Source organism: Amblyomma americanum, chromosome 1 (genome assembly GCF_052857255.1).
Source record: "Amblyomma americanum isolate KBUSLIRL-KWMA chromosome 1, ASM5285725v1, whole genome shotgun sequence".
Taxonomy (NCBI): domain Eukaryota; kingdom Metazoa; phylum Arthropoda; class Arachnida; order Ixodida; family Ixodidae; genus Amblyomma; species Amblyomma americanum.
Genome location: NC_135497.1, coordinates 93876536 through 94004740, shown reverse-complemented (window position 1 = coordinate 94004740; position 128205 = coordinate 93876536). Strand labels below are relative to the sequence as shown.

Here is a 128205-nt window from a genome sequence, read left to right as displayed (position 1 = left end):
TGCTGTGTTCCTGTAGCGGAAGGCGAGGAGTTGGTTAACCGTCGGACACCGAGGGAGCAAGCATTCAGTGCTGCAACCTGAACTGCATTCATTACGACATTCTCTCCTGATGATGTTTTTGAGTCTTGTTTGCCATTCCTGCCTCACTTTAAACGAATGCCAACTTTAATGCAGTTTCATTATGCATGCACTCCTTCACATAAATTTTCATATTTCTGTGTACTTGTACATGATGGTGCTCCAGGGATAAGGTAACAACATTCTTGTTGTGAATAATGGTGCAGCTTGCCTATGTGTAATGCTCGAAGCCTTTTCGAATTTGGCTGCTAGTTTCAAGGAAATTGTTAGTTTTGCAATGCAGAGGTTTCACTCGAAGCGCATGTTTTCTGTGGCCCTCAGGCTCAGGCTGCAGTATTTGTCACCTTTCTTGTATGCCTCACCTTGGCATTGGTGTCGCATATATGCGGCGAAGCAAGCAGGCAGGCATTACAAAGAAACCTTTGCAAAAAAAATGAAAGTGGGTTAGCTCAGCTACTCCAGGATATACAAAGTGAAAGCTGTCGGCGTTCATTGGCATTGACAAAGTTCTAGACGCTGATGATTTTGAAGAAAGGAAGGGCGTATAACTGGCTCCCTGGGCCAGAGGACACGCATGAGTACAAACTAGCAAATATACTAAAATTAAAAAGAAACCCATTGAAAGAGCAAAAAAGCTGCAGGTGCAGAGTTAGAGGATAACCACATGTGTAAAACTCGGGGCCTGGGTGGCTATCACTATTGTATCAGCAGAAAAAAATAAAGTGAGGTCATCAGGCATAATTCAGAGTGAAAGGTGAGGAATATCGCAGAACAAAACAGAATGACTAAACTGGGGCCCCCAGAAACAACGGCAGCTATTTGGCGCCGAGAAGGGCAAGTGGTGCCTTATATAAGAACATTATAAAGCTTTCGTTATAATTTCTCTTCACCAATTGACCCAACAATCTGTGCTATTGAGGCAGACAGCTAATGTGTTGTAAGCTTAGATTTGTCCAACTAATTTTTACCTTTTCTTTATTACAGAAGACGACTGAGAGCCTCCGCTCGTGGATGAGCCGCAGTCACCAGCGGCTGCTTTTGGTAAGGGTGGGGCAACTCCAGAAGCAATTGAGCAGGAGAGCAATCTCTTTTTTCCTGCTGTGCAACCTGCTGATGCTTCCAGCACAGCTGCAGCAGGCTGCAGCAGTGCTACAGTTGCTTCTGGAGCTCCCGCTGGTCCCACTACTGCTGAAGCAGTGGCCACCGGTGACGCTGGCAGGGCTCCAAGAGGGCGGATGGCCCTTTTCTAAAGGTCTCTGGCAGATGAGAACGACTATAGAGCGGCCTTACTGCGCGAAGAGCATGGACTGTGTCTGCAGCTGATGCGAGAGGACCACAACAGTATTATGCAAGAGCGGCAGGAGAAAAAACTCCTTGATATCCAGAAAAAAAAATTGGAATTGGAAATCTTAGAAATTGAAAAACAAATCAAACTTGAAGAGCTTCGTAGGCTGCGAGAGGCACCAGAATAAACGGTGCCTATGACTGAATGAAACTGGAATGCTGTGTGAATGCTTGCACAAATATTATGTGGCAAATCCACATAACTACACTTCATTTGCACATGTACCGTTTTAAGCACATGACTCGGTGGGAACAGACATACAGCCCCGTCACCACCTTGCATGCAAGTCTGACAAGCTATCGCATAGCAGGAGGCAGGTAGGATGGTTGCGTGGTACTTCTGCTGCGATGGCTATATGGATCTTTGGATGCAAACAGCAATTTATTCATAGAAATACGCATTGCTGTATGCTACAAATATGGCTGCTCTAGGAAGGAAAAACCTCCCCTGGCATTGCTTGCAAAACCAACCAGTAGGGAAAATTGCAGGCCACATTGTTAAAGTTTCCATGTATAAAAAGTCAACAATATTGGCTCACGCAAGTCAACACCACATAAATGCTCAAAGGCCAACACCGCTCTCTACTCCTTCCATTATCTTTGCTGTCTCATCTAACCTAAACCCTCGCAGCTAGTGCCTCCTACTCAAGAACCGAAACCCTTAAAGAATGCGATTCCTCCTATGCCGTCTACAAGGTGGGCCCATAGCTTGAGTCAATACAATGCCACAGACTCCCGCTTTGCTGAAGTAATCTACTGCTTCAAAAATATGGCCACCACATTCCTGTGACAAGCCGCACTAGGCATGACAAAAAAAGACTATAAAGAAGCATTCATCAAAAAAACACTTGCTGATGGCACCCACGTTCTGCTATTTCGAACCCCGCCAAACCATGTAACAATTTCAAAACATGCCAGTTCTCGATGAGTGGAATCAGTACAGTTCCAAGAAGGCCGGCTCAAATGCAAAGCCAGATTTAAGCTGTGACAGCCAATCAGTAACTGCATGTACAAATCAAAAGAACCGCTAGTCCAAGTGTTTGCATGTAAAAGATTTCACTACAACACTTGCGAGCTAGAAGTAGCTACTTAGTCATATCACAAACCATTCATTGAACCCACAAAACAAAAGGTTGCAAACACTACTGGGGTCATAAATTATCTTTCAGTGGTCCACCATGACTGCGGCAGCAAGGCGTTCCCTAACATCAGTAGTGCCCGCACACAATGATCTCGGCTAACTGTTGGTGTTGGCTCATGACGACTCACTTTATGATCTAGGGTTTGTATTCAGCCATGCAAAGCAAGGCACCTAACAAACACCAGGTGCATTTGGCTCGAGAACAATGAATATTGAGTGCAACTGCTCGCAGACAGATTGTGTAGCCTTAGCAACAGTTACATGAGTTCTATGTACGACCATGACCTTTACACTTGGAAATTAAAAATGCTCACAAGTCACACACTGTAGGTTGGTATGTTTCACCATGACACAACAATGCCTGGAATCCTCTCCGCACATATGCTGCAGTGAACTTCGCTTCTTTCTCTGTGCCAGTTACTGCCCGTTAGGCAACTTTGTTGTAAGAGATTGAGCTGGACGAGGCATGTGGATCATGTCAGGAAGCCCATTTCAGACCTAAAGAATCGACCTTTTGCACCATACTATGACAACAACCAACTCCCACTTTGAACAGAGACGAGAGAAAGCGAAAATGCACAACAAACCACTCGAGCATCGTTCCTTGAAAAGAAGGCTCCAGTGTGAGAGCTGAAGGTTCGACCGTTCTACACCATCTTGAAAGCAAACCAAATGAAAAGAATACACTCATGTTTTTTTTTTACCTCAATAGAGCCAAAAAAAAGTGAGAAATTTAATAACTGATTCATAACACACCTCTGTTGGCAAGCCAGAAAACTAAACTTCGCAGTGATCTGGAATTTCATCATTGTAGGCAATCGGGAACGTCTCGTTTTGTTGTAAAAGGGATATTTGAAATTAATGATTGTGCAATGGGTTTTCCGGGCAGAAAGTACAAAGCGCAGAACAGCGTTCACAGACAGTCAACGGTTCCAGCAGCACCAACCCGAAGCACGCGCTCGCCGAGAGCAGTCCCGCTGCCACATGGGCACTTCTTTGTCATTACAATTGTGACATAAAAACAAATTTATACTCAACACATGGAAGACATGCAAGAGCCCAAGCTTGAAGTGCAAGCCGGATGAAAGTAGAAAAGACGAAGTAGCAGAACTACTTGCTGTGAGGAACCTGAATTCCATGCCGCTACCAAAGCAGCCACACAAATGTTTGCTCTGTGGAAAGGTGCACAAGCCCTGCGACTGCTCCACCTAAGGCCTAACTGTTGTACTTTACCAAATCTGGTAATTTTTCACATGCGTGTAAGCAAAGCCGCCAAGGCAGCAGCTCTTAAACAAATGAACTGAGCGCCATTAAGACCCTCAGCAGCAGGGTCAACAAGAGCTTTTCTGGTATTCGCCTCCTGCAAGATCAATACAGCGTTCTTGAAAAATAGCATTTGAAATAGAACACTATAGCAAGAAATGCAGAACCTAGAAGTGGAAGAGTAGCAGTTTGTTAATGCAACAAGCTCGCAACTTAAAAGCTTCCGAAGCTGAGAAAAAATTCTAGTGTAAAGGGGTGTATTCGCAGTGAAGGTCTGCGGTCGTAGATCAGAGAGCGTCATGATGAGCACACTCTCAGGAGTCACTCAGGATCCCCAGCTGCACTTCGTCGACCTCTTCGTCCCGCCGCTTGAACTGCTGCTAGTCGTTCCCATTGCTGTAACATTTCTTTAGTTCCTGCACAAAAGTTGGGATACGGGTAGCATGAGCAAGTGCGCATTATAAACATGCTTTATACAAAATGCATGGGACAGTGTTGAGGACTGTGCATTTCTTACCTATGTGAAGCTCTTCTGGATGAGCACCCGTCGTGCCTGCATTCCCGACAAGCTGTCGCTGACAGCATCAACAGGTGGCAGGTGCTCTGGCCGCCTCGCTGCTGTCGGGCTGGTGCGAGCCGGTGGAGCGTCCTGGATGGGAGCGTTTTCAATAGGAGGCTGTGGCTCCTTCATCAAACATGCAAAGTTATGCAGGGCTGCACACGCTGTGATGATCACTGCAGCTTGTTTCGGCTTGTGCTGGAGCCCCATATCCAGACAAGGGAAGCGGCGCTTCCAGACACCGAATTTCCTTTCGACCACATTCCGTGTCTTTATGTGGGCTTTTTGGTACCTGCACGTATAAAGGAATATTGCGTTGATTTAATGCCACAGCTCGAAAGTGTGGTCAAGCTTTGTCAACTTTGTCATGCACTGTCATTGGAAACATTAACTAACCTTCCTTTCGGTGAATTTGCACAGTGATTGCGTGGTAATATAGCGCCTAGAATGTAGTGCTACTCTTCATGGAGCATGGAGAACGAAGCTACACTCTTCATGGAGTACAAAGCTACATTATAAAGCAGTACTAAAACAAAATGCTGGGCCTCGATCGCATATTCCGAAGAGACACATTTCGCTATGTGGGGCGCCGTAGTGAAAGGCTCCGGAAATTTCTACCACCTGGCGTTCTTCAGCGTGCAACGAAGTCGCACAGTACACAGGGCTCCAGCATTTCGCCTCCATCGAAATGTGAACGCCGCGGCCGGGATCGAACCCGCCTCTTTCGGGCAAGTAATCTTGTGACTGTACGTTCGTAGCACCGCGGGGAAATAAATAAAATGACAGCACGTGCACGACGCGAACGAATACGAATGAGCTGAACAGTGGTAACTCTTCAGAGAATTTCAATTTTCATTGCTCACCTGCACATTGATGGAGAAATAGCCTTTGCGGTTTCGGTAGACTTCCGCATCTGCGCCACCCGGGCTGTTGATGCGGACATGCGTGCAATCTATGCAGCCGGTCACACCAGGGAATTCACCGATCTCATAACAGTCCCGCATCAGCTTTCCAAACTGCGAGACGGCTGGAAACTGCACCAGCATCGGGCGCAGGTGCTTGGCAATCAGCAAGGTGACCTTGCCAACTGCGCGGCACACCGTGGCTGCGAAATCCGCACCAGATCCCCGGTGACGGTTTGGAAAGTACCGGCCCCATCAAACCTCAAAGCCAGGAGTAGCTGCAGCATCGGAGGAACAGGCGGTTCCCTGTTGTCGGGGCTTTCACGCAGGGGCAACACGGTGAGCAGCTCCCGCACGGCGTTCTTGGAGAACCGATAGCGGGCGAGAAAGTGCTCGTCGTCGTAGAGCTCCATCGGGTTCCCCCGATCTTGTAACGCTGGCCGTGGGATCTTCGGCAACGAATGGGCCTCAGAAAATACTACGTCCATGGCGTGGCAAGCGAACTCGAACGCAGCTACCCTCCGCGCGACGTCCGATCGGTAGGTGGCCATGTTGGAAAATACAACGAAGTCGGCTTCAAGCAAGCTCCTCAGCCGACTTGAAGTTGGACCGAACTAGGATCGAGCCAAGCCGGTTGCAAGTCGCACTTCAAGCCGAGTTCGGTTTATGAAACACGATGGAGCTCACTTGAGACCGATGGAAGTTAAGTTCGAGCCAAGTTACATTTCTGCATTCGGGGGTTAGCACACAAGACGCAGCTGACTACGAAAAAGTCAAAGCCAGCCTGCTAAAAAGGTACCGGCTGTCAGCCGAAGCTTTCCGACAGCGCTTCAGGAACGCGATGAAAAACGATAGCGAGGGCTATCGGGATTTCGCGTATGGCCTGAAGACGAATTTGATAGAGTGGCTAAAAGGAGCCGAGGTTTATGAAATCCGGGACAAAATCATTGAGTGTTTTTGCCTTGAGCAATTTTACCGAAGCATTCCCCAAGTGGGGAAACTGTGGGTTCAAGACAGGGAAAAAGTCGACACAGTTGAAAGGGCCGCTGAGCTAGCAGAGGAGTACGTTTCGCGCAGAAGGTTGAGCACTGAAGAGGGTGCGTCACACGCTCGAAACGCGATGCGAGATAAAGGGCCTTGCAGAAAGACGCGAAGTGCTAGAAGTTCGGGGCAATCGGAGGCAACGAAGGTAGCGCCAGAAAAGCGTGAAGAACAGGCGAAGTGACAGGGAGCAGACACAGCCGCGAAAAAAGAGTTTGAGGCTAGTAGGCCATTTTGTTGCTACAACTGCAATGGTGTCGGGCACTTTGCAGCCAAGTGTACAAAACAACGTTTGGTGTTCTCGTGCGTCGAGGATAACGCCGAGAATCTAGAGCTCCTTAAGCCATACCTGCACGAGCTGCACGTTAACGGGAAACCGTGCAGGGTGCTTCGTGATAGCGCCGCGACGATGGACGTTGTCCATCCGTCTTATGTTTCCGCGGACGATTTTACGGGAGAAGTCTCGTGGATAAAACAGGCAGTAGAAGAACACAGTGTATGCCTTCACGTAGCTAGAGTGATAATTTGTGGACCGTTTGGAGAGCTAATCACTGAGGCCGCAGTTTCGAAGGCCGTGCCACTTCAATATCCTTACCTCTTCTCGAATCGATCAGACCAATTGCTACGCGAGAGAGGCCAGAAACTCGGAAGCGGGGTGATACAAGCTTTGACAAGATCGAGAACTCGTCAGCTCGCATCTCAACTAAGTCAGATTCCCTAACCTCAGGTAGCCAGAGACGCACCAGCCAGCATATCGTTGCAATCGAATGAGGAGGGAAGGGAACCAACGAGGAATGAAAGCCAGACAGTTGACCGAGCAGATGAGCGACCAGGGACTTCAACCACGAAGTCGGTAGAGGAAGCAGAAAACGCTGAAGGATCCGTTTTATCTCCAACATCGCGTAGTTTTGATCGCCTTCTGCAGGTGAACAGGTAGTCCCTAATAAAAGAACCGAAGCAGGATCCCACTTTGGAAAGACTGCACCTTAAAGCTAAAGAGGGCATCGCGAGACGCAACATAACGATACTCGAGAAGGGAGGTTTACTATACCGACACTACCAGGACAGAAAAGGCAAAACATTTGATCAGCTGGACGCGCCCGAAAAATACAGAGCGTACATTCTGAGTCTCTGCCACGGAAATGGCTGGGCAGGACATCTGGCAATCAATAAAACAAAGGAGCGGCTATTAATGGAATATTATTGGCCGGGTTGTTTCAAAGATGCAGAACGCTACGTAAAATCATGCGATGTTTGCCAGGGCGTGGGCAAGCCGGGAGAGACATGGAAGGCTCCACTGAAAATTGTTCCATTGATCTCGGAACCCTTCCGCCGGCTTGTAATAGACACAGTAGGCCCTTTGCCTAAAACGTAATCAGGCTATAAGTACTTGCTTACTATGCTATGTCCCGCGACAAAATTTCCCGAAGCAATTCCGTTGAAGGACTTGAGCTCCACAGAAATAGTTGACGGCCTTTTGTCAGTGTTCGCGAGAATAGGATTTCCGGCCGAAATCCAAGCCGATCAGGCGACGGTTTTTACAAGCGCCTTGACGACCACATTCCTAGAAAGATGCGGAATAAAACTGTTACACAGCTCGGTGTATCATCCGCAGTCCAACAGTGTAGAGAAATGGCATTCGGCGCTGAAGCGGGTGCTACGCGCTCTTTGTTATGAGCATAAAGCAGACTGGGAGGATTGTCTGCCGGCCACACTTTTCGCTTTACGAACAGTCCCCCACGAAGCTACGGGGTTTACGCCAGCAGAACTCGTGTACGGAAGAGCCCTCCGCTCTCCCCTCCGAATGCTGAGAGAAATGTGGGAAGGGACAGGAGAGAACCAGACAGTGGTTGAGTACGTGCTTCAGCTACTGGACCGCCTTAACAACACGAGGGAATTAGTAAATCGAAATATGAAAGCTGCCCAGGAGGCCGCCAAGGTCTATTATGACAAAAACGCGCGCCTTCGAGGCTTCACCGCGGGCGATCGCGTGATGATCCTCCGGCCATCGCGAAAAAACAAGCTGGAAGTTCACTGGGACGGTCCAGTGGAAGTGTTGCAAAAACTTTCAGAGACGAATTACGCGCTAAGGGTTCCAGGCAGGGGAAAGCAGGTGAGAATCTATCACTGCAATCTGATGAAGCCGTTCGTGGAACGCAGTGGGATCGTCAATCTGACTCTAAATGAACCAGAAGAGCTGGACAGCGAGAGTCAGGGTTGGAAGGGAGGTGCGGACGCTAGTGACAACGTGGAGAACATTCTGGCTCACTCCGTGAATGCAGATTTTCTAAGCGGGACCCAGGTCGACACGCTAAAGCAGTTGTTGAGCGAATTCGCTGACCTATTTAGCAGTCGCCCGGGAAAGACACACCTCCTGACACACGAAATCGAGCTCACCTCTGATGAGCCGGTACGGTCGAAACCCTACAGGGTATCACCGCGGCAAAAAGAAATAATGGAAGCGGAAATTCAGCGCATGTTGGAGTTAGGGGTTGTAGAGCCAGCGGAAAGTGACTATACCTCACCGCTAATTCTTGTTGAGGCCCCAGGGAAAGATCCGCGTCCCTGCCTGGATTAATGAAAGCTGAATGCAATTACCAGGGATCAGCTATACCCGATTCCCAACATAGAGGAAAGGATAGAAAGGGTGAGCGGCGCGAAATTTTTTTCCACCCTCCATCTTCTACGGGGGTATTGGCAAGTTCCCCTCTCAGAAAACGCGAGCAGGTATGCCGCTTTCATCTTCCCAACGGGCACCTTTCGACCCTTAATGCTTAGTTTTGGGTTGAAGAATGCCCCGTACAGCTTCTCGAAACTCATGGACATCGTACTAAAGGACATGCAGTGCTTTGCACTCCCTTATTTAGACGATGTGGCAATTTTTTCGGAAACCTGGCAAGAGCATCTAGAACACCTAAGGACCGTGTTTTCCAGTTTACGACAGGCTGGACTGACACTGAAGGCAGAAAAGTGTAGATTTGGTTGCGCACAGGTGACGTACTTGGGCCACGTTGTAGGCCAGGGAACTAGGAGCCCATCCGAATTAAAGATTGCCCCGATCGCAGCATTTCCGCAACCACGGACGAAAACGGACATTCGCTCATTTTTGGGATTAGTTGGGTACTTCCAGCGATATATTCCTAGCTACTCACAGCGGGCTAGTCCCTTAACTGATGCCTTGTGAAAGGGAGCACCTACTAACGTAAGTTGGGATAACCAAAAAGAAAACGCCTTCAAAAGCCTGAAGGAAGCACTCGTGTCCCGACCCTTGCTCAAGACCCCTTACTATGGGAAAGAGTTCATAGTCCAGTGTGATGCCAGTGATAGAGGGCTGGGTGCTGTCTTAAGCCAAGTTGGCTACGACCATGAAGAACACCCAGTTCTGTACATCAGCCGCAAACTGACCAGTAGAGAGGAACCGTACAGCGCTTCCGAAAAAGAGTGCGCGTGTTTAGTTTGGGCAGCGCAGAAGATGTCGTGTTACCTGTACGGAGCAAAGTTTGTATTTGAGACTGACCATTGTCCTTTAACGTGGCTGCGACAGATGTCCCCCAAAAATGGTCGCTTGCTCAGATGGAGTCTGGCTCTCCAACAGTACAATTTCTCTGTGCGTTATAAGAAGGGGAAACTGCACGGAAATGCTGATGGCTTGAGCAGACTGATGTAAGCGGGAGAACTAAAAGGAATCTCCTCCTGTGTGAGTTTTTTTTTACTTTGTTCCGAGTAATCCGGCTGTGGCAGTTTCAAAAGGGGATGTTTCGCGCTCAGTCGGCACAAAATTAACCCAAATTTGAACACAATTTTTTAAAAGTGTATTGTTGTCAATGGAAGAGGCCTGGTGATTCTTTGGCGAAGTCCGAGCGCTTGCAGGTGGGGCAGTGCTTTGCTGTTTGGAACGTCCCACCTGCGCTTTCCTTTGTTGGTGGTGCTTTGGGTTCGGTCTTGGGGGCGATGATATTGCAATCCAGGGGACCAACACGGACGCCATCTCATCTCTTCCTGCACAGCGGTCGTCAACGCAGGACATTCGAGATTTTTCGGGCCGCAGAGGAGCTGTAAGGTTTCTGGCGACAGCCGGTGGTCTGATTCAGCTGCGTATTCGGCCCGGAGACCTGCAACCGGGGTCACTGCACGGCGATAGGCATCTGGGTTCCCACGGCCGGTCCTCGCGTGGTTTATTGGATTCGAGACGGAGGATTCCACTGCCGTTTGTAAACAACATTGTTCCTGGAAGATCGACCGTGCGGCACGGAGGCAGTTAGCGACCGCCAGAACCGAGCAGGGGTGACTCACCCCTTCAACTGTGCCTGCTCGCTGGCGCCTCGCCCATGAGAACTGTCGTTCGGACGCGAAGACAACGCTCTCTGGTGGGGGCGATTGTCCAGCGGCACCCTCCCTCTCCGGCTAGGCATGTGACGGGGGCGTGTCCCTATGTGAAGTGGTGTGTGTGTGTGTGTGCGTGTGTGTGTACGACAACGCAAGTTAGGCCACGCCCAACCTGGCGAAGACCTCCTCGAACCTGGGGAATCCTAGGGACCGGACCCTTTTTAACCGGATGAGGAGTGCCGTGAGGAAGGAATCCTCGATCATCCTCCGATCTTCTCAGATCCTCCGACCTTCCCCCATCACCCACCAGTGGGTTCCTAAATCTTCTAAATAATGTAAAATAAACCCCCCGTACAGTTTCTTTCATAACCAAGTCCGATAACGTCATTCGGAGAAGGGACCTGCGGCGCTGAGAGTCAGCTCACTCAGTGTGTGTGTGTGTGTGTGTGTGTGTGTGTGTGTGTGTGTGTGTGTGTGTGTGTGTGTGTGCGTGTGTGTGTGTGTGCGCGTGTGCGTGTGTGTGTGTGTGTGTGTGTGTGTGTGTGTGTGTGTGTCCAAGCAATTCATTGTATTTTGGCATCATATTCCTCCATTCGCGCCCTCACATCCCCTTTTACTCTTCATTTCCTCCTTCCCCAGTGTGGAGTAGCAGGCAAGGGTCACCATACCGCCGGCCGACTTCTCCACCTTTCCTTTCATTTAATTGCTTTCTCTCACACTCAGCTCGAGAGGCAACGGCAATCGCCGCTGGTCAAAGACACGGTTAAATAGAGCGGCTCTGTTTCGTACGCCGATGGTTCTAATTCCGCTTGGGGCTGAAGTTTTCTCTGCTAGGTATTATTCTGACGGAAAGTTTCGGTATATTTTGCATAAATTCTTCCTTATATTTGCTTCAGGTTCACCGCTATTTCCTTAAGATGCTCGCTTTAATTTGCCGAGAAAGTGAGGTAAAAGTATCTCATGCTTAACATACGTTTTATGTTTAGGCGGAGCTACATGCTTTCTAGACAGCAAGCTGATTATCAATCCGTTCATTCTAACTACGCAAGATTTTTGGTACTAGAAATCTGAATATCACGATGCCCGATATTTTGTTTTACATACTGCGCATACTCCGTTTATAGCAAAGCTCAATCCTGGGCTCTGTTGCAGATGGCCGTTAAGCGTGTACTCATTCTCTCTCAGTTTGTGTCGTGGCGCCCTCTCGTAAGGGAAAAGAAACGCAATATGTTCGCGCGTACATACCGACTTTTAAAACAGCGCGTTACTGAGGCGGTGATGCTTCATTGGTGATAATGACTGGTGGAAGGAAATTAACATATTTATGAAAGGATGCTTCCTTGCTACGGGCATACCTCGTCCGTCCGTAGCGCAAAAAAATACAGAGAAGAACAAAATCATGAAAACCGGGTGGTCTAATGGGCGCCTCCGCTCAGATAAGTACGCAAATATTCCATATCAATAGCTGGGGTCAACTGAGCAATATTTGCTGCTTTTTTTAGTTAATAAAGGAAACATTAGGGGGCTTCCTGAAAGTTACTAGCCGCCTCAACAAGCATGCCCCTATTCTGGCGGAAAAGAGGGCAATGGTGGCAAGAAAATTCTACCAGAAGGAGCAGGCATTTGTGTTGCGCCGGTAGCGTGCAAAACGTATATACCTCTGAACAGACCAATATCTGCGAGACCTGACGACGATAAAGCGCAGCCGCCGTGCGCTCCTGTCGATGCTCGGGCGTAGGTCGGTAACACGAAGATTGCTGCGCTTTCCTCCGGCGAAGGTACTGCTCTTCAAGGCAGGCGTGCGTTTTTGAGGCAGTATTTAGAAAATAGTGAATAGCTTCGTCAATGTTGAATACGCCTCCGCTCTTTTTTATAGCTTTTTCTTGGTGGCCAATCTCCACGCTCTGCGGGAAGCGGGAGGCACGTTTCTCGACCGCGGGGTGGGAGTGTGCGCATCATACTTGTCCGCTCTAACCGAGTTTTGCGGCCTTGGTTGTTCGTTGTGTCTGAGACGCAGTGCTATTGGCCTAATACTTGTCTTGAGGGCGGCATCAACCCCATTCGCAATAAGCGAACGTTCGTTAGAAGCGGCCGTTATAAGTGAGCTCGACTGTATATTTATTACTCGCTGCACGTGTTTACACGTCCAGTCAGCCCTCGAACCTTATATCGAACAAAGACTAGAGGACGACAAGCTAAACAAACTCCGCAGACGGCACGCGTTTCAGAAATATTGAACGTACAGAGTCGATCACTCTTGTCTAGAGCGCTCGGGCGGAGTGCTGCGGAGCAAATGAAGTTAAATCTTTTCGCAACTGCTTTGCTAGCGTTAAGGCGCTGATGCCTGTCCGGTTCACATGTCTATTGGGCTTCTCTCGAGCGTAAGCATGATAAGAGAAAGTGAATACCTGCTTTAGAATGTCGCCTTGCTTCCCCCGGACGGCACCGCTCGAGCGCTCTGGACAAGGGGATCGACTCTTTACACTGCCCAAATTTTCAAGGAACCGTACGGGCGTCGAAACATCTTGTTTTCTTTTCCCCAAATGCTGTCTGGCGTACATGTGATAATTCAGCAATCTTCGCTCCTCGCAAGACGGTGTTCCATCAAATACTTCATTACGCAGACATATGGTTTAAGTGAGGAAGTGTACTCACCACGTCGCGGAGTTGCGGCAACGTCACCGTGCCATGCAATGTGACCTTTGCCACATTTTTCATCGCCTTCAGCCGCAGGGCTGCACGCGCGTTCTCTGCCAAAACAAGCGTCAAGCTCGATCTTCGTCGGGCTACTCAGGCTGCATTGACTGAGAGTCGCGTTTACTCAAACCGGATAAGGTCCAATTCGAGCCACCGTGAGCTGGTGAATTTTTAAGTCACATAGCCTAGCTGCCAGCATTTTTTTTGCTTGTTTCAGGTGGAACACTGTAACTAAAGAAGAATTGGGAGGGTCAACGAGGAAATATTGTTTATATGATTTATTTCGGCATTTATCCACGCGATGCACACTGAATGATTTGTAGTCGCAGTCCTAACGTAACTTCTCAAACGAATTCAACGGATGGAAGAAATATACAGGGTGTCCTGGATAACTTTAGCCAAGAGTTAAAAAATAAGATATTTCAGGTAGGCCAGCGAAGCCGCTTACATACAGCTGCCAGCCGGCTTGCGCATGTAGGAATGTTTTTGTATTGCTCTTGGTTAATTATCAATTAAGATAATTATTCTAAATGCTTAAATATTGACTTTAGACAGCAGATGTGAATAGCAAAGTTGGAGAGCACCTTCAGAAACCCCCATTCCATTATTTGCGATAACGAAAGCCTCAAGTATATCTTTTTTCCGAGCACCAAAGGAAGCCCGAGAAATACATAAAAAATGACGTGAGTAGCGCATTCGCGCGCCACGATTGTGCTCTCTCAAACCTGGCTTGAGTGAACGAAATCGGCTGCGGGTATGGCGCCACGACCCGATTGCTCCGACAGGCCGATATGTCGACGGTGGTTTCAACGCCTGCCCGAGCCAGTCTGCTAGTACGACGGTGCAAATTGCGCTCGGGCGTCGCAACCACCGTCGACATATCGGCCTGCCGGAGCAATCGGGTCGCGGCGCCATACCAGCAGCTGATTTTGTTCACTCAAGCCAGGATTGAGAGCAGCACAATCGTAGCGCGCTAATGCGCCAGTCACGTGATTAGTTTTTTTTTTGCATTTCACGGGCATTCTTTGGAGCTCGGAAAAAAGATATAGGTGAGGCTTTCTTTATCGCATATAAATAAAATGAGGTTTCATGAAGGCGCTCACCAACTTTGCTATTCACATCTGCTGTCTAAAGTCAATATTTATGCATTTAGAAAAATTATCTTAATTTCTGATTAATTAATTGCAAAACAAAAATTGCCTATGATGCGCAAGCCGGTTGGTTTGATATTTGATCTTTTAACCTTTGGCTAAATTTAGCCTGAACACCCTGTATGTGAATATGTAATGTATTGTGAAACATACCGGAGCCATATTTTTTTTTCTTTTGCCATCGACGATCCTTTCGAAGCCATAGAATGTCATGGCCAAGCCAGACCGCGAGTCGTCTGCACTCTTGCACCAAAACACATTTCGCGCTTTGGACAACAGTTGGGACACGTTTTTAAAGCAATGCTCTTTGAAAAAACAGACCCAAAGAGTCAGCACAGGCTGTTGTTGTTTTCACATCGCAGTGAGCTGGTAACATACGGCGTATGGCGCACGGCGCCCGTGTGTGCGATTAGTTTACAAAAGTAAGGGGTGTGCGGATTGGGGGGCATGGAGGGCCAGAGCACGAATCAATACAGCATGCACTCATTGCGCGGTTCAGTTTCAGGTCAAAGCCTTGCGCATTCACGGAAACCTTGGGCCTATTTATTGCCCGACAATTGCGGATATATTGTACTGCTCGTGTTGAAACGCACTGCACGCCGTATTGTTGCCCAGGCGCGTATTTGAAACCCTTAAAGGGCTTTACGGAGGAGTGAGGACTGCAGTTCATTTCCCCTTCATGATATTTGGGCCACTGACGACGACTGAGAAGCCACACAATGCTCTAAAATTATGACAAGGATGCGCATAAAATCGGAAAGCGGCCTGCCACCGTTGGAGCACCATTTATTTTTCACTTTGCGCGGGAGCTGCGAAGCATTATCATTTCAGGATGTCCAGCTTGACTTTTTTTTTTTATCCAAGCACAAGAGATTTGTTGACTATGTCCTGTGTTCCTTTTGTAAATTTATTCATATATGCTTTTAAAGAACGCGGTTATCTTTGTATTGAGCCTTTCAGTACCATCATGGTTTTGGTTCGTGTCTACCCTTTGTGTACTCATTCTTTATCTTGCTCTGGAATAGACTCTTTCCCACGACACTCCGTCCGTTTATTAAGCACTGCCTGCCTGTAATGATCACTTGTTCCGAAGAGAATAAAAGCGCGCCAGATATAAAAAGCCCCCCCCCCCCCCCCACTCGGTTTCGCCGGCGCTCCGCGCCAGCGGCTCCGCACCACGTGACCAACCTCGTCACCAGCCACGGCGCCGCGCGGCGCCGCCACACTGTAAAAAAAAATGCTCCGCAGTACAGAGAAACCCGCTGGTAATGCGTTGCCGGAGGGTTTTCCGCAACATGAGGTACGGACTAAATGTCAGAAACAGAGACTCCGTATGACGACTGTCACATTCTTGGTAACGGAAAGTTACGCCATGCTATGCACGAGACCGAAATCGTTTTTTCACAACGAATGGTTATGTTTTATTCTTATTGAAGTTTCCGCATTGTGTATGCATACGTCCTCCGTTCACTCGGAAGTCATTTCATCTAGAGCGGAAATTATCTGTATTGTAATTATGTACTTTCTGTAGTACATGAACATGCGTCTTCGTATAGCTTCTGCCCGCAATGTTCACTGCAGATATAGCCGTCCAGGTGCCGAAGAAATAAGTATTATGTACAAGGCTTTCCTTTACGCATATTATGTAGTGCATACGTACAAAGAATGCAGCTTAGAATGAAAGAGTGGTAAGTGTTTGGGTGAGTACAAGTACATACGTTTTATTTTCATGGCAAACTACACACATTGTACATCTGCATATTGCTGTCGGATCCATCTGAAAAGCATAAAAAATCCTCATTTAGTGGTCACACAACACCAAATATAAATTTCACAAATACATTTCAACCATCCGCTATTGAACAATCGGCTTTCGTAGAAGCTTTCAAAAGCCATTCACCGAGAACCAACCCGTTATAATTTATTGCCCAAAATTCATTTCTCATAACAGTAAACAGTAAAAACCACAGGTCCAGAAAGAAGCAGACAAAATGCGCTTTCCCGGGCGGCACTGTGCGCATGAAAGTCTTTACAGTTGCTTATCATTTTGTGCAAATAGAAAGTAGCTCAGGATGGGGGCCAGATGCAATTCAATGCAGGTGCCTTTCTGTACATAGTACTAAATGCACAACTTAGCGAGCAAGGAACATTGGTAACATCTGAAAAAGGTGGGAGACGCTTGCCAAATTTATCGTCCATCCAATCTGTTATAGGCAAGACAAGACGAAGCAAAAGTCCCGCACTCAGTTTATATCCAGTTCCCGGGCATGCCCGTTGCGGCAGATTATGACGCTTTTTATTATGACACAAACTTGGAATACGGCCCCAGGAAGCACACTTCCCCAAAACCGCATGTTTTCACTCATAGCTTCCATTATCTCAGCACGTGCAAGAAAATGTACTAATATCTGATGTCAGTGAAAATGCAGTCACACGTACCGGAAGCAGCTCACTAAGGCATTCCAATATCTCTGCAGTGTGCCTCACAAGGAACGGATGCTCAAGTTTCAAAAAAGGGCTCTTGGCAGAAATTTAACCAAAGGCAGTTGCCATGTGAACCTTTTCAAAATGATGACCCAGAAAGACGAAGTGTCCTCATGTGTCTGATGCAAAAGAAGGATGAAGGCATGAGTCTTTCTGCTTTTTGAACAGCTGTGATAAGTTTTTTACTGGTACTGCTTGGTGCAGCTTCATTCTCCTTCTTGACATTTTGTGAAATAATTATATATCTGCGAAAGATCTCGCTAGCAAACATTTTGGCACTAATGGAGAAGCAAAAAGACCCATGTCCTAGGCCTTTTTTTGTGACACTAAAGGAAGGCTTGCCATTTAGAGTCATTGATTACAAAAAGGTCCATGTGGCAACAAACTGAGAGAATTCCTTCAAGGGCTCTTTGTTCTCATGAGGTGCCCTGTAGATATATCACAACACCTCAGTGAGCTGTTACCAGCCCTGTGAGTTCACTGTCACTTGACATCAAGGGTATGTACTTTTCCTCGCCACATGCAGCAATGATGTATATGTCAAGAGAAAGCATAAAAGATTTCTAAGTGCAATTCCAGATTGCTTGCGGAGGAAAGCACAAGAGTGGCCATGCTCAGATGTTACCTTTGCTTCTTGCTCGAGTTCTACAGTGAGTACTACGTAATGACAGGTGTCTGCATCAACTCATATATTTAACACCCGTCCTGTGCGACCTCCATCTTGCACTACATGACAGGCAACTTTATAACACCCTTCATGCAAAGAGTGTCATCAGGGTTGGTGTGTTTTGTCAGTTTCCTGGTCCTGTGGTTTGTGCTGTGTTTTCTACTGCCTTCATTCTCCACTCCATGAAGCCTGAATGTGCTACACTGGGCTGCTCCACGCGTCGTGGAGCAGCCCAGTGGCCATTTTTTTTTCATACGTCGGAGGCACTCAGCTCGAAAGCCATGCTTACTATATTCAGGAGACAAGGGTACATGTGAGACACATCATTAATAACTAATTCTCACAATGGTATCTGGTGCAAGAATATCTAAATACTACTCAATTTTTGCTTAAGTTTTCAGATACACTCTTAGATTAAAAACATAATTTGGCTACATTAGCAGAAGCACAGCACCAAGGTACTCACCAGTTACCTGAAGCACTGTACGCAAGTTCTCGTGCCATCATGAATACAGCACACTGTCCACGTCTTCATAATGCCATGTCACTCCAGCACTTCGGTAGCAAAATTTTCCTTTAAAAAAAAGTAGTTTTGTTTATGTTAGACTGGTCATATTTAATTTTACTATATACTATGTACCTCACATTGTACTGCCCAAGACTAAAAAATACCAATGATCACGCTTTGAATTATGTCATATGTGATCACCAATATGTTCTTAGAAATTCTGATTGAAATAAATCTGACAAAATATTATTTCAGAAAATGTGGCACAAGGAAGAAGGACGCTAGCTAGATAACCTGGACGAATGTTTTCAGTTGCATGCAGCCACCGGCACCATTGCACACAAAATGTACAATAAAGTGGGTTTTACCTTTCCGAATAGAATTTAATGCTGCAAACATTTAAGTAAAAAAATTTCAACCTTCCATTCCGCATAAAGGAAAGAAAATTCCTCTCGTTTTTTCACAAGCCTCTGCAAGTACACAATTCAGTGAATCTACTCTACAAGTACTTGAATCTATCAGCACGAGACAGGGACGAGAAAAGAAACAAAACAGGCACTGACTCGCAACTGAAGTTTATTGAAGTGAACAGAGAGTATACAGAAAAGCCACACGCCACAAACTACACAATTACACATAAGCTACATCACAACATAAGTAAAAGATTGCCCTTAACATTCCTCTCATCTAGACAGTCCAACCCGCTGCATGTTAACGCTATGGGCAGCACACTCACACATTCGTCACCGAGTCATAAGATGTGTCTAGCCTCGATAATTTTCTGGTTAATCTGCTGTGAACGTAGTGCCAAAATGCGTGTTGCCGAAAGGAATGGCTAGCAGCCTTCACATCCCTTGTAATATGCAGATAAGTTACAACCCCTACCAATATCCAAATACCTCTCATGCTCCTGTAGTCTTACATTGATACACATTCCAGTTTCACCAACATAAACCCAACCACATGATAATGGTATGCAATGCATGCAATGGTTGCAAGGCACATATATGTTGCCACGTTTCACTCGACACATGTGCTTTTCCCTAACGAAATTCACAAAATTATTAACAATTTTACAGATTGTAGGCAACTTATTAGATGCCGAACACACCATTTTTACGTCATACCTTCTGGCCACAGTTTTCAAATTTTGCAACAATCTATGTATGTACAGTAACACAGTCAGTCTTTTGGCATCTCACTGGCTGGCCCCAGCCTGATCATGCCAGTCTTTGCAAAGGGGTTTCAGCTTTTAACATGCTAAAGGGAAGAATGGCACAGCATCAAGTAACGAGGAAAGCAGGACAGCACACCCACGCACAAGTGCCAACCCTGGAGCAGATACAAAATCCAAGAGCGCGTGCTTGACATTCAGCGTTGACAGTCAAGGAAACGAGGAAACACGGATTTGAACGCTAAAGATTGAACGAGCCCGATCCTTGGCTGCCAACACTGAATGTCAAGTACACGCTCTTAGATTCTGCATCCGCTCCAAGGATGGCACTTGTGCGTGGGTGTGCTCTCCTGTTGTCCTCGTTACTTGATGCTGCGCCATTCTTATCTTTAGCATGTCAGACCAACTTGCCCAATCTTATATGCTCAGCTTTAACAATTTATCGCACGCTTCTGCAATAGCATGGTTGGGAAATCATGCTTTCATTAGCCTTAAAATCTTCTCTTGGAAACCAGTTGTCACGCTGTAAAAGCATGGCTTCACCAATACCGAGCCTAGACTTGACGACGCAATGCTATTTTTCACTAGTTTAGAATCGTTCGACCAACAGTCAAGTAGCTGCTTAACACTCCTGGGTGAATATCGCTAGCACACATGGCGTGTGCAGAACATCAAGGTAAGGTTCAGAAACCGCAGCTCTTTTTGTTGGGACATTTTCTCCAAGGTAAACTTAAGACAAAGGCCTTGCTCCTTAAACAAGTTCACAATATGTACAGGTCCCACACTATCACAACCTTAGTAAAAGACCAGAAAATCATAGACGTAGCGAAAGATTTCCCCCAGCCCATGCAATTTCTTGGCAATCATTCCTTCCACCCTACTTAAGAGAATATTGCTTAGCACAGGGGCAACCTTCGAATCGATACATTTAGCAGACTTTTGAACATATGCCGCACTGCCATACTCCACAAACATGCTCTTCACTTCAAATAAAAGGAGGCAAGTGCCAAAAAAGACATGTTACAAACCCGTTCCTAAACACGAGCTCATCGTTGTGCTCCGATATACACATTCATAAGCTTTTCACAAGATCTTCATACGGGATAGAATAAAATAGTTCTACATCGACACTAATCACAAGACAATCCGCTGGATTGTCATTCTTAAGATACTCAACCACACTGCAAATTGAGTACAAGAAATGGATCTTCAAGATGCGAAGTAGACAGATGCTTTTGCAAATAACCAGAGATAATTTTGCATGAATCCTTTTCTGAAATTCTTCTGAAGAGCATGTTATTGAATAGCATTTATTTGAAGAGCATGTTTGTAGAGTAGCGCAGTGCAGTATGTGTTCTAAAGTCTCGAATATGTAGTGGTTCAAAGGTTGACCTTGTGCTAAGCAATATTTTCTTGAGTAGGGTGGATAGAATAATTGTCCAGAATGTGCATGGGCCAGGGGAAAGATCTTTTGCTATGTCGATGATTTTCTGGTCTTTTATAAAGGTTGTGATAGTTCGGGACCTGTACATCTTCTCAAGTTGTTTAAGGAGCAAGGCCTTTATCTCAGGTTTACCTTGGAGCAAATGTCCCAAGAAAAAGAGCTGTGGTTTCTGGACCTTACCTTGATGTTCAGCACACTTCATGTGTGCTGGCGAGTGTTAAGCTGCTACCTGGCTACATGTCGACCATTCCAAGCTAGTGAAAGATAGCATTGTACTTTCTAGCGCGGGCTCAGAATTGATGAAATTATGCTTTCACAGCATGACGACTAGTTTCCAAGAGCAGATTTTAAGGTTAACGAACGCAGGATTTCCAAACCTTGTTACTGCAAGAGCATATGATAAATTGTTAAAGAAGCTGAGACAGTTTTGCTGTGACCGGCACAATCAGGCTGGGGCCAGCCAGCGAGATGCCAAAAGACCAGTTGTGTTACCGTATGTACATAAATTGTCGCACAATTTGAAAAATGTGGCCAGAAGGTATGATGTAAAAGTGGCTTTCTCGGCCCGTAATACGTTGTCTAAAGCATGTAAAATTTTAAGAATAATTCTGTGAATGTGGCTCGGGAAAAGTACACGTGTAGAGTGAAATGTATATGTACCTTGTAAAATGAATGTGGTATCAAATATTATTATCTTGTAGTCTGGTTTACGTAGGTGCAACTGGAAGGTGTATGAATGTAAGACTACAGGAACACAAGAGGGTAGCGGCTTGGCTAGGTGGTTGGGGTAACTCTGCTGTACACTGCACGGGATGTGAAGTCTGCTACCCTTTTCTTTTGGCAACACGCATTTTGGCAGTAAATTCAGAGAGATTAAATGGGAGATTATCGAGGCTAGACGCATCTTATGACTCCGTGAAGAATGTGTGTTTTGTCTATCGTGTTAACACACAATGAGTTGGACTACCTCGATCAGGGAAATGTTGAGGGCGATTTTTGACTCATGTTGTCCTGTATGCTTATCTGTAACTACATGGTTTATGGTATTGCTTGGCTTTTTATATATTCCCTGTTCACGCCAACAAACTTTAGTCGCGAGTCAGCACCTGTCTTGTCTCCTTTCTCATCCCTGTCTTTCGCGCTGGTGGATTCACCGCAATGGCTCACCTATGCAGAAATCCAAGGCATGACATTTTCCTCTTCACACTCGTGGTTCAGCGCATAATACGGCAAAGGCTTTTCAATTCCAAGGAAAGTTCATGGCTCCATTGAACACTGCCTCCTGCTTACAAGACACAGAGCAGCAATCATTGTAGATTCTACCTGTGACACAAAGAGCAAAGTTTTAGTTTGAGTGGACTAAACTAGGAAAGCAGCACAATATATCTGCAATGAAGTGAAGTAGCAGTCACTGACCATAGTCGAAAAAAGAAAGACGTTTCGAAACTCGTACGGGTTTCTTGTTCACAGTGAGCAGGACAAGAGCGGTGGCGAATTTATATCCGGAGAATGTGACGTAAAGATCGGGCGTAGATGCCTGGCATGGGGCCAGCGTTCTTGTTTAATGTTGCTTGTGATGTTTGGATGAATAGCGACTCCAGCAGAAGGCGCGTCGTCAGGTTTCTTTCCTTAGATAAGATGGAGGCATTGCCCCAGTCAATCTGGTGGCCAGTGTCGTGTGCATGACCCGCCAGCGCATTTGTGGCATGCTTTTTGTTTTTCACATCACGTTGGTGGTCCTTTATGCGTCTTGAGAACTTCCCTGTCTCCCGATGTAGGCATGATTGCAGTTCAGGCATGGTATTTTGTAGACGACTCCTGGAAACTGCTCATTTGGTAGTCGGTCCTTCACATTCATTAGCTGATTCCGCAGCTTGCTGACAGGCTTGTGGGCCACGCGTAAGTCGTATTTTGAGAACACACGAGACAACGCTTCGCTGATACCAGGCATGTATGGAATGCCTGCTCGTGTTCGATACGTCCTACAATCAGTGGTAGCTGGATGTGCAGCTCGTTCTTGTAGCTTTGATATGAAGCGGCTCGGATAACCGTTGGCTGACCGTTCTTCGTGCACTCTTTTTAACTCAAGATCAAGAAAAGGAGTTAAAAAGAGTGCACGAAGAACTGTCAGCCAACGGTTATCCGAGCCGCTTCATATCAAAGCTACAAGAACGAGCTGCACATCCAGCTACCACTGATTGTAGGACGTATCGAACACGAGCAGGCATTCCATACATGCCTGGTATCAGCGAAGCGTTGTCTCGTGTGTTCTCAAAATACGACTTACGCGTGGCCCACATGCCTGTCAGCAAGCTGCGGAATCAGCTAATGAATGTGAAAGACCGACTACCAAATGAGCAGTTTCCAGGAGTCGTCTACAAAATACCATGCCTGAACTGCAATCATGCCTACATCGGTGAGACAGGGAAGTTCTCAAGACGCATAAAGGACCACCAACGTGATGTGAAAAACAAAAAGCATGCCACAAATGCGCTGGCGGGTCATGCACACGACACTGGCCACCAGATTGACTGGGGCAATGCCTCCATCTTATCTAAGGAAAGAAACCTGACGACGCGCCTTCTGCTGGAATCGCTATTCATCCAAACATCACAAGCAACATTAAACAAGAACGCTGGCCCCATGCCAGGCATCTACGCCCGATCTTTACGTCACATTCTCCGGATATAAATTCGCCACCGCTCTTGTCCTGCTCACTGTGAACAAGAAACCCGTACGGGTTTCGAAACGTCTTTCTTTTTTCGACTATGGTCAGTGACTGCTACTTCACTTCATTGCATCACCATGCCTGACCAGACGGATTTCCGTCGAACTCTTGACTACACAATATATCTATAGCCAAATAACTGAACTGAAAGAAATAGAGGGTAGTGTAATAGTGAACACACTTATATATTGCAAGTGAGATATATGCATAATATATTGCAATATCCAACACTGCTACCATTGCCTTAGCCAACTACTTCATAAATAACAATAAATGCAGTATCACAAAAATACTGATAACGTACTATTAGTGTTAATAGTAGCAGTGCAGGTTCCATGAACAAAAAAGGGCCCAGTGCTGACTGTCGTTCCCACAGCAGCCTTGTGACCAATGGCCGGTGTAAAGGAACGAGGAAGAATGACTGAAAAGAGAAAGAGCCAGGGGGAAGGAAAATAGGTATAGAAGGGCTTAGGATATCATAGGCAAATAAGGTTGTTTAGACAGTGAGCACAAAATAAACATTACCACACAAGTAAAGACATGCAAGACCAAACATATATATCATTGTGCAGAGTGGCAAACTTGATGCCATTTAGCCCAAAATATGTTTTCAATAAAGTGATTATAATTATTAATAGAACAACTGACCGAGTGAAACCATAACAGGGATGAACAAGGAAGTTGTTAATATTCTGGCAGAAATTAAAAGAAGAAAATGGATCTGGCCAGGGCATACAATGCAGAGAATGAATCACCAATGGTATCTTAGGGCAACAGAATGAATTTGATGGATTTTAATGGCACAAGGGCATCTGTGGCCAAAGAGTGCCTTAGCACAAGTTAATTTCGTCTACTCAAGGTGAAATCAGAGAACCATTTCCCAAGCATTTCATTCCAGATAAGCTGAGCACCACGCCAGGAAACAGCTTGTGCATTGTATCGCAACAAAATGAATTTCACCATAAGGAAAATATAGCAGGAGATAGCTGATTATAAGCTCACTAGATAAGATTAGGTGATTTCTGATAGTGTGGCATGTAGCTGGTGCAAGACACAGATAATTAAACTGGAAAAGGCCATTGTCCTGAGGTGAATGTAAACTAAGCAATGAGGATAATGAAATTCGCTACACTAGAGCTGTTAAGAATCAGCTCAAGTTCCATGCTTCAAGATGATGCAAGTTTGCTCAGTGAAAAAAAAAATCATAAGTTCACCCAAGAATTGGTACCTTGGCGGTATCAGGCTGCAGGTGCAGATGAATTAATCCTGCCTCAGAGAAGAGCTACATAGAGCACAAAACATTTTAGGCCAGTCCTACACTGACAGCTGTTAATAACTATTTTAAAACTGTTTTTCATTGCACAAACAATAATACCAAGTTTGTGTTGGTCATGTGATTATGTTACTGAGGCTCTCCTAAAAATTCTAGCCAGAGCTAAAATACAAGCTGTCTCAACTAAGTTTTTATATCAACAATGAGAACATAAACACATGCAGATTATTCAAGTAGAAGTTTTATTCTTCATGACGTGCCCTACAAATTTTAAATTATACTGAAAAGTAATAGAGTGGAGTGCTTGTGCCAAAAATACTAAACCTCAACAACAAAGAGAACACAAGATAAAGGCAACAACATATTGCCCAAAATTTAAATGTTTGACAGAACAAATATGAAAAGAAAACCTCTCCACAACTGGAACAAAACAGCGTGATACCGAGCACACATTTGAAAATTGTTTCATCCAAATCCCCAGTCTGGTGCTCCAGCACTCTTCAGCCAGCATGTCATAAAATGTACCATAGTTCTGGTAGCTGTAAAGAGTATACAGCTGATCCGGCATTTTGATATGTGAACAGTAACCCTCAATGACCACCAGGCTGAATACTTTCAAGAGGCTGTTCTAGTAACAAGACTGCAGTGAAACACTTAGCAAGTTATGCTGGCGTAATAATGCAAACCGTTAATCTGAGAGTTCGCTACCACGCAACTCTGCAGTAACTCCTAAAGTGTTGCAATCGAATGAAAAAAACGACTGCCTATTATATAAACAAAAGTCAAGAGGCTGCAATGCAAGACCACGACAGAAGTGCTGCAATACAGCAATAGCGATACAATGTACACTTTAAGCAACACAATGAAACATGATCTTTTATCCTTAATTTTCAGAATTTAAATATTTGTTTTCCTTGCTCTCTTGCAAAATTAAGTTTAGATCGTGAAAGCGCTCAAAAAGACAAGGATACAGAAAGAAATTTCCACACAGTGCGCTTACTTCCAGTGTCTTTTTGAGCCCATCCACTATCTAAACATGGTAACCCAACTAGTCTAAATGCTGTCGTTATTCCAAAATTAAGCCTTTCACAAAGTGGGAGCCCCTTTCCCCATACAAGGTGCACCATAACTAATCCAACACTTTTTTCATGATATGTTTTCTCTGAGAATAAACACTGTTTGAAGATTTTGCAATAGTACTTGTCTTTTCGATTCTACGAATGTATCATGCAAGTGTTCAATGAAATGACCATCTGCCTATCTTGATCATTGCTCAAAATCAGGGTATAATGCACCATGAAGGGCAGGCTCTGCTTGATTTTTATGTTTTCCTAACGAAGCATGTACGTGCAACCCTTCTGCTGGCTTGTATGCAGCAGGTTTGTCTAGCTAGGCGAACTGTGGTTTTGCTATAAAGATGAAATGGTACTTTGGAAGTTAATGGTTTTCTAAAATGCATTTAACATACATACCGGGGCTTTAACAGCACCTGGTGTAAGCAACATCAGTGGGGGGACTGCAGGAGTGGCCTAGTGGTCCGAGCATCTGCCTCGCAAGCAGGAGGTGCGGAGTTCGATCCCCAGTGCCACCAGGTAACCAGCGGTGATACAATGGGTCGTTTCAATGGCCAGTTTAAAACTTGAAATAACCATGCTGCAATATATACAAAAAATGATTTGTGTACTCTCTCTTACATGACATAGTTAATCATATCATAGTGTTGGTAGTACACAAAATGCATGTGTGGAACATATACATGCACTGTTTTTGTTCACATCTTACCTGCTATGTGCTGTTATGGCATGTTATGTGCTGGGAAAGCAACAGATAGTGAGCAATGTTGTGTTGCAGCCTTTCTTCTGGTGGATTTGAATCATGTGAGGTGCAGCTGAAATTGTTTCATACATAAGTAAATTTCATGTAACACAACAAAAAGTGCACAGCCCCATCATGAGTTGTGGTTTAAACTAACAGCGAGCTTTTTACTACTCTATTTAACATATGATGCAAGTCAGTGATGCTGGAGGCCCAAAACTAAATACTGTGAGGTAACAAGAGCTAATATGGACAATCATGCCTTTAAGAGATATTGTCAATATATATTTTCCTGAATGAACTAAAGTTATCCTTAGAAGCATTCAGAGGAAGATAATTTTGCTAAATGCCTTTTGCCAGAATAGGCCTTTTATGAACCAGTTGCAAATGAAAAGAATAACTTTAAGACCATGCTATGCATGCTCTAACGCCAAAGTAGTTGCATACAAGCAGTATACTATGCCCCTAGTTTTATGGTGGGCCTGTACTGCACAATTTTCATGCAAGGTAGTGGAAAGTATGTGCCATGAAACAGACCTCTGCTTGCTGAAACTGGCAAATAAGTACTGGGTTTTTAAGGCAGGAAAGAAGTTACATAGTTCCTTCTGCAGGTTTTGAACTTCAGGTTAGTTATTTGAAAAATATCAATCCCTGAACTGCAATGATTGAAGTTTTTAGCAAATAACATTTCCATTGTAACAGTGGAAACGCTCTTTTATTTGAGGAACGACTTTTCAAAAGCCTGCGTTTCATGGTGGCTGTCAAGTAGCCCTGATAAAGAGAGACCAGTCACGACACACAACCAAGCCCCCGTAGCACATTTTCAACTATACCCTCATGATATAGCTTTAAAGTAAGTGTTAAGCAATACAAATACAAATCCCTTGATTTCCTTCATGATTTATCACTGGTGTATACATACAAAGATAACCGTACCAGATGTGGAGTGCATGGTACAGAGAGAGTAGGCAGATGGTTTCTTGACACTCAAAAAGTGAACAAGGGAAGGAAAAATCTCAGGGTGCTTGCCGTTTCGACAAGACAACTTGTTTTCGTCTGGGGTCAACATATACAGAGGAAACTTAGAATCAAGTACAGGGTTGTCCACTCTTAGCGCGAACACGCGAGCACATGGCTGTGCTCTTTGGGCCACTGTGTCTGACATTGCCACACATCGAAGTGTAACATGACACGAAGCACCACATCCAGGTGCATCTCCTCTTGCGCCATTTTGCAGCGATGAGTGGCTGCGCCGCACACATTGGACCTCTAAAGAGTGCGGCCATGTGCTCACATGTTTGCACTAAATGTGGCCAGCTCTGTACATTCCGGAATTGGCATAATTATTTGAAAAGGCCTTGCACATGGTCAGAGGTTTCCCAACCCATAATTTCCCCCTCCTTTCCTGCTTTCTTTAATTTATCCTTATACTTTAACCTTACGCTCTGCACCTCCTGACATCACTTCTCGGAACCTTGGCTGCCATACTCCTCCCCTCCCCTTTCTTTTTGCCTTTTCTCCGAACCTGCCCTCATTTTCTCTTTTTCCTTCAAATTATTTTGCCCCCCCCCCCCCCTGGTATTTTATTCTGCCATGCTGCTTAATTCCTTTATCCTAGTTTTTCAGGAAAAGGCAGCCAGCCATACCAAGCCACCTGTTGCGGCTGGACATAAAGCCATTCAAGCCCACTATCCGCACTCCATACCCCGAGATTCATTTCTACTGAATTGGGCTTTTTTGTTTTTACAGTTTTGCAGGTCAACCGGTTAATCTTCTTTAGCAGCTATCATGCCTGGTCAAGGTTCACGCTCCCCATCGTAACGCCCTTCCCATATCGCACCCTCACCCCACACAACAGGCCTTTCGCCTCGAAGTGAAAACCTTATTTAAACCCCACCAATGATGAACACTTTGCCAGACAAAGACAAGTCCTCTTGTCGAAACGTCGGCAAGCACCCTGAGGCTTTTCCCTTCCTTATTCAGTTTGTGAGATACCAGGGACAGGTGTTCAAGCAGCCATACCACACTAATACCCCTGTCACATGGGCACCGCAAAGGCCTTTGAGAATCATATCCAAAGGCGTAAGGAGTGCAGCTACCCGGTACAAATGTTGCGCCTTTGTCGCTAAGGGCCTTGGAGGCGAAGGCGCTCAACCGAGACCTTCAGAGCCCGAAGACGCGGCATTCGAGAAGCTGTGATCCCAGTACCATCCAAAGTCAAAATGTAAAAGCAATAAAAAAAATAGATAAGCTAATAATGTTTGAAAACATTTTTTTCAAATACGAAAGGTGTGTCTGGCTTTGGTTTTTGTACGGGTGTTTATGTTTTATGTTCAAATTTCAAGACAGTGAAAGTGTTGCGGCAACACCGAGCGCCCATGGTGGCCAAGGCAATACACGTACAAAACCTGCTCCTGCTGATGAGAGTAGCTGTTGCAGTACTTTTAAGGAAGCAATCAGAATAAAAAAATTGTCAAAGCTCAACGAATGAACAGAATACACCACTTTAATTTTAGAACACTCACTTCAGCCACCTCGAGTATAGCAGCGGGTGCTAAGCCTGAACGACTTTCACCTTTGGACTGCACCGTGTAGCTGCATCGCTGCTCCTTTAAGATTTCGCTCCTTTGGTGAAAAATGGTGCCTTTGCTGGAAAGGCCTTCGAGGAATGCCGTGTGACAGGGGTATAAAGCACATTTTTTACTGACACGAAAGACTCAATGCCTTTAGTTCTGACAACATTCTGAATCATGCTTTGGTGGCTTAGCATATCAAAATACTGGACATGACAAAATCAGCTAATTAGTGAGGGCTATTATTTGCTATAGGTAACATTATAACATTCTCCTAAAATAATGAAAAGAAACCACCAGCACTGACATCAACGTACAATTTGGCTGTAACATACTGACATGACAATATAGTTACACGTAAATTCCCTTTTCGCACTTCAAAACTGCATGCATTATTTCTAGAAAGTGCGAGAACAGAAGCTCATACATAGTGCCAAAGAAAAGAGTGCATAATAGTACCACTTATGAGGTGTTTATCGGCAACTGCAATGAGCAAGGCTATGTTAATGGCAATCCAGAGTTATTATGTGCCTTACGAGCGCATGCACTTGGGAGGTGATAGCAGCTGTGGACGCAGCTGTCCATCGCAGTTTTGAGTCTGTCGAGATAACACATGGGGTAAGGTATTCCCTGTTTTGCTGCCGAAGGCAAAACCGTCAGCGAGTGGAGTTGCCTTGCTATTCACTGTCAATATCTACTGCTCAAAGTAAAGGAAACTAGGGCACAAAACATACAGCATTTCATATTATGCTTTGGCCAAATGCAGTGAGAATGAAACAGACTAGAGACTTGTCTTATGACGTTTGCACTCTTTACTTTGCACCAGAGGAAAATAAATTTATGCACAGTTGACCTACTGCTTGCCACAGTCCTAGAAGAAATGAATCCAGGTCTCAGAAATTCTACCGAGAGAATACTGATGCTGCATGTGCATTTCTCTGAACTGTTCTGAAATATGCAGAAGTTACCAATTTTTTTATTACCTGATTACATACTGTAATCTCTGCAAGGAATATGAGGTTAACGGACTGGGGAAAAATGTCAGGAATGGTACCTTTGGTACTGGGCACTTGGACAAACAAATGACCCACTGGGCGTCCCCAGGAGCTCTGCTACCAGGCACCCCTAGCAACAGTAGTCAATTTTCCAGATCCAAAGGAGCCATGCGAATGATTGCCGAAAAGTCAAGTTTAAGGACAGCAGATGCATGAACACAAAACAGTTTTCCAACTTTGTTTCAGTGTGATAAATGGTTTCAAATCTCTAGACTATATCTGGTAGTACACAAATTATCAGAACACCATCTCCCGCTCAGAATAATCTCAAAACACATTCGACACGCAGTACCAACATGGACAGTTCGTGCTTAATTGAATCCAAAAGTTTACGCTGATCGACCAATATTACTCTAAATAGAGACAGAAAGCGCATGCACGTTGTACTGATGTTATCGTGAACATAACATGCGACGAGACGCAGGGTTACAATACAAACAAAAAACCGCTTTCAAAATTTGAGAACAAAAGGCTCACCTTCTCACAAGTTCGCCAAACCGGAGACGTTGCCGAGTGGCTGCCGCCAAAGTCACTCGCAATGCACAGAAACAATAAAAATGCAGTGCCGCTGACTTTCCTTGAGCAATTCGAGTCGATTGAACTTCCAACTGTTCGCACCGACTACCTCTGCAAGCATGTCTAAAAGCACGACCGGCTTAAGTAATAAAGCCGGTCGTGTCTAAAAGTTAGCAGCGTAGCCACGCCATTTGCAATTTACGGAGCTACACGGGAAATTCATAGCGCCATTCGCGTATTCGCGCTCAAGCTCACGTCGCTGATGTCGCAAAGGCGCACAACGGCAAAAACATATAAGATGTATTTAATTTTACGGTAGCTTTTTTAGCTGACAACCTGAATTGTTTGATATATTGTTTTTTTCTTTTCGTTGCATGAACGTTATTACCACCAGCGGCAGCGCAGCTTGGCCATGGCTAGCCATGGCGAAGTCGAAGCGCTAGCCGAGCCCGCAGTCGGAAACATGTGCGCAGTTAGCGCAGTGTGGAGTTGAATGAACAGGCGCTATGGAATGGGTTTTTGTTCTTCCGTGTTCGCTGCGTGCGTCCTGCGCGTTGTGTGTCTTTAGTATGTGTGTGTGTATGTGTGTGGCCGGAACGCTGCATTGGAGTGCACATACAACAGCTCGCTGTCCCGTGCGGCATCGGTGCGTAGTAAAACGATCGTGCAGAATGTGCGTTACAATGCCAGTGGCCCTGCACGAAAGAGGAGACTTGAAGCCGACGGAAAAGCTGCTCTCCCTCGTGGGACTGCAAGAATCTGGCAACAGCCGACGCGCGTTTCGGTGGATGATTCCGTTTACCACGCCAAAAAATTCAGCACTGGCCAACAGCAATGATGAACTGCTGCTGCATCATCACCTGTGTGATGTTTGTGACAAGCTTGTTGGATGTGAACGTGGCCATGAATGGTATTCGCCTAGCAGTGGCCCTCAGGGCGTGGCACCAGTGGATACCTGAAGACGATTACTGTTTGCCCGCGCCCTGGCGCCTCGCATTCAACCGAATGCTTTGGCGTTAATTATTTATATCTGAATTTCACACGTAGTTGGACTCGCAAATATTACAGCGTACAAACGTACCGTCGAAAGAGCACCCTTTTTCATTTTTTTAGGGAGGGGGTGGGGGAATTACCGTCTGCTCAAATTTAATGTCACTAATATTTTGAGCTTATTTTCTAAACAGGTGCCGTGGTGGCACTGCAAGCAATGCATTTACTGGGCAGAAGTTTATTTTATGTTGTGTTGGCACAAGGTTAATGATTGTCATTGTACTGTGGTGCCATGTTCAAACAAAACACATAATTGTACACTCTCTTTGAAGAATGTCTAATGAGGTAATAAATTACTGAGCAGCGAGTATGCACTGTGGTAAATGCGACGAACGTTACTGAATTACTTCACACTTGTCATGTTCTGTTGTCGTTAGTGATTACGTATGCCTTGGTGTCTGCTGCTTTCCAGTGTAGGGGTCGAGAGGCATGTCGAGCTCCACTTAGCAGCTTTTTTTCCTTCCACTCTCTACTGGCCAACGTGGTAAAATAAACTCAACATAATGCGTGATTGCTCAGACCTAGATTAGACTACCATTTCACTTATTTACTCTCAGGGCCAATTGGCATCGAAGAGAGGAGAGCGACTAACATAAAAAAATGTGTAGGCAGATTAATTAAAATGATTATACACAGCAGACTTGAAGGCATTGGATGCAGTGGTGGACATGACGAAGGCAGAGAAGATGTGACAGCTGGAAACGTAGAAAAGTGGAGATCTGCGTGAGTTTGTACGCGACATAAGGTGAACGCAAGCAAGAAGTTAAGAAGGCGCAGAAGACTGAGGCCACAGTTAAAACTGTAGTTTAACAGAGGAAAGCACCTCCCAGCAAGCCAAAATGTGCACATGCAAGCAGTTATGTGAACACAGAACATAGAAAATGAAACTCCTTTTTGGACAGAAGGAAAGCTAAGGTACATTGCTTATTGTGATGTTGCTTAAAAAGTTGGTGTCTAGTTGTTGCCCTTCATATCTGGTCCTTCCACACCCAGCAACTGAAATGCCATCAAAAAGGAGCATCTCCAATCACTCTAATTACATGGGAGGTACACATCGCCAGATGTCAGAGGCTTGGCGTCTCATCTTGCAGACTAGCTAGTTTGGCAGATTTAAACTTTACCGCATGTAAGAGGCATGCGGCAGCCTTGAAGGGGAGTATTTCATAAGTGTTACAGCATATTGTACAGTGTTGGCATGCTTCATTATTTACATCACAGTAATATGCTAGCACAGGCTGGAAAGTTTGTAAGTGAACAGAAAAAAACAATGTTCATGCCATATCTTAGCCACATTCTTAGTATTGTATAAAAAGTGGAAATAAGGAATTCCTCATTTTTTTGTCAGCTTTTTCTTTCTGTGCATTGATTTTTTGCAAGTTAGCAAGGTTCTACAGTCTTGTGTGCCTATCGGCTGGCCCTTTGTCAAAGGTACCGAGTACACAATGGGTCGTGTCAGTGCAAGCTAAGTAAACGATGGATAGAAAATTCGTGCTTTCAGAGTATTTCCAGAAAAAACTGCTATTATTTCCTACTCAGGATGGGGGAACATCATCGATGGTGCACATCCTCCTTGTCACTGCAGCAATTATGGCTGCTCGCTGCTCTTTGGTGGCGTTTCATTTATCTGCAGGAAGAGCAGGCATGAATGGGCGGCAATAGTTACCTACTGAATAAACATTGCATTGGGCAATATGTTGTTGTGTCGGTGCTTTTGTTATCCATGAAGGAGTTGGTGTTTTTGATTTATGGTTGTGTAGCAAAGATGTAACTGCTACATTGCACTGCATTCACAGATTTGTTTGCCCATGCTTTTGGTTTACTCAGTTGTTTATTTCCTTACCAAATGGCAGATGGAAATTCGGCTTTCAACTTGTGCACTTTCATCATGTTTGCAATGTACTTTCAGCTGGTGTTCAGTTTCACTTTGGAGAAGTTGTCCAACCATTGTCTGTGTCTAAATGTTTTTTAACAGTTGACCTCATTACGCAGCATTTCTCACAGAAAGCAAATGTTGCAGTAACATTTTTATTAAATGTTACTCTATCATGTGGCTAGCAATGTAGCGAAAAATATTTTCATCAAGTCAGCTTTTAACATTATAGCAAATTAAGGCCTTTGTTATTTAACGTTGCTCACAATTTGTACCAATCACTCAACCTTGAAGCAACGTAATGCGTTATCACCCTTCCTCAGCTCTTCATTGTGTTAATCACATTAGACATGCTCACGGTCGTTCGCCATGCTAGTTTGCGGACATTGTTGGCTAAGAGTAAACCAGACAAATAAAAAAATCGGACGTCATGTCATGCCTATAGTCCGCGGGCCAGCAGTTCATCGTGTAAAAGTGGCGTCACATCATAAGCATCTTCTGTTTTTGCTGCCTTTAAGCAAGTTATTAGTGCGGTTGGTGCAACGCATAGTCAATGGGGTCAACCGTCCTGTCGTGTTAAGTTTTGATCCCTTAAATTGAATGTTTAGTATTTTTCCCTGCAACGACTACAGAGGAACACGGACATTTCCTTCAATACTGGACTGAATATACGGTCATTCCCTACGTTTCATTGAAAGCAGATGTGGTTCTGTATTTAAAACGTACATAGTCTACGTTATAGGTACGGAAATTTTTTTACAGTGCACATTGAAGTCTCGAAATGCTAGCGTAATGTAGCTCTCGCTACAAAAGCGGGAAAGAAGCCGAAATAGTGTGTGTTGTGCAGGTGCGACATGTGGCTAAAGGAGGTTACGAAGTCTAGTGCGGCTCCGAAATGTAGCTGGTGACGGCGGCTCCTAAAAACTTGTGTGTGGCTTCCACCATCTATGAGCCGTCCCAGATTGCACCAAGTATTTCTTCAAATTCATTTTGCACTTACATCTACACTCCGAAATACTCAATTTTATAGCACCCTCCTCCGCTGCCACTGTACTCTGTTGGACATATACCAAGGGCACCATAGCGCAGGAGTTGGCGCATAATTTGGGTTTCCATCTCTCCGGCGGCCACTTAATGGAGCTCTCCTCATGTGGCTGGAACAGAATCGCTCCATTGCAAAGTCCATGCTACTTTTCTTTGCCTCGCAGCACTTTTACTAGCATTATTACAAGCGTCGCTCACGAGCTTGAAGTGGAGTCGACCTTTCTTGAACTTGCAGCAGGCGCCGACTTCTAATACGGAGGCCGAGGACGACCAAAGGTAAAGGCGAAAATTACGCCGACACAAGCCTGTGGGTTTGGCGGCTGCCACTTGTCATCTCAGGAGCGAGGGGGGATAAGCGAAGTATTCAGGGGATGTTCAAAAAGAGCTTTATTGAAAACACACAGCAAGCATTTTTGTAGAAAAACAAAAATAAGCAAGAAGTTACACACACACACAGCAAACATTTTGCAAATGAAAATAAGCAATACAAGAAAATGCAAAAAAAGCAAGCAAAACAAGTGCGAAAGCCCTCCATTAGAGAAGAGGGCGCGGCGAGTTGTCCTTTTCTGGACTTCGGTGAGTGACACGGCGGTGCTGGTTGAGGGCGCTGCTGGTTGAGAACGCCTTGGGACAGGCAGGGCACTGGAACGGCCTCTCGCCGGTGTGCGTTCTCGTGTGGCCGACCAGGTTAGCCTTCCGCGAGAACGTCGCCTGGCAGATGTGGCACCTGCAGGCCAGGAGCGTGTGTAAAGCTAAACTACACTAGTGTAGTGTTAGAAGGCAAATCCAAGTCTGTCAGCTTTCGGTGGCGAGATCTGGTCACTCTGTACTTGAACGAATACAAAAAAAAAACTGCGTCTATGTTTACGACCGCCAGGAAAGGCACCGAAAGGGTGATGTGGAAGAATATCGGATGAGTAAGAGAGCATTCGCGAAATGCGTAGCGATGCTCCTTCATTGTCGACAGCGAAGGCATGATTCTTAGAGCGGAATAGCGTGCTCCGTTTACTTGCGTCCACGTCTGTATGGTGATGTGTCACACCTGACACTTTTCAGACGCGACTCAGTCGGGGTCACCTCCAAATCAATCCGCTTTCTGTCCTGTTCATTTATACGCTGATTCAAAAGAAAGCGAACACGAGGATAACGCTCGATCACATATACGTAATTCAAATCTGCTCCGAACAATCGAACCCAACGTGGCCAGTTGAGTCTATAGCCTTAGGTTAACGTTACACATGTCACACTGCGGTATGAGACGCGTTTGGCGCATGATGACCCTAGTTGCCTATGTGCCATAAACTCAATGCGCCACAGCACAACTAAAGGCCCGAGTCCATTCGCACTTCCGAGGCGTCGCCCCACGCGCTGGCGCGTTGAACGCCGTGCCGCGTCGGGCGTCGAGAGAGGTACGCATCTCCACTCTCCGGGATCGGGCTCACGTCTGGGCACGCTTAGAATCACGCGCTACGGTGATATGCTAGAAGCAATTCGATTGCATAGAGTGGCGAGAGGTAGTAATAAGCGCAATAAAGTGGTGTGAAAACGTGTGGAATGTATTTGGTACGCAAAAAAATTAAGCACGCCTTTTCACCGTGATCATGTATCTCAGCACTTGCACAACCCGCAGCGCCATCGACACTCGTTTACTCTATGCTCGCATCCTCGTATCGCATATTAAGGCTCGCCAGTCATAGCGACGGCCGCTTTTCCACTTCAGAAATCAATAATTATTTGTCCAGCATCGCCTCCATCTTCGCTAAACTACACTGGCGAAGAACAAGCCGAATGAGTGGGCAGGTTACCAGAACACCGTGCTTGGTCTCGTTCTGGAAGTCGAACGATCCGTCTTTGCGCCGGAAACTACGTGTGCAGCGCGGCGCGCCAAATATCTGGCGGGCAGATCGGAGCTTCGAAGCAACATTGGTGGTGCTGGTGGTGAAAAACTCTTTAATGTTCAAATAGAGTGTTGTGGAGTCAGAAAACTCCGCTGCATTGTCGGTATCCTCAATTTGGGACTCCGCACGACGAGGCCCCGTCTCGCGCCCGCTTTACCAGAGCCCTTTGAGACTCCAGTGTGGAGCAGTTGAGGAGGGCAGCTTCCCATGCCTCTCGGTTACGGGTAGGGAAGGGGGAAGGTGAGAATTCTTAGTATATTACGACGCCATGAGAAAGATATCGCAGATCTCTCAAAAGTGCGGGCAACGCCCATCCATGTTCGGATCAGTGTTTGACTACGGCAGGACGGAGAAGTGTTCCTGTCTGCAGGCGCCGCATAGTTCTCTCCTCCGCCTTACTCAGCCCTCGGCAGGGGCCGGGTAGAGGCGCTGGCGGTCGGAGTAATGGACTAAAATTTCGCGCAACCGCAAAAGCGGTTCATCAGCTTCTGGGCCAGGAGAGCTAGGATGAGGAGCTCGGTGTGTAAGCGCTCGGGCAGCCGGATCAGTGGCCTCATTGCCTCGTAGAAACTGCTGGCCAGAAGCTCTGATTATCTGCCTGTGGGTTGAATCGGCAGCAGCACGTATTAAAGTTCGGGAGGCAAGAGGTGATATTTCCTCTGTCAGATAGTGTTCACAGGGCTGGTAAGAGTGGGATAACCCTTCTCTATTTTCAATCCGCGGCAGCGAGAGCTACATGGAAACTTCCTCCGCTCGCGTTGAATTTGGGGTTCGAAATGACGGCCCATCGACATTCATTCCCCGGTGGACGACAGCGGCCGTGTAGAATCCCGCAGGTGACGGCTCTGTGATATCCCCATAGGAGACGCCCTTTTTAGATTCATATTGCCTCAAGCGTGTGAGCCCGCGCTTGTCATCTGCCTTCGTGTGAAGCCGTGTCCATGCTACGCGGGAGTAGCGCGACCCAAAGCATATGGCGCCACAGCACCGTGATGTTATCTGTCCCCTTTGCTATGCATATGTGTTGTATGTGTAAGCGGTCTAGCAGGCCACGCCCAGGACCCGTCTGCGAAAGCCGCGCATATTGGCTCATGAGAGGGGCACCCCTAACGCCTTAAAGGCGCTCTGAAACGCCTTACGAGGACAGGACATGAACTCACTTAATCACTGCACTGTGTTGCCATGAAAACCAGAGCCAAATAATACTCTTCTACACGTAGCAGACGACCCACAATCACGCGTCAAATTTGGCGAGCCCTTCCCGGCGACGTTTTCATGCTCGCACCCTCCTCCGTCCCCCGCATCTGCGTATACAAGGTGAGAGGTGGCCATTGGTTAGATTCGTTCAGGACGTCAGACAGCTACCGTGGCCCCGGCCAATAAGCCGCATAGCTCCGGCGGGTCGGGAAGCTCCGCTCCCAGTGGGGTGTCGGCGAAGGAGCTCCTACCTTACAGCGTGCAAAAAGTGACGAGAGGAGAGGTGAAGGCGCGAAGACAATGAAATTCAAATTTTAGGTACAGATAACTCAGCTTCTACAAAGCGCATTTAAAAAAAATCCTTGCTGGACACTATCCGTGAAACGGCGTGCTTCAATATCCTAGGCATGAGGCAACTTTATTAGAGCCCCCTTCACAGCCCCTTTAAGTTTAGCGTTGGAGGTGGCCACCGGGATGTGCAGTGCTCGCGTTCTCGCTTTCCTCATGATGGCGCCAATGCGCTCGTCTTCCTGTGTGGCGGTGCGAAGGTACGGCACGGCGAAGAGGATCCGGCTGGTCACGAAGGCTATGGGTGAGCCATAGCGCGTCCCTGCCCCGCAGGCCACCCCACTAGTTGGAAACGCGGAGGATCATGCGCCCTACCTGTTCGCCTATGCGCTTAAGCTTCGCTAACTAGAGCCTGGCCCACACACAGTCGCTCGACGACAGTCGGTAGCATACGCATCGGCTATGGAGACGGCCCGCTGAAGGCAGTTTTCCATCTCCACAAGGCTCCTCTCGGGGTCGAGATTGTAATATCATATGCGTAGAGCACGTATTTTATGGCCCCTACCTGACCCAGTGGGCCGGGGAGATGCATCAAGGCGATGTTGAAAAGGAGCGGCTATTTAACCGCCCCCTGTTGTGTACCCCGTGTACCCATAGCATACAGGCCGTATTCCTCGTCCTCGAACCGGGGAGTGCCTGATGCGTGTTGAGAAAGTCTCTAACATAAGCGAAGACTTTCGCCTAGAAGTCGGAGGTGTTCAGGTTAGACAGCATGCTACCATGTTTAACATTGTAAAAGGCCCCCTTAAGATCGAGGGCGAGTATGGCCTTGTCATTTTGTTGCATGGCTGTGGGTCGTACTATGTCCCTATGCAGCTGGAGGAGGACATCCTGTGAAGACATTAGTGGGCGGAACACGAGCATAGTGTCTGCAAAGAGGCCCTTACCCTCCATGTATGAAGATAGGCGATCCCGTACCATCGTCTCCATGACATTTCCCTCACACGACGTCAGAGAGATGGGTCTCAGGTTCGCCAACAGTTTCACTGTTATGCGATCCCGGCCTGGCGCCGTACCTCGGTGCATTTTAGCCAGGGCTGTCTTTAGGTCATGCAACGCAAAAGGGGTGTCTAAATCTTCATTTGGCTTGCTGGAGTACGCGTTCTCGGGCCCAACCGGGTCTTCTGTGCGGCAGAGATACCTGTCGCACAAAGTGTCCGCAAGTTGCACCAGCGTAGCTTGGCACCCATGCAGACCCCACAGGAGCTGTTTTTCGTCCTCCCTTTTGTTCCAGCGGCGTCTATGAGGCTGCGAAAGAGACGCCAAGTCCCCTTCGAGCTCATCTGACGCGCTGCAGAGTTGCAGGTTTCTTTCCAATTGGGGTCTTTGAGCTGTGCAGCATAAGCCGCAGCCTGTTCCGTAAGTTGTGCAGTGCGAGCTCTAAGCTTTCACTTTGTCGTTTGCTTTTTCCACAGTCTTGTTAAGCTCCGGCGCGCCTCCCACAGATGCACGAGGTGATTGTCCACTGCGGGGATCTCGTCGCTGTGTGAAGTGTTTGCGTGTGTTGTTTCTGTGTGTTGATTACCTGTGCTGCCGACTCCGCATAGCCGTCGGAAAATAGTACGGGAGGAATGTCTTAAGTTCGAAATTGCTGCCAATTGGTCATTTTGGCCTGTCCCCAGTTTTTTCGGCTGCCTTCGCCAAAACCGTGATACGGAGAAGGCAGTGGTCACTGCCTATGGAATCCCCAGGTTCCCCATGTGGCGTCTGTAGTGTACCTAATAAGAGATAAGTGAGGGCGCGTGTCACGGGCAACAGAGTTGTCCACACGTGTGGGACAAGCCGGGTCCGTAAGCAAAGTAAAACGACGGCTGGAAATGAGCGCCGCCAGCTTGCGCCCCCTGGCTTTCTCGCAGTGACAGCACCAGTGAAGGCTGAGGGCGTTGAAATCCCCAGGGGTTCCTTGTCTGCCAATTTGAATCCGCGAAAGAAATTTTCGCTGAAAGTAACGCGCGGCTTATGCCGGGGGCAGTATGCGCTCAGTACATGTATTGACGGGTCGCAATGCCTGATAGGCAGAACCCTGATCATCGTGTATTCCTGCTCAGTTTCTTGGTCGGGATCGGCCTGGATCGCGATGTACGTCTTATGCACCAGAATTCAGGTCGAGCCCCCCCCCCCCCCCCACCCCCCACTGAAACGAGCTATACCCAGTGAATGTAGCATCATTACCGGACTACTACAGAGCAGGAAGCGCCGGCATGTCCCCGAGGGAGTGCAGGTAGAGCTGGACGTTGTGACCGTTTCGTCCAGGCTCTGAAGCCCCTACAGTTCTATTGAATGATCTGGAATCGTTCTAATCTGTTCGCTTTCCGCGAAGATCTTCTAGCGATATTGATTCTTTTTATGGTTCTAGGTACCCACTCGTACCGGAGGCAGGCGCAGCCCTAGACAGGGGCTGCACCAACGCCGCGGCCGTCGGGCCGGAACCGCTTTCTTCCGCTGCTTGGCGGGCAGCTGTTTTGCGCTTTAGCTGCGGGCCGGTGTCGCAGCAGACGGTATTTTTATTTGAGAGCTGACCTGGGACTGCACCGCCTTAAGGACAGAGTCAGTCGCCTGGGCCGCAATGTCCAGAAGCATTTCAGCAAATCCGGACCACAACATATCCTGAAAGGACTCGCGGACCGCAATCATGATTTGGTCCGGAATGGCTGCCACCCGCTCCTGCGTCCGTTCGGCTCTACGCTCCAGGGCCTCGAAGCGGCGAGTGTCAACGGAGGTCGAATCGATCACCGTGTCCGCTTTCAGCCGCGAGGCGCTAGTAAGGCAACATTATACGGAGGATTCTTCAGTACCATTCTCTGGCTCAGTGTTTTGCGTGGGCTCAGACGGCCCGGCATGCTTGTTTTCTAGTTCCTGAATTTTACTGGCAAGAATTTGATTTTGGCGCCTGAGCTTTTCTACCAGCCGCTGTAGGGAAGAATCGGTAGATTCGGCGGTTTCAGTGGCTCAGGCTGCTCGCGTCTAGCGCCGCGCGCATGCGCAGACTGGTTCTGGCTGACACGCGGGACGCCTTGCGCGCGGTGCCGCGCGGCGCAAGTGTGTTTAGAGTTCGGGCTAAAGTTGTGACGTTCCGTCCATCTCAATGGCATTGCAATAGGAAAAAGTGGCAGACGCCAGCTTTGCTCCTTAGGCAAAAGGCCATCACAACCTTACAACTACCTCGCGACCCTCATTTGGCGCTGCGCTTCTCGCGTTGCATCTTTCTCGCTGCCCCGCTTCTTCCGAGTGCGCTACACAGTCGCCTCACACACTCTGTGCACTTCACAGCTAGCCTCGCGCTACAGTGGGGTGCTAGCGAAGCATCACAGCGCGCTGAGATACGTCATGCTCGGCAGTGGAGCATCGTCAACAAGTGGGCTCACTGCAGGCAATGCAGCTCTGCGCACGCACTTCCTCCACACGATACAAGGCTGGAATCCAAGCGCCTCCGTTGGTGTCTTCCCTACGCCTTTCCATCTCTTCGCACTACTACGCGCTGCATAACTTCACCTTCCTATCCCCTGTGTGATCGGAACGTGCCTTCCGTCCCAACGTGTACCATTCCCCCGCAGCTGCTTCCCTTCGCTCTCTGGCGTTAGCTGAGAGTTATGCACCTGCGTTCAGGCTGCGCAAGCAGGGAAGGCGGCATCTGCCAAGTTACGCTGGCGTGGAGCAGCAATAAATTGGTGTAAGCGGGACCGTTCGTTGCCCGAAAATTTCACGATAGCTGCGCTCCTTCTAACCAAGTATAAGCATAGGATAGAGGAAGAAGGAAGAGAAACACGCTCGTGGCGAACGAACCTGTACGGCCTCTCTCCGGTGTGGGTCCGCACGTGCTCGACCAGGTTCGACTTCTGGGCGAAGCTCCTCTGGCAGACCTGGCACGGGAATGGCCTCTCGCCAGTGTGCGTGCGGTTGTGTTTGGTGAGCTGGCTGCTCTGTCGGAAGGCCGCGCCGCAGTGAGTGCAGACGAAGCGGCAGATACCGTGGCTCCTGCACCCGTGCGACAACAGGGCCTGACGACGATCAAACACCTTGCCGCACAGGTCGCACCAGAAGCCTGTTCCCGCGTCGAGACCCGGAGGGTCGGCGGCCGCCGCTGCCGGAACCGCTTGTGGCAACCGGCTGCGGGGTCCCCATGAAACAAGGGTCGACCGGGGAGCCATGAACTGTGGTGGGGCTGGTGGTATGGCGGGCATGGCGGGACGTAGGCCCTGGGATCTGAGACCCAGCGACAGCGCAGTCACATTAGATCTCTTTTACATAAGCGAGGTCTTAATAAACGGTGCGCAAATGGTAACAAACAGCAAATATGGGAACAGTTATCGGCACTGATTATACTCAACACAAACACTGCGGGTGAAGCAACGGCAGAATTTTACAAACATAAAGTAGATAGCGACATTTGAATACACACACACTGCGAACGTTATAGGCATGCGCACTTATCCACAGACGAAACATCACCCAGCACTCACGTTAGAGAGGCGCTAGCTCACGTTACGGAGGCAGAAAACACACTCGGGATTTCAAATAATTGCAAGCACTCTCACAACGCCATCTGGCCCTCCCAAAAACAGTGGCTCGTAAAGGTACACTGGACACTGCACTGAATTCAAAGCAGATATGGCTGGCCACAATCTAGAGTTCTCGCGGTCCGACACAGCAATTCCGCTACTCAGCGACTACTCAATGATAAAGTCACTTTCAGCTTCTTTCAAAAATCTTCGGATGCAGATCAAGCTTTTGGAGTGTCCTGCAAGCACTAAGTGCACTTCGCATGGCCAGTCTCCTGCAAGAAAAAACAGCAACGTTTTCGTGAGTATGGTACAGTTGAAAGCTATGACGGAATAATGCTTCAAAACACGATCACATCGGGAAAGCAGCTCTCGTGTCGGCAGCGCCTGCAGAAAAAGAGGTGGGATTGTTAGAATGCGGAAAAATCACGCAACCTTCATAAGGATAAGAGCAAAACTCAGTAGCAACGGGGAATGTTCTGCGCTAAATTGTGCCGCAGCGGTTTCGTTTGCATGACCGAGCAAAACTTCTGTCCAAATAGGATCACAAAACGTAACGTCCTGAGGACAAATCTTCCACCGGGATCACCTGCAGAAGAAGAGTACGTGTAGTAGTGCGAGAAAATTGCGGAAAACTCATTGCACAGACAACACAGCTCAAAGCGAAAGGAGGGGGTAGTGGGCATGAGCTCTGAGATCGCAGCAGGAGCTAGAACGGTAATGAAATTTCGAAAACACGAGTCAAAGGCTAAACGTGCTAACCACGGAATGCCTTCGCTGGACAGATAGCGCGACGGTAGTAAACATTGCGCGCTATCTGTCCGCGCGTACACACAAATTGTTCGCCTTGTGCAGTCACTGTCGCGATCACATGCAGTCTTGTCCAGAGTGGAAGACAAGCAGAGCTATCAGTTCGAAGTGCTGATGCGCGCTCAAGAACAAAAACAAAAACAATTTAAAGCTACGCCAAGCCGAACCCTGCAATATCCTGCCCTAGACTTGCGCGTTGGCTTCTTCTCAGAGTCACCAGCTCCTCGGCGAAGGTTGGTCTTCCACCACAGAAGCCCCGAAGTCCGCTGCTTGCTTCGTGGCACTAGCGAGGAAGAGGTGCAGTGCTGTCCCAAGCAATCTTCCCTCGTACCCTTGCGTCCTCGGCAGAGCAGCGTCAGCCGTGACGTCCTAACTGGAAGTTCCGCCGGTGCCGATGGAGAAGTAGGGAAGTCTCACGAGCACGCCAGGTTGCTTTCCGACCGAGAAGCCCCAATGCCCGGCGCTTGCATCGTGGCAACAGCGAGGAAGCGGAGCAGCGTTGACCCTCGGAATCTTTCGCCGTAGCATCGTGTCCTCGGCGAAGAAGCGTCGTTCGTGACGTCCTCTCTGTTGTAGGCAGTAGCCACATGCAGCGCTTAGGCCGTCTGCGTCGCTTAGCTTGGCTACGCGTCGGCGCGACCGTGTGAGGCTCGCGGCGGCTTGCGCGCGTCTCGTGCTCGTGCCGGCATTCGCAGGGCTGGAATAAAGCTGTCCGATTGGCGTCTCAACGCTCTCGTTTTCCTCAACCCAACATGGTGTCAGAAGTAACGGAATTCCCACAGTAAGCCCAGCCAGGTATGAGTCCTCTCACTCGGATATTCATCGACAGCGGCACACGTCACCGCGGCGTCTACGGCCTGGACTATGCGGCGAGTACATGGCGTGCTTTGTCATTCAACCGCCCGAGGACTTCTGCTTCACGTCTCCTACCGACTGTCCGAAATGGAGGAACGCGGTTCCAGCGTTTCTACACGGCTTCTGGTCTCTGCGACAAATCAGGGACACACCGGTCGACACGCTCCTTTACTTGATGGGCGACCAGGCCGAGGACATCTTCGGAACCTTCAAACTCTCCGGTGAGAACGCTCAGAACTTGGAAGTCGTCCTATATCAGTTCGACAGCTACTTCACACCGCAGCGCAACGTCATTTTTAAACGGGCACGCTTCGACACGAGGGTCCAAAACGACGGCGAATCCGTGGAAGAATTCGTAACTGCGCTTCACACGCTTTCCAACCATTGTGAGTACGGCACCCTCCAAAGGAACTGGTTCAAGACATACTGGTAGTCGAAATTCAAGGCCAGACATTGTCAGCGAGACTGCAACTAGACGCTTAAATTGCTCTTCAGATGGCGCTAGAGACTATCAGGCAGGTCCAAAGCGTTCGTCAGCAGCAAGCAGAGCTTCACCCCGAAACGCCTACCGTCAACAAAGTTGCATCAGGCAATAAGCTAGTCAGGCACCCGACGAACACTACTCACGTCAGCGACGGTCGAGAGCACTTTAAATCAAGGCCACATCCGCGTCCAGCTGACAGCGTTCCGTCATTGTGTGGTTGGTGTGCGAAAGAACGACACCCGCGTTCACTGGTTCCACACAGCCGTCTTCTGGCTGCCCGGTATGGGTCGCCCGCTGTGCGCGCGCAGCGGCACCCGCGTTCACTCTGCCCAACGCGGACGCAGGTATGCAGGGGCTGCCACAAAAAGGGCCACTACGCGTCTGTCTGCACATCACACCGTGTTGACGTCGTTGAAGCATCAGAACCCGACAGCCAAGGTGGATTTCTCGGAGTCGTCTCGTCCGCATGTGACCGTCTCGTCTGCACAGTGACGGTGGGGGGGGGGGGGGGGGGGGGGGCTTCGAACTTCCCGCTTGGCCACTGCGATGTCCCTGTCGGTTTCCGCGTCCCTGTCCTGCTCGGACATCGTTGAGCGTTGCCGTTTCCGGAGAACAGACTCGTCCATCGGGGTGCACATGTTCTCCTCGGCTGCAGGCGTCTGCGGCGAGCCCGCAGCAGCAGCATCATCAGGGGTAGAGGGTATCACAGCCGGTTCCTCAGAAGTAGCAGTGGCGGCGGGAGGCGCAGGGGTGGCCAGAAATGGCGGGGAGGGAGCCGCCATGGAGTCCTGCGTCTGGTGAGCAAGCGCCATGGTGTCCCTCAAGGCTAGAACGCGTGGGCCCGCCGGCGACACGTCCAAGGTCCCGATGACGGACTCGAGGTTCTCCGACGTAGTGATGAGCGCCGCCGTCAGGCACCTCACCGTGTCCCGCAGAGCAGCGATCTCGGCCTGCATCAGCCGAATGGTGCTGGACGACCTTGCTCTAGATGACGCTCGTCTCCTTGATCGTGAGCGTGAGCGGCCTGCCGTTGCTCATCGTCACAGCCGAACGCAAGCCGTCGCTCGTTAACGGTGTCTGAGGCCTCTATGGGGAGACGCCGCAGCGCCGCGAAGCCTTAAGCCCAGCGTCCGAAGGAGCGGAGAGCAAGAAAAAACACGTCCGCTCGCTTCGAGCGCCCGCCGAAGACTCAGAAAATGAAATGAAATTTGCTTTTAAGGAAATGAAATTATGCCTATCGCGGCGAGTACTGAATCGCGTCGTAAGGTAAGGAAAAATAAACATGGTTTTAAAAAATGGAAATGACGCCGGTCTCAGAGGTGCGCCATTTCCTTTCCTCAAAAACCAATTATTATTATTAGGCGGCCTTTTTCTTTCGTTAAAACCAGATTTCATTTCATTTTTCTTTTCTCACGGCCCGGTGCGGGTGTCCACCGATATATGTGATGCAGGCGTCCTTTCCTTTCCTTAAAGGGAAGGTTAAGTGGTTTAAAAAATTATTTCCGAGCGGTATTCTATAGATTTGTGCCATGTGAATTCAAATATGGTGTTTAAATCGCCCTAAAACAATGACATGGACATTTATATTCAAGAAATAAGCAGCAATCGCAGCAGGCTATTTCAAACGGGCAGTCTCCGCTCGTGGTTGGTCGAAAGCTTACTGCATCGTTGCCATCTCCGCTGTTGTCGTTTCACGTACTGAGAGAGGCGGCTGGTTTTCGCGGCTGTACAGTTTATATATCGACAGATAATCGTGGTTACGGAATCTCTGTGCTCTCCGAAAGATCTTTGCGCTTCTCCGTATATGTTCGAGCCCCCAACTTCCACGCAGAAGCGACAAACCCTGGAAAATTACAGCTCGGACTCGACTGCAGCCGCAGTGAGGTGGCAACTTTTTCTCGCGTGGGAAGCACTGACTGGTACGTATTTCTTTCATGGTAAGCGTACACGGGCGTGTAAATGAACAAACGAAAGCAAAATAATATATTACGCATTGTTGAATAGCTTGGAGTGCGTCATTGTCACCACTGGCGTAGCCAGGGGAGGGGGGTTTATGGGACTTCAGCTCCCCCCCCCCCCGAAATTTTTTCGAACTGTCACGCACCGCTGACCAAAAGAATCACCGGCGCCGGAAGTCATTCTGGATTTTGTCACCTGCAGTGTCTTTTTCAGACTACAAAAGCAATTCTGGCGCGAACATTGCTAACTCGGGTTGGATTTCGTGGCAACGCCCATGCACCTGTAGTCATGTAACGCAATGGGCTCTATACTAGCACAAACTTTCAAGGGCCTATGGATGGCTCACTGTTGCGACTAAAATTTCGGTGCAATTACTCGCAATACATGACCGGTTGCAGCTGCTGCGTAGTACACTGGAACTAATGACAGCGACATTGATTTTTTTTTCTCTGGCCGTTGCATATGTACAAAAATGTAAAGGTTCTTGAACGACAAACATTTATGAAAATATTTGTCCTCTACTTGCTAATTTCATGGCCTTTACGTTTTTCATATCGGCGGCATAACTGCTTTGCTGGTTCCGGACAGATATAGTTCTAGACTTCGTGCGATATTTTGTTTACTTATTGAATACGCAAAAACATGGAAGCATTGGTATCTGTTATGTCTGCCACGAGTGAACCATAAGGGGATAGTTGGTATGGCATGATTACAAGACATAAAACTAAGCAGGGGACAAGACACAGAAGAGAAAAAATACAGGACGCTCTCGTCCTGTTTCCTTCTCTCCTGTGTCTTGTCCCCTGCTAAGTTTTATGTTTTGTAATCATGTCTGCCACTTTTTTTAAGCCATACAAATACATTCTTTTATTTTAAAAAATACATATTTCACTTTTCTAGACAGTGTGTAGCGTTATCTAACACACAATGGCATTGTCAGTGGCAATGGAAATGCAGTTATTATTGTTGCGTTTGATCCTTCCGCAAATTCTATGAGGAGGCCGCGCTGCAACATGACCTCCCCCCCCCCCCCCCCACCAAAATTTCTGGCTACGCCACTGATTGTCACGGAACCCCGGAGAACGCTCGCGCCGAAAGACTGAACTAGGCGACAGGTGCACCTACACAGACGCACATTTAATACACCCTACGTGACACAAACACTAGCACACAAAACTAACATAACTAGCACAAAGACTCAATAGACACGACCCGGGGACACTGCTACTAGGGTCTGCTACTAGCGTTCTACTGTTAGCGGTCGGCGTTTGTGCTCACGGTTCGGTGCTGATGCAGCGTTTCTTGGGTCCAGTGGCCGGCGTCGAGGTGGCGTTCGAAGTGCTCAGGCTGGCGTCGCTGGCAGCGTCGTTTGCGGCGTCGTACGAGCTCCCGATCCAAGCTCTCGTGGAGGTGATTCGTTTGCGCCCTCTCCTCTTGCTTTCTTCTTTTGACGAAAGCTGCTCTTGTTGGCGGCGACGCGCGTCTGTGCGCGAACGCCGAAGGAACGACGCCAGGCTTGAGCCGAGCAGATTTCACTGTGATGACCATTGCCCGTGTCAGTGACAGGTTCCGGTGGTAATCCGTGTCACGAAAGTGATCTGAGCAAAGCATACAGTTCCTTGAGGGCAACAAGTTCCTCCTTTTGACAGCTGCAATCCACCGTTTATCAAGCGCCTTGTCTTTAGGGAAGTGTTGGTATGCAACATCGTCACGGCCACTTCTGTTCCTGCAGCCGTACGCCACGCAGAAACACGGCATGCTGAGCGCTAAGCTTTCTTACCCTGCCTCGGCCACTTGTAAGCAAACTTATCAAATACATTTCAATACACATGCAAAAAGAACCGCGCGGGCGATGTCTTCTCAGCGGCACTGGTCGGCTGGTCGCACCGTAAGCGCAGGGAGGAAATGAGCCGGGCTCACCGCAAGGCAACGATGACGTCGTTTCCAGTCGCTTCCACTTGGCTCTCCCGACTAAACTTTACTGGGAACTTTTGACCAGCCCTGTACACCTGTCGTCAGTATATCTCAGGCCAGAAGGTATATTTTAGACGTGTAGTGGATGGATCATTCGAGACAAATAAATAAGAAATGTGCAAATAAACGAGACAGTGAGGCCAGTCTGAAGGCTCAGATTCTAGACTGCTACTGTCCATTGCGGAAGAGGAGAAGAAAGACAGTTGTGATGGGTGACAATGTGGACAGAATAGGAAAGGGAATAGCATATACAACCCCATCCCGAATGCGGGTAATCCAACTAGCGAGGCCCGCAATGCACAAGAAATTCGGAAGTGTCCGCGTTACTTGGAGAGTTTTCTATCTCTCCGTCCAAGCGCCAAGTACAAGGTGCTCCGAGAGATCCCTGTTTTCGGAACTCTCCATGGAAGCGGCAAATGTGTGCCGCGCGCTTGGCTTGCCGGCTTTAACAATCGGTTTCGTGCTCTTCTTGGTTCTATGGTACTGAAATCAGAAAGTGTGGAAAGCCTTTATATTGACGATGTCTTTGTGTTTTTAGTCAATGATCCTTAGTCATAGGGCATATAGTGCAAGAGAAATTACAAACTCTAGAGAGCGCCACGATCGGGGTAATGCGGGGATGGCAAGTAATGACCCTCATTGCCTCTCGATTAACAGCTTCTAGACGATCCCATTGAGCCCTCGTCAAATGCTGGAATTGGGCTTGGTAAACGAGGCGCGGTTGCACAACCGCCCGCACCAACTGTCGTGCAGCATGAGAGCGGGCTCCACCTGTTTTAGGAGCAATGCGTCAATTCAGACCCAACGCCTGAATTGCGTGCTTTTTAGCTCGAGAAAGCCAAGCAGTACCTGTTGCTGACTCGTGTATTGTCAAGCCCAATATTTTTACGATCGAACTTTCTTGAATTGGAGTTCCGGATAGATGGAGACGAATTGGTGTTGCAGCCAGTTTACGGCGCCCCCAGCGGTTGGCGACTGACACGAACGTGGTTTTGCTCACTGAAAGCGGCAGACCAATTGAAGAAGCAAAAGTCGGCGTAATATCTGTGGCTGATTTCAGGCCTGTTGCTTGAGTCATCAGGTCGTTGTGAGTACTCTACACCGTTATGTCATCAGCATACAATAAGAACTAAATCTCAGAGACATCATGTAAGCGCCAAGCAAGGGGGATAAAAGCAATATTAAATAACCTTGGCGATAACACCGATCCCTGGGGAAAGCAGCGAAGAGGCACAAATGATCCGAAGGCCTCACCACTGAGGCGTATGGCTAAGTGTCGGCCTTCCAGGAAGGATTTAACGAAATTGCGCACTATAACAGGGAAATGCAGCACGTCTTTTCAACGTCCATGGCCAGTACTGTACGTACATTGTGACAGCGAGTTGAGGCCAGAACTGCTGACGCCAAGACAGCCAGTCCATCTTCTGTACCTATGGACGTACGAAAGCCAATTTAGGGCCGGATGGTAGAAACCATGGTGCTCAAGCCACCACGACAGTCATGTGGCAAGCATTTTTTCGGTAAGCTTGCATAATGTTGGCGTAAGCGATATAGGCCGGAAATTTCCGAGGTCTGTCGGCGGCTTCCCCGGCTTTGGTATGGGGATCACAATAGCCGATTTCCAGATTTCTGGCACGACGCCTTCTATCCATACTTTGTTAATGGTGGCGAGGAGTTCAGGTAGTACGGCGGAACGTCAGTTCTTGCAAAACTCGTACGGAATGGAGTCCGGACCGGGCGCAGTCTTCCGACGGGCCTCGCATATTGCTGCAAACAACTCGGGCATTGAAAATGGGCTTGCAATTCCCTCGGCGTCGGCTGTAAATGGGAGCTTATCGAAACATGCTGGAATGGCAGCCAAGGGGGCTCCTATGACCCTTGGAGGCAACAGATCATACTTGGGGAAAAACTTCCGCGCTGCCTCTCCTGGCGAAATCTTCTGGAGCTAAGTTAGCTGCAAAGCATGTTGTGGCCCCTGCATCAGGACGACGGGAGTCATGTTCCACTGCGCGAAACTTTCGCCAGAGAGCAGCATTCGATGACTTTGTCGAGAACTGCTCACACCACGCATGCCACTGCCGTCGCGAGAGATCGCGTTCATCTTTTGTAAAACAGCGAGAACAACGTCGGACAAGAAAAGGAAGAACACGGGACGCTGACTCTCAACTAAGGTTTTATTGGCACCACCTGGTGCTTATAAAAGAAGAAACGTACGCAGAGTACATCACGTGTTACGCTAAAAGAGATACAACATGAGGCAGAGAAGCACGCGACGCTCAAAGGCCACAAAGAAAAGCTATCTCTTTGTCATTGAGAGTGACTGACGGTTTGCTAACACACTTTGGCTCTTGACAGATATAGAATGCTTCCATTACTTCTCGCGTGGTCTGATCACAGTACGTGTACAGCCCCTTTGTGCTACGCCACATGGCTGTGCATTTTTTCTTCTTTTTTACATTACTTCACACTTTTTACGCTGGCTCACCAAGTGTGAAAGTTCCTTGTTATTGTCTAGATTATTTCTGTGCTCTTGCAACCTTTTATTAGAGCACTGTCCTGTCTGCCCAATGTACCGGGCTTCGCAGGAGAGTGGAATCTGGTTCACAACCCTTTTGCGACAGTGACGATCTTGTCTCTGTGAGCGGTGCCACAACCTTTCCTTTTTCCGACGGTTCCCTCTCCCTTTTGATCGCCGGACATAACTGTTTTAGTTTGATGGGAGCTGATACAGCTAAATTTACCTATTTACCTCATAACGACTTGCCACATTTTTCAGCCCATGGGTGATGCGATGTCGGTAAGGAAGACCAGCAACTGATAGCACTGGGCCGCGGTCTGCGGCGTCCTGTATTACTCCATTGGCCAATCACAGCAGTAAACGAAACCAACATTTTTAATGTTTGAATATACATTGCTTGCACTGACGTGATATCCGGTGGCCGTGGGATGCCAGTCGGCCATGCTGCTGAACCACCGACAAACCGCCTCTAGCTTACCGCCGCCTCTGTCAGCTCGCATCGTGTTGGTTCTCGTCCATCCGTAGCTTCAGCATGGTTTTGTGTGCCACCCTTGGTTGTTCCTTGCACCCTGGAGGGACGCGGCTTCGGGTTGCGCGGGACGAAAGCATTTTTAGTGTTATTAAGAGACACGGGTATGGTGGACATTATTTGACAAGTGTGTGAGTGCGTGAGTGTGTTTGATTTCACCGTTCACCCTTTCTTTTTCTCTTTCCCTTATTTTTTCACCATCCTTTTCTCTGATCTTCTCTTCTCTCACCCTCACATGGAGTAGCATGCCAGGCCGACAACCAGGAAGACCTCTCCTGTTTCATTAAAGTTCTTCTCCTCCTCCTCCTTGGCTGTTCCAACCGTAGCGACTGCTCCAGGCGAAAGAAGAAGCCGATTAACACGAACTTTTCCGCATTCGTAAGATAATCGTAGGCATGCAAATGTGAGCGCTCCAAGACTCTCAGTACGAATCGGCGCGGGCTGTGGCTGGCTCTTTAAGCGCGACGATTTGGACCCCAACAACCCTAGTTTACTTGTGTACGGAGCGCAATTTCTGACAGGTAAGAGGCTTGTACTGCGAGCAAAATGTTTGCGAAAACGTGAGAAGGAAGAAATACACCCTGAAGTGAATGTTGCTGTGTCCCGCAGACTGGGTCCCGCGTCGCTGCATCTTGGCTACAGCACGAGGCGTGGAAGCCGGTTCGGATCGCCACGACCGCAGCGGACAGCGACAGAGAAAAAGGCGTGCCGAGTCCGAGCTTTTCGTCTCGCTGGAACATCGCAGACAGGCTTCTCATTCACCTGCTGAAGGAATCCTTGTGTGCCTTGAAGGCTGCGTGATTTTAAGGCTCTCATTTCTTCCGACGTCGCAACACTGGAAGAGTGCACGCGGTATCCCCGTGGGTCACTTCAGGGAACACACCAACGCCCATCACCATGTCGACTCCCGGTTGCAGCGCGTACGGACCCATATCGTCGCAAACTTTCACTTAGTCTGCGTAGCGTACGCGCGCCGATCGAATAATTTCATAGTAGTAGCCTGCACTGAATGGCTCATTCCTCTGTGGAGTAGGCATCACGCTCGAAAGGATAAGAAAATAATCCAAAGCGTTCTAGGAGCGGTCAGGCACCACAGGGAGGACGGGCGGGGACGGCCGAATGGTTCGGCAGCATGGCCGCCAGCGCTTGATGGGGTCGGAAGCGACGCCACGTGCAAGCCATTATTAACAAGCCAGGTATCAAAATTCCAGAGCTTGTAATTGTTTTCTTGTGATCAGCTTCTTGTTTAGGTAACAAGAAAAGAACCAAAAACGCACTACTTTGTCGTGGCGCGGCGGTACTGAATGTGGGCGTTGCTTCTCTGCAGACTCGAAGGGAAGCTGAAATGCTTTTTGAGAATTCGATGAGATTCAAGGACTCGAATGTATGAAGTTTGTAGGTAAAAGCAAGCTAAGACTTTCTGCGCTAGCATTCAAACGGTGACTTAATCGCCGATTAGTGTCGCGACGATCGAGGTTTTTCTCACCACACCAGAGCAGTGCGGAGAAGTTAGACAAAGACGTCATTTTTTGTGAGGTTTCACATTTCCGCTGCGGCGCTGCCTTCGCCCACATCCTACCGTACTTCGTCCGATGTCGCCGAATAGCGCTTTGTAGGCTTTGCCTTCGGTGGCACTCGTTTTCTTCCTAAAAGCAGACATTACTGCGTAGGGAATGTGCCCTCGCTGTAGAATATGTCATCATCGGGCCCCTACTCGCCACTGTGTGTTGCGGGGAAGCCTGAACGCCGCTGCGGCATTATTCGTCTATTAGCTTAAACACTCTGTAAACTCCGCACAATTCCGTAAACAATCCCTTTACGAGAAATTTTACCTCTAAAATTCCCTAAAGCAGAAATTCCCCGAATGGAAACACCAAAGACTCTGCGAAACTGGCGAAAGGAACTGAGCCGGCGTCTGTGTAGATGATCAATCAGTGATTGTATATAGACTTCAAAAATTCTAACGTGGCCTGTTTTCGGTAGATGTGCAAGATTTGTTTTACTTTGTACCTCAAGACCAGCTTTTGTTGGCTGTAAAGCATTGCACAGAAGCAAACGGCGAAGCGTCTTTCCAGAATTATTCAGGACTGTCGGTTGAAAATTTTATCGCTCTATTGCAGTTTTACCTAAGTGCTACTCTTATACATTTTGACAACCTGCCTATTTTGCAGCGCAATTAATGGACTGTGCATGGCCCCTATCCTTTGCGATAAAATTTTAACAAAGGTTTATCAATCTTTCGATAAATTTTTTTGTGGGGGAGGGGTGGTTTTAAAGGTTTTTAGGTATGTGGACGATTGTTTAATGCTTTTAAAAAATTAGACGTCCTTCACCTCCACCTCTACAGTAGGTGAAGTTTTAAATGCTTTTTACAAACATAGACTTGGGCTCACTTTTACTCATGAACTAGCCGACACTAATGTTTTACAGTTTTTAGATTTAAAACTAACCTTCCTTGGAAGACACGTTTGCGGGGGCCATTACCCGCGTGCAAAAAAAAAAGATATTTTGGCTTGCGATTCTATGCACTCCAAGCAAAAAGAGCAATAGCGTCGCATTGCCTGCAGTCTTCTCTCAAGAAATCGTGCCCGCATCAGTTGCAACATAGCTTTCAGAATCATCTGAGCCGACTTTCGGTGGCTGGGTTCCCCTGCTGTGTTTGTTGCGGTTTCCGAGACCCTCCTTCAAAAACTTAAACACGGAACACGAAGAAATACCGGATAAGATCGTTTCAGGACACATAAGCCGCTAGTTGTGCCTTAGGTACACAATACCTCGCACAACTTGAAGAAAGTGGCCAACAGGTATGGCATGAGTGTCGTTTTTTCGGCTCCTAACAAGCTGTAAAAGTTGTGCCCCCGAATCAACAACTCAAGGAAGCGGGGTTGCCAGATAAAGCACGATACTCTGTTCACGAAGTGTTCCGTAGGAGTGGTCTACGCTATCCCCTTAACATGTGGGAAGTTTAACGTCGATTAGACTGGCGTTTGGGGACCATGCCCGAAATTTATCAGTATTGAAAGATAAGTACGCACATTTGGTTGCGCACGTAATGAGCTGCGACGGGTGCGATGCACGGTTGAATGAGACGAAGATTCTTGGCAAGAGCACAGATAAGACTGCACGTGTTAGTCCGGAGGCTTTCCACATAAAGAAATTTGTCTGTAGGTGTGTCAGTAGTCCTTCTTTATCTCGTTTTGCCTCCGAGTTTAAATTTTTAGATTCAGTTATCATGTAACTGTTATTTTTCTGGTGTGATTTTTGTCTGCCTGCCTGTTTCTGCGAAACGATGTTGCCTTTGTTCACCTTATCCTCCTTGTCACCCTTCTCTCCCATTGAAGCTTCACCCTATATAAGCTGCATCCTGGCTTCAATAAAATTCCGTTGTGAGTTAGCGCTTGTGTCTCGTCTCCGTTCTTGTCTTGTGGTTCGCATGGTTTTGGCGCTAGTTTTTCTGTGTAAAGCATCCCGGCTTTCTTCGTGATAACCAGTATGGAAAGGAGCACCCGAGGTTGACGCAGACTCCGTAAGGGAGAAAACGATCTCTGGACTGCGGTAAACTGCGTGGGCAGAAAAGCGCGATGGGCATCATCAGGGACATCGGTGAACGTAGTACGTACGTACATATGTGGTCCATTAAAAGGAAAGGTCAAGATGGCGATAGCTAAGGGACCCGTGTGAGGTGTCGAATATGCGCGCGCGGATGATGACACCGACATTACAGAGCCACGAAGGCGAAGCACGAGATCTCCCCCGCTGCCAGGAATATGATGAAGGCGATGCCGAGCAGGCAGATGCCGATCGGCTGCTATGAACGATTCAGCTGCGTTTAGTTATGTCGGCTCCCTAAAGCACATATTTGGCGCAGAATTCACGGCTTGGAGCACATGAGTGTGCTGGAGGTTTTGTAAGCGCCGCGTTAGGCTCTACTTTGACACCCATAACGCACTTTTAAAGAGACAAACGCCATGAACTCTTGTCTGCATTTGAATTTTTGGATGTATGTTTTTAGCTGGTGTATGTTTTTGGCTGTTTGTTTGTATACACCCCGAGCCGACGAACTCGGGGTGCATACAAAGAACGCAATCCGCATGACCGTTTAAGTCTGTTCGAAGTGGGCTCGACTGTGTGTCTTCCCTTTTTCTTTACTCTCTTCGGTTAACCGTCACCATCGCCAAACTCACCACACGGCGCATGGAAGCCACGCGGCGGCGCCTGCCCAGGGTGCCGCGCGGGGCTTCTCGGCCCACGCGCACTCGGCCGCTCGGGCCACGCGCCGCACGCCTCTGCGCGGGCCTTCAGTCACGCAGGCACGCCGCTTTTTACTCGTCCCGCATATAGACGGCCCGAGGAGCGCCTCGAGTTTCCGCGCGTGGCGGTGCCAGAATGAACGAAGAGGCTGACAGTGATACACGTTACCGCCCGATAGGCACCAAATTAAATTTTCTGAAAGAGCGCCCGCCCTGTCGCCTTTATGAGGCTTCTGTGATGAGCCGCTTTTAAAACACGTCGGTTATGGAACAACTCGTCCGAACCAAGATATTGCTGCTTGGGAACGTAGGGCCCCGCAAGAATTTTCGAGACAACTACTGTGCACGCTGTCAGAGAGAATGCGGGCACCCAACGCCAAAGTGCATGGCTTCCGTGTGGAACACCATCTGTTCAGCAGTACTGCAGAATATTTTAGCGCGCAAGCAGCAGAGTGGCCGCCACCGTTACCTCCCGCGCTATTCGCCTGGTGCACGTTGAATCGTGATAGGCTGGTTACTGTTAGTTTGCTTCTCTGCATCAGGCATTCAGGCGCACTTGTGATTAAGTGAAGACCCCTTCTTTCAGTCACAGAACACATCTGCTATCCCACCTACCATCAAAAGCCCCCTAGGAAGTTTTCTTGATGGCACCGCGCTCTGTGGCGCAGGGCCCGCAAGTAACTGAATCTCTTTCTACTCATGTTGTCGCTGAAACTGCTTTCGGCGATGGTTCATATGTGCGACGAGTGCTATTCTCAGATGAATCGGGCGCCTCTGTCCAAATGCAGGGCTTCTTCTATACGCGCGTCTTCACGAAGCGGCCGAATACAGCCGCCGTGTCCGACGCGTATTTGACTGCGAGCGGCACCGGCTTGAAGAACTGGATGGAACTGAGGTCTTCCGCACGCTCTCGCCGCATGATTCAAAAACCACACGTCTCGTGAGTCATGGAAAGGTCCGACGAAAGAAAATGCGTTTTTTTTAAACTTCTGCCCAAAGTTTGACAAAAAGCGCTGACGTTGACGCCCAGAGAGGTGGGAATGGCCAAGCACATTTTGGAGCAGGCTTTGTAGCAGGCGAAAATACTGTTTCGAGCGGCTTCTCCGTGCTTTCTAGCAGGAGCTCGACACTAAAAAATAAGGTAAAAATTCGAATATATAGGTTGTGTCAACTAACTTGCGCCAAGATTTAAGACGACAACGCGCTGAATGCATGTCTGAATAGTGCAGGGTTATAGGCAGTCGTCCTGACCGGGTCAGCACATTTTTACGCGCCTGATTTGTCACTTGTTTAACAAAGACAAATTTGCAAAGTTTTGCAGCGTTAACTTCGGCGGATTTTTTTTTATTTTTGAAAGCTGTAGAGAACATTGAGAAATGCCCATTTCAATTGTCTCGGTTCAACTCTAGCGTTGTTTCTTTTTTAAGACTTAAAATAAACCTTGCGAGATTTAAAAATTGTCGCGCGATTGTCCGCTGCAGCGTCGCGGTGTTAAGTGGAACCCTCAAACACGCTCTGATTGAAGAAGGCCGCATTGAATAAACAGGCCGTCCCGGGATGAGCGCAGGCACATTTATTTATTTATTTATTTATTTATTTATTTATTTATTTATTTATTTATTTATTGATTTATTGATTTATCTTTTTTGCCTTTTTTTTTCGTTTCGAGTTGTGGCTCATGTATTTATACGTAGCGACAGCAAGAAATAAACAGTTGATAGTTAGCGCTCGTGTCGTTCCGTGTCTCTCCTTTGTGTCCTGTTTTGTTACGCGCTGCTCTATTTTCATGGATCACCAACTCGCCCAACAAGCAACACTTCTGGAATCCGGTAGACCATGGCGACCGAGCAAGGACGAGACGATTTCTAGTGCGAAACTTGCGCAAGAGAAGAGAATGAATTCCTTAAAGGTACATTTAGGAGCCCCTTATATAAGCTCTCTACAATCGTCGGAAGGATCTTGCTTCCGCGGACTTCACGTGACAGGCACAGAGTCTGATTGGAGGAAAGAAGTCACGCCTTATTTCGACGAGGCATGGTGAGAGAAGGTCGGGTGAAACTCTTTTCTGCACGTGGTGTCAGAAATGCCAACTGTAACACCCAATGTTCCTGTTTTCGAAACGAGTATGGCGTTGAGTTTGATTCGAGCAGTGGTGCAGTCTTACGATGTGACAAGAAAATTGCGTTGGTAAACAACTTCCCGTTGAAAAAAAAAATGTGTTTGTCCGGAATTGCAGGTCTCCGAATCGATTCCGATCACGTGAGGATTTTCAACGTGCACACGGGCGTCTTTTGCGTTTCACCACCATGGAACCGTGGCTGGGATTGGATCCCGCTTCCGCCTGCTCAGCATCCGAACGCTGTAACCACTGGGTCATCATGGCCACGAATTTCCGCCTTCAGTGATGTCGACTGCGTTGGACAGGTTTCGAGAGTACAGTCGCCTGATGAGTCGTCGACGTGCTGAAGTGTGCCTCATGACGTCGTCGTTGTTGTCGGCAGCGACGACGATATAGCAAAGTGTGATCGACGACGAAGTTCAGACTGTTTTCCTGAGAGGCGCTTCGAGGCGTTTGCCAGTACCATGTTGCCCCCCCCCCCCCCCCCCCACCACCCCCCGCCCCGACGAGAGCGAAGACAGCACGAGGCGCGGATGCGTGCACTAGGTGGTGACGTGATCGCGGACGAGCCTGTGCTGTGCTTGCGCACGGACACCGACGCCAGAGACTGCGCGAAACAGAAAACACTGTACAGCGTAAGGCAGCTAGCACTGTTAAAAGGCGCTTCCTGCCGACCGGTAGCAAGCTGTTCATATCTCTGCGCTTCGAGAATCCGCCCATCCGAATGCGCACAGGGTCCTCGTAAGAACACCGGTTGCCCCTCTCCTTGCCCGGCCACCAGTTTCTGCTGGTGCGTCATGTGCGAGAGATGGCACCAAATGCTGGGCTATTAAATTAAGAGGCCCACCCTTGAAGGCCAAAATCTATTGCGATAACGTTTCTGCTCTCTCCCTCTCTCCCTTGGCATGGGCAGATAGCCATCAGGATGGTGGTTTGGTTTGGTTTAGGTTTATGGGGTTTAACGTCCCAAAGCAACTCAGGCTATGCTTAACGTCGTAGAGGAGGGCTCTGGTTAATTTCGCCCACCTCGGGTTCTTCAACTTCCACTGGCATCTCACAACACATCGGTCTTTAGCATTTCGCCTCCATCGAAATGCGACCGCCCCGGCCGGAATCGAACCCATGTCTTTCGGGTTAGCAGCCGAGCACCATAACTTCTGAGCCACCGCGGCGGATGGAACAGCGACGCTGCTAAACAGCGCCCCCCCCCCCCCTCTCTCTCTCTCACACATCCGGTCCTTCGTTTCGACTCGTACGTTTTCCAGTAAAGCCAAGAGTATTGCCCCAAGAACGATGCAGGTGCCAGCGAGGCTTGCATCCTTAAAATTATTTACACTTGGGGGTTGTGATGGAGGTGCTCAAAGCACAGATCAGCCCAGTCGAGAGCAGAGAAGGAACCGAATTTCTTCAGCGTTTTAGGTTTTGCTCTCGTTGCGTAAACGGTGCTAGGTTGGGTGAGATGGCGGATAGAAAGACATTGCCGGACGAGAAGAGACGTTGCCGTTGTGCGTATAGATAATACTGTTAAAACTCGGTTTAATGAAGCGGAGAGCGTCCACAAAGTATTCTGTTAACTCCAGAAATTCGTAAAAACGAACAAGGCGTTTTTCCGCCCTTTGAAATCTGAAGTCATAACGCGGCATCGTATTTGCCGACATCCGCGCCTGCGCGTGCTTTCGAAAAGTCCGCGACAGCCGCCTGTATCTCTTGTGAGTGAAATCGCCATCTGGTGAAAAGAATTCGAACCCAAGGTGGAAAACGCCGGCGACCGCCCAGTCCTTTGTTTCGCGCAACTTGCAGCCCCGTCAAAATGAAGCGAGTGCCGTTACTTTGGCGCCAAGATGTTACTGCTGATACGCTGCCAACAAGCTGCGATATATCTAGGACAAAATAGGTAAGAAAGTCACCTTTTTTTGCTCATTTATTACCGGAAAAACTTCATTACATCGCGTTTAGTGCTCGTTTCCTTCTCTATATCGGTTTGTTCGTGAGATCGGGGACTTCGGAAAATCGAGTTTCGTTAGATCGAGTTGCGACCGTAGTAAAGAACAAATAAACGATCTTCCGTCGCCATTCTCGATACGACCATACGCTTGTAAACGCGTCAGGAGCGCGCATAGACCTTTTTTCGTGTCCGCGGCAAGGCTACGCTCGTTCCTGTGGGCATATCCAACTTCTTGTACGTCATGAATAGGCTGCGCGACAAACATTACCCAGGGGCTAAATCAGCGAGATACAAAGGCAAGAGCGATTTGACGGGCCAGTTGGTCCCACATGGTGAATATACAACCCAAGGCAAAGACAAGGGACCGAACCGTAAAAGACACACACAAGCGCTGTCTGTTTCTGTCCCTTCCACCATATTCATAATCACCATGCAGAAAAAACTAGCCCGTCAACTCACTCTTGTATCGCTGGTATCGCACATCCTAATGGCGTTTTGCATTTATTCTCCGTAAAAACGTTACCGTCGTGGCCTGATCCCGGGTTCTCGGCATCTGGAGCCGAGCACTCTCACCACCCTGCGTTGGGGGTCGTGGAAGAGCGTGCGAGCGCTGTGGCACTTCAAAGAGCGAAAGGGACCTTACGAGTGCAGCGAGTGACGTTGAACGCTGTCGCGAAATAAAAACAAAAGCGGGTGAACGCGGCGGCACTTAAGCCCCTGTATCGACCTGCGTGACCAACTACAGCGACATGCCGAAGAAGAGGAGGTGGCATCAACACGCGCTACGGGCCGCAATCGCGCTTTACTGAACGACCGCGACCACATTATTGTAGTTGCGCCGGAGTGGCTGCCGGCTGATCGGCGGCGGCAATGTCCGGCCGAGGCTATATTCACAAGTACTCAACGTTCTCTGCACAGCATGCTGCTACCACCTCTTCATCGGCACGTCGTGCGCGTTGTCCCCGCGAGTCGCTACGCACACTGGAAATGGCTGTGGTTTAGCTCTGGTTAAGCCTGGAGTGAAGCGATAGCCGCAGCTGGCCGAGTAGAATCGCTCAGTCGAACTGCAAAGTCAGTCTTACGCCGCCCCATTTCGCTGGGCGTTCTTTCTTCATCTTCGTCCCTGGACGTGGATTCACTGTCTCCGTTCTCCCACCCGGTCTCGCCGGCGCGCCGCGCCGCCGGCAGCAGCTCCGCACCATGTGACTGACCTCGTGACCAGTCACGGCGCCGTCACGTTGAAGCCTCGAAATGCTAGCGTAATGTAGCTCTCGCTACAAAAGCGGGAGAGGGGCCGTAGCAGTGTGTATTGTGCAGCTGCGAAATGTTTCTGACGGAGGCTACGAAAGTCTAGTGCGGCTCCGAAATGTGCGGCCCTCCGAAATGTGCGGCCCTCGATATATCGCCACTGGTTGGCAGCGCACCAGCAGTAACATCTTGGCGCCAAAGTAACGGCACTCGTTTCATTTTGACGGGGCTGCGAGTTGCGCGTGACGGAGGCTCGATCCTGAAGACTACCGTTTGGCGCCCACCATCTATGAGCCGTCCCAGATTGCACCAAGTATTTCTTCAAATTCATTTTGCACTTACATCTACTCTCCGAAATACTCAATTTTATAGCACCCTCCTCCGCTGCCTCTGTACTCTGTTGGACATATACCACAAGCACCATAACGCAGGAGTTGGCGCATAAATTGGGTTTCCATCTCTCCGGCGGCCACTTAATGGTGCTCTCCTCATGTGGTTGGAACAGAATCACTCCATTGCGAAGTCCATGTTACTTTTCTTTGCCTCGCAGCACTTTTACTAGCATTATTACAAGCGTCGCTCACGAGCTTGAAGTGGAGTCGACCTTTCTTGAACTCTCAGCAGACGCCGACTTCCTAATACAGGAGGCTGAGGATGACCAAAGGTTAAGACGGACATTAGGCCGACACAAGGCTGTGGGTTTGACGGCTGCCACTTGCCATCTCAGGAGCGAGAGGGATAAGCAAAGCATTCAGGGCATGTTCAAAAAGAGTTCTTATACAAAACACACAACAAGCATTTTGGAGATAAAAACAAAAACAAGCATAAAAAAGCAAGAAGATACACACACAAAGCAAACATTTTGGAAAGGAAAAGAAGCAGAACACGAAATAGCAAAAAAGGCAAAACAAGAAAGAAAGCCCTACAGCAAAGAAGAGGGCGCGCATAGTCAGTTATTGTCATTTTCGGTGTTTCGGTGGGTGACGTAGCGGTGCTGGTTGAGGGCGCTGCTGGTTGCGAACGCCTTGGGACAGGCAGGGCCCTGGAATGGCCTCTCGCCGGTGTGCGTTCTCGTGTGTCCGACCAGGTGAGCCTTCTGCGTGAGCGTCGCCTGGCAGATGTCGCACCTGCAGGCCAGGAGCGTGTGTAAAACTGAACTACACTAGTGTAGTGTAAGAAGACAAATCCAAGTCTGTCAGCTTTCGGTGGCGAGATCTGACCACTCTGTACTAGCACGAAAAAGAAAAAAAAAGGAACTGCGTCTACGTTTACGACCGCCACGAAATGAACCGAAAGGGTGATATGGAAGACTATCGGATGAGTAAGAGAGCATTCGCGAATGGTGTAGCGATGCTCCTTCATTTTCGACATCGAAGGCATGATTGCACTTAGAGCGGAATAGCATGCTCTGTTTACTAATGTCCACACTTGTATGGTGATGTGTCACACCTGGCACTTTTCAGGCGCCACTCAGTCGGGGTCACCTTCAAATTAATCCGCTTTCTGCCCTGTTCATTTATACGCTAAGATTAAAAAGAAAGCGAACACGAGAATAACGCTCGATCACATATACGTAATTCTAAGCTGCCCCAAACAATCGAACCCAACGTCGCCAGTTGAGTCTATGGCGTTAGGTTAACGTTACACATGTCACACTGCGGTATGACACGCGTGGCGCATGATGGCCCTAGTTGCCTATGTGCCGTAAAACTCAATCCACCACAGCACAACCAAAGGCCCGACTCCATTCGCACTTCCGAGGCGTCGTCCCACGCGCTAGCGCGTTGAACGCCGTGCCGCGTCGGGCGTCAAGAGGGGTACACATATCCACTCTCCGGGAACGGGCTCACGTCTGGGCACGCTTAGAATCACGCGCTACGGTGATTTGCTAGAAGCAGTTCGACTGCATAGAGTGGTGAGCGGCAGTAATAAGCGTAATAAAGTGGTGTGAAAACGTGTGGAATGTATTTGGTACGCAATAAATTAAGCACGCCTTTTCACCGTGATCATGTATCTCAGCACTTGCACAACCCGCAGCGCCATCGACACTCGTTCACTCTGTGCTCGCATCCTCGTATCGCATATTATGGCTCGCCAGTCATAGCGACGGCCGCTTTTCCACTTCAGAAATCAATAATTATTTGTCCAGCATCGCCTCCATCTTCGCTAAACTACACTGGCGAAGAACAAGCCGAATGAGTGGGCAGGTTACCAGAACACCGTGCTTGGTCTCGTTCTGGAAGTCGAACGACCCGTCTTTGCGCCGGAAACTACGTGTGCAGCGGGCGCGCCAAATATCTGACGGACAGATCGGAGCTTCGAAGCAACGTTGGTGGTGCTGGTGATGAAAAACTCTTTTAATGTTCAAATAGGGTGTTGTGGAATCAGAAAACTACGCTGCATTGTCGGTATCCTCAGTTTGGCCTCCGCACGACGAGGCTCCGTCCCGCGCCTGCTTTACCAGAGCCCTTTGAGACTCCAGTGTGGAGCAGTTGAGGAGGGCAGTTTCCGATGCCTCTCGGGTAGGCGTAGGGAAGGGGAAAAGCGAGGATTCTGAGTATATGACCACGTCATGTGAAAGATAGCGCAGATCTCTCCGCAGTGCGGGCAACGCCCATCTATGTTCGGATCAGTGTTTGACAACGGCAGGACGGAGAAGAGTTCCTGTCTGCAGGCACCGCATAGTTCTCTCCTCCGCCTTACTCAGCCATCGGCAGGGGCCGGGTAGAGGCGCTGGCGGTCGCAGTAATGGACTAAAATTTCGCGGCACCGCAGAAGGGGTTTATCAGATTCTGAGCCAGGAGAGCTAGGATGAGGAGCCCAGTGTGCAGGCACTCGAGCGGCCGCATCAGCGGCCTCATTGCCTCGTAGACCCTGTTGGCCATAAGCTCTGATTATCTGCCTGTGAGTTGAATCGGCAGCAGCCAGTCTTAGAGTTTGGGACGCAAGAGGTGATATTCCCCCTGCCAGATAGTATTCACAGGCCTGATGAGAGAGTGATAACCGCTCTCGATTTTGAATCCGCGGCAGCGAGAGCTATATGGCAACTTCCTCCGCTCGCGTTGAATTTGGGGCTCGAAAGGACAGCCCATCAACATTCATTCCCCAGTGGACTACGGCGATTGTGTAGAATCCCGAAGGTGACGACCCTGTGACGTCCCCGTAGCAGACGCCCTTTTTAGATCCATATTACCTGCCAAGCGTTCGAGTCCGCGCTTTTCATCTGCCTTCATGTGAAGCCGTGTCCTTGGTACGCGGCAGCGGAGTGACCCAAAGCATACGGTGCCACAGCACCGGGATGTTATCCGTCCCTTCCGCTATGCATGTGTGTTGTATGTATAAGCGGTCTAGCAGGCTTCGCCCAGGACCCGTCTGCAAATGCCGCACACATTGGCTCACGAGGTGGGCATCCCGAAATTCCTGATAGTATTTTAGCACCCCTAACGCCTTCAGTTTAGCGTTGGAGGTGGCCACCGGGAAGTCCAGTGCTCGCTTTGTCGCCTTCCTCATGATGGCGTCAATGCGCTCGTCTACCTGTATGGTGGTGCGAAGGTACGGCACGGCGTAGAGGACCCGGCTGGTCACGAAGGCATGGGTGAGTCATAGCGCGTCCCTGGCCCGCAGACCACCCCACATGTGGGAAATGCGGATGATCATGCGTCCTACCGGTTCGCCTATGCGTTTAAGTTTCGCTAACGGGAGTCTGGCCCACACACAGTCGGTCAACGACAGTCGGTAGCATACGCATCGGCTATGGAGACGGCCCGCTGAAGGCAGTTTTCCATCTCCCCAAAGCTGCCCTCAGGGGTCTAGATTGTAACATCGTCTGCGTAGAGCGCGTATTTTATGGCCTCTACCTGAGCCAGTGGGCCGGGGAGATGCATCAAGGCGATGTTGAAAAGGAGCGGCTATACAACCGCCCCCTGTGGTGTACCCCATGTACCCATAGTATACGGGCCGTATTCCTCGTCCTCGATCCTGGGGATTGCCTTACGCGTGTAGAGAAAGTATCTGACATAAGCGAAGACTTTCGCCCCACAGTCGGAGGTGTTCAGGTTATACAGTACGCTACCATGTTTAACATTGTCAAAAGCCCCCTTAAGATAGAGGGCGAGGATGGCCTCGTCATTTTCTTGCATGGCTGTGGGTCGTACTATGTCCCTGTGTAGGTGGAGGAGGACATGCTGTGAAGACGTGTGTGGGTGGAACACGAGCACTGTTTCTGCAAAGAGGCCCTTACCCTTCATATATGAAGAGAGGTGATCCCGTACCATCGTCTCTATGACATTTCCCACACACGACGTCAGAGAGATGGGTCTCAGGTTCGCCAACAGTTTCACTGTTATGCGATCCCGACCTGGCGCCGTACCTCGGTGCATTTTAGCCAGGGCTGTCTTTAGGTCATGCAACGCAAAAGGGGTGTCTAAATCTTCATTTGGCTTGCTGGAGTACGCGTTCTCGGGCCCAACCGGGTCTTCTGTGCGGCAGAGATACCTGTCGCACAAAGTGTCCGCAAGTTGCGCCATCGTACCTTGGTTCCGTGCAGAGCCCACCGGAGCTGTTTTTTCGTCCTCCCTTTTGTTTCACCGGGGTCGATGAGGCTGCGAAAGAGGCTCCAAGTCCCCTTCGAGCTCATCTGACGCGCTGCAGAGTTGCAGGTTTCTTTGCAATTGGGGTCTTGTAGCTGTGCAGCATAAGCCGCAGCCTGTTCCGTTAGTTGTTCAATGGGAGATCTAAGCTTTCAATTCGTCTTTTGCTTCTTCCACCGACTTGTTAAGCTCCGGCGAGCCTACCCAAGGTATTCCAATTCTGATTCTATTTTAATTAAAATTCCAACCGCGCAACTACGCAAAATGTGTCATATTGTTAGATCGCTGTGAGTTCTCATACTACTGCCGGCGCAATGGCTGAGAGCTAAAGTGATGCCCCCCTGCACTGGCAGGTGGCTGTTTCAAACGCGGCCGCCGATGGGGCTTGTGAGACCCAGGTTGCTCTTCTCGAACAATGCGGGAAGGAATAGCTCCAACAATCCTCATTCTTCAACGTGTAGTTCTTCGGGAGGCTGTCTGTTTTGTACGTGGGCCCGATTTTGTGCGAGTCACTTCCCTGTTTAATCATTTTCATTTTTGCTGGGTCATTGTTCGTCCAGCGCCTCCCTCCGTACGCCTACAAGTGGAAATTGGGAGAGGGGGAAAGTTGACAGGTGGACGTTGGAGGCAGCAAATCCCCAAAACACCACCTGGCAGGTCCACTCTACCCTCCGCGGTGACTAAGTGTATATGGCGCTCGTCTACTGAGCCGGAATACCCAGCTTCGAACCCGACCGCGGTGGCTCCGTTTCGATGGAGGCGAAACGCAAAATGCGCTCGTGTGCTCTGCGATGTCGGTGCACGTTAAAGATCCCCAGGTGGTCGAAATTATTCCGGAGATTTACGCTATGGCAGCTCTTCCTTTCTTCTTTCACTCTCTCCTCTATCCCTTCCTTTACGGCGAGGTTGAGGTGTCCACCGAGATAAGTGACACAGTTGCTTTTATACATTGGGAAGGCATTCATGGCCCTCCTACAATGCTATCGCATTAGAAACTATACATATACCGTAGCCATAGAAACTGGATGCTAATGTATTGCGCTTGTTTCTTGTTGTTTGTTGTTGCGACTGAAACAAGAATGTTGGTGGTTTATTATTTACGAGTGTTTAACGTACCAAAGCGACTCATGCTACGAGGGACGCCATAGTGAAGGACTGCGGAAATTTCGACCACGCGGCGTTCTTTAACGTGCACTGCATCGCACCGGACACGGGCCTCTAGAATTTCGCCTCCATCGATGTTCGACCGTCGCAGCCGTGGTCGAACCCCTGTCCTTCGTATCAGCAGCCGAGCACCATAACCACTGAGCCACAGCGACGGCGAAGGAATGGTGAGGGAAGTGCAGGAACCCTCCAGCGATCTCGCGAACAGACGAAAAAGCGCGAAGCGAGAGCTATTTATTTATTTATTTATTTATTTATTTATTTATTTATTTATTTATTTATTTATTTATTTATTCAATAGTAAGGCCAAGAGGGAAGTATTGCTTTGACATCGAGGCGTCGCTTTTTGTCGCCACTTCTAGACGCAAGTAGCTTTCAGTATCTTGTGACCGCTGGCGGGGTGCGGTCCTAGTGCGTATTGCTTCTATTATCCTGTGCCTATTTAGCGTTGTATAAGTGTTGGTCGTCCTTCTTTAGTACTTGTTTCGTCGTCATGTATGTATTTTTTCTTTCAAGGTCGCGGTTTTTTACTCTATTGTTTTGTACTGTGCCTCTCCTGCTTGGACCGTATTTGGTCTGCAGTATGTGATAAATAAAATGAAATTAATAGTGAAGCTACGGAATTCCATTCGCTGGAATGTGCAGTGTGGGTTCGTTCTTTTTTTGTTTCTTGGTTCATTCTTCCGTTCGTTCGTTTATTTCTACTTTCTTTCGTTAGTTTGTTCGTTCCTTCATTCTTTCGTTCATTATTTCGTTTATTCGGCCGTTCCTCCTCCCTCCTCTTCCTGATTCGCCAACTTGGCAGTTGCAGTGGCGCCTGCGCAAGATATGTAATACATCTACGACATCGCACCACATGCTTGCATTCCGCCTTCAGCGATATGCGGTCGGCTTGGCCGGGATTGAACCTGCGACCATGGTTGAAATTAAAGGAATGAGAATACGCCATTACCTACCTTGTCGGTGCCAATCTCGTTCATCCATATGTGGAAAGTGATAAGAGCGCTTGAGTGCGATCTCTTTTTATTACGCTTTTGCTGCTTTTGTAGCTTTGCCGCAGCTAGATTAATACTTCGTAAACACGGGAAGATTTCTCAAAAGCCAGGTTAGACAGAAAATATAGGAAAGATGCAGTAATTTAGTAAGTACACTGAGCAGCTCATAATCTTAAAATGGTTGGCTGAGGGTTTAACGTGAACACAGTGGTTTCTGCACCACACAAGTGGGGGTGGGTGGCTTTGCCGCATGATAAGGAACCGGCGTGACAACGTAGCAAGAAACACCGACTGCCATTGTCCAGTATCGCATGGATCAAGATGCCTAGAATGTGTTTGCTCAGTGGTGTGTGAGCTTCCTCTTTCTTGCATTGAAATTTATCAGACCGGCTGCTGTATTAATATTCGGCTTAGGGAACATCTTCCATCACTTTCGGATTCATCCTATTCCCATTTAACGGATCACTGCCAGGATTGCGGGAAGGAATACAAGAAAGAGTGCCGACGTTTAGTCGCACACGCGCTCATTTCTTTTCGTCACAGCGATAAGACAACAAGGGAGTTAACGGACAACACGTGATTTGTTTAGGCGTTCTTGGTTTTTCTCGTGTTTTTTCGCGTTTATTTTTTTTTTTTTTGCAGCGGCTGTGCTGCTATCGGGGTTTAGGGGTTTTTAGCCACGTACCTATGATGAGGTCCTAAGATTGTACTCTGGACATGCACGCTGGTGCTATTAGGTAACGTGACATAACCGCTTTATGTACCACTATAGCATGCAGCTTTAACAGCTTTATATATTAATAGCTTTAAATTAGTTATAAATATAACAGCGCTCCTTTGTGTGTTCCCTTGTTCTCTTAGTGTCTTTCGTCCGTTCGCGCTGTTTTCTATCCAAAATGAAATGAAAGTCGCTTCATTTAACTCAACAAAAAAATTACCGCCTATCTCGTCGTCGAAAGCAGATGTAAGCATGAAATGCAGTGCAAGAAACGCGTAGCGCATCCTAAGGCGGCTCACAGATGGTATTCCAGCCGCCCTTCGAGTCTTGAGGATCATCCGTCATGAGCTACATTTCTTAGCCTGACATTGCGCTCGGCTTACTTTCTTTTTAGCGTGCAGCGACCCACGTGTTCATTACCGGGAAAGTGCCGAAGAAGAGGAGGTGGCGGCCAGCACGCGTAACACATGCAAAGCGCTGGTGCCGCTACCTGTTGCGGTTCTTCTTCTTCTTCTTCTTCTCCTCAAGTAGCTGGCGCCACCTCTTCTTCTTCGACACGTTGCTGGCGCTGGTAACGCAAGTTGCTTATACAGGGAACAGCCCAGCGAGTTCAACGTCTCTCGCTGCATTCGTATAATATACCATGCGCCGAACGAACTGATGAGAGATTATGATGAGTGTCAACGTAATCGTACACTTTGTTCCTTACGCTAGCTGTGGTGGACGTGAAAGGAGTATGGGGTACTGTAGAGAAGAATGAAGGAGAAGGAGAAAGGTTGCACCGCTTTGATGTTAGGACCTGGCTGTAGGTGAGGGGAGAATACGGCCTAGATGATGAAGGCAACGACATCAAACGTGCAGCATGGAAGGCTTCCAGTTGTAACACTCAGCTCGCCAACAGAGAGAAAGAGAGAGAGAAACAGAGGGACGGAAAGGCAGGGAGGTTAACCACGCGATACCCGGTAGGCTACCCTACACGTGGGGAGGTGAACATAGAGAAAAAAAAGGAAAGAAAGAGCGGCACCGAAATTAGTTTTACACGTGCCCTTCGTCCACTATGACAAATGGACAGAGGGCTCACACTGAAAGCTTAAAGTTTGAAGTCGTTAAAGTTTGCATCGTGCTGAACAATGTAGAATGTGCCCTTGATATCAAGGAAGAGAGCAGCAGTCAGCCTGTGGCGACATTTCTCGTGTTCTACCGTCGACACCAGATCAATTAAACTTTCGATAGCCTAGCGGCCTTTGCAAAATCATGTCATTGCGCCTGGAAGTAAGTTGCATTTTCCCAGAAACCTTTCGAGACATGTTAATATCATGCGTTCCATTGTTTTGCCAATGCAACTTGTGAGAGCTACAGGTCTGTAGACGGCCTCGAGAAATGCTGAATTGGCGGACGTCTAAATCAATCGATTGCAAGTTACCTTAGAAACCGGGCAGTCTACATGGTGACTGATCAAGGTGACACGACAGATCATCTTCTCATGCGCAGTGTACCTCAGGGAGTAGCGCTAAGTCCAACATTATTTCGTCGCGTTCTAATCGACCTACTCAAACAACTGCCAAACACAGTTTCGGTATCCGCGTACGCAGACAATATCTGCATATGGGCATCAAGTGTCACGCATCCCAAAGTGCAAGCGAGATTGTAACGTTCAGTGTCCATGTTTCTGCGTACTTGCGTCGTCAGGGACTTCAGCTATCGCCAACTAAAGGCGTCATGCTAGCTTTTACACGAAAGGTGATTGCGTGGTACCCTGGCACAATTGAGGGTCAAGCCATTCCATCCGTGACCCACTACAAATTCTTAGGTGTCTTGTAGATAGGGACATGTGTCTTTGTACTTCCAACTTTCGCAGCAACAGTGGGCGAGCGATGTCAGTGCACACCCGTTTCTACCGTGAAGCGAGAGTGCAGAACCGCGCGCGCTTGTGTGTGTGTGTGTGTGTGTGTGTGTGTGTGTGTGTGCGCGTGTGTGCGTGTGCGTGCGTGCGTGCGTGCGTGTGCGTGTGTGCGTGTGCGTGCGTGCGTGTGTGTGTGTGCTCTGTTTGCTACGCCGATGGTTCTAATTCCGCTTGGGGCTGAAGTTTTCTCTGCTAGGTATTATTCTGACGGAAAGTTTCGGTATATTTTGCATAAATTCTTCCTTATATTTGCTTCAGGTTCACCGCTATTTCCTTAAAATGCTCGCTTTAATTTGCCGAGAAAGTGAGGTAAAAGTATCTCATGCTTAACATACGTTTTATGTTCAGGCGGAGCTACATGCTTTCTAGACAGCAAGCTGATTATCAATCCGTTCATTCTAACTACGCAAGATTTTTGGTACTAGAAATCTGAATATCACGATGCCCGATATTTTGTTTTACATACTGCGCATACTCCGTTTATAGCGAAGCTCAATCCTGGGCTCTGTTGCAGATGGCCGTTAAGCGTGTACTCATTCTCTCTCAGTTTGTGTCGTGGCGCCATCTCTCGTAAGGGAAAAGAAACGCAATATGTTCGCGCGTACATACCGACTTTTAAAACAGCGCGTTACTGAGGCGGTGATGCTTCATTGGTGATAATGACTGGTGGAAGGAAATTAACATATTTATGAAAGGATGCTTCCTTGCTACGGGCATACCTCGTCCGTCCGTAGCGCAAAAAAATACAGAGAAGAACAAAATCATGAAAACCGGGTGGTCTAATGGGCGCCTCCGCTCAGATAAGTACGCAAATATTCCATATCAATAGCTGGGGTCAACTGAGCAATATTTGCTGCTTTTTTTAGTTAATAAAGGAAACATTAGGGGGCTTCCTGAACGTTACTAGCCGCCTCAACAAGCATGCCCCTATTCTGGCGGAAAAGAGGACAATGGTGGCAAGAAAATTCTACCAGAAGGAGCAGGCATTTGTGTTGCGCCGGTAGCGTGCAAAACGTATATACCTCTGAACAGACCAATATCTGCGAGACCTGCCGACGATAAAGCGCAGCCGCCGTTCGCTCCTGTCGATGCTCGGGCGTGGGTCGGTAACACGAAGATTGCTGCGCTTTCCTCCGGCGAAGGTACTGCTCTTCAAGGCAGGCGTGCGTTTTTGAGGCAGTATTTAGAAAATAGTGAATAGCTTCGTCAATATTGAATACGCCTCCGCTCTTTTTATAGCTTTTTCTTGGTGGCCAATCTCCACGCTCTGCGGGAAGCGGGAGGCACGTTTCTCGACCGCGGGGTGGGAGTGTGCGCATCATCCTTGTCCGCTCTAACCGAGTTGTGCGGCCTTGGTTGTTCGTTGTGTCTGAGACGCAGTGCTATTGGCCTAATACTTGTCTTGAGGGCGGCATCAACCCCATTCGCAATAAGCGAACGTTCGTTAGAAGCGGCCGTTATAAGTGAGCTCGACTGTATATTTATTACTCGCTGCACGTGTTTACACGTCCAGTCAGCCCTCGAACCTTATATCGAACAAAGACTAGAGGACGACAAGCTAAACAAACTCCGCAGACGGCACGCGTTTCAGAAATATTGAACGTACAGAGTCGATCACTCTTGTCTAGAGCGCTCGGGCGGAGTGCTGCGGAGCAAATGAAGTTAAATCTTTTCGCAACTGCTTTGCTAGCGTTAAGGCGCTGATGCCTGTCCGGTTCACATGTCTATTGGGCTTCTCTCGAGCGTAAGCATGACAAGAGAAAGTGAATACCTGCTTTAGAATGTCGCCTTGCTTCCCCCGGACGGCACCGCTCGAGCGCTCTGGACAAGTGTGATCGACTCTTTACACTGCCCAAATTTTCAAGGAACCGTACGGGCGTCGAAACATCTTGTTTTCTTTTCCCCAAATGCTGTCTGGCGTACATGTGATAATTCAGCAATCTTCGCTCCTCGCAAGACGGTGTTCCATCAAATACTTCATTACGCAGACATATGGTTTAAGTGCGGAAGTGTACTCACCACGTCGCGGAGTTGCGGCAACGTCACCGTGCCATGCAATGCGACCTTTGCCACATTTTTCATCGCCTTCAGCCGCAGGGCTGCACGCGCGTTCTCTGCCAAAACAAGCGTCAAGCTCGATCTTCGTCGGGCTACTCAGGCTGCATTGACTGAGAGTCGCGTTTACTCAAACCGCATAAGGTCCAATTCGAGCCACCGTGAGCTGGTGAATTTTTAAGTCACATAGCCTAGCTGCCAGCATTTTTTTTTGCTTGTTTCAGGTGGAACACTGTAACTAAAGAAGAATTGGGAGGGTCAACGAGGAAATATTGTTTATATGATTTATTTCGGCATTTATCCGCGCGATGCACACTGAAAGATTTGTAGTCGCAGTCCTAACGTAACTTCTCAAACGAATTCAACGGATGGAAGAAATATACAGGGTGTCCAGGATAACTTTAGCCAAGAGTTAAAAAATAAGATATTTCAGGTAGGCCAGCGAAGCCGCTTACATACAGCTGCCAGCCGGCTTGCGCATGTAGGAATGTTTTTGTATTGCTCTTGGTTAATTATCAATTAAGATAATTCTTCTAAATGCTTAAATATTGACTTTAGACAGCAGATGTGAATAGCAAAGTTGGAGAGCACCTTCAGAAACCCCCATTTCATTATTTGCGATAACGAAAGCCTCAAGTATATCATTTTCCGAGCACCAAAGGAAGCCCGAGAAATACAAAAAAAAAAATGACGTGAGTAGCGCATTCGCGCGCCACGATTGTGCTCTCTCAAACCTGGCTTGAGTGAACGAAATCGGCTGCGGGTATGGCGCCACGACCCGATTGCTCCGACAGGCCGATATGTCGACGGTGGTTGCAACGCCTGCCCGAGCCAGTCTGCTAGTACGACGGTGCAAATTGCGCTCGGGCGTCGCAACCACCGTCGTCATATCGGCCTGCCGGAGCAATCGGGTCGCGGCGCCATACCAGCAGCTGATTTGTTCACTCAAGCCAGGATTGAGAGCAGCACAATCGTTGCGCGCTAATGCGCCAGTCACGTGGTTAGTTTTTTTTTTTGCATTTCACGGGCATTCTTTGGAGCTCGGAAAAAAGATATAGGTGAGGCTTTCTTTAGCGCATATAAATAAAATGAGGTTTCATGAAGGCGCTCTCCAACTTTGCTATTCACATCTGCTGTCTAAAGTCAATATTTATGCATTTAGAAAAATTATCTTAATTTCTGATTAATTAATTGCAAAACAAAAATTGCCTATGATGCGCAAGCCGGTTGGTTTGATATTTGATCTTTTAACCCTTGGCTAAATTTAGCCTGAACACCCTGTATGTGAATATGTAATGTATTGTGAAACATACCGGAGCCATATTTTTTTTTCTTTTGCCATCGACGATCCTTTCGAAGCCATAGAATGTCATGGCCAAGCCAGACCGCGAGTCGTCTGCACTCTTGCACCAAAACACATTTCGCGCTTTGGACAACAGTTGGGACACGTTTTTAAAGCAATGCTCTTTGAAAAAACAGACCCAAAGAGTCAGCACAGGCTGTTGTTGTTTTCACATCGCAGTGAGCTGGTAACATACGGCGTATGGCGCACGGCGCCCGTGTGTGCGATTTGTTTACAAAAGTAAGGGGGTGCGGATTGGGGGGCATGGAGGGCCAGAGCACGAATCAATACAGCATGCACTCATTGCGCGGTTCAGTTTCAGGTCAAAGCCTTGCGCATTCACGGAAACCTTGGGCCTATTTATTGCCCGACAATTGCGGATATATTGTACTGCTCGTGTTGAAACGCACTGCACGCCGTATTGTTGCCCAGGCGCGTATTTGAAACCCTTAAAGGGCTTTACGGAGGAGTGAGGACTGCAGTTCATTTCCCCTTCATGATATTTGGGCCACTGACGACGACTGAGAAGCCACACAATGCTCTAAAATTATGACAAGGATGCGCATAAAATCGGAAAGCGGCCTGCCACCGTTGGAGCACCATTTATTTTTCACTTTGCGCGGGAGCTGCGAAGCATTATCATTTCAGGATGTCCAGCTTGACTTTTTTTTTTATCCAAGCACAAGAGATTTGTTGACTATATCCTATGTTCCTTTTGTAAATTTATTCATATATGCTTTTAAAGAAGGCGGTTATCTTTGTATTGAGCCTTTCAGTACCATCATGGTTTTGGTTCGTGTCTACCCTTTGTGTACTCATTCTTTATCTTGCTCTGGAATAGACTCTTTCCCACGACACTCCGTCCGTTTATTAAGCACTGCCTGCCTGTAATGATCACTTGTTCCGAAGAGAAGTAAAGCGCGGCAGATATAAAAAGCCCCCCCCCCCCCCCCCCCCACTCGGTTTCGCCGGCGCTCCGCTCCAGCGGCTCCGCACCACGTGACCAACTTCGTCACCAGCCACGGCGCAGCGCGGCGCCGCCACGTTGAAGTCTCGAAATGCTAGCGTAATGTAGCTCTCGCTACAAAAGCGGGAAAGAAGCCGAAATAGTGTGTGTTGTGCAGGTGCGAAATGTGGCTAAAGGAGGTTACGAAAGTCTAGTGCGGCTCCGAAATGTAGCTGGTGACGGCGGCTCCTAAAAACTTGTGTGTGGCTTCCACCATCTATGAGCCGTCCCAGATTGCACCAAGTATTTCTTCAAATTCATTTTGCACTTACATCTACACTCCGAAATACTCAATTTTATAGCACCCTCCTCCGCTGCCACTGTACTCTGTTGGACATATACCAAGGGCACCATAGCGCAGGAGTTGGCGCATAAATTGGGTTTCCATCTCTCCGGCGGCCACTTAATGGAGCTCTCCTCATGTGGCTGGAACAGAATCGCTCCATTGCAAAGTCCATGCTACTTTTCTTTGCCTCGCAGCACTTTTACTAGCATTATTACAAGCGTCGCTCACGAGCTTGAAGTGGAGTCGACCTTTCTTGAACTTGCAGCAGGCGCCGACTTCCTAATACGGGAGGCCGAGGACGACCAAAGGTAAAGGCGAAAATTACGCCGACACAAGCCTGTGGGTTTGGCGGCTGCCACTTGTCATCTCAGGAGCGAGGGGGATAAGCGAAGTATTCAGAGGATGTTCAAAAAGAGCTTTATTGAAAACACACAGCAAGCATTTTTGTAGAAAAACAAAAATAAGCAAGAAGTTACACACACACAGCAAACATTTTGCAAATGAAAATAAGCAATACAGGAAAATGCAAAAAAAGGCAAAACAAGTGCGAAAGCCCTCCATTAGAGAAGAGGGCGCGGCGAGTTGTCATTTTCTGGACTTCGGTGAGTGACACGGCGGTGCTTGTTGAGGGCGCTGCTGGTTGAGAACGCCTTGGGACAGGCAGGGCACTGGAACGGCCTCTCGCCGGTGTGCTTTCTCGTGTGGCCGACCAGGTGAGCCTTCCGCGAGAACGTCGCCTGGCAGATGTGGCACCTGCAGGCCAGGAGCGTGTGTAAAGCTAAACTACACTAGTGTAGTGTTAGAAGGCAAATCCAAGTCTGTCAGCTTTCGGTGGCGAGATCTGGTCACTCTGTACTTGAACGAATACCAAAAAAAAAACTGCGTCTATGTTTACGACCGCCAGGAAAGGCACCGAAAGGGTGATGTGGAAGAATATCGGATGAGTAAGAGAGCATTCGCGAAATGCGTAGCGATGCTCCTTCATTGTCGACAGCGAAGGCATGATTCTTAGAGCGGAATAGCGTGCTCCGTTTACTTGCGTCCACGTCTGTATGGTGATGTGTCACACCTGACACTTTTCAGACGCGACTCAGTGGGGGTCACCTTCAAATCAATCCGCTTTCTGTCCTGTTCATTTATACGCTAAGATTCAAAAGAAAGCGAACACGAGGATAACGCTCGATCACATATACGTAATTCAAATCTGCTCCGAACAATCGAACCCAACGTGGCCAGTTGAGTCTATAGCCTTAGGTTAACGTTACACATGTCACACTGCGGTATGAGACGCGTTTGGCGCATGATGACCCTAGTTGCCTATGTGCCATAAACTCAACGCGCCACAGCACAACTAAAGGCCCGAGTCCATTCGCACTTCCGAGGCGTCGCCCCACGCGCTGGCGCGTTGAACGCCGTGCCGCGTCGGGCGTCGAGAGAGGTACGCATCTCCACTCTCCGGGATCGGGCTCACGTCTGGGCACGCTTAGAATCACGCGCTACGGTGATTTGCTAGAAGCAATTCGATTGCATAGAGTGGCGAGAGGTAGTAATAAGCGCAATAAAGTGGTGTGAAAACGTGTGGAATGTATTTGGTACGCAAAAAAATTAAGCACGCCTTTTCACCGTGATCATGTATCTCAGCACTTGCACAACCCGCAGCGCCATCGACACTCGTTTACTCTATGCTCGCATCCTCGTATCGCATATTAAGGCTCGCCAGTCATAGCGACGGCCGCTTTTCCACTTCAGAAATCAATAATTATTTGTCCAGCATCGCCTCCATCTTCGCTAAACTACACTGGCGAAGAACAAGCCGAATGAGTGGGCAGGTTACCAGAACACCGTGCTTGGTCTCGTTCTGGAAGTCGAACGATCCGTCTTTGCGCCGGAAACTACGTGTGCAGCGCGCGCGCCAAATATCTGGCGGGCAGATCGGAGCTTCGAAGCAACATTGGTGGTGCTGGTGGTGAAAAACTTTTTTAATGTTCAAATAGAGTGTTGTGGAGTCAGAAAACTCCGCTGCATTGTCGGTATCCTCAATTTGGGACTCCGCACGACGAGGCCCCGTCTCGCGCCCGCTTTACCAGAGCCCTTTGAGACTCCAGTGTGGAGCAGTTGAGGAGGGCAGCTTCCCATGCCTCTCGGTTACGGGTAGGGAAGGGGGAAGGTGAGGATTCTTAGTATATTACGACGCCATGTGAAAGATATCGCAGATCTCTCAAAAGTGCGGGCAACGCCCATCCATGTTCGGATCAGTGTTTGACTACGGCAGGACGGAGAAGTGTTCCTGTCTGCAGGCGCCGCATAGTTCTCTCCTCCGCCTTACTCAGCCCTCGGCAGGGGCCAGGTAGAGGCGCTGGCGGTCGGAGTAATGGACTAAAATTTCGCGCAACCGCAAAAGCGGTTCATCAGCTTCTGGGCCAGGAGAGCTAGGATGAGGAGCTCGGTGTGTAAGCGCTCGGGCAGCCGGATCAGTGGCCTCATTGCCTCGTAGAAACTGCTGGCCAGAAGCTCTGATTATCTGCCTGTGGGTTGAATCGGCAGCAGCACGTATTAATGTTCGGGAGGCAAGAGGTGATATTTCCTCTGTCAGATAGTGTTCACAGGGCTGGTAAGAGTGGGATAACCCTTCTCTATTTTCAATCCGCGGCAGCGAGAGCTACATGGAAACTTCCTCCGCTCGCGTTGAATTTGGGGTTCGAAATGACGGCCCATCGACATTCATTCCCCGGTGGACGACAGCGGCCGTGTAGAATCCCGCTGGTGACGGCTGTGTGATGTCCCCATAGGAGACGCCCTTTTTAGATTCATATTGCCTCAAGCGTGCGAGCCCGCGCTTGTCATCTGCCTTCGTGTGAAGCCGTGTCCATGCTACGCGGGAGTAGAGCGACCCAAAGCATATGGCGCCACAGCACCGTGATGTTATCCGTCCCCTTTGCTATGCATATGTGTTGTATGTGTAAGCGGTCTAGCAGGCCACGCCCAGGACCCGTCTGCGAAAGTCGCGCATATTGGCTCATGAGAGGGGCACCCCTAACGCCTTAAAGGCGCTGTGAAACGCCTTACGAGGACAGGACATGAACTCACTTAATCACTGCACTGTGTTGCCATGAAAACCAGAGCCAAATAATACTCTTCTACACGTAGCAGACGACCCACAATCACGCGTCAAATTTGGCGAGCCCTTCCCGGCGACGTTTTCATGCTCGCACCCTCCTCCGTCCCCCGCATCTGCGTATACAAGGTGAGAGGTGGCCATTAGTTAGATTCGTTCAGACGTCAGACAGCTACCGTGGCCCCGGCCAATAAGCCGCATAGCTCCGGCGGGTCGGGAAGCTCCGCTCCCAGTGGGGTGTCGGCGAAGGAGCTCCTACCTTACAGCGTGCAAAAAGTGACGAGAGGAGAGGTAAAGGCGCGAAGACAATGAAATTCAAATTTTAGGTACAGATAACTCAGCTTCTACAAAGCGCATTTAAAAAAATCCTTGCTGGACACTATCCGTGAAACGGCGTGCTTCAATATCCTAGGCATAAGGCAACTTTATTAGAGCCCCCTTCACAGCCCCTTTAAGTTTAGCGTTGGAGGTGGCCACCGGGATGTGCAGTGCTCGCGTTCTCGCTTTCCTCATGATGGCGCCAATGCGCTCGTCTTCCTGTGTGGCGGTGCGAAGGTACGGCACGGCGAAGAGGATCCGGCTGGTCACGAAGGCATGGGTGAGCCATAGCGCGGCCCTGCCCCGCAGGCCACCCCACTAGTTGGAAACGCGGAGGATCATGCGCCCTACCTGTTCGCCTATGCGCTTAAGCTTCGCTAACTAGAGCCTGGCCCACACACAGTCGCTCGACGACAGTCGGTAGCATACGCATCGGCTATGGAGACGGCCCGCTGAAGGCAGTTTTCCATCTCCACAAGGCTCCTCTCGGGGGTCGAGATTGTAATATCATCTGCGTAGAGCACGTATTTTATGGCCCCTACCTGACCCAGTGGGCCGGGGAGATGCATCAAGGCGATGTTGAAAAGGAGCGGCTATTTAACCGCCCCCTGTTGTGTACCCCGTGTACCCATAGCATACAGGCCGTATTCCTCGTCCTCGAACCGAGGGAGTGCCTGATGCGTGTAGAGAAAGTCTCTAACATAAGCGAAGACTTTCGCCCCGAAGTCGGAGGTGTTCAGGTTAGACAGCATGCTACCATGTTTAACATTGTAAAAGGCCCCCTTAAGATCGAGGGCGAGTATGGCCTTGTCATTTTGTTGCATGGCTGTGGGTCGTACTATGTCCCTATGCAGCTGGAGGAGGACATCCTGTGAAGACATTAGTGGGCGGAACACGAGCATAGTGTCTGCAAAGAGGCCCTTACCCTCCATGTATGAAGATAGGCGATCCCGTACCATCGTCTCCATGACATTTTCCTCACACGACGTCAGAGAGATGGGTCTCAGGTTCGCCAACAGTTTCACTGTTATGCGATCCCGACCTGGCGCCGTACCTCGGTGCATTTTAGCCAGGGCTGTCTTTAGGTCATGCAACGCAAAAGGGGTGTCTAAATCTTCATTTGGCTTGCTGGAGTACGCGTTCTCGGGCCCAACCGGGTCTTCTGTGCGGCAGAGATACCTGTCGCACAAAGTGTCCGCAAGTTGCACCAGCGTAGCTTGGCACCCATGCAGAGCCCACAGGAGCTGTTTTTCGTCCTCCCTTTTGTTCCAGCGGCGTCTATGAGGCTGCGAAAGAGACGCCAAGTCCCCTTCGAGCTCATCTGACGCGCTGCAGAGTTGCAGGTTTCTTTCCAATTGGGGTCTTTGAGCTGTGCAGCATAAGCCGCAGCCTGTTCCGTAAGTTGTGCAGTGCGAGCTCTAAGCTTTCACTTCGTCGTTTGCTTTTTCCACAGTCTTGTTAAGCTCCGGCGCGCCTCCCACAGATGCACGAGGTAATTGTCCACTGCGGGGATCTCGTCGCTGGTGTGAAGTGTTTGCGTGTGTTGTTTCTGTGTGTTGATTACCTGTGCTGCCGACTCCGCATAGCCGTCGGAAAATAGTACGGGAGGAATGTCTTAAGTTCGAAATTGCTGCCAATTGGTCATTTTGGCCTGTCCCCAGTTTTTTCGGGCTGCCTTCGCCAAAACCGTGATACGGAGAAGGCAGTGGTCACTGCCTATGGAATCCCCCAGGTTCCCCATGTGGCGTCTGTAGTGTTCCTAATAAGAGATAAGTCAGGGCGCGTGTCACGGGCAACAGAGTTGTCCACACGTGTGGGACAAGCCGGGTCCGTAAGCAACGTAAAACGACGGCTGGAAATGAGCTCCGCCAGCTTGCGCCCCCTGGCTTTCTCGCAGTGACAGCACCAGTGAAGGCTGAGGGCGTTGAAATCCCCAGGGGTTCCTTGTCTGCCAATTTGAATCCGCGATAGAAATTTTCGCTGAAAGTAACGCGCGGCTTATGCCGGGGGCAGTATGCGCTCAGTACATGTATTGACGGGTCGCAATGCCTGAGAGGCAGAACCCTGATCATCGTGTATTCCTGCTCAGTTTCTAGGTCGAGATCGGCCTGGATCGCGATGTACGTCTTATGCACCAGGATTCAGGTCGAGCCCCCCCACCCCCCTCCACCCCCCACTGAAACGAGCTATACCCAGTGAATGTAGCATCATTACCGGACTACTACAGAGCAGGAAGCGCCGGCATGTCCCCGAGGGAGTGCAGGTAGAGCTGGACGTGTGACCGTTTCGTCCAGGCTCTGAAGCCCCTACAGTTCTATTGAATGATCTGGAATCGTTCTAATCTGTTCGCTTTCCGCGAAGATCTTCTAGCGATATTGATTCTTTTTATGGTTCTAGGTACCCACTCGTACCGGAGGCAGGCGCACACAGGGGCTGCACCAACGCCGCGGCCGTCGGGCCGGAACCGCTTTCTTCCGCTGCTTGGCGGGCAGCTGTTTTGCGCTTTAGCTGCGGCGTGTCGCAGCAGACGGTATTTTTATTTGAGAGCTGACCTGGGACTGCACCGCCTTAAGGACAGAGTCAGTCGCCTGGGCCGCAATGTCGAGAAGCATTTCAGCAAATCCGGACCTCAACATATCCTGAAAGGACTCGCGGACCGCAATCATGATTTGGTCCGGAATGGCTGCCACCCGCTCCTGTGTCCGTTCGGCTCTACGCTCCAGGGCCTCGAAGCGGCGAGTGTCAACGGAGGTCGAATCGATCACCGTGTCCGCTTTCAGCCGCGAGACGCTAGTAAGGCAATATTATACGGAGGATTCGTCAGTACCATTCTCTGGCTCAGTGTTTTGCGTGGGCTCAGACGGCCCGGCATGCTTGTTTTCTAGTTCCTGAATTTTACTGGCAAGAATTTGATTTTGGCGCCTGAGCTTTTTACCAGCCGCTGTAGGGAAGATTCGGTAGATTCGGCGGTTTCAGTGGCTCAGGCTGCTCGCGTCTAGCGCCGCGCGCATGCGCAGACTGGTTCTGGCTGACGCGCGGGACGCCTTGCGCGCGGTGCCGCGCGGTGCAAGTGTGTTTAGAGTTCGGGCTTAAGTTGTGACGTTCCGTCCATCTCAATGGCATTGCAATAGGAAAATGTGGCAGACGCCAGCTTTGCTCCTTAGGCAAAAGGCCATCACAACCTTACAACTACCTCGCGACCCTCATTTGGCGCTGCGCTTCTCGCGTTGCATCTTTCTCGCTGCCCCGCTTCTTCCGAGTGCGCTACACAGTCGCCTCACACACTCTGTGCACTTCACAGCTAGCCTCGCGCTACAGTGGAGTGCTAGCGAAGCATCACAGCGCGCTGAGATACGTTCATGCTCGGCAGTGGAGCATCGTCAACAAGTGGGCTCACTGCAGGCAATGCAGCTCTGCGCACGCACTTCCTCCACACGATACAAGGCTGGAATCCAAGTGCCTCCGTTGGTGTCTTCCCTACGCCTTTCCATCTCTTCGCACTACTACGTGCTGCATAACTTCACCTTCCTATCCCCTGTGTGATCGGAACGTGCCTTCCCTCCCAACGTGTCCCATTCCCCCGCCGCTGCTTCCCTTCGCTCTCTGGCGTTAGCTGAGAGTTATGCACCTGCGTTCAGGCTGCGCAAGCAGGGAAGGCGGCATCTGCCAAGTTACGCTGGCGTGGAGCAGCAATAAATTGGTGTAAGCGGGACCGTTCGTTTCCCCGAAAATTTCACGATAGCTGCGCTCCTTCTAACCAAGTATAAGCATAGGATAGAGGAAGAAGGAAGAGAAACACGCTCGTGGCGAACGAACCTGTACGGCCTCTCTCCGGTGTGGGTCCGCACGTGCTCGACCAGGCTCGACTTCTGGGCGAAGCTCCTCTGGCAGACCTGGCACGGGAATGGCCGCTCGCCAGTGTGCGTGCGGTTGTGTTTGGTGAGCTGGCTGCTCTGTCGGAAGGCCGCGCCGCAGTGAGTGCAGACGAAGCGGCAGATACCGTGGCTCCTGCACCCGTGCGACAACAGGGCCTGACGACGATCAAACACCTTGCCGCACAGGTCGCACCAGAAGCCTGTTCCCGCGTCGAGACCCGGAGGGCCGGCGGCCGCCGCTGCCGGAACCGCTTGTGGCACCGGCTGCAGGGTCCCCATGAAACAAGGGTCGACCGGGGGAGCCATGAACTGGTGGTGGGGCTGGTGGTATGGCGGGCATGGCGGGACGTAGGCCCTGGGATCTGAGACCCAGCGACAGCGCAGTCACATTAGATCTCTTTTACATAAGCGAGGTCTTAATAAACGGTGCGCAAATGGTAACAAACAGCATATATGGGAACAGTTATCGGCACTGATTATACTCAACACAAACACTGCGGGTGAAGCAACGGCAGAATTTTACAAACATAAAGTAGATAGCGACATTTGAATACACACACACTGCGAACGTTATAGGCATGCGCACTTATCCACAGACGAAACATCACCCAGCACTCACGTTAGAGAGGCGCTAGCTCACGTTACGGAGGCAGAAAACACACTCGGGATTTCAAATAATTGCAAGCACTCTCACAACGCCATCTGGCCCTCCCAAAAACAATGGCTCGTAAAGGTACACTGGACACTGCACTGAATTCAAAGCAGATATGGCTGGCCGCAATCTAGAGTTCTCGCGGTCCGACACAGCAATTCCGCTACTCAGCGACTACTCAATGATAAAGTCACTTCAGCTTCTTTCAAAAATCTTCGGATGCAGATCAAGATTTTGGAGTGTCCTGCAAGCACTAAGTGCACTTCGCATGGCCAGTCTCCTGCAAGAGAAAACAGCAACGTTTTCGTGAGTATGGTACAGTGAAAGCTATGACGGAATAATGCTTCAAAACACGATCACATCGGGAAAGCAGCTCTCGTGTCGGCAGCGCCTGCAGAAAAAGAGGTGGGATTGTTAGAATGCGGAAAAATCACGCAACCTTCATAAGGATAAGAGCAAAACTCAGTAGCAACGGGGAATGTTCTGCGCTAAATTGTGCCGCAGCGGTTTCGTTTGCATGACCGAGCAAAACTTCTGTCCAAATAGGATCACAAAACGTAACGTCCTGAGGACAAATCTTCCACCGGGATCACCTGCAGAAGAAGAGTACGTGTAGTAGTGCGAGAAAATTGCGGAAAACTCATTGCACAGACAACACAGCTCAAAGCGAAAGGAGGGGGTAGTGGGCATGAGCTCTGAGATCGCAGCAGGAGCTAGAACGGTCATGAAATTTCGAAAACACGGGTCAAAGGCTAAACGTGCTAACCACGGAATGCCTTCGCTGGACAGATAGCGCGACGGTAGTAAACATTGCACGCTATCTGTCCGCGCGTACACACAAATTGTTCGCCTTGTGCAGTCACTGTCGCGATCGCATGCAGTCTTGTCCAGAGTGGAAGACAAGCAGAGCTATCAGTTCGAAGTGCTGATGCGCGCTCAAGAACAAAAACAAAAACAATTTAAAGCTACGCCAAGCCGAACCCTGCAATATCCTGTCCTAGACTTGCGCGTTGGCTTCTTCTCAGAGTCACCAGCTCCTCGGCCAAGGTTGGTCTTCCACCACAGAAGCCCCGAAGTCCGCTGCTTGCTTCGTGGCACTAGCGAGGAAGAGGTGCAGTGCTGTCCCAAGCAATCTTCCCTCGTACCCTTGCGTCCTCGGCAGAGCAGCGTCAGCCGTGACGTCCTAACTGGAAGTTCCGCCGGTGCCGATGGAGAAGTAGGTAAGTCTCACGAGCACGCCAGGTTGCTTTCCGACCGAGAAGCCCCAATGCCCGGCGCTTGCTTCGTGGCAACAGCGAGGAAGCGGAGCAGCCTTGACCCTCGGAATCTTTCGTCGTAGCATCATGTCCTCGGCGAAGAAGCGTCGTTCGTGACGTCCTCTCTGTTGTAGGCAGTAGCCACATGCAGTGCTTAGGCCGTCTGCGTCGCTTAGCTTGGCTACGCGTCGGCGCGACCGTGAGAGGCTCGCGGCGGCTTGCGCGCGTCTCGTGCCGGCATTCGCAGGGCTGGAATAAAGCTGTCCGATTGGCGTCTCTACGCTCTCGTTTTCCTCAACCCAACATGGTGTCAGAAGTAACGGAATTCCCACAGTAAGCCCAGCCAGGTATGCGTCCTCTCACTCGGATATTCATCGACAGCGGCACACGTCACCGCAGCGTCTACGGCCTGGACTATGCGGCGAGTACATGGCGTGCTTTGTCATTCAACCGCCCGAGGACTTCTGCTTCACGTCTCCTACCGACTGTCCGAAATGGAGGAACGCGGTTCGAGCGTTTCTACACGGCTTCTGGTCTCTGCGACAAATCAGGGACACACCGGTCGACACGCTCCTTTACTTGATGGGCGACCAGGCCGAGGACATCTTCGGAACCTTCAAACTCTCCGGTGAGAACGCTCAGAACTTGGAAGTCGTCCTAAATCAGTTCGACAGCTACTTCACACCGCGGCGCAACGTCATTTTTAAACGGGCACGCTTCGACACGAGGGTCCAAAACGACGGCGAATCCGTGGAAGAATTCGTAACTGCGCTTCACACGCTTTCCAACCATTGTGAGTACGGCACCCTCCAAAAGAACTGGTTCAAGACATACTGGTAGTCGAAATTCAAGGCCAGACATTGTCAGCGAGACTGCAACTTGACGCTGAACTTGCTCTTCAGATGGCGCTAGAGACTATCAGGCAGGTCGAAAGCGTTCGTCAGCAGCAAGCAGAGCTTCACCCCGAAACGCCTACCGTCAACAAAGTTGCATCAGGCAATAAGCTAGTCAGGCACCCGACGAACACTACTCACGTCAGCGACGGTCGAGAGCACTTTAAATCAAGGCCACATCCGAGTCCAGCTGACAGCGTTCCGTCATTGTGTGGTTGGTGTGCGAAAGAACGACACCCGCGTTCACTGGTTCCACACAGCCGTCTTCTGGCTGCCCGGTATGGGTCGCCCGCTGTGCGCGCGCAGCGGCACCCGCGTTCACTCTGCCCAACGCGGACGCAGGTATGCAGGGGCTGCCACAAAAAGGGCCACTACGCGTCTGTCTGCACATCACACCGTGTTGACGTCGTTGAAGCATCAGAACCCGACAGCCAAGGTGGATTTCTCGGAACCGTCTTGTCCGCATGTGACCGTCTCGTCCGCAGTGACGGTGGGGGGGGGGGGGGGCTTCGAGCTTCCCGCTTGGCCACTGCGATGTCCCTGTTGGTTTCCGCGTCCCTGTCCTGCTCGGACTTCGTTGAGCGTTGCCGTTTCCGGAGCACAGACTCGTCCATCGGGGTGCACATGTTCTCCTCGGCTGCAGGCGTCTGCGGCGAGCCCGCAGCAGCAGCATCATCAGGGGTAGAGGGTATCACAGCCGGTTCCTCAGAAGTAGCAGTGGCGGCGGGAGGCGTAGGGGTGGCCAGAAATGGCGGGGAGGGAGCCGCCATGGAGTCCTGCGTCTGGTGAGCAAGCGCCATGGTGTCCCTCAAGGCTAGAACGCGTGGGCCCGCCGGCGACACGTCCAAGGTCCCGATGACGGACTCGAGGTTCTCCGACGTAGTGACGAGCGCCGCCGTCAGGCACCTCACCGTGTCCCGCAGATCAGCGATCTCGGCCTGCATCAGCCGAATGGTGCTGGACGACCTTGCTCTAGATGACGCTCGTCTCCTTGATCGTGAGCGTGAGCGGCCTGCCGTTGCTCATCGTCACAGCCGAACGCAAGCCGTCGCTCGTTCACGGTGTCTGAGGCCTCTATGGGGAGACGCCGCCGCGCCGCGAAGCCTCAAGCCCAGCGTCCGAAGGAGCGGAGAGCAAGAAAAAACACGTCCGCTCGCTTCGAGCGCCCGCCGAAGAATCAGAAAATGAAATGAAATTTGCTTTTAAGGAAAGGAAATTATGCCTATCGCGGCGGGTACTGAATCGCGTCGTAAGGTAAGGAAAAATAAACATGGTTTTAAAAAATGGATATGACGCCGGTCTCAGAGGTGCGCCATTTCCTTTCCTCAAAAACCAATTATTATTATTAGGCGGCCTTTTTCTTTCGTTAAAACCAGATTTCATTTCATTTTTCTTTTCTCACGGCCCGGTGCGGGTGTCCACCGATATATGTGATGCAGGCGTCCTTTCCTTTCCTTAACGGGAAGGTTAAGTGGTTTAAAAAATTATTTCCGAGCGGTATTCTATAGATTTGTGCCATGTGAATTCAAATATGGTGTTTAAATCGCCCTAAAACAATGACATGGACATTTATATTCAAGAAATAAGCAGCAATCGCAGCAGGCTATTTCAAACGGGCAGTCTCCGCTCGTGGTTGGTCGAAAGCTTACTGCATCGTTGCCATCTCCGCTGTTGTCGTTTCACGTACTGAGAGAGGCGGCTGGTTTTCGCGGCTGTACAGTTTATATATTGACAGATAATCGTGGTTACGGAATCTCTGTGCTCTCCGAATGATCTTTGCGCTTCTCCGTATATGTTCGAGCCCCCAACTTCCACGCAGAAGCGACAAACGCTGGAAAATTACAGCTCGGACTCGACTGCAGCCGCAGTGAGGTGGCAACTTTTTCTCGCGTGGGAAGCACTGACTGGTACGTATTTCTTTCATGGTAAGCGTACACGGGCGTGTAAATGAACAAACGAAAGCAAAATAATATATTACGCATTGTTGAATAGCTTGGAGTGCGTCATTGTCACCACTGGCGTAGCCAGGGGAGGGGGGTTTATGGGACTTCAGCCCCCCCCCCCCCCCCCACGAAATTTTTTCGAACTGTCACGCACCGCTGACCAAAAGAATCACCGGCGCCGGAAGTCATTCTGGATTTTGTCACCTGCAGTGTCTTTTTCAGACTACAAAAGCAATTTTGGCGCGAACATTGCTAACTCGGGTTGGATTTCGTGGCAACGGCCATGCACCTGTAGTCATGTAACGCAATGGGCTCTATACTAGCACAAACTTTCAAGGGCCTATGGATGGCTCACTGTTGCGACTAAAATTTCGGTGCAATTACTCGCATTACATGACCGATTACAGCTGCTGCGTAGTACACTGGAACTAATGACAGCGACATTGATTTTTTTTCTCTGGCCGTTGCATATGTACAAAAATGTAAAGGTTCTTGAACGACAAACATTTATGAAAATATTTGTCCTCTACTTGCTAATTTCATGGCCTTTACGTTTTTCATATCGGCGGCATAACTGCTTTGCTGGTTCCGGACAGATATAGTTCTAGACTTCGTGCGATATTTTGTTTACTTATTGAATACGCAAAAACATGGAAGCATTGGTATCTGTTATGTCTGCCACGAGTGAACCATAAGGGGATAGTTGGTATGGCATGATTACAAGACATAAAACTGAGCAGGGGACAAGACAGAAGAAAAAAAATACAGGACGCTCTCGTCCTGTTTCCTTCTCTCCTGTGTCTTGTCCCCTGCTAAGTTTTATGTTTTGTAATCATGTCTGCCACTTTTTTTAAGCCATACAAATACATTCTTTTATTTTAAAAAATACATATTTCACTTTTCTAGACAGTGTGTAGCGTTATCTAACACACAATGGCATTGTCAGTGGCAATGGAAATGCAGTTATTATTGTTGCGTTTGATCCTTCCGCAAATTCTATGAGGAGGCCGCGCTGCAACATGACCTCCCCCCCCCCCCCCCCCACCAAAATTTCTGGCTACGCCACTGATTGTCACGGAACCCCGGAGAACGCTCGGGCCGAAAGACTGAACTAGGCGACAGGTGCACCTACACAGACGCACATTTAATACACCCTACGTGACACAAACACTAGCACACAAAACTAACATAACTATCACAAAGACTCAATACACACGACCCGGGGACACTGCTACTAGGGTCTGCTACTAGCGTTCTACTGTTAGCGGTCGGCCTTTGTGCTCACGGTTCGGTGCTGATGCAGCGTTGCATGGGTCCAGTGGCCGGCGTCGAGGTGGCGTTCGAAGTGCTCAGGCTGGCGTCGCTGGCAGCGTCGTTTGCGGCGTCGTACGAGCTCCCGATCCAAGCTCTCGTGGAGGTGATTCGTTTGCGCCCTCTCCTCTTGCTTTCTTCTTTTGACGAAAGCTGCTCTTGTTGGCGGCGACGCGCGTCTGTGCGCGAACGCCGAAGGAACGACGCCAGGCTTGAGCCGAGCAGATTTCACTGTGATGACCATTGCCCGTGTCAGTGACAGGTTCCGGTGGTAATCCGTGTCACGAAAGTGATCTGAGCAAAGCATACAGTTCCTTGAGGGCAACAAGTTCCTCCTTTTGACAGCTGCAATCCACCGTTTAGCAAGCGCCTTGTCTTTAGGGAAGTGTTGGTATGCAACATCGTCACGGCCACTTCTGTTCCTGCAGCCGTACGCCACGCAGAAACACGGCATGCTGAGCGCTAAGCTTTCTTACCCTGCCTCGGCAACTTGTAAGCAAACTTATCAAATACATTTCAATACACATGCAAAAAGACCGCGCGGGCGATGTCTTCTCAGCGGCGCTGGTCGGCTGGTCGCACCGTAAGCGCAGGGAGGAAATGAGCCGGGCTCACCGCAAGGCAACGATGACGTCGTTTCCAGTCGCTTCCACTTGGCTCTCCCGACTAAACTTTACTGGGAACTTTTGACCAGCCCTGTACACTTGTCGTCAGTATATCTCAGGCCAGAAGGTTTATTTTCGACGTGTAGTGGATGGATCATTCGAGACAAATAAATAAGAAATGTGCAAATAAACGAGACAGTGAGGCCAGTCTGAAGGCTCAGATTCTAGACTGCTACTGTCCATTGCGGAAGAGGAGAAGAAAGACAGTTGTGATGGGTGACAATGTGGACAGAATAGGAAAGGGAATAGCATATACAACCCCATCCCGAATGCGGGTAATCCAACTAGCGAGGCCCGCAAAGCACAAGAAATTCGGAAGTGTCCGCGTTACTTGGAGAGTTTTCTATCTCTCCGTCCAAGCGCCAAGTACAAGGTGCTCCGAGAGATCCCTGCTTTCGGAACTCTCCATGGAAGCGGCAAACGTGTGTCGCGCGCTTGGCTTGCCGGCTTTAACAATCGGTTTCGTGCTCTTCTTGGTTCTAGGGTACTGAAATCAGAAAGTGTGGAAAGCCTTTATATGGACGATGTCTTTGTGTTTTTAGTCAATAATCCTTAGTCATAGGGCATATAGTGCAAGAGAAATTACAAACTCTAGAGAGCGCCACGATCGGGGTAATGCGGGGATGGCGAGTAATGACCCTCGTTGCCTCTCGATTAACAGCTTCTAGACGATCCCATTGAGCCCTCGTCAAATGCTGTGATTGGGCTTGGTAAACGAGGCGCGGTTGCACAACCGCCCGCACCAACTGTCGTGCAACATGAGAGCGGGCTCCACCTGTTTTAGGAGCAATGCGTCAATTCAGACCCAACGCCTGAATTGCGTGCTTTTTAGCTCGAGAAAGCCAAGCAGTACCTGTTCCTGACTCGTGTATTGTCAAGCCCAATATTTTTACGATCGAACTTTCTTGAATTGGAGTTCCGGATAGATGGAGACGAATTGGTGTTGCAGCCAGTTTACGGCGCCCCCAGCGGTTGGCGGCTGACACGAACGTGGTTTTGCTCACTGAAAGCTGCAGACCAATTGAAGAAGCAAAAGTCGGCGTAATATCTGTGGCTGATTTCAGGCATGTTGCTTGAGTCATCAGGTCGTTGTGAGTACTCTACACCGTTATGTCATCAGCATACAATAAGAACTAAATCTCAGAGACATCATGTAAGCGCCAAGCAAGGGGGATAAAAGCAATATTAAATAACCTTGGCGATAACACCGATCCCTGGGGAAAGCAGCGAAGAGGCACAAATGATCCGAAGGCCTCACCACTGAGGCGTATGGCTAAGTGTCGGCCTTCCAGGAAGGATTTAACGAAATTGCGCACTATAACAGGGAAATGCAGCACGCCTTTTCAACGTCCATGGCCAGTACTGTACGTACATTGTGGCAGCGAGTTGAGGCCAGAACTGCTGACGCCAAGACAGCCAGTCCATCTTCTGTACCTATGGACGTACGAAAGCCAATTTAGGGCCGGATGGTAGAAACCATGGTGCTCAAGCCACCACGACAGTCATGTGGCAAGCATTTTTTCGGTAAGCTTGCATAATGTTGGCGTAAGCGATATAGGCCGGAAATTTCCGAGGTCTGTCGGCGGCTTCCCCGACTTTGGTATGGGGATCACAATAGCCGATTTCCAGATTTCTGGCACGACGCCTTCTATCCATACCTTGTTAATCGTGGCGAGGAGTTCAGGTAGTACGGCGGAACTTCAGTTCTTGCAAACCTCGTACGGAATGGAGTCCGGACCGGGCGCAGTCTTCCTACGGGCCTCGTATATTGCTGCAAACAACTCGGGCATTGAAAATGGGCTTGCAATTCCCTCGGCGTCGGCTGTAAATGGGAGCTTATCGACACATGCTGGAATGGCAGCCAAGGGGGCTCCTCCTATGACCCTTGGAGGCAACAGATCATACTTGGGGAAAAACTTCCGCGCTGCCTCTCCTGGCGAAATCTTCTGGAGCTAAGTTAGCTGCGAAGCATGCTGTGGCCGCTGCATCAGGACGACGGGAGTCATGTTCCACTGCGCGAAACTTTCGCCAGAGAACAGCATTCGATGACTTTGTCGAGAACTGCTCACACCACGCATGCCACTGCCGTCGCGAGAGATCGCGTTCATCTTTTGTAAAACAGCGAGAACAACGTCGGACAAGAAAAGGAAGAACACGGGACGAGCGCTGACTCTCAACTAAGGTTTTATTAGCACCACCTGGTGCTTATAAAAGAAGAAACATACGCAGAGTACATCACGTGTTACGCTAAAAGAGATACAACATCAGGCAGAGAAGCACGCGACGCTCAAAGACCACAAAGAAAAGCTATCTCTTTGTCATTGAGAGTGACTGACGGTTTGCTAACACACTTTGGCTCTTGACTGATATAGAATGCTTCCATTACTTCTCGCGTGGTCTGATCACAGTACGTGTACAGCCCCTTTGTGCTACGCCACATGCCTGTGCGTTTTTTCTTCTTTTTTTCATTACTTCACACTTTTTACGCTGGCTCACCAAGTGTGAAAGTTCCTTGTTATTGTCTATATTATTTCTGTGCTCTTGCAACCTTTTATTTGAGCACTGTCCTGTCTGCCCAATGTACCGGACTTCGCAGGAGAGTGGAATCTGGTTCACAACCCTTTTGCGACAGTGACGATCTTGTCTCTGTGCGCGGTGCCACAACCTTTCCTTTTTCCGACGGTTCCCTCTCCCTTTTGATCGCCGGACATAACTGTTTTAGTTTGATGGGAGCTGATACAGCTAAATTTACCCATTTACCTCATAACGACTTGCCACATTTTTCAGCCCATGGGTGATGCGATGTCGGTAAGGAAGAACAGCAACTGATAGCACTGGGCCGCGGTCTGCGGCGTCCTGTATTACTTCATTGGCCAATCACAGCAGTAAACGAAACCAACATTTTTAATGTTTGAATATACATTGCTTGCACTGACGTCATATCCGGGGGCCGTGGGATGCCAGTCGGCCATGGTGCTGAACCACCGACAAACCGCCTCTAGCTTACCGCCGCCTCTGTCAGCTCGCATCGTGTTGGTTCTCGTCCATCCGTAGCTTCAGCATGGTTTTGTGTGCCACCCTTGGTTGTTCCTTGGACCCTGGAGGGACGCGGCTTCGGGTGTGCGCGGGACGAAAGCATATTTAGTGTTATTAAGAGACACGGGTATGGTGGACATTATTTGACAAGTGTGTGAGTGCATGAGTGTGTTTGATTTCACCGTTCACCCTTTCTTTTTCTCTTTCCCTTATTTTTTCACCATCCGTTTCTCTGATCTTCTCTTCTTTCACCCTCACATGGAGTAGCATGCCAGGCCGACAACCAGGAAGACCTCTCCTGTTTCATTAAAGTTCTTCTCCTCCTCCTCCTTGGCTGTTCCAACCGTAGCGACTGCTCCAGGCGAAAGAAGAAGCCGATTAACACGAACTTTTCCGCATTCGTAAGATAATCGTAGGCATGCAAATGTGAGCGCTCCAAGACTCTCAGTACGAATCGGCGCGGGCTGTGGCTGGCTCTTTAAGCGCGACGATTTGGACCCCAACAACCCTAGTTTACTTGTGTACGGAGCGCAATTTGTGACAGGTAAGAGGCTTGTACTGCAAGCAAAATGTTTGCGAAAACGTGAGAAGGAAGAAATACACCCTGAAGTGAATGTTGCTGTGTTGATTGACGCCATCCGATTTGTTTGACAACACAAAAACAGACTGGGTCCCGCGTCGCTGCATCTTGGCTACAGCACGAGGCGTGGAAGCCGGTTCGGATCGCCACGACCGCAGCGGACAGCGACGACAGAGAAAAAGGCGTGCCGAGTCCGAGCTTTTCGTCTCGCAGGAACATCGCAGACAGGCTTCTCACTCACCTGCTGGAGGAATCCTTGTGTGCCTTGAAGGCTGCGTGATTTTAAGGCTGTCATTTCTTCCGACGTCGCAACGCTGGAAGAGTGCACGCGGTATCCCCGTGGGTCACTTCAGGGAACACACCAACGCCCATCACCATGTCGACTCCCGGTTGCAGCGCGTACGGACCCATATCGTCGCAAACATTCACTTAGTCTGCGTAGCGTACGCGCGCCGATCGAATAATTCCATAGTAGTAGCCTGCACTGAATGGCTCATTCCTCTGTGGAGTAGGCATCACGCTCGAAAGGATAAGAAAATAATCCAAAGCGTTCTTGGAGCGGTCAGGCACCACAGGGAGGACGGGCGGGGACGGCCGAATGGTTCGGCAGCATGGCCGCCAGCGCTTGATGGGGTCGGAAGCGACGCCACGTGCACGCCAATATTAACAAGCCAGGTATCAAAATTCCAGAGCTTGTAATTGTTTTCTTGTGATCAGCTTCTTGTTTAGGTAACAAGAAAAGAACCAAAAACGCACTACTTTGTCGTGGCGCGGCGGTACTGAATGTGGGCGTTGCTTCTCTGCAGACTCGAAGGGAAGCTGAAATGCTTTTTGAGAATTCAATGAGATTCAAGGACTCGAATGTATGAAGTTTGTAGGTAAAAGCAAGCTAAGACTTTCTGCGCTAGCATTCAAACGGTGACTTAATCGCCGATTAGTGTCGCGACGATCGAGGTTTTTCTCACCACACCAGAGCAGTGCGGAGAAGTTAGACAAAGACGTCATTTTTTGTGAGGTTTCACATTTCCGCTGCGGCGCTGCCTTCGCCCACATCCTACCGTACTTCGTCCGATGTCGCCGAATAGCGCTTTGTAGGCTTTGCCTTCGGTGGCACTCGTTTTCTTCCTAAAAGCAGACATTACTGCGTAGGGAATGTGCCCTCGCTGTAGAATATGTCATCATCGGGCCCCTACTCGCCACTGTGTGTTGCGGGGAAGCCTGAACGCCGCTGCGGCATTATTCGTCTATTACGTGTGCATTTCAAGTGCTAGCACAAAAAGACTTCGCATGCTTTACCACTTAATTTAACACATTCGATACCTTTAAACTCGTGGAATGCTAAAACCTCTTTAGTTGCCCTTTAAGTTGAATCCGACTGTAGAACCCCTAGACGTCTTGCTCCTTCGCGGATTCGGAGATCTGCTCCGGATCGCCGACTGGAGTATACCGTTTGTGGTTAGCGTGCTCTGCTGAGGTTCACAAGGTCAGTGTTCGAATCATGAAGCAGAGGTTTTTTTTTACTCGTTTTAAATATATATTTTTAATATATCCTTAAAGCTCAGCTTTTTTTTTTCAAGCCTCCTTTTTCTCTCCCAGCAACATATAGGGCCGCCCTGAATAACAAGGACCATCCTATTAACACAGGACCATACTCTTTCATACATGTCGTCTTTTTCTGTATGCCCAATCTTGTATAAATGAAAATTGAAAATTGGTTTTGTGGAAAGAAATTGGCGCAGTAATTGTCTCACACCTCTGTGGACATGCGAACGCGCCCTAAGGAAGGGAGGAAGGCAGGAGTGAAAGAAGAGAGAGAGAAAGGGATGCCATAGTGGAGGGCTCCGGAATAATTTCGACCACCTGGGGATCTTTAACGTGCACTGACATCGCACAGCACACTTGCGCCTTTGCGTTTGGCCTCCATCGTGAAAGCGCACGTGTGCTGTGCGATGTGAGTGCACGTTAAGTTTCCCCAGGTGGTCGAAAGTATTCCGGAGCCCTCCACTACGGCACCTCATACTAGATTTTTCGCTAACGGTTGCGTGCCGTAACTGAAAGTGCCTCAACGATATATGATACAGATACTGCGCCATTTCCTTTCCCCAAAAACCAATTATTATTATTATGATTACTTTTCTCTGCAGCAGCCTAAAAACTCTGTAAACTCCGCACAATTCCGTAAACAATCCCTTTACGAGAAATTTTACCTCTAAAGTTAACTAAAGCAGAAATTCCCCGAATGGAAACACCAAAGACTCTGCGAAACTGGCGAAAGGAACTGAGCCGGCGTCTGTGTAGATGATCAATCAGTGATTGTATATAGACTTCAAAAATTCTAACGTGGCCTGTTTTCGGTAGATGTGCAAGATTTGTTTTACTTTGTACCTCAAGAACAGCTTTTGTTGGCTGGAAAGCAATGCACAGAAGCAAACGGCGAAGCGTCTTTCCAGAATTATTCAGGACTGTCGGTTGAAAATTTTATCGCTCTATTGCAGTTTTACCTAAGTGCTACTCTTATACATTTTGACAACCTGCCTATTTTGCAGCGCAATTAATGGACTGTGCATGGCCCCTATCCTTTGCGATATAATTTTATCAAAGGTTTATCAATCTTTCGATAAATTTTTTTGTGGGGGAGGGGTGGTTTTAAAGGTTTTTAGGTATGTGGACGATTGTTTAATGCTTTTAAAAAATTAGACGTCCTTCACCTCCACCTCTACAGTAGTTGCAGTTTTAAATGCTTTTTACAAACATAGACTTGGGCTCACTTTTACTCATGAACTAGCCGACACTAATGTTTTACAGTTTTTAGATTTAAAACTAACCTTCCTTGGAAGACACGTTTGCGGGGGCCATTACCCGCGTGCAAAAAAAAAAAAAGATATTTTGGCTTGCGATTCTATGCACTCCAAGCAAAAAGAGCAATAGCGTCGCATTGCCTGCAGTCTTCTCTCAAGAAATCGTGCCCGCATCAGTTGCAACATAGCTTTCAGGATCATCTGAGCCGACTTTCGGTGACTGGGTTCCCCTGCTGTGTTTGTTGCTCTTTCCGAGACCCTCCTTCAAAAACTTAAACACGGAACACGAAGAAATACCGGATAAGATCGTTTCAGGACACATAAGCCGCTAGTTGTGCCTTAGGTACACAATACCTCGCACAACTTGAAGAAAGTGGCCAACAGGTATGGCATGAGTGTCGTTTTTTCGGCTCCTAACAAGCTGTAAAAGTTGTGCCCCCGAATCAACAACTCAAGGAAGCGGGGTTGCCAGATAAAGCACGATACTCTGTTTACGAAGTGTTCCGTAGGAGTGGTCTACGCTATCCCCTTAACTTGTGGGAAGTTTAACGTCGATCAGACTGGCGTTTGGGGACCATGCCCGAAATTTATCAGTATTGAAAGATAAGTACGCGCATTTGGTTGCGCACGTAATGAGCTGCGACGGGTGCGATGCACGGTTGAATGAGACGAAGATTCTTGGCAAGAGCACAGATAAGACTGCACGTGTTAGTCCGGAGGCTTTCCACATAAAGAAATTTGTCTGTAGGTGTGTCAGTAGTCCTTCTTTATCTCGTTTTGCCTCCGAGTTTAAATTTTTAGATTCAGTTATCATGTAACTGTTATTTTTCTGGTGTGATTTTTGTCTGCCTGCCTGTTTCTGCGAAACGATGTTGCCTTTGTTCACCTTATCCTCCTTGTCACCCTTCTCTCCTATTGAAGCTTCACCCTATATAAGCTGCATCCTGGCTTCAATAAAATTCCGTTGTGAGTTAGCACTTGTGTCTCGTCTCCGTTCTTGTCTTGTGGTTCGCATGGTTTTGGCGCTAGTTTTTCTGTGTAAAGCATCCCGGCTTTCTTCGTGATAACCAGTATGGAAAGGAGCACCCGAGGTTGACGCAGACTCCGTAAGGGAGAAAACGATCTCTGGACTGCGGTAAACTGCGTGGGCAGAAAAGCGCGATGGGCATCATCAGGGACATTGGTGAACGTAGTACGTACAGTACTCACGGATTGAAATAGGACATTCGGAGCGCGTGGCCGTCGCTTCATGGAGCGCCGCCCGTAGATGCTCATGGAACCAAGGTGGTGCATTGTGGTATGGCGCGAGGGGGAGAACATCTACAAAGCAGAATTGTTCCTTCCAGTCGCCAACGAGCCGGCCTGTGGTTTACCACATGCCTGCGTGGCACTGCAAGGCTTGCGCTTCGAATGTCCTATTTCAATCCGTGAGTACTGTACGTACATATGTGGTCCATTAAAAGGAAGGGTCAAGATGGCGATAGCTAAGGGACCCGTGTGAGGTGTCGAATATGCGCGCGCGGATGATGACGCCGACATTACAGAGCCACGAAGGCGAAGCACGAGATCTCCCCCGCTGCCAGGAATATGATGAAGGCGATGCCGAGCAGGCAGATGCCGATCGGCTGCTATGAACGATTCAGCTGCGTTTAGTTATGTCGGCTCCCTAAAGCACATATTTGGCGCAGAATTCACGGCTTGGAGCACATGAGTGTGCTGGAGGTTTTGTAAGCGCCGCGTTAGGCTCTACTTTGACACCCATAACGCACTTTTAAAGAGACAAACGCCATAAACTCTTGTCTGCAGTTGAATTTTTGGATGTATGTTTTTAGCTGGTGTATGTTTTTGGCTGTTTGTTTGTATACACCCCGAGCCGACGAACTCGGGGTGCATACAAAGAACGCAATCCGCATGACCGTTTAAGTCTGTTCGAAGTGGGCTCGACTGTGTGTCTTCCCTTTTTCTTTACTCTCTTCGGTTAACCGTCACCATCGCCAAACTCACCACACGGCGCATGGAAGCCACGCGGCGGCGCCTGCCCAGGGTGCCGCGCGGGGCTTCTCGGCCCACGCGCACTCGGCCGCTCGGGCCACGCGCCGCACGCCTCTGCGCGGGCCTTCAGTCACGCAGGCACGCCGCTTTTTACTCGTCCCGCATATAGACGGCCCGAGGAGCGCCTCGAGTTTCCGCGCGTGGCGGTGCCAGAATGAACGAAGAGGCTGACAGTGATACACGTTACCGCCCGATAGGCACCAAATTAAATTTTCTGAAAGAGCGCCCGCCCTGTCGCCTTTATGTGGCTTCTGTGATGAGCCGCTTTTAAAACACGTCGGTTATGGAACAACTCGTCCGAACCAAGATATTGCTGCTTGGGAACGTAGGGCCCCGCAAGAATTTTCGAGACAACTACTGTGCACGCTGTCAGAGAGAATACGGGCACCCCACGCCAAAGTGCATGGCTTCCGTGTGGAACACCATTTGTTCAGCAGTACTGCAGAATATTTTAGCGCGCAAGCAGCAGAGTGGCCGCCACCGTTACCTCCCGCGCTATTCGCCTGGTGCACGTTGAATCGTGATAGGCTGGTTACTGTTAGTTTGCTTCTCTGCATCAGGCATTCAGGCGCACTTGTGATTAAGTGAAGACCCCTTCGTTCAGTCACAGAACACATCTGCTATCCCACCTACCATCAAAAGCCCCCTAGGAAGTTTTCTTGATGGCACCGTGCTCTGTGGCGCAGGGCCCGCAAGTAACTGAATCTCTTTCTACTCATGTTGTCGCTGAAACTGCTTTCGGCGATGGTTCATATGTGCGACGAGTGCTATTCTCGGATGAATCGGACGCCTCTGTCCAAATGCAGGGCTTCTTCTATACGCGCGTCTTCACGAAGCGGCCGAATACAGCCGCCGTGTCCGACGCGTATTTGACTGCGAGCGGCACCGGCTTGAAGAACTGGATGGAACTGAGGTCTTCCGCACGCTCTCGCCGCATGATTCAAAAACCACACGTCTCGTGAGTCATGGAAAGGTCCGACGAAAGAAAATGCGTTTTTTTTAAACTTCTGCCCAAAGTTTGACAAAAAGCGCTGACGTTGACGCCCAGAGAGGTGGGAATGGCCAAGCACATTTTGGAGCAGGCTTTGTAGCAGGCGAAAATACTGTTTCGAGCGGCTTCTCCGTGCTTTCTAGCAGGAGCTCGACACTAAAAAATAAGGTAAAAATGCGAATATATAGGTTGTGTCAACTAACTTGCGCCAAGATTTAAGACGACAACGCGCTGCATGCATGTCTGAATAGTGCAGGGTTATAGGCAGTCGTCCTGACCGGGTCAGCACATTTTTACGCGCCTGATTTGTCACTTGTTTAACAAAGACAAATTTGCAAAGTTTTGCAGCGTTAACTTCGGCGGATTTTTTTTTTATTTTTGAAAGCTGTAGAGAACATTGAGAAATGTCCATTTCAATTGTCTCGGTTCAACTCTAGCGTTGTTTCTTTTTTAAGACTTAAAATTAACCTTGCGAGATTTAAAAATTGTCGCGCGATTGTCCGCTGCAGCGTCGCGGTGTTAAGTGGAACCCTCAAACACGCTCTGATTGAAGAAGGCCGCATTGAATAAACAGGCCGTCCCGGGATGAGCGCAGGCACATTTATTTATTTATTTATTTATTTATTTATTTATTTATTTATTCATAGACACCTGCAGCGTCACGGAGGCATTATTGGAGGGGGGACGTATAAAGCAATAAAACAGGACAAACACCATAGTCACATGACGAGATCTTCAAACAACACATTGGAACAGCCTAATACACAGGGGGAAAAATAAACACACACACTCGCGTTCATTAGATAAGACAATATTAGGAAAAAACCGTTTAAGCAAAAATGAATGAAACGCTTCCATAGATGTGCAGTCGACCCCGTTTTTGGTAGTTTGTTCCGACACAGATATGACATGAAGAAAGAAAGAGTTCGGATAAGAGTTAGTTCGACATCTGATTTCACACACCTTAAAATCGCGAGCATAACGTGTGGATATGAAATGTGACAGCTGACAATACAGAGCTTTCTCAGTCCCGGTTTTGGTGACATAGATGGAACGACACAAGCCCGAGGTGACGCGTGCACACTGCTGTGCGCGGTGCGCGCGTGATCGCCGTAAGTGGTTCGCTGTCCCATAACTGTAAGTGGCTCAATTTAAGTAGAACTCCTATTTGGAAGAGCTGATATCTACCCTGAAAGTGGTAATTAACGTGGTTTTGCTTAAAATCAAACTCGAAGTTCGGATTTGATGGCGCTGTTGCAGCACGCGCGAATTAGGTCCATGAGATCTAGCTACCAGCTGTCACGCGTATGAAACCTTACTCGCGGTCGTACATTTACCTTTTTGGATGTGTGATACTGCTGCGCAAAAGCCTGATCAATCTAAAAGCGATAAACTTAACCCTATAGATGCCTCTTTAAAAACACCTTTTTCTTTTCTTTTTTCACTTGCATTCGCCGCGTACGTTTCAGACAATGTTGGCAGCGTAGTTGAGGCAGATGTCCAAAACGCGCGCACGCCGCGTACAACAGTAGGTTAATTAGGTTAATTTAATAGCCCAGCATTTGGTGCCATCTCTCGCACATGACGCACCAGCAGAAACTGGTGGCCGGGCAAGGAGAGGGGCAACCGGTGTTCTTACGAGGACCCTGTGCGCATTCGGATGGGCGGATTCTCGAAGCGCAGAGATATGATGAACAGCTTGCTACCGTTCGGCAGGAAGCGCCTTTTAACAGTGCTAGCTGCCTTACGCTGTACAGTGTTTCCTGTTTCGCGCAGTCTCTGGCGTCGGTGTCCGTGCGCAAGCACAGCACAGGCTCGTCCGCGGTCACGTCACCACCTAGTGCACGCATCCGCGCCTCGTGCTGTCTTCGCTGTCATCGGACAGCGAAGCTGTTGGACCGCCTACCTTTAAGAAGCTTCTCAGAATAAACCACAGCTTACATTTGGTGCAGGTGCCGGGTAACGTCCTCTCGCCCTGGAACTCCGCAACCGAACGCTCCCCCTACCGCGATGCCTAATCACCAAGCCGTCAAGTGAGCCCGGCTGCCACCATCTGTGCTGGTTCGCTCCGCCAGCGAGACCCCGCTATCTTCAGTGGCTTTTCAATGAGGGTTTCAGGGTCATTACCTTTTCCCCAATTTCAAAGCGTCGCGTGTGAGCCGTCATGTCATAGTAATGCTTAGCATAGCTTCGTGCCTTACGCATTTCCTTCCCTGCTAATTCTTGAGAAGTGTGCAGGTGGTCCAACAGATCTAGCACGTAGGCCACAACCGAAGGATCGTCTGCCCGGCCTTCCCAGGCTTCTCGAACAATGCGAAGAGGGGAGCGAAGGCAGCGTCCCTAAACGAGCTCTGAAGGTGAAAAACCTGTTGATTCGTGCGGTGCAGTTCGAAGCGCGAACATCGCTGCAGGCAAGCAACTCTCCCAGTTGGCTTTGTGCTCATAACACAGGGCTCGCAAAAGCCGTTTCATGACTGAGTGGACTTTCTCTACCGCGTTTGACTGCGAGTGGCACGCTGAGCTATGAATGATTTTAATACCGCACCTTTCCAGAAACGTCGAGGTCAGTGCGCTCGTAAAGACGGATCCTTGACCTGACTGGATTTCTGCGGGAAGCCCTACTCGCGCGAAGACATACAAAAGCGCGTTGACGATCTCCAACGAGTTTAATTCTTTGAGAGGCGCTGCCTTGGGAAATCTTGTTGCGGGGCACAGTGCAGTAAGAATATGTCGATAGCCACACAGCGTTGTATGAAGTGGCCCCACTCTGTCTATTATGAGTCTGCGAAATGGCTCCGTGATAATGGGAACAAGTCTCATTCGTACTTTAGCCTTATCTCCGGGCTTGCCTATGCGTTGACATGTGTCACAGCTTCTTACAAATGCTATCTTCTACGTCTCGAAAGCAGCCGAGCCAGTAAAATTCCGGCAATAAGCGTTCCTTTGTTTTACGAAAGCCCAGATGCCCTGTCCCCGTGAACCAGGTGCAGGAGCTGCTCACGATAGGGATGCAGCACCACGAATTGGTCGAATTGCACTCCCTTTCGACTGGTGTACTTTCTATAGAGGACGCCTGCCCTCTTGAGGAACCTTACGTTCCGTTTGGTCACACCTTCTTTAGCATCCGGCCTTAGGTTACGCAGGGTGGAATCTTTTTCCTGCTCAGCAGTCAATGTGGCATGGCTTACATTCAATAACTTTTGTCTGCATTCTGCCTCGCGAGACATTTCAGGCTCCGCTGCTTTCCTGACCCCTTCATTATCTGATGTACTTTCAGCATTATCCCCTAGAAGGCTGTCCTGTTTGGTGCTGGGTGACGAATCCTCCGTCAAACCTGTTTCCTCCACCACTGGACACTCATACACTGCCTTGGCCGCGAGCTCCCTTTCCTTGGAACGAGTTCAGGCTTGCACTATCCCTTCACTAAACCCGATTCCCCTGCGTCGCAGCAAATTCTGAGATTTGTTAGAAAACAAATATGGATATTGAGGCGGGAGATGTGCCGAGACGGCAGCTTCAGTGTCCAGTACTCCAAAAGGGCCTTCGATACGAATATTGGTGCCACAGGGAGAAAAACACTGGAGGTTTCCACGGCTTGCCTTATCCAAGCACATTCTCCCGTGAAGTGGCCTTCCTATACGTACGACGGATGCACCACGTCCATTGTGCCTGCCGAGTCGCGAAGCACTCTACACGGTTTACCATTTACCACGAGGTCTCGAATGTACGATTCTGGTAATTTCGGATTTTCCTCGTTACTAGTTAGTGACATCAACACAAGTTTGGGATTTCTGCATCCCCAAGAGATATGCCTTGTTTGCTTGCAGTTGTAGCAAACTATTGGTTTCTTGGCCTGGAAAGCATTTTTCTTTTGCCTTTCTGCCCTCTGTTCGGGTGACTCCTCCCTTCCCTTGCTGTTCTCGTCACTACTTTTCACCGAATCTGATCTTTCCTTTGATTTATACTGATTCGACTTTGACCATCGCTCTGGCTTGTCGGGTCTGTATTTAGTCACCTCCTTAGGAGCTTCGTTGCCTTCGAACCCACGGCGGGTTACGTACTCCTCAGCGAGATTGGCCGCTTTCGTGATAGTGTCTATGCCTGGCCTATCCTGAACCCAATACTTGATGTTTACTGGCAGCCAGCGGCAGAACTGTTTTAAGGCAACGCACTGCATTGTCTTATCAGCGTCGCCGAGTGCATCCAAGGTGTATGCAAAATCTGAGTATGACTCGCTTTTGGTCTTTTTGACTTCCCTGAATTTTCGCCTGAATGCTTCTGCTGATAATCTATAGACCTCCTGCATGTTTACAAACAAACGAGGTGGCGCTGCAGTCGCTAGCGAGCTCGTGGTAGGCAAAAGGCCGGAGAGTGGCGTCGCGGATAGGTATTGAGCGCGGGTTTTCAAGGGTTGTAGGCGCGTTTACAGTTTCTGCGAATCACAGCAATGGCTGATGCTTCGAACTTAGTAATTCCTCGAAGTACACGAGCTCGCGTTGGCCACGTGCAGCGTATTCAGAGAAATAGTTTGCCACTGTGTATTGTATCCATGGTTAGTAGTAAACATGTAGAAAGCTTTCCTGCCATTGATTTATACCCTAGGCATTGAATAAAATAAGTCTTGACACTCTGCACTAGCCTGAAGGATTTTACTTCGGGACAGTAATGAGGCGAAGTGCTGGCGTTGTTTCGGCGGAGCAGACGTGCGCTCATCGTCTGTTGGCATACGTGTCGCGCTGTGCGAAAAGTGGGGACAGCGTCATGTCCCCGATCTCCTCTGTCTCGCTTAAGCGCTGTTTTTAGCCGCATGACCACGCACCAGCCAGGCCGACTTGACCCATTGTTAAGCTGGTCGATTTGGTGAAAATTTTTGATTTCTAGACTTATTTTCTTTCCTATCCCTGGAGTCTTGTTTCGTGACGAAAAATTATAGCAAAATATTCAGTACAAATTTATAAATTACGCTTTTTAGATGTGCGGTCGTCGAAAATTGTGAGGTAATTTCTTTGATTTCAGTGCCGTATTTCTTTTTTCTAAACCGAAAGCGAACAGGCCATAAACGAGGGAATAAACTTTAAGGTTCGTTTTCTGACCTCTTACATTTTCTGCGGCTGGATCACTCACCTTCGTAATTCCGTAACGCATGAAAATAAAATGATTTCATTTGTCGCAAACTATTCCTGAGACGTTGAGGAGCGGAATAAATCTCTCGATTTTTTTTTCCTACACGTGCAGTACTATGTTAGTTATTTTTTTCATGTAACTGTGCATGCATAAGTACTGATCATCTAGAAAAAGAACTAATCGCGTCATCATACCGAACAGGGCTTTGTGTGCATGCTGACATAAAAAAAAAAACTGCGCACTATCTATTCAATTATTTAAGACCGTGGGGTGACTTGACGAGGGTGTTAATTATAATTACCCAGAACCGCACAAGGTATAGCTAAAAATAAAAGGCAGTAAAACTAGCGTAGCAATTTCATATGTGCTCCAAGTTTAGTTACATACCGCGTGCAAGCCGCCGCGGTGGCTGAGTAGTTATGGCGCTCGGCTGCTGGCCTGAAAGGCGCGGGTTCGATTCCGGCCGCGGTGGTCGAATTTCGATGGAGGCGAAATTCTTGAGGCCCGTGTGCTGTGTGATGTCAGTGCACGTTAAAGAACCCCAGGTGGTCGAAATTTACGGAGCACTTCACTACGGCGTCTCTAATAGCCTGAGTCGCATTGGGACGTTAAACCCCAATAAACTAAACCAAACCAAACATATCTCATGCATAAATAACGAAAACACTTTTCATTGCCGCGTCCCCTCTCAATCTCGCCACGTGTCTGTTAGTAGCACGCCTGCGGCTACTTCTTTCCAAACAAGCTTCGCGATCATGTACTACCTCATGAAACATGACACGCATGATGCAATAAAAAGGCATGTGGCGTTTAGCACACTTAAGGTACGCTATTCTAAGCATGCTAACGCGACCGCGCAGGATTGACACAACTTACCAGACTTCTTTCTACTCGAATAAGATAATTACGTCGTCATATCAAGAAACAGTTTCAAGTAAATATGAAATACCATAAAACGCGCCACTAAAACATGATGTGTTATAAACAAAAGAACGCATTCCTTGGGGGCGAGTGAACCTGCCGGCGCCCCGTGCACTCTGGCTCAAGGTGATAAATACGTGCGCAGCTACATATGTTTTTTTTTTCCTTGCGCAATTATCAGCCTACTACGCTGATGTTTAGGTGAATGAACGCAGTAACTTGCATGCTATTAAGTGCATTAGGGGCAGTGCCGACCGACTCCCAGACTTCGCGCTTTACTACCGTGGTCCAATGCCTTTTAGCCAGTTTCCTAATGCGGCATTTATGTGCGAGAAACCTATCGAGGCTAATTTAAATTTCTTTTTATGCTACTACGTGGATCCAGCAGTGACGCAGCTGGTCAATACATGCTGCTTCTGCAGTGCACCGGCTTGATGCAGCCGCCTGTAGCTGCGGTAGGCACGGGCAGGCGGAACCTGTTTTGCCTGCCATGCGAAAGTCCCTGCTGACATCAGCGCCACCGCATCTTCGTGACGTCGCTAGTTGAAGGAGGTCTATACTTTTTAATCAGATTTGCTTTGACTTTATTGAAGTCCTCTCCTTCTTCTTTTCCCATGCGGGCGATGATATCAGCTGCCTCACGTGGCAGTACCGTAAGCAAGCGTTGCCGCCACGTGTTTCTCGCGAATTTTGCCTTTTCACACGTGCGCTCAAACTGTACGAGAAAAAGACCTATGTCCCCTCCTACTGCGTAGGGTGCCATCAAGTCTGTCATTCTGCGCTCGCTTTCACGTTCCTCTGTGCTAGGTCGTTCAGTGTTTTTAGCTTTCAGAAGCTCAATCTCTAGGCGCTTCATTTCGAGGTCGCACTCTTCTCTGGCCTCTCGGCGCTTACGCTCTTCTTTTTCCTCTAGGCGCTTACGCTCCTCCTATTTCTCTGCGATGCTCTCTCGGCATTCCTGCCGTTCATCGTCGTCTGCCCCGATCGCTTTGATCGCCTCTATGATCTCCGGCTTTCTTTTTGATTCGGCAATTTGGAGGCCCAACTCTTTGGCCAAGCTCAACAATTCCGGCTTCTTTAGTGCCTTCAAGTTCATGGCTGCCCTTAGTGATGCTAACTCTTCAAACTATAACAACCTTGACGTACTCAAAACTTCCGTCAACGGTTAAAGAAAAATCACTGCACTGTATTTTCCACAAAATACGTAAAGCCAAGTGATATCTTAGTGAAGAAAAGCCGTGCACTCACCATATGCAGTCATGAATCCAGACACCTTCCTTCCGAACGTTCTCACCAGGACGAAGAGGCTACGGTCTCGTAGTTGTCGTCCAAGTTGGGGTCTTTAGGGTTACGTATCCCAATCGCTGCCAGACAGTTGTTGCGACGCATGCCTATCGAATCTCGACCGACGTTACTATTGGGTAGCGTGGCGTCGTCGGCGGGCTGCAGGAATCCGGTAGAAAATAGAGCAGCGCGTAACAAAACAGGACACAAAGGAGAGACACGGAACGACACGAGCGCTAACTATCAACTGTTTATTTCTTGCTGTCGCTACGTATAAATACATGAGCCACAACTCGAACGAAAAACAAAAAGGCAAAAAAGGTTGATGTGTCAGCCTTTTGCTGGTTTCCATCGTTCTAGATAGGAGAGCTCTTTCGCTGACAATGCCACTCCTATCAAAGCTCCTATGCCACTCCTGACAAAGCTCTCCTATCTAGAACGATGGAAACCAGCGAAAGGCTGACTCATCAATCTTTTCTGCCTTTTTTTTCGTTTCGAGTTGTGGCTCATGTATTTATACGTAGCGACAGCAAGAAATAAACAGTTGATAGTTAGCGCTCGTGTCGTTCCGTGTCTCTCCTTTGTGTCCTGTTTTGTTACGCGCTGCTCTATTTTCATGGATCACCAACTCGCCCAACAAGCAACACTTCTGGAATCCGGTAGACCATGGCGACCGAGCAAGGACGAGACGATTTCTAGTGCGAAACTTGCGCAAGAGAAGAGAATGAATTCCTTAAAGGTACATTTAGGAGCCCCTTATATAAGCTCTCTACAATCGTCGGAAGGATCTTGCTTCCGCGGACTTCACGTGACAGGCACAGAGTCTGATTGGCGGAAAGAAGTCACGCCTCATTTCGACGAGGCATGGTGAGAGAAGGTCGGGTGAAACTCTTTTCTGCACGTGGTGTCAGAAATGCCAACTGTAACACCCAATGTTCGTGTTTTCGAAACGAGTATGGCGTTGAGTTTGATTCGAGCAGTGGTGCAGTCTTACGATGTGACAAGAAAATTGCGTTGGTAAACAACTTCCCGTTGAAAAAAAAAATGTGTTTGTCCGGAATTGCAGGTCTCCGAATCGATTCCGATCACGTGAGGATTTTCAACGTGCACACGGGCGTCTTTTGCGTTTCACCACCATGGAACCGTGGCTGGGATTGGATCCCGCTTCCGCCTGCTCAGCATCCGAACGCTGTAACCACTGGGTCATCATGGCCACGAGTTTACGCCTTCAGTGATGTCGACTGCGTTGGACAGGTTTCGAGAGTACAGTCGCCTGATGAGTCGTCGACGTGCTGAAGTGTGCCTCATGACGTCGTCGTTGTTGTCGGCAGCGACGACGATATAGCAAAGTGTGATCGACGACGAAGTTCAGACTGTTTTCCTGAGAGGCGCTTCGAGGCGTTTGCCAGTAGCATGTTGCCCCCCCCCCCCCCCCACCACCCCCCGCCCCGACGAGAGCGAAGACAGCACGAGGCGCGGATGCGTGCACTAGGTGGTGACGTGATCGCGGACGAGCCTTTGCTGTGCTTGCGCACGGACACCGACGCCAGAGACTGCGCGAAACAGGAAACACTGTACAGCGTAAGGCAGCTAGCACTGTTAAAAGGCGCTTCCTGCCGACCGGTAGCAAGCTGTTCATATCTCTGCGCTTCGAGAATCCGCCCATCCGAATGCGCACAGGGTCCTCGTAAGAACACCGGTTGCCCCTCTCCTTGCCCGGCCACCAGTTTCTGCTGGTGCGTCATGTGCGAGAGATGGCACCAAATGCTGGGCTATTAAATTAAGAGGCCCACCCTTGAAGGCCAAAATCTATTGCGATAACGTTTCTGCTCTCTCCCTCTCTCCCTTGGCATGGGCTGATAGCCATCAGGATGGTGGTTTGGTTTGGTTTAGGTTTATGGGGTTTAACGTCCCAAAGCAACTCAGGCTATGCTGAACGTCGTAGTGGAGGGCTCTGGTTAATTTCGCCCACCTCGGGTTCTTCAACTTCCACTGGCATCTCACAACACATCGGTCTTTAGCATTTCGCCTCCATCGAAATGCGACCGCCCCGGCCGGAATCGAACCCATGTCTTTCGGGTTAGCAGCCGAGCACCATAACTTCTGAGCCACCGCGGCGGATGGAACAGCGACGCTGCTAAACAGCCCCCCCCCCCCCTCTCTCTCTCACACATCCGGTCCTTCGTTTTGACTCGTACGTTTTCCAGTAAATCCAAGAGTATTGCCCAAGAACGATGCAGGTGCCAGCGAGGCTTGCATCCTTAAAATTATTTACACTTGGGGGTTGTGATGGAGGTGCTCAAAGCACAGATCAGCCCAGTCGAGAGCAGAGAAGGAACCGAATTTCTTCAGCGTTTTAGGTTTTGCTCTCGTTGCGTAAACGGTGCTAGGTTGGGTGAGATGGCGGATAGAAAGACATTGCCGGACGAGAAGAGACGTTGCCGTTGTGCGTATAGATAATACTGTTAAAACTCGGTTTAATGAAGCGGAGAGCGTCCACAAAGTATTCTGTTAACTCAAGAAATTCGTAAAAACGAACAAGGCGTTTTTCCGCCCTTTGAAATCTGAAGTCATAACGCGGCATCGTATTTGCCGACATCCGCGCCTGCGCGTGCTTTCGAAAAGTCCGCGACAGCCGCCTGTATCTCTTGTGAGTGAAATCGCCATCTGGTGAAAAGAATTCGAACCCAAGGTGGAAAACGCCGGCGACCGCCCAGTCCTTTGTTTCGCGCAACTTGCAGCCCCGTCAAAATGAAGCGAGTGCCGTTACTTTGGCGCCAAGATGTTACTGCTGATACGCTGCCAACAAGCTGCGATATATCTAGGACAAAATAGGTAAGAAAGTCACCTTTTTTTGCTCATTTATTACCAGAAAAACTTCATTACATCGCGTTTAGTGCTCGTTTCCTTCTTTATATCGGTTTGTTCGTGAGATCGGGGACTTCGGAAAATCGAGTTTCGTTAGATCGAGTTGCGACCGTAGTAAAGAACAAATAAACGATCTTCCGTCGCCATTCTCGATACGACCATACGCTTGTAAACGCGTCAGGAGCGCGCATAGACCTTTTTTCGTGTCCGCGGCAAGGCTACGCTCGTTCCTGTGGGCATATCCAACTTCTTGTACGTCATGAATAGGCTGCGCGACAAACATTACCCAGGGGCTAAATCAGCGAGATACAAAGGCAAGAGCGATTTGACGGGCCAGTTGGTCCCACATGGTGAATATACAACCCAAGGCAAAGACAAGGGACCGAACCGTAAAAGACACACACAAGCGCTGTCTGTTTCTGTCCCTTCCACCATATTCATAATCACCATGCAGAAAAAACTAGCCCGTCAACTCACTCTTGTATCGCTGGTATCGCACATCCTAATGGCGTTTTGCATTTATTCTCCGTAAAAACGTTACCGTCGTGGCCTGATCCCGGGTTCTCGGCATCTGGAGCCGAGCACTCTCACCACCCTGCGTTGGGGGTCGTGGAAGAGCGTGCGAGCGCTGTGGCACTTCAAAGAGCGAAAGGGACCTTACGAGTGCAGCGAGTGACGTTGAACGCTGTCGCGAAATAAAAACAAAAGCGGGTGAACGCGGCGGCACTTAAGCCCCTGTATCGACCTGCGTGACCAACCAGAGCGACATGCCGAAGAAGAGGAGGTGGCATCAACACGCGCTACGGGCCGCAATCGCGCTTTACTGAACGACCGCGACCACATTATTGTAGTTGCGCCGGAGTGGCTGCCGGCTGATCGGCGGCGGCAATGTCCGGCCGAGGCTATATTCACAAGTACTCAACGTTCTCTGCACAGCATGCTGCTACCACCTCTTCATCGGCACGTCGTGCGCGTTGTCCCCGCGAGTCGCTACGCACACTGGAAATGGCTGTGGTTTAGCTCTGGTTAAGCCTGGAGTGAAGCGATAGCCGCAGCTGGCCGAGTAGAATCGCGCAGTCGAACTGCAAAGTCAGTCTTACGCCGCCCCATTTCGCTGGGCGTTCTTTCTTCATCTTCGTCCCTGGACGTGGATTCACTGTCTCCGTTCTCCCACCCGGTCTCGCCGGCGCGCCGCGCCGCCGGCAGCAGCTCCGCACCATGTGACCGACCTCGTGACCAGCCACGGCGCCGCCACGTTGAAGCCTCGAAATGCTAGCGTAATGTAGCTCTCGCTACAAAAGCGGGAGAGGGGTCGTAGCAGTGTGTATTGTGCAGCTGCGAAATGTGGCTGACGGAGGCTACGAAAGTCTAGTGCGGCTCCGAAATGTGCGGCCCTCCGAAATGTGCGGCCCTCGATATATCGCCACTGGTTGGCAGCGCACCAGCAGTAACATCTTGGCGCCAAAGTAACGGCACTCGTTTCATTTTGACGGGGCTGCGAGTTGCGCGTGACGGAGGCTCGATCCTGAAGACTACCGTTTGGCGCCCACCATCTATGAGCCGTCCCAGATTGCACCAAGTATTTCTTCAAATTCATTTTGCACTTACATCTACTTTCCGAAATACTCAATTTTATAGCACCCTCCTCCGCTGCCTCTGTACTCTGTTGGACATATACCACAAGCACCATAACGCAGGAGTTGGCGCATAAATTGGGTTTCCATCTCTCCGGCGGCCACTTAATGGTGCTCTCCTCATGTGGTTGGAACAGAATCACTCCATTGCGAAGTCCATGCTACTTTTCTTTGCCTCGCAGCACTTTTACTAGCATTATTACAAGCGTCGCTCACGAGCTTGAAGTGGAGTCGACCTTTCTTGAACTCTCAGCAGACGCCGACTTCCTAATACAGGAGGCTGAGGATGACCAAAGGTTAAGACGGACATTAGGCCGACACAAGGCTGTGGGTTTGACGGCTGCCACTTGCCATCTCAGGAGCGAGAGGGATAAGCAAAGCATTCAGGGCATGTTCAAAAAGAGTTCTTATACAAAACACACAACAAGCATTTTGGAGATAAAAACAAAAACAAGCATAAAAAAGCAAGAAGATACACACACAAAGCAAACATTTTGGAAAGGAAAAGAAGCAGAACACGAAATAGCAAAAAAGGCAAAACAAGAAAGAAAGCCCTACAGCAAAGAAGAGGGCGCGCATAGTCAGTTATTGTCATTTTCGGTGTTTCGGTGGGTGACGTAGCGGTGCTGGTTGAGGGCGCTGCTGGTTGCGAACGCCTTGGGACAGGCAGGGCCCTGGAACGGCCTCTCGCCGGTGTGCGTTCTCGTGTGTCCGACCAGGTGAGCCTTCTGCGTGAGCGTCGCCTGGCAGATGTCGCACCTGCAGGCCAGGAGCGTGTGTAAAGCTGAACTACACTAGTGTAGTGTAAGAAGACAAATCCAAGTCTGTCAGCTTTCGGTGGCGAGATCTGACCACTCTGTACTAGTACGAAAAAGAAAAAAAAGGAACTGCGTCTACGTTTACGACCGCCACGAAATGAACCGAAAGGGTGATATGGAAGACTATCGGATGAGTAAGAGAGCATTCGCGAATGGTGTAGCGATGCTCCTTCATTTTCGACATCGAAGGCATGATTCCACCTTAGAGCGGAATAGCGTGCTCTGTTTACTAATGTCCACACTTGTATGGTGATGTGTCACACCTGGCACTTTTCAGGCGCGACTCAGTCGGGGTCACCTTCAAATTAAACCGCTTTCTGCCCTGTTCATTTATACGCTAAGATTAAAAAGAAAGCGAACACGAGAATAACGCTCAATCACATATACATAATTCTAAGCTGCCCCAAACAATCGAACCCAACGTCGCCAGTTGAGTCTATGGCGTTAGGTTAACGTTACACATGTCACACTGCGGTATGACACGCGTGGCGCATGATGGCCCTAGTTGCCTATGTGCCGTAAAACTCAATCCACCACAGCACAACCAAAGGCCCGACTCCATTCGCACTTCCGAGGCGTCGTCCCACGCGCTAGCGCGTTGAACGCCGTGCCGCGTCGGGCGTCAAGAGGGGTACACATATCCACTCTCCGGGAACGGGCTCACGTCTGGGCACGCTTAGAATCACGCGCTACGGTGATTTGCTAGAAGCAGTTCGACTGCATAGAGTGGTGAGCGGCAGTAATAAGCGTAATAAAGTGGTGTGAAAACGTGTGGAATGTATTTGGTACGCAAAAAATTAAGCACGCCTTTTCACCGTGATCATGTATCTCAGCACTTGCACAACCCGCAGCGCCATCGACACTCGTTCACTCTGTGCTCGCATCCTCGTATCGCATATTATGGCTCGCCAGTCATAGCGACGGCCGCTTTTCCACTTCAGAAATCAATAATTATTTGTCCAGCATCGCCTCCATCTTCGCTAAACTACACTGGCGAAGAACAAGCCGAATGAGTGGGCAGGTTACCAGAACACCGTGCTTGGTCTCGTTCTGGAAGTCGAACGATCCGTCTTTGCGCCGGAAACTACGTGTGCAGCGGGCGCGCCAAATATCTGACGGACAGATAGGAGCTTCGAAGCAACGTTGGTGGTGCTGGTGATGAAAAACTCTTTTAATGTTCAAATAGGGTGTTGTGGAATCAGAAAACTACGCTGCATTGTCGGTATCCTCAGTTTGGCCTCCGCACGACGAGGCTCCGTCCCGCGCCTGCTTTACCAGAGCCCTTTGAGACTCCAGTGTGGAGCAGTTGAGGAGGGCAGTTTCCGATGCCTCTCGGGTAGGCGTAGGGAAGGGGAAAAGCGAGGATTCTGAGTATATGACCACGTCATGTGAAAGATAGCGCAGATCTCTCCGCAGTGCGGGCAACGCCCATCTATGTTCGGATCTGTGTTTGACAACGGCAGGACGGAGAAGAGTTCCTGTCTGCAGGCACCGCATAGTTCTCTCCTCCGCCTTACTCAGCCCTCGGCAGGGGACGGGTAGAGGCGCTGGCGGTCGCAGTAATGGACTAAAATTTCGCGGCACCGCAGAGGGGGTTTATCAGATTCTGAGCCAGGAGAGCTAGGATGAGGAGCTCAGTGTGCAGGCACTCGAGCGGCCGCATCAGCGGCCTCATTGCCTCGTAGACCCTGTTGGCCATAAGCTCTGATTATCTGCCTGTGAGTTGAATCGGCAGCAGCCCGTCTTAGAGTTTGGGACGCAAGAGGTGATATTCCCCCCGCCAGATAGTGTTCACAGGCCTGATGAGAGAGTGATAACCGCTCTCGATTTTGAATCCGCGGCAGCAAGAGCTATATGGCAACTTCCTCCGCTCGCGTTGAATTTGGGGCTCGAAAGGACAGCCCATCAACATTCATTCCACAGTGGACTACGGCGATTGTGTAGAATCCAGAAGGTGACGACCCTGTGACGTCCCCGTAGCAGACGCCCTTTTTAGATCCATATTACCTGCCAAGCGTGCGAGTCCGCGCTTTTCGTCTGCCTTCATGTGAAGCCGTGTCCTTGGTACGCGGCAGCGGAGTGACCCAAAGCATACGGTGCCACAGCACCGGGATGTTATCCGTCCCTTCCGCTATGCATGTGTGTTGTATGTATAAGCGGTCTAGCAGGCTTCGCCCAGGACCCGTCTGCAAATGCCGCACACATTGGCTCACGAGGTGGGCATCCCGAAATTCCTGATAGTATTTCAGCACCCCTAACGCCTTCAGTTTAGCGTTGGAGGTGGCCACCGGGAGGTCCAGTGCTCGCTTTGTCGCCTTCCTCATGATGGCGTCAATGCGCTCGTCTACCTGTATGGTGGTGCGAAGGTACGGCACGGCGTAGAGGACCCGGCTGGTCACGAAGGCATGGGTGAGTCATAGCGCGTCCCTGGCCCGCAGACCACCCCACATGTGGGAAACGCGGATGATCATGCGTCCTACCGGTTCGCCTATGCGCTTAAGTTTCGCTAACGGGAGTCTGGCCCACACACAGTCGGTCAACGACAGTCGGTAGCATACGTATCGGCTATGGAGACGGCCCGCTGAAGGCAGTTTTCCATCTCCCCAAAGCTGCCCTCAGGGGTCGAGATTGTAACATTGTCTGCGTAGAGCGCGTATTTTATGGCCTCTACCTGAGCCAGTGGGCCGGGGAGATGCATCAAGGCGATGTTGAAAAGGAGCGGCTATACAACCGCCCCCTGTGCTGTACCCCATGTACCCATAGTATACGGGCCGTATTCCTCGTCCTCGATCCGGGGGATTGCCTTACGCGTGTAGAGAAAGTATCTGACATAAGCGAAGACTTTCGCCCCACAGTCGGAGGTGTTCAGGTTATACAGTACGCTACCATATGTAACATTGTCAAAAGCCCCCTTAAGATAGAGGGCGAGGATGGCCTCGTCATTTTCTTGCATGGCTGTGGGTCGTACTATGTCCCTGTGTAGGTGGAGGAGGACATGCTGTGAAGACGTGTGTGGGTGGAACACGAGCACTGTTTCTGCAAAGAGGCCCTTACCCTTCATATATGAAGAGAGGTGATCCCGTACCATCGTCTCCATGACATTTCCCACACACTACGTCAGTGAGATGGGTCTCAGGTTCGCCAACAGTTTCACTGTTATGCGATCCCGACCTGGCGCCGTACCTCGGTGCATTTTAGCCAGGGCTGTCTTTAGGTCATGCAACGCAAAAGGGGTGTCTAAATCTTCATTTGGCTTGCTGGAGTACGCGTTCTCGGGCCCAACCGGGTCTTCTGTGCGGCAGAGATACCTGTCGCACAAAGTGTCCGCAAGTTGCGCCATCGTACCTTGGTTCCGTGCAGAGCCCACCGGAGCTGTTTTTTCGTCCTCCCTTTTGTTTCACCGGGGTCGATGAGGCTGCGCAAGAGGCTCCAAGTCCCCTTCGAGCTCATCTGACGCGCTGCAGAGTTGCAGGTTTCTTTGCAATTGGGGTCTTGTAGCTGTGCAGCATAAGCCGCAGCCTGTTCCGTTAGTTGTTCAATGGGAGATCTAAGCTTTCAATTCGTCTTTTGCTTCTTCCACCGACTTGTTAAGCTCCGGCGAGCCTACCCAAGGTATTCCAATTCTGATTCTATTTTAATTCCAATTCCAACCGCGCAACTACGCAAAATGTGTCATATTGTTAGATCGCTGTGAGTTCTCATACTACTGCCGGCGCAATGGCTGAGAGCTAAAGTGATGCCCCCCTGCACTGGCAGGTGGCTGTTTCAAACGCGGCCGCCGATGGGGCTTGTGAGACCCAGGTTGCTCTTCTCGAACAATGCGGGAAGGAATAGCTCCAACAATCCTCATTCTTCAACGTGTAGTTCTTCGGGAGGCTGTCTGTTTTGTACGTGGGCCCGATTTTGTGCGAGTCCCTTCCCTGTTTAATACTTTTCATTTTTGCTGGGTCATTGTTCGTCCAGCGCCTCCCTCCGTACGCCTACAAGTGGAAATTGGGAGAGGGGGAAAGTTGACAGGTGGACGTTGGAGGCAGCAAATCCCCAAAACACCACCTGGCAGGTCCACTCTACCCTCCGCGGTGACTAAGTGTATATGGCGCTCGTCTACTGAGCCGGAATACCCAGCTTCAAACCCGACCGCGGTGGCTCCGTTTCGATGGAGGCGAAACGGAAAATGCGCTCGTGTGCTCTGCGATGTCGGTGCACGTTAAAGATCCCCAGGTGGCCGAAATTATTCCGGAGATTTACGCTATGGCAGCTCTTCCTTTCTTCTTTCACTCTCTCCTTGATCCCTTCCTTTACGGCGAGGTTGAGGTGTCCACCGAGATAAGTGACACAGTTGCTTTTATACATTGGGAAGGCATTCATGGCCCTCCTACAATGCTATCGCATTAGAAACTATACATATACCGTAGCCATAGAAACTGGATGCTAATGTATTGCGCTTGTTTCTTGTTGTTTGTTGTTGCGACTGAAACAAGAATGTTGGTGGTTTATTATTTACGAGTGTTTAACGTACCAAAGCGACTCATGCTACGAGGGACGCCATAGTGAAGGACTGCGGAAATTCCGACCACGCGGCGTTCTTTAACGTGCACTGCATCGCACCGGACACGGGCCTCTAGAATTTCGCCTCCATCGAAGTTCGACCGTCGCAGCCGTGGTCGAACCCCTGTCCTTCGTATCAGCAGCCGAGCACCATAACCACTGAGCCACAGCGACGGCGAAGGAATGGTGAGGGAAGTGCAGGAACCCTCCAGCGATCTCGCGAACAGACGAAAAAGCGCGAAGCGAGAGCTATTTATTTATTTATTTATTTATTTATTTATTTATTTATTTATTTATTTATTCAATAGTAACGCCAAGAGGGAAGTATTGCTTTGACATCGAGGCGTCGCTTTTTGTCGCCACTTCTAGACGCAAGTAGCTTTCAGTATCTTGTGACCGCTGGCGGGGTGCGGTCCTAGTGCGTATTGCTTCTATTATCCTGTGCCTATTTAGCGTTGTATAAGTGTTGGTCGTCCTTCTTTAGTACTTGTTTCGTCGTCATGTATGTATTTTTTCTTTCAAGGTCGCGGTTTTTTACTCTATTGTTTTGTACTGTGCCTCTCCTGCTTGGACCGTATTTGGTCTGCAGTATGTGATAAATAAAATGAAATTAATAGTGAAGCTACGGAATTCCATTCGCTGGAATGTGCAGTGTGGGTTCGTTCTTTTTTTGTTTCTTGGTTCATTCTTCCGTTCGTTCGTTTACTTCTACTTTCTTTCGTTAGTTTGTTCGTTCCTTCATTCTTTCGTTCATTATTTCGTTTATTCGGCCGTTCCTCCTCCCTCCTCTTCCTGATTCGCCAACTTGGCAGTTGCAGTGGCGCCTGCGCAAGATATGTAATACATCTACGACATCGCACCACATGCTTGCATTCCCCCTTCAGCGATATGCGGTCGGCTTGGCCGGGATTGAACCTGCGACCATGGTTGAAATTAAAGGAATGAGAATACGCCATTACCTACCTTGTCGGTGCCAATCTCGTTCATCCTGATGTGGAAAGTGATTTGAGTGCGATCTCTTTTTATTACGCTTTTGCTGCTTTTGTAGCTTTGCCGCAGCTAGATTAATACTTCGTAAACACGGGAAGATTTCTCAAAAGCCAGGTTAGACAGAAAATATAGGAAAGATGCAGTAATTTAGTAAGTACACTGAGCAGCTCATAATCTTAAAATGGTTGGCTGACGGTTTAACGTGAACACAGTGGTTTCTGCACCACACAAGTGGGGGTGGGTGGCTTTGCCGCATGATAAGGAACCGGCGTGACAACGTAGCAAGAAACACCGCCTGCCATTGTCCAGTATCGCATGGATCAAGATGCCTAGAATGTGTTTGCTCAGTGGTGTGTGAGCTTCCTCTTTCTTGCATTGAAGTTTATCAGACCGGCTGCTGTATTAATATTCGGCTTAGGGAACATCTTCCATCACTTTCGGATTCATCCTATTCCCATTTAACGGATCACTGCCAGGATTGCGGGAAGGAATACAAGAAAGAGTGCCGACGTTTAGTCGCACACGCGCTCATTTCTTTTCGTCACAGCGATAAGACAACAAGAGAGTTAACGGACAACACGTGATTTGTTTAGGCGTTCTTGGTTTTTCTCGTGTTTTTTCGCGCTTTTTTTTTTGCAGCGGCTGTCCTGCTATCGGGGTTTAGGGGTTTTTAGCCACGTACCTATGATGAGGTCCTAAGATTGTGCTCTGGACATGCACGCTGGTGCTATTAGGTAACGTGACATAACCGCTTTATGTACCACTATAGCATGCAGCTTTAACAGCTTTATATATTAATAGCTTTAAATTAGTTATAAATATAACAGCGCTCCTTTGTGTGTTCCCTTGTTCTCTTAGTGTCTTTCGTCCGTTCGCGCTGTTTTCTATCCAAAATGAAATGAAAGTCGCTTCATTTAACTCAACAAAAAAATTACCGCCTATCTCGTCTTCGAAAGCAGATGTAAGCATGAAATGCAGTGCAAGAAACGCGTAGCGCATCCTAAGGCGGCTCACAGATGGTATGCCAGCCGCCCTTCGAGTCTTGAGGATCATCCGTCATGAGCTACATTTCTTAGCCTGACATTGCGCTCTGCTTACTTTCTTTTTAGCGTGCCCATTACCGGGAAAGTGCCGAAGAAGAGGAGGTGGCGGCCAGCACGCGTAACACATGCAAAGCGCTGGTGCCGCTACCTGTTTCGGTTGCTGGCGCCACCTCTTCTTCTTCGACACGTTGCTGGCGCTGGTAACGCAAGTTGCTTATACAGGGAACAGCCCAGCGAGTTCAACGTCTCTCGCTGCATTCGTATAATATACCATGCGCCGAACGAACTGATGAGAGATTATGATGAGTGTCAACGTAATCGTACACTTTGTTCCTTACGCTAGCTGTGGTGGACGTGAAAGGAGTATGGGGTACTGTAGAGAAGAATGAAGGAGAAGGAGAAAGGTTGCACCGCTTTGATGTTAGGACCTGGCTGTAGGTGAGGGGAGAATACGGCCTAGATGATGAAGGCAACGACATCAAACGTGCAGCATGGAAGGCTTCCAGTTGTAACACTCAGCTCGCCAACAGAGAGAAAGAGAGAGAGAAACAGAGGGACGGAAAGGCAGGGAGGTTAACCAGGCGATACCAGGTAGGCTACCCTACACGTGGGGAGGTGAACATAGAGAAAAAAAAGGAAAGAAAGAGCGGCACCAAAATTAGTTTTACACGTGCCCTTCGTCCACTATGACAAATGGACAGAGGGCTCGCACTGAAAGCTTAAAGTTTGAAGTCGTTAAAGTTTGCATCGTGCTGAACAATGTAGAATGTGCCCTTGATATCAAGGAAGAGAGCAGCAGTCAGCCTGTGGCGACATTTCTCGTGTTCTACCGTCGACACCAGATCAATTAAACTTTCGATAGCCTAGCGGCCTTTGCAAAATCATGTCATTGCGCCTGGAAGTAAGTTGCATTTTCCCAGAAACCTTTCGAGACATGTTAATATCATGCGTTCCATTGTTTTGCCAATGCAACTTGTGAGAGCTACAGGTCTGTAGACGGCCTCGAGAAATGCTGAATTGGCGGACGTCTAAATCAATCGATTGCAAGTTACCTTAGAAACCGGGCAGTCTACATGGTGACTGATCAAGGTGACACGGCAGATCATCTTCTCATGCGCAGTGTACCTCAGGGAGTAGCGCTAAGTCCAACATTATTTTGTCGCGTTCTAATCGACCTACTCAAACAACTGCCAAACACAGTTTCGGTATCCGCGTACGCAGACAATATCTGCATATGGGCATCAAGTGTCACGCATCCCAAAGTGCAAGCGAGATTGTAACGTTCAGTGTCCATGTTTCTGCGTACTTGCGTCGTCAGGGACTTCAGCTATCGCCAACTAAAGGCGTCATGCTAGCTTTTACACGAAAGGTGATTGCGTGGTACCCTGGCACAATTGAGGGTCAAGCCATTCCATCCGTGACCCACTACAAATTCTTAGGCGTCTTATAGATAGGGACATGTGTCTTTGTACTTCCAACTTTCGCAGCAACAGTGCGCGAGCGATGTCAGTGCACACCCGTTTCTACCGTGAAGCGAGAGTGTGCAGAACCGCGCGCGCTTGTGTGTGTGTGTGTGTGTGTGTGTGTGTGTGTGTGTGTGTGTGTGTGTGTGTGTGTGTGTGTGTGTGTGTGTGTGTGTGTGTGTGTGTGTGTGTGTGTGTGTGTGTGTGTGTGTGTGTGTGTGTGTGTGTGTGTGTGTGTGTGTGTGTGTGTGTGTGTGTGTGTGTGTGTGTGTGTGTGTGTGTGTGTGTGTGTGTGTGTGTGTGTGTGTGTGTGTGCGCGCGCGCTGTTGCATTTGGGTTGCAAGCCCCAAGGGTAGCGTTGGCCTGGCGGCCTGGGGCAAAGCTGGAAACATCCGAAGGTGCCGGCAAAGGATGAGTCGACTGGCAACAGAACAACTTGTTTATTCTGGCATCGCAAAAGAGCAGCCGGTCAGGGCGACCACGCTACTCGCAGGAAGAAATCGAAGTCTCTCGTTGGCGTCCGGGGCAGCTCGCTTTATACCCACGGAGTCGAGGGCAAGAGGGAACGGCTTGGGAAGAGTCATCCGATACGGCGACGCTTGAACATGTTCAGGCGTGACGGGCGCGTCCGCCAGGCCGGCGCCGGTCAGACCTCCTCGCCCCCCCAGTTGAGGAGCTCCTCTCCCCGGCTGCCGCGCTTTGACAAGCGTGGGCAAAACATGCACACACACACACACGCACGCACGACGACACGTGGCACTGAAACATGCCTGGACGCGCTTGGCGGGAGGCGTTGCGGCCGCGATGAACGAAGCCGCGGCGTCCGTTGCATCCGCGCCGGCTATACCGCGCGTCGTAGGTAGGCGAGACGTAACAGACCGCCCCGCCGGGAGAAGGAGATCCCGATGGTCAGGGGACTGCATCCGCTGTCCAGAGGGATGTCGCTCGATGATGCTCGTAATCGAAACCGATCGTCCCTCGACGTTGCTTGAGCGCAGCGCACAGAGAAGGCCTCGTTCTCGGGTTCAGGATCACATAGGACACTGTAAAGTCACTTCGGGAGAGTTGCCATTTTTGTGCTCGTTCCCAGCAAGCGTTATAACTACGCCGAAACGCAACCGCTCAGTCAGCAAGCACGAGACAACCCTCACTAAGCTCTGCCAGGCTCTTTCCCCTTTTATACTACTGCCTAGTTCCTTACAGTAGTCAAGCAGCACTCAGAACGCGTCCACAAATTGGAAAATTGCACTAGAAAGCACATAATCACTTTGAAACACTAAACAAAAGCAATATGTTAAAAATCCTGCCTCAGGAAGAAAACATCAGTAACCAACAACTTTGAGGCGGATTCCTACGTTAGGGGCTTCGACTTAAGCCATCGGCGTTACCGTTGAGACTCCCCTTTTTGTAACGCACCTCAAAGGAATATTGTTGCAAAGCGAGGCTCCAGCGCAGGAGGCGGCCATTTTTGGGAGATATGGTCTGCAGCCATTGGAGAGGGCAGTGATCCGTCTCAATGATAAACCTCGAGCCGGCTAGGTAGCATGACAATTTCTGAACGGCCCACACGAGACACGCACACTCTTTCTCGGTGGCGCTGTACGCCTGCTCACGACAGGTCAGCTTACGACTAGCATACAGGACGGGGTGTTCCACTTCTCCATTGTCCCTTTGGCACAGTACAACGCCCATGCCTCGCTCACTAGCATCGCACTGAACAACGAACCCTTTCGTGTAGTCTGGCGATCGTAGCACAGGCTGGCTTGTTAGGGCGCTCTTTAGGGCGCTAAAAGCTCTTTCCTTTGTCTCGCTCCAGACGACTGTTTGGGGCTCTGTTTTTCTTAGAGCATCCGTCAGGGGAGCCGCGATATCGGAGTACCTGGGGATGTACCTCTGATAGTAGCCGGCGACACCTAAGAACGACCGAATATCGGTCTTCGTGCGCGGTTGCGGGAAGTCTCGCACAGCAGCCACCTTTATTTCGGAGGGGCGGCGACGACCCTGTCCAATCACGTGACCGAGGTATACAACCTCGGCCTGTGCTAATTGGCACTTGGGAGCTTTGACTGTCAAGCCCGCTTCGCGCAGGCGGGTTAGCACTGCCCGCAAGTGTGCCATATGCTCAGACCAGGAGGCGGAGAATATCGCTACGTCGTCTAAATACGGTAAAGCGAATTCTTCCTGTCCCCGCAACACTTTGTCCATGAGGCTTGAAAAGCAGTATGGCGCGTTCTTCAAACCAAAACTCAAAACTTTAGGACGGAATGTTCCCATTGGTGAAATGAACGCCGCATACCTACTAGCCTCTTCTGTAAGTGGAACCTGCCAATAACCCCTGACAAGATCTAGGGTGGAAATAAACTGAGCGCTACTAACTTTCTCAAGGCGCTCCTCGATGTTAGGGATCGGATAAATTTGATCCTTAGTAATGGAATTAAGCCTGCGGTAGTCGACGCAAGGACGAGGTTCCTTGCCCGGTACCTCAACTAAAATCAAAGGGGAGGTATAATCACTCTCACCCGCCTCAATAACACCGAGCTGTAGCATTTTCTTTACCTCAGCCTCCATAATATCGCGCTGGCGGGGTGACACCCGGTACGCCTTGGATCGTACTGGCTCTGGGGAGGTAAGTTCTATATCATGAGTAAGGACAGAAGTCCTACCAGGCCTCTCAGAGAACTGACCTTGAAACTCTTGTAAGAGTTGGTGTAGTTCGGTTTTCTGCTCAGGCGACAGCGGTGCTTTAATGATTAAGTCACTAATGACCTGATCAGTGTCTTCCCTGTTCGTCACTGAGCCTAGTCCCGGAAGCTCGACCGGAAGCTCTTCTAACTTTCCCTTGTCGGGCATTTCCTCTCCAGTACCTGGTGCCTTCAACGCTACAGGCTCAATTTTATTCAGATCGGACGTGCTCTGAATATCAGCTTGCTGCGCCTCCGACCCTTTCTCATTGTTCGACAACGTCGGCCCCGCAACTACCGCCTTTGCAGCGAGCTCCCGAACTCTCGATCTGGTTAAGGCCTGAACGCTAGCCTCACCAAACAAAAGCCCCTTCTCGCGCAGGAGGTGATCGGACCTGTTCGAAAATAGGTACGGGTAGTGGGCGGGCAGCCTAGATGACACTACGGCCTCCGTCTCAAGTGCTCCGAAAGGTCCTTCAATAAGCACTTTTGCTACGGGCAGACACACGCTATGAGCTTCCACGGCTTGCTTAATCCATGCGCACTCGCCCGTGAACATATCGGGTTCTACGTAAGAGGAGTGAACTACATCCATTGTAGCTGCGGAATCACGAAGCACTCGGCACTCTTTCCCGTTCACGAGGAAGTCTCGCATGTAAGGCTCGAGAAGCTTCATGTTCTCGTCAGTGCTACATAATGACAAACACACGACTTCTCTTTTTGTTTCTGGACACTGCGCCGAAAAGTGACCCGGCTTCTGGCACGTATAACACACGCGCGCTTGCCTCCTCTCGATCCGCTTTCTGCGTTCGGCTTCGGCTGCCGCCGTCTCCTTACGTTCGGTCGGACTGCTTTCACTCGCATCCGCACTACGCGTGTCCCCCCTTGCTCTCATGGGTGTGAACTTCGGCCTCTCAGACTTGGAGCCAAATTCACCCTTTTGACCGTCCTTAGCTCCGCGAGCCCGACGCGTCACAAACTCCTCGGCTAGCTCGGCGGCTTTAGCCACTGTACTAACGTCTGGCCTATCCAAGACCCAGTACCGCACGTTCTCAGGTAACCGACTATAAAACTGTTCCAGCCCGAAACACTGCAGAATTTTCTCGTGGTCACCAAACGCTTTCTCTTCTTTGAGCCACTCCTGCATGTTTGACATAAGCCTGTAGGCAAACTCTGTATATGACTCATTTCTGCCTTTTTCATTTTCCCGAAACTTCCGATGGAACGCCTCCGCTGACAGCCTGTACTTTTTTAGCAGACTCGATTTCACTTGGTCGAAATCCTCTGCCTCCTCTCTCTTCAAGCGAGCGACTACGTCGGCCGCCTCGCCGGGTAACAAAGTGAGCAAGCGCTGTGGCCACGTTTCCCGAGAGAACCCCTGCTTCTCGCACGTTCGCTCAAAGTTAACCAGGAACAAACCAATGTCCTCTCCAAGCTTAAACGGCCGCATCAGGTCAGTCATTTTGAACGATACCCGTTCTCCTGCACCGTGTGCCTGACTTCCATTACGAGCGCGTTCCATCTCTACCTCGAGACGCTTCATTTCCAAAGCGCGCTCTTCTTTCTCTTTTTGCTCTTTACGTTCGCGCTCCTCTTTCTCTTTTTGTTCTTTACGTTCGCGCTCCTCTTTCTCTTTTTGTTCCCTCTCCTCAATGGTCTCAAGGCATTCCGACAGCTCGTCATCCTCAGCCTCCAACTCAAGAATCGCCCTTAGCAGTTCTGGTTTTCTGAGTTTGTCTGAGACATCAAGACCCAACTCTCTTGCAAGCTCCAGCAATTTCGGTTTGCGCAACGACTTCAAATCCATGGCTGCTCCGAATGCTGCTTTCTCTACTGCCTACTATTGTCTTGCCGCAAACTAACCCGGCAGCAACGACAACCACAATTACCAGCTCTGTTTCTGACACTAACAAAAGCCTGGCAAAACTCAGAAGAAGAAAGTCCCGCACTCACCAAACCTCGCAGCCAAGAATTCAGCGCAGTCGTTCCGCTGCAGGCAACCAGTCATCACACAGGGCTCGTTGCACTGCTCCCGGATGGTCGTTGTGCTGCTCAGCATACAGTTGACCGCATATCTTCGCTGCTGGCCTCCGTTGTCGGGATCTCACCGCTGGCAACCAGTTGTTGCATTTGGGTTGCAAGCCCCAAGGGTAGCGTTGGACTGGCGGCCTGGGGCAAAGCTGGAAACATCCGAAGGTGCCGGCAAAGGATGAGTCGACTGGCAACAGAACAACTTGTTTATTCTGGCATCGCAAAAGAGCAGCCGGTCAGGGCGACCACGCTACTCGCAGGAAGAAATCGAAGTCTCTCGTTGGCGTCCGGGGCAGCTCGCTTTATACCCACGGAGTCGAGGGCAAGAGGGAACGGCTTGGGAAGAGTCATCCGATACGGCGACGCTTGAACATGTTCAGGCGTGACGGGCGCGTCCGCCAGGCCGGCGCCGGTCAGACCTCCTCGCCCCCCCAGTTGAGGAGCTCCTCTCCCCGGCTGCCGCGCTTTGACAAGCGTGGGCAAAACATGCACACACACACACACGCACGCACGACGACACGTGGCACTGAAACATGCCTGGACGCGCTTGGCGGGAGGCGTTGCGGCCGCGATGAACGAAGCCGCGGCGTCCGTTGCATCCGCGCCGGCTATACCGCGCGTCGTAGGTAGGCGAGACGTAACAGCGCGCACACGCACGCACACACACACACACACACACACACACACACACACACACACACACACACACACACACACACACACACACACACACACACACACACACACACACACACACACACACAGAGGAGTTGTAAGGTTTCTGGCGACAGCCGGTGGTCTGATTCAGCTGCGTATTCGGCCCGGACACCTGCAACCGGGGTCACTGCACGGCGATAGGCATCTTGGTTCCCACGGCCGGTCCTCGCGTGGTTTATTAGATTCGAGACGGAGGATTCCACTGCCGTTTGTAAACAAAATTGTTCCCGGAAGATCGACCGTGCGGCACGGAGGCAGTTAGCGACCGCCAGAACCGAGCAGGGGTGACTCACCCCTTCAACTGTGCCTGCTCGCCGGCGCCTCGCCCATGAGAACTGTCGTTCGGACGCGAAGACAACGCTCTCTCTGGTGGGGCGATTGTCCAGCGGCACCCTCTCTCTCCGGCGAGGCGTGTGACGGGGCGTGTCCCTATGTGAAGTGGTGTGTGTGTGTGTGTACGACAACGCAAGTTAGGCCACGGCCAACCTGGCGAAGACCTCCTCGAACCTGGGGAATCCTAGGGACCGGACCCTTTTTAAACCGGACGACGAGTGCCGTGAGGAAGGAATCCTCGATCATCCTCCGATCTTCTCAGATCCTCCGACCTTCCCCCATCACCCACCAATGGGTTCCTAAATCTTGTAAATAATGTAAAATAAACCCCCTGTACAGTTTCTTTCATAACCAAGTCCGACAACGTTATTCGGAGAAGGGACCTGCGGCGCTGAAAGAGTCAGCTCACTCAAGGACCCTCGTCCCCAACAACTGGTTGGCAGCAGCTGGGTGGACCGTGCGACATCGTACTTTCTCAACCGGTAAGCGTTTCGGCATTTTGCTATAGGATTCGCCAGGCTTCAGATTTTGAGAGAATAATCTAGAATCACTGGGAAGTGTATGTCAATTGAGAAAGAGTAATCTCACGACATTTTGCAGATAGCATTGCCAAAGCGGAGAAAGCGTTGTCATGGACCTTATGAAATTGTCAAAGTCGGACTTGCTGTTGTTATGCGAGGAACTGTCAATAGAAGTGCAGGGAAAAATTACAAAAACTGAAATATGCAAGACAATTGAAAACCACGTAAATGACGATCAGCTGGTAGATACGTGGAATTTGGTACAGGAAGAAAAATGAAAAAGGGAAGCGGAATGGGAAAAAGAGAAAGAACGGCAAAAGTGGGAAGCTGAAAAAGAGGAAAGAAATCTAAAGCGATTGCAGCTTGAAAGCGAAAATCGAAAAAAAAAGGCGACAGTACGAGAGCCGGGTCTCCTGAAAGAGCAAGCGATGTACAATCATCTAGAATGAACAGATTCATGCAGCCCTATGAAAGTGGAAGGGACATAGGATTGTACCTGGGAAACATAGAGAGAACTTGCGAAAGGGAGAACTTTGCTCGCAGTACATGGCCGCAACGGCTTCTGACACTCTTGCCATGTGAAGTAGCTGAAGTCATAGCGAGACTTAGCACACAAGACGCAGCTGACTACGAAAAAGTCAAAGCCAGCCTGCTAAAAAGGTACCGGCTGTCAGCCGAAGCTTTCCGACAGCGCTTCAGGAATGCGATGAAAAACGATAGCGAGGGCTATCGGGATTTCGCGTATGGCCTGAAGACGAATTTGATAGAGTGGCTAAAAGGAGCCGAGGTTTATGAAATCCGGGACAAAATCATTGAGTGTTTTTGCCTTGAGCAATTTTACCGAAGCATTCCCCAAGTGGTGAAACTGTGGGTTCAAGACAGGGAAAAATTCGACACAGTTGAAAGGGCCGCTGAGCTAGCAGAGGAGTACGTTTCGCGCAGAAGGTTGAGCACTGAAGAGGGTGCGTCACACGCTCGAAACGCGATGCGAGATAAAGGGCCTAGCAGAAAGACGCGAAGTGCTAGAAGTTCGGGGCAATCGGAGGCAACGAAGGTAGCGCCAGAAAAGCGTGAAGAACAGGCGAAGTGACAGGGAGCAGACACAGCCGCGAAAAAAGAGTTTGAGGCTAGTAGGCCATTTTGTTGCTACAACTGCAATGGTGTCGGGCACTTTGCAGCCAAGTGTACAAAACAACGTTTGGTGTTCTCGTGCGTCGAGGATAACGCCGAGAATCTAGAGCTCCTTAAGCCATACCTGCACGAGCTGCACGTTAACGGGAAACCGTGCAGGGTGCTTCGTGATAGCGCCGCGACGATGGACGTTGTCCATCCGTCTTACGTTTCCGCGGACGATTTTACGGGAGAAGTCTCGTGGATAAAACAGGCAGTAGAAGAACACAGTGTATGCCTTCACGTAGCTAGAGTGATAATTTGTGGACCGTTTGGAGAGCTAATCACTGAGGCCGCAGTTTCGAAGGCCGTGCCACTTCAATATCCTTACCTCTTCTCGAATCGATCAGACCAATTGCTACGCGAGAGAGGCCAGAAACTCGGAAGCGGGGTGATACAAGCTTTGACAAGATCGAGAACTCGTCAGCTCGCATCTCAACTAAGTCAGATTCCCTAACCTCAGGTAGCCAGAGACGCACCAGCCAGCACATCGTTGCAATCAAATGAGGAGGGAAGGGAACCAACGAGGAATGAAAGCCAGACAGTTGACCGAGCAGATGAGCGACCAGGGACTTCAACCACGAAGTCGGTAGATGAAGCAGAAAACGCTGAAGGATCCGTTTTATCTCCAACATCGCGTAGTTTTGATCGCCTTCTGCAGGTGATCAGGTAGTCCCTAATAAAAGAACCGAAGCAGGATCCCACTTTGGAAAGACTGCACCTTACAGCTAAAGAGGGTATCGCGAGACGCAACATAACGATACACGAGAAGGGAGGTTTACTATACCGACACTACCAGGACAGAAAAGGCAAAACATTTGATCAGCTGGACGCGCCCGAAAAATACAGAGCGGACATTCTGAGTCTCTGCCACGGAAATGGCTGGGCAGGACATCTGGCAATCAATAAAACAAAGGAGCGGCTATTAATGGAATATTATTGGCCGGGTTGTTTCAAAGATGCAGAACGCTACGTAAAATCATGCGATGTTTGCCAGGGCGTGGGCAAGCCGGGAGAGACATGGAAGGCTCCACTGAAAATTGTTCCATTGATCTCGGAACCCTTCCGCCGGCTTGTAATAGACACAGTAGGCCCTTTGCCTAAAACGTAATCAGGCTATAAGTACTTGCTTACTATGCTATGTCCCGCGACAAAATTTCCCGAAGCAATTCCGTTGAAG

The 128205-nt window shown here is 49.4% G+C and overlaps 1 protein-coding gene across 1 annotated transcript; it reads right to left on the bottom strand.

Annotated features, from left to right (window-relative positions):
* Positions 1 to 15969: 15969 nt before the first annotated feature.
* LOC144112027 (uncharacterized) lies at positions 15970 to 83140 on the bottom strand. Its single transcript, XM_077645133.1, has 14 exons — positions 82644 to 83140; positions 75971 to 76147; positions 69293 to 69370; positions 64782 to 64913; positions 62359 to 62463; positions 41930 to 42349; positions 30701 to 35430; positions 30223 to 30293; positions 26563 to 26668; positions 26253 to 26433; positions 23812 to 23928; positions 21947 to 22102; positions 18120 to 18227; positions 15970 to 16279 (listed from the first exon to the last, which is right to left on the bottom strand). The coding sequence occupies exons 1-7, from the start codon at positions 83006 to 83008 to the stop codon at positions 35238 to 35240; spliced, it is 1470 nt and encodes a 489-aa protein (XP_077501259.1). The 5' UTR covers positions 83009 to 83140; the 3' UTR covers positions 15970 to 16279; positions 18120 to 18227; positions 21947 to 22102; positions 23812 to 23928; positions 26253 to 26433; positions 26563 to 26668; positions 30223 to 30293; positions 30701 to 35237.
* Between the last annotated feature and the right edge of the window lie 45065 nt (positions 83141 to 128205).

What these genes read in the sequence shown, in the direction of transcription:
- LOC144112027 (XM_077645133.1), bottom strand. Translation starts at nt 83,008, where the DNA reads ATGGCTCCCCCGGTCGACCCTTGTTTCATGGGGACCCTGCAGCCGGTG. An exon ending in AAGAAGAAGAACCGCAACAG is followed by an intron (nt 64,914 to 69,292) that starts GTAGCGGCACCA and finishes CTTCGTGACCAG; the next exon opens with CCGGGTCCTCTACGCCGTGC. An exon ending in GGCCCTGCCTGTCCCAAGGC is followed by an intron (nt 42,350 to 62,358) that starts GTTCGCAACCAG and finishes GCTGGGTCTCAG; the next exon opens with ATCCCAGGGCCTACGTCCCG.